At 41.1% G+C, this 123,209-nt stretch overlaps 3 protein-coding genes across 4 annotated transcripts; 2 read left to right on the plus strand and 1 right to left on the minus strand.

Moving 5' to 3' along the window:
* Positions 1–2,927: 2,927 nt before the first annotated feature.
* Positions 2,928–16,502, minus strand: LOC144524043 (caspase recruitment domain-containing protein 8-like). Its single transcript, XM_078260009.1, has 9 exons — positions 16,435–16,502; positions 15,523–15,561; positions 14,851–14,893; positions 13,319–13,374; positions 10,663–10,880; positions 7,619–7,887; positions 6,273–6,389; positions 5,990–6,131; positions 2,928–3,550 (listed from the first exon to the last, which is right to left on the minus strand). Exons 2-9 carry the CDS (start codon positions 15,552–15,554, stop codon positions 3,540–3,542), a joined length of 888 nt encoding a protein of 295 aa, XP_078116135.1. The 5' UTR covers positions 15,555–15,561; positions 16,435–16,502; the 3' UTR covers positions 2,928–3,539.
* Positions 16,503–17,361: 859 nt separating this feature from the next.
* thoc3 (THO complex 3) lies at positions 17,362–25,164 on the plus strand. The gene is made up of 6 exons (XM_078260010.1): positions 17,362–17,570; positions 18,473–18,629; positions 20,911–21,115; positions 22,561–22,722; positions 24,081–24,181; positions 24,694–25,164. Exons 1-6 carry the CDS (start codon positions 17,391–17,393, stop codon positions 24,855–24,857), a joined length of 969 nt encoding a protein of 322 aa, XP_078116136.1. The 5' UTR covers positions 17,362–17,390; the 3' UTR covers positions 24,858–25,164.
* A 4,250-nt stretch (positions 25,165–29,414) lies between these two features.
* Positions 29,415–105,682, plus strand: LOC144524047 (complexin-2-like). Of its 2 annotated transcripts, none has more exons than XM_078260014.1 (4): positions 29,415–29,531; positions 85,742–85,924; positions 102,284–102,462; positions 103,557–105,682. In XM_078260014.1, exons 2-4 carry the CDS (start codon positions 85,894–85,896, stop codon positions 103,752–103,754), a joined length of 408 nt encoding a protein of 135 aa, XP_078116140.1. In that variant the 5' UTR covers positions 29,415–29,531; positions 85,742–85,893; the 3' UTR covers positions 103,755–105,682. The 2 variants fall into 2 exon arrangements, with proteins under 2 accessions (XP_078116140.1, XP_078116139.1); XM_078260013.1 differs by lacking the exon at positions 29,415–29,531 and adding an exon at positions 46,606–46,706.
* Positions 105,683–123,209: the final 17,527 nt, after the last annotated feature.

A 123,209-nucleotide genomic window follows, 5' to 3' on the forward strand; every position in this document is an offset into this window, starting at 1 on the left:
GCTTAACTCCAAGTCTTCCAAAGCTTCAAGATTCAAAAGACCGCTGTTCGCCAGCAGCAGCAGCCATCTTCTTTATTTTCAAGTAGCAGGGAATTCACACGGAACCGTCGCAACTCTGCCGTCATTATGTTAAGCCCGCCCACCGACTCTATACACGATGTGATTGGCCTGACCAGAATTTGGTTTTTCCAGCTCGCAAGCCAACGGAGAGTTGCTAGACGACCCTGGCTGCAAATGACATTTGCTGCCGCTAGGGTGGTCTAGATTTCTAGGCTAGGTCTTACCGGTCATGTCACGTCTTGTTCTCTGAGACTTAGCTACTAACGTTACGATGGAAACTACCAGCAACAGGCGGTTATACATGCTGCCTTCTGTCTATGCCCAGTATACAAGGATGTTGATGAGATGTGCGGTTTGGTCGTGCTAGTTTAAACAGAGATTCGCTTTTCTACTGGAGCTAAAAACACTTGTGTGCACGGAGATTGCTTGGTGCTCAAAAACTTTGCTTAAAAACCAAAACGTAGCTGTCATAGTCCCTCTGCCAGAAATGAGATGTCTTCCACACGCCTTCCTCCACTGAATCAGAGTCCAGCGTCTGTATGCACACATTCTGAGACGCCCTCGTTGTTTCTGCATTCGGTCAACTGTACTCCAAAGCAGCAAAGATCGATCGATTAGTGGTGAGCTATTAAATGAATCGCCAACTATTTTAAAAGTTAATGAATCGATTTGAGTCATTTTTTATGAAAATAAAAATAACAAAATATTTGATTCCAGCTTGTTAAATGTGAATATTTTCTAGTTTCTTCTCTCCTCTGTGACAGTAAACTGAATATCTTTGAGTTGTGGACAAAACAAAACGTTTGAGGACGTCATCTTGGGCTTTGGGAAACACTGATCTACATTTTTCACCATTTTCTGACATTTTATAGACCAAACAACTAATCCATTCATCGAGAAAATTATCCACAGATTAACCGATGACGAAAATAATCGTTAATTGCAGACCTACTGTACTTACTACACATTTCACCGTGCATTCCTTGACTTTTATTTGTTATTAGGGGCTGTACTGTCTAAATAGCTTTCCTGACACGTGATGCAATGTTAAAAAAATCATTTTGAAGAGTATGCAATTACATGAGACACATTTGTATGATGCTTTCTCACCTTTGTCATTCTTTGTTGAAACACAGGATCACATTTTAAAATGCATTTTTGTTCTGTCCATTGGGTGTATTTTCTTCAAATGCAAAAAGGTGTGAAGGAGTTAATAAACTGCACATAGAACGACCCACTGGAGCCGCTACGCTGCCACAGGCCGGGATATTCTGCATATCGAGGCCTTGCACAGGCCTTCAGGCGGCTGTGGAGTCGCCCTGCGGCTTTGTTTTGTTTTGGGTCCTTTGGGTACTGGTTGCATAGTTGTTAACCAAGTGGCTACTTAACAAAGGCATTTACTTTGTCTTCACAGAGTTTGGGTGACTATAGATATTGTGTGTGTTTGGGATATATAAATAGAGTGTTGAAGTTTTTTTAAAACATGGATTTTCATTTTAGCATCACTTGAAATAAACTGAAACTAAAACTAGTGTTTGTCTTTATTTGAAGAATTTGACAAAGGCCTCTGATGAAAAGGATACACACACACACACACACACACACACACAAATTAGAATATCATGAAAAAGTTGATTTCAGTAATTCCATTCAAAAAGTGAAACTTGTATAATGTATACATTCATTCCACACTGACTGATATATTTCAAGTGTTTCTTTTAATTTTGATGATTAGAACTGACAACTAATGAAAACCCCAAATTCAGTATCTCTATATAGTTCTAATTACATGACCAGCACCTGTATATATAGCTATAGTTAAAGTTACTTAAAGGTACAGTATGTAACTTTTCTGCTATAAAATGTCTAAAAACGACCATACCTATGTTATATATTTTTTTGAGTTGTGTAGTTACACTATCCCAAATGTTTCCACCAAATGGCAAACCCAGAGCATCGTTCTGCCCATTGATGATGAATGGACTGCAGACTGATCTCATGAAGTGGCGTGTATGACACGCCAATTTGTTATCCATTATTGGTGTGTTATCAACGGCGTTTGGCCTCCATTGACTTACATTACCTTGCGATTGCGTGTGAATTGACGCCGTAGTGAGTAGTATGAAAGGTTGAAAGGATCAAACACAGGACTTTCACTCAGGAGACTGGGGATCGTGCGCCTGTCATGTTTCCTTTGTGTCCCACAGGTCACGTTTCCTAAAGTCAACCGTCGCTTTCTTCTTTTCCTAAACCCAACCCGTCCGCTGCTCAAAATGCATGCAGATAACACATATGTTTATGCGATAACACATATGTTTATGACCGAAAGAACAAGATCCAGGGTACAAGCGGCCAAAATGGGTTTCCTCAGGAGGGTAGCTGGCGTCTCCCTTAGAGATAGGGTGAGAAGCTCAGTTATCCGTGAGGAGCTCGGAGTAGAACCGCTGCTCCTTCGCGTCGAAAGGAGCCAGTTGAGGTGGTTCGGGCATCTGGTAAGGATGCCCCCTGGGCGCCTCCCTAGGGAGGTGTTCCAGGCACGTCCAGCTGGGAGGAGGCCTCGGGGGAGACCCAGGACTAGGTGGAGGGATTATATCTCTAACCTGGCCTGGGAACGCCTCGGGATCCCCCAGTCGGAGCTGGTTAATGTGGCTCGGGAAAGGGAAGTTTGGGGTCCGCTGCTGGAGCTGCTACCCCCGCGACCCAACCCCGGATAAGCGGATGAAGATGGATGGATGGATGGATGGACGTATGTTTACGTCCGCTGTATACAGCGAATAGACATACACGCGGATAGCTCAAAATGCGTACAGATAACACGCCACTTGGCTTAAGAAAGTAAGCGTGTATGTTTTCGCAAAGTCATGATATCACGTTGCACACACACATATTATTTGAGAATCAGAATCAGTTTATTACATATTACATACAAGGAATGTGTCTTGGTTTGGTGCATAGCAAGGCATGTAGTGCAAAAGTCAAGAAGCATAATTAAAATAGAAAGGAATCAGAAAGAATAAAAAATATCTGCTTTTTACACTGGCAGAGCTGTAACGTTTGTGCGGGGTTTTTGCTCATTTACAATATTCAGCATCAACAACTTTGGCAACTTTCAATCAACCTATACAGCTATTGTTCCTTTTTCTTTTGGGCTTTTACCTAAATACCCCCTGAATATTTCTGTCACCCCAGGAAGAACTGTAAAAGTCTAAATGTAAAAATATGGTCCCCAGCCGGAAAAAGCAATGCTGCTCTAAGTGCACTTGTTATTTTTCTAATACAATGTTTATGTCAGAGGCTGTAAAAATGTAAAATGATTTGAGAAAGTGTTAAGTCATGAAAAATTCCAAACCCATTTTGTTTTTTAAATATCAGGTGTATCATCTTCACTCGAAATGCTCTAGCTCCATCTAGTGGCTGAAACAAAGAACAGCCCGCTGACTAGTCTTCTCCCTTTATCCCTTCGTCTTCACATGACTGAATCACGCCATCCCTGGGGGGAAAAAACAAACACATGGGGAAAAGTCTGTTGTCAAAATAATCGGAAACCAAAAAGGAGACTTTATTTTTTTATCTTATGCTTTTGTGATGATGCCCCCTAGTTTTGTTAGCCTGGATGCCAGCCGAACCTAGCCCCGCCCACAACATTTGAAGTCGGGAAGTTCGTCTGGACTTGATCCGTTGTGGAGCAAGTATGCTGCAACCAGAGCTGTTTGGACCAATCAAATTGTCAGGGCGGGCTTTATATGATGATGGACAGATGATCAACAGTAACGTAATCAACCACGTCACCAAAGAGCGCTTGGGTTGAATTTGTTTACAACAAAGATGGCTGCTGCTGGAGAATTGAGATGTGTAGATTCCACCATTGCGTCTGTTATAGAAGATTTCGACAGCACACTCCTTTTAAAAGAGGAACAGAGAACAAGGCATTTGTCGATCGGAAAGATGTTTTTGCCATCATTCCTACGGGATTCGGCAAAAGTGTAATTCATCAGCTGGCCCTGATCGTCGCTAAGAAGATGGGACGTTGCTCAGATTGGTTGGAGGTCTAGCCAATGAGGGCAGAGCAGTAGCGGCGCCAGGATTTTGATTGTAGGTGGGTCTCCAGAAAACTGGATGGGCCAGTTAAAAATAAGTCCAAAAAAAGGGTCCCCCTTCATCTCTGTTTCAGCGCTTTTCTGCGGCTCAGTAGCCTACCTGTGTGGCTCTTGTGTCTCTGTCCTCAGCTCTGTGCTGAAGCGGACAAAGACATACACCTTGGCAGTAAGCCTAACTTCATTTATCTCTTTTGAACGTTCAATACACAAAAAGACTGAAACAGAATTATATCTTTGGAGGGTCTGTTTCTCTCTCCATTTATTTACCCAGCACGGCGGACAGGGAACTGTCCAAAATTTGTAACCGCGTTACTTAAAACGGCAGGAGTTTCCTCCTCCTTTCTTGCTGAATTTAAATGAAAACAAGCTGCTTTGCTTTACTTTGCGTTTCATATTAGCTAATAGCTACCGTCTGTGTCTGTCTCATTGAGCTTGCTTGAAAAGCTTGCGCGCCAACGTCATTCGTTTCATTGGATCACTTGCTGGTGACGATGCAGCCTGTGGGCAGGCTTAAGAGTCAACACGTGGGGTAGAAGCCGCTGATTGGCTGAGAAGATCACTCAAAGCTTTCCTCGGGCTGCTTATTGGATGAACTGCTAGAATGAAAATCACTCACTACTCACTATAGGCCTGGGTCAAAGTGGGTGGGCCCAAGCCCACCCGGGCCCAATGGTAGCGCCGTGGGTGGTGCAGAGGCATTTTCTTTCCTGGTTCGGTTGAAACACGCCCCATAATCTCAGCCCAATGGAGCAGAATCAGACTCATGTTCTGACTATAATCTGAGTATGACAATGTCAGGCTATAGTTTTGTATTAATCTGACGTATGGTTCTAGATCACGTGTCAAACTTGAGGCCCGCGCCAACTTGCTGTGAGGCAGAACTCCTAACCACTGAGCCACCGTGCTGCCAGGACTGGCTCTGTATAAAGTCGCTCTATCTGAAGTGAAAACTGTACTCTCTGCATCCACATAGTCGTGAGGGTCCGTCTGTCTCATAAGACTTTTATTTTGTATTAATCCCACACTGGGGAAATTCCCTTTCCCGTCATCTGCTTATGTGTCTCTGAACAGGTTTAAGATCAGAGCTCTATGCACTACATTGTAGCACCTATATGACCAAAATATCTTCTTTCGTAATGCCTTTTTGATTTCAATTCAATTGTATTTATAGTATCAAATCATAACAAGAGTTATCTCAAGACACTTTACAGATTGAGTAGGTCTAGACCACACTCTATAGTTTACAAAGACCCAACAATTCCAATAATTCCCCCCAAGAGCAAGCATTTAGTGCAGTGGCGAGGAAGAACTCCCTTTTAGGAAGAAACCTAAAATGGTGTAAAACTCCCTCACTTTGCTTTCTTAAAGCTTTAGTGCGTAGCTTTTTTATATTAATGAACGTCCGTTACATTCAAGCCATTGTCAAATGAGTTGCTACAAAGCTAATTAAGACTATCAGCTCCACACAACTCTCTCTGGATTTCCCAGTATGGCTGTGTTTAGAAGATTGTGGCGTCCGCTGACTTTCGCAGGCAGAAACTCGAGTAAAGATATTGACCTCTTCTGAAGAATCCATCACGTTTCTTTTTTAATCCTCCATGTCCTCCTTGGCTACTAGCAACTGCGTGGAGGAGGGGTGGCGGTGGTGCGTGATCACGGAAAGCTTGTATCATGTGGACGCGCCAACAGTTTTGTTGTCGTTACTTAGAATTCCTCATAGGGGAGTCAGAAACTACGCACTATAGCTTTAAATACGGCCCCTTAACATTCCCAGTAGTGACTTTTTGTTCAACTAACGGAGCAACGATGTGGTGAAATAAATGATGCTTTACCTGGCAGATGCACTTCACTTTTCCAGATGTCTTTCTTCGCTTGGTCCGAAATCATCACAGTCAATTTATCTGGAATCGTTCTTAGGAAAATTTCAAATTTCGAGTGGTAATTTGGTCCATAGTCTGGCCAAAATGTTTCATTCTGAAAATCCAGAAGCAATGGGTCAATTTCAAACCTGTTAAACATGTTTTATCTGGCTGACTGTGAATTATGTCTTCAACGTGCAGCCGACAGGATAATTGTGTCCATAACCATCAGAAGTGTAACGGTGACTTGACTCACGTGAGGCTGCGTTTTGTGCTCTTCGGGTAAAGTGTGGACAGAGTAAAGTTGCTCATAGCTGATTACACATTCGGGAGGAACGTCGATTTGCTCGGCATCTTTGTGTTGGCTGACACTCTTCAGAAACAGGACAGTTATATTGTTAATTTAGTTTAGTCATGTCAATGTATACATTTATGGAGCACATTTAAAACAAGAAATTCTGCTTTACAGAGTGAATTACTATCAAATTAAAACAGACATAATTAGAAGGACATACTGTAAGTTAATTAATAGAAGTGTAGAATAACAAATTTGGCAGCATTGCACAAGAGGTGTAAAGATGAATTGATTAGTTGTGGTTGTGAATTGTAGTGATCCACAAAGGGAAGGGACAGAGTCAAGGGACCGTCAACGAGAGAGGGAGAGAGCAAACAAAAAGCTGGTTCTAAACTGCTCCTCCTTGCTGATTTTGACAGGAGAATCGTTGAGAAATTAAAAATATATTGAGTGCTCAGCTCGTGCTACGTTCTTATGCGATTGTTCTGATTGTTACATGTTTTCCAATAGGTTAAATATTAGAGCTGGGCAATATATCGATATCGTGATATGAGACTAGATATTTTGGATATGGTAATATCATGATATGACATAAGTGTTGTCTTTTACTGGTTTTAAAGGCTGCATTACAGTAAAGTGATGTACTTTCTGAACTTACCAGACTGCTCTAGCTGTTCTGTTATTTGCCTTTTCCCCACTTAGACATTATGTCCACATTACTGATGATTAGTTATCTAAAATCTAAGTGTGAAGATATTTTGTTGAAGCACCAATTGTCGACCCTAGAATATCGTCGCAATATCGATATCGAGGTATTTGGTCAAGAATATCGTGATATCTGATTTTCTCCCTATCGCCCAGCCCTATTAAATTTCATGATTTATTGAGAGCAGCCAAGCAATTCTATGTAAAATCAGACATTCAGCACCCCCATATAGCCCGAAATGGAATGATCCTTTCTTTCAAAACCACATTTCCCACCACTGAGAAAATTTGACTGAGATCGGCAGCCGAATAGTCGACTATTCTGGGCCACTCCTACTGAGGTTATCTTTTAGAATACCTAAAAAAAAAATTATTTAGGCCAGTTTGAAGTATCATGGACGACACTGGCAGACAGAAATACATGAGACCAGGAAAAAAAAAAAAAAAAAACTAATAAAAAGCTATCTGAAGATTCTTACGGCAGCCAGAGGTTTCTAAAAAAACGGGAGCAAAGTGTGACTGACCTGACTCTTCTTTGTGGAAACACAGCTGTGCCTTAAAACAGGAGTTTAGGCTGATGGTAAAGCACGTTGGACAGATACCTTTACTTCCGTTAGAGGGACGTTGGAGGGCAGCATTATTATATCGAGTATTTCAACGTTTGGCCACGGAGTTCGGTGGAACAGCAGCACTTTGGCCTTTCCGAGCCGTTTGGATTTCATAAACCTTCTGATATCCCGGACCAAGCCAAAGGTGGAGAGGTTGGGGACCTTCACGAGCACATGAGTGTCTGTAACCTCCAGCGGCTCCAAGAAGACCACTCCATCGTCACTGATGTTGGCGACGGACAACAGGCCTTCAACAGCCAACGCTGTGAAAGCAAAGCGCTGTTAAACTTTAGTTTCACTGCTTACATGTTCATCTAACTAATTCATTTCAACCCGGTCAAGTAGAATTTTTCTTTTTTTTTCACCTGAAAAAAAAATGTTGAACCCTGCACTAAGAATAGAGGGGAACTGGCATATCCTTTTACTGGGCAACACATTGACATGTTTTTTGTTGACGTTTTTTCAACAACAAAAAAATCCTGACATTGACGCTTTTTTCCACTTTTTTTAAATGTTTTATGTTGACACTTTTGACATTTTTTCAGAAAAAAATAAATTGTTTTAGGGGGCCAGTAAAAATTTACTTGGTCAAGTAGAATTTTTTTCACTTGCCCGACTGGACAAATGAGAAAAAAAAAATGTTGAACCCTGCACTAAGAATAGAGGGGAACTGGCATATCCTTTTACAGGGTAACTTTTTGTCTGACAGCATTATGGAAAGGATCCCTACAGAGATAAAGTGGATCCTATTTGTTTAACATCCATCCATCCATCCATCTTCATCCGCTTATCCGGGGTCGGGTCGCGGGGGTAGCAGCTCCAGCAGGGGACCCCAAACTTCCCTATTTGTTTAACATGAAAATTAAAAATCACTATCGCCAAACTAACCAGACTATTTAAATTAACATTACTTTTTGATTACTATTTATAAAGAAAATTCATAAGCGTCGAAAAACAACATCGAATTAAAAAGAGCATTTAAAAAAAACAAAAAACAACATAAAAGGCATTGGAATTGTGAGTGATTGGAAAAACTTCAATGTCGGAAAATATGTTTGGAAAAAACGGCAACAAACGTCAAAGTCCAAAACGTTAAATGCATTACAAGAATGTCAAAGCCTCAAGCACCAACTCAAGTCTTGATTGAACAACGGCACATTCTAATCAAATCATTCAACAATCGTTCTCCGACAAGCGCTAGCAAGAGAACAATAACATCACATGATAGAATGATGCCTGAACGATCAAGTGGAATGTTATATTTACTTGCCCGACATGGCGTTTTACTTGCCCCGGGCCATCGGGCAACCCTAAGGCCGGCTACACACTGCCTGCGTGGCGTGAATGTGGCGTTTCTGTTGCGTGTCAGCTGCGTGGTGTTTTCTATGTCTTTACACACCAGAAACGTGTCTGACGCGGCGCTGCTGCTGCTAGATTTGTCTGTACACATGTATGTTTCTCATTGATAAAATGAAATACCATGTTAAACATAAATATAGACTGATTTGATTACAGCAAAGACAACGTCGGCAGTATTGACGGCAAAATAGGCTGCAGACTATTTTGTTCTGTATTGACAGGTGCAATATTTGAAAACCAATAATTTTTTTTATTTTTTTTATTACATTTATATCTGGATTTATGTCAAAAGCTAGAGACTTTCAAACATCAACATGTCATTTATTAAAGGTCCCATGGCATGACATTTTCACTTTATGAGGTTTTTTAACATTAATATGAGTCCCCCAGCCTGCCTATGGTCCCCAGTGGCTAGAAATGGTGATAGGTGTAAACCGAGCCCTGGGTATCCTGCTCTGCCTTTGAGAAAATGAAAGCTCAGATGGGCCGATCTGGAATCTTCCTTTTATGATGTCATAAGGGGAAAGGTTACCTCCCCTTTCTCTGCTTTGCCCGCCAGAGAATTTGGCCCACCCATGAAAGAGAGACATCATGGCTTTCAAACGAGCAAAGTGGCAGTTGGTCAAGGCCACACCCCCACCCTCACCTTGCCCCCCGCTCTCTACTCCTCAATAGCTACAGACACAGAAATAGCACATCCTAAGGAAAGCTCATTGTGGGACTGGCTCTAGTGGCTGTAATTCTGCATCAAGGCTGAATTTCGGGAAAGAGACTTCAGATACAGTATTAGGGGACCACTAAGGCCTATATAAAAGAGACTTCAGACACAGTATTAGGGGACCACTAAGGTCTATATAAAAGAGACTTCAGATACAGTATTAGGGGACCACTAAGGTCTATATAAAAGAGACTTCAGATACAGTATTAGGGGACCACTAAGGCCTATATAAAAGAGACTTCAGATACAGTATTAGGGGACCACTAAGGTCTATATAAAAGAGACTTCAGATACAGTATTAGAGGACCACTAAGGCCTATATAAAAGAGACTTCAGATACAGTATTAGGGGGACCACTAAGGCCTATATAAAAGAGACTTCAGATACAGTATTAGGGGGACCACTAAGGTCTATATAAAAGAGACTTCAGATACAGTATTAGGGGGACCACTAAGGTCTATATAAAAGAGACTTCAGATACAGTATTAGGGGACCACTAAGGTCTATATAAAAGAGACTTCAGATACAGTATTAGGGGACCACTAAGGTCTATATAAAAGAGACTTCAGATACAGTATTAGGGGACCACTAAGGTCTATATAAAAGCATCCAAAGAGCACCATGTCATGGGACCTTTAATATGTATTGTGTCAAAATGACATATAAACATCTTTTCCTATTTTACTTTGCCTGGAAATGCTTCCAACACGCTTGCGTGTCATGTGAAAAATAGGCGTTGGTTCTATTTCTAGCATGCATGTGTTTTCGGCGCGGCTCGAGCCGCACCTGGGACGTGCGTCAATAAAAATGAACACGCCACGCAGCCAGTGTGTGGCTGGCCTTATCGTTGAACCCCAATAGCGTCATGAGCTAATTTTTAACTTGTACTACTACACATGAATACAAACCTTTGCAGGGTTATTAATTCATTCTTTAACATTGAGGACAGTGATGTCTTTACCATCCTCTGTTTCACAGTGTGGGAGGTGGATCTGACTGACGGCGTCATCCACAGAGCACGTGAGTTTGAATAGCAGCCCTGCGCGCTTCTTGCCAGCTGACTGGGTGATGCTGTCATCCCATATGACCGTGCTGTACAGCAGCTCGGCCTCTTGAGCCATCACAAACACCATTTCGGTCAAGGCGCACCGGAACACACCTGGACCGGGACACTTGTACCTGTAGGACGCAGAGGGGCCGATTACAACGATCTGTTGGTCGAATGATGTGTTGAGTTCACCCATTCAGACGCTCCGCGTTTTAATCCGTCTTGTTTTTACACGTTTCAATCTTTCTATGCGACCCGTCCGATCGTCAGACAGACAGATCACTGATTCCTCAGGTGTAAGATCTGAGGCCTGTACTACGAAGCAAGATTTGGCGTTAACGAGGTAACTGAACCTCAGGTTCATCCCAGGGTTTTGTGTATCACGACGGTGGATCACTTGTTACCGGGTTAAATTGCCGTGGTAACTTATGCTGAACACCTAACCTGCTCGGGAGCAGGTTAAGTTGGAGATTAGAGATCAACCGGTGTAAAAGCACCCCCTACTGACCAATCAATACTCATCACATTACATTCAGTCATTTAGCTGATGCTTTTATCCAAAGCAACTTACGGTTGCTATATATGTCAGAGGTTGCACGCCTCTGGAGCAACTAGGGGTTAAGTGTCTTGTTCAGGGACACATTGGTTGATGTACCTCAGTGGGAATTGAATCTGATTGATAACGGCGTCACCGTTCTTAGAAGATCCGGTGGAGCTCGGTGCGGAGAGAGAGAGAGAGAGAGAGAGAGAGAGAGAGAGAGAGAGACTCAGAAAAGTTAAAACATTTAGACGTACGTATAGGCTATTTGTCGGCTTGTTGAGCCGTGCGTTGCCGATGCGCACATCGGTTTGAATTATGTTTTTATATATTTTATTTGCCCTCACGATCGCTTCCCACTGCCAGGATTGCAACTGAAATAACTGGCTAAAGGAACGACAGTTTATGGAAAGCACAAGTGTAATTATGGTCAGATCTTGGTCCTGACTGATGGGGAACATGACACAGCTTATGCGGGACCGCGGTTGTTAGGTTAGGTGAAGCCGGGTTACTGAATTAAATCCAAGACATGTTGATCTTGCTTCGTAGTACAGGCCTCTGGCGTCGTTGCCTCAAACTAACGTCAAAACCAGCCCGGCAGAAATCGGAGCGGATTCGGAGCGACAGATTTGGAGCTGAAGTCAGGCTTAATTTATATAGCGACACAACACAAAATGCATCCAGCTTTGGTCCTGGTAAAGAAATCATAAAAACTAGAAATTTGATTGCTGCATTGCTTAAAAAAGTTGAGGACCAAACTGAATTTCTGAAAAAGGTGTGTGTGAAGCAGTAGCTACAAGAATATGACTGTCAAAAGTGAAGTGTAAGCGCTGAAAGGAGTTAAAGTAACAGTTGAAGTGTGTGTGTGTGTGTGTGTGTGTGTGTGTGTGTGTGTGTGTGTGTGTGGAGGGGTTTCTGAAGCTGTTCCACCATCCGACATGCTACGTGTCCAGGACAATGCGCAGGACTTCGTGGCTGTGTGACCGTTACAAGTCTGTGGGTGCCCACAAACGCGGAGCACGAAAAGTATGTCCGAGTTAGGTGAACTGGGACCCCGCCTGAGTTGCCTGCTCAGTTAACAGTTAACAATCGGTCAGAAAACAAAAGTCTAAAATTAGCAACCCTAACTCATATCGATGGCAGCAGATAAACAGGCCCTCATACCTGAACGCAACGGTTGCAGTTTTAAACACGTTAACAATGTAAAACAATGCAGTTGGTTAGTTTCGGCATCAAAACTAAGTTTAGAAAAACAAAAATCATTGTTTGGGTTAAAATAAGTACTTCAGTGCATAACTACATGTGACATTGTAGCGTATGTGACTTTGATCGTTACGTATCTAAGTTTTTTGAAAACTTTAAAGTGTTCATATTATGCTTATCTTCAGGTTCATAATTGTATTTAGAGGTTGTACCAGAATAGGTTTACTTTAAATTTTCAAAAAACACCATATTTTTGTTGTACTGCACATTGCTGCAGCTCCTCTTTTCACCCTGTGTGTTGAGCTCTCTGTTTTAGCTACAGAGTGAGACCTCTCACTTCTGTTCCGTCTTTGTTGGGAGTTGCACGTGCGCATAAGGACTACTAGCCAGTCAGAAGCAGAGTATGAGGGCGTGCCACGCTAGCAGCTAGGCGAGCATTATAACGTGTGTTACATGCTGGACTACAATAGAGCTGTTTGGAGCAGTTTGTGAACAGTGTTTTCTGTTGGAGATGGTAAGTCCCTTTGAGGTGGACTTTGGGCTTTTTTACTTTGTAAACCCATAACGTGCACAAAAAAAAATATATATATATATATAACACAATAAAGGAAAGGGAAAAAGCCAAAAAGCATAATATAAACACTTTAAAAGTCAATGCAGATTTTTTTAGCGGTCTCCTGGGTGAAAGTCCTGTTTGTTGACACATTCGCCATCCGAACTACTACGGCCACTTAACAAAATACCTAAATATGGTTGGTAATTTCCTGCAGTAAAAACAACCTATGGGGTCGTATTTTAAGGGAGGACGACCTCTATGATTTCAGTTACCTGTATGCTCTCTTCCAAGCCTCAGGCACCAGTTCAGGTGTGAAACTTATATTGTCCTGAAATAAAAAAAAATAAAAAAAAGCCACAAAAAGTGTTCATTAGAAGACACTGAGAAGATGGGATAAAAAAAACTGTCCCAGTTTTGTAAGGGGGGCAGAATCCTTACTGCTTCCCTTTCTACTCCATGGGCACTCTTAAAGGTGCCATGGCATGACATTTTCACTTTATGAGTTGTTTTTTTTTTCATTCGTTTCATTCATCTTCATTAATATGAGTCCCCCAGCCTGCCTCTGGTCCTCCAGTGGCTAGAAATGGTGATAGGTGTAAACCGAGCCCTGGGTATCCTGCTCTGCCTTTGAGAAAATGAAAGCTCAGATGGGCCGATCTGGAATCTTCCCTTTATGATGTCATAAGGGGAAAGGTTACCTCCCCTTTCTCTGCTTTGCCCGCCCAGAGAATTTGGCCCCCCCATGAGAAAGAGAGAGACATCATGGCTTGCAAACAAGCGAAGCATGGCAGTCGGTCAAGACCACACCGCCACCCACCCCCCACCTTGCCCCCACCCCCCCACCCCACAGACACAGAAATAGCACATCCTAAGAAAAGCTCATTGTGGGACTGGCTCTAGTGGCTGTAATTCTGCACCAAGGCTGAATTTCGGGAAAGAGACTTCAGATACAGTATTAGGGGACCACTAAGGTCTATATAAAAGAGACTTCAGATACAGTATTAGGGGACCACTAAGGTCTATATAAAAGAGACTTCAGATACAGTATTAGGGGACCACTAAGGTCTATATAAAAGAGACTTCAGATACAGTATTAGGGGACCACCAAGGTCTATATAAAAGAGACTTCAGATACAGTGTTAGGGGACCACTAAGGTCTATATAAAAGAGACTTCAGATACAGTATTAGGGGACCACTAAGGTCTATATAAAAGAGACTTCAGATACAGTATTAGGGGACCACTAAGGTCTATATAAAAGAGACTTCAGATACAGTATTAGGGGGACCACTAAGGTCTATATAAAAGAGACTTCAGATACAGTATTAGGGGACCACTAAGGTCTATATAAAAGAGACTTCAGATACAGTATTAGGGGACCACTAAGGCCTATATAAAAGAGACTTCAGAGACAGTATTAGAGGACCACTAAGGTCTATATAAAAGAGACTTCAGATACAGTATTAGGGGACCACGAAGGTCTATATAAAAGCATCCAAAAAGCAGCATGTCATAGGACCTTTAACTATGTATTCATCACTTCACAATCCCTGGTCAAAATGACAATTACTATTAGTTTTATTCAGTGAAATGATCATGCACAAGTGAAGCCTGCAGGACTCTGTCAGACAGCAGAGAAATAGATAAGGAAATATAAATGAGTTTGGAAGAGTTTCTGATGAAGAGGACGGGACAGAGAGAGAGGAAAATGGTAATGTAGAAGGAAAGGAACATGAAAGCACTGAGGAACCAGAATCTGAACACTGACAAATTAATAAAGATGTTAAAGATAAAAAGAAACTGACATTTTTCTTCGGAGCCTGCTTCAACTTCTCTGGATCATCCATCCTGAAGAGATGAACACAAATTAATCGGACTCGGTTACTGGCCTTCTCTTCACTAAAGGTAACACTGGTGCTTCACACAACCAACCTTGATCTTTGTAGTAGAGCAATAAGAACGGGTGCATACAAGAAAAGTAAATCATATAATTCTATTATGTATTTCCAATTTTTATGACTAAGGGCTTTCATATAAGAAAGAAACACACTGAACCCAGGTTTCACTTTCACATTCTTCAATTTGTGTGCAGGCGTATATAAACTTTTCCGAAAAATAAAAATGTTATTAACCAAAAAGTCATCTTTGTTAGTGTCCATGACAAGATCATAAATAATATTGGTTTTCAAAATGGAGAACCTCTGGGCAAAGCCAGCTATGAAGATAGCAAAAATAAATATATAAATGATCAGTCGTTTCAGTTTCTTCACAAAATCCACATTTATTGGTTTCAATTTACAAATCGTATCAATCCACTGGACGGATACACTCCATTTCAAATTAAAAATAAAATAAATTAAAATAAATTCTAAAAAGGCTATTTAGTTCGTAAGGTGAGTAGTACTTTTGGAATAGCTTTGTGAACTTGAGTTTCTGTAAGATAATGTATAGGGTATGACAAAGGGGTCTCAACTTACGTTTGTTCTTCCTCAGCCTTCCTCTTGCTCATACTGACACTGTGAATGAAAGCCGACTGTTATAAAATTGCTTGCACTTAATGATGTGAACAGCGTAGCCGCAGTAGCCACAGAGAGACAGCGAGCCGGAAGTGTAGCCTGAACTTTCTCACTGCTGCAGTTTCACAATAAAAGCATTTTACCGGCGAAACACGAGTTGACTTTTATTATGAAGTAGTCAAGAAATGCAATGTTTGTCAGTGAGCTTGACAAAACAAGTGTCTTCAAAACTGCCATTTTCGGCATTTTTTTGACAGCAGGTGCCTCGCCCTCTCCTCCAAGGGTCGCTCACTTCAGTTGTTCAGACAAATGGAGAAATGGAGCGACACTTAAGATGGCGTCGGGGATTTCCCGAGGGTAAGTTAGTGAATATTTATTATTATTTTTTTTTTCGATTTGATTACATTTATAAATCTTTATTAAATCTTTACGATACAAACCGTAAAAGCAAGCAAACAGAGTCATTAACACAGAAAAAACATAAGTCAAGAACAGAGCCAGGGGGAGTTTCAAATATATACATTAAAAATAGAGCATAACTGAATGGTTTTAGCAGCTTTCTTATTTTTTGAATCATAGATGGTTTTGATGTACTGTTCCGTTTCCTTACCAAAAGCAATAAAAGAAGGTTTAGAGTTACTAAATTTGGCAAGTTAGTGAATATAAAACTATGGACGTGAACGAGGGCGTGTTGACTACTAACAGGAAGTTGGCATAACCTTGCAGGACGAAACCCTTCATAGAATTATCATTTTCACTGTACATTTTACAAGCGGCAGTGGTATAGAGTACCCAACACTCGTATTCCCTTATAGTTTTTCACTTATTAATAAATGTAAAGGTAATGACGAGCTCACGACTGTACCTACTTACCACAGTAGTTTAGCAACGGCTTTTGCAGGGGTACGGCAACACCACTCGGACAAACATGCGAAACGGCACCGTAATACTCGAAACGGTAGTAATACAATAATATGTGTTGGTTTCATAGACTGTTTGCAGTTACTGTGTCTTGTGTTACATCTAGGTGAGTGTATATTTTGGTCATTCGATTAAATTTTATGAGAGGGTAATAAATACATGTGACATTATGAAATAAAAGTCCCTCCAAGCATTATCAAGACATGCTAGGTTTACAAAGTAATTTTAGCTTGGGCTGAAAGCAACACTGGTGCTGTTGCACTGGAAATGACAACATCCGGTCTCTGAATATGAAAAAACAGGCATTTTTTCGTTTCTATTTTCGAGTGATTTTATTTTTTGTTATAAGAAATAGAAAATGAAAATAAAAAAATATTTTAAATTTCTCCCATCCCCTTTTGACCATGAAAAGGAAAAAAAAAACGCCTTGTATTTCAATTTCAAATTTTGTATTTTAAAACGAAAATCAAAGAACCATTCGTTTTTGGTTTTTTAATACCTGTTTATGAAATGAAAATCGAATGACCAAAACATACACTGACCCTGGTTGCTCCGGTTTCCTCCTAGATTCTCAGAAACATGCAGCTAAAATGGCGATGCTAAATTGCCCACATTAAGTGAATTCACTTCAATAGCATAGCCATATGCTTGGTTGACAGTAGGCTAAATATTGAAATAATGGCATTTTTTTTTTTTATGCTTGAGCAAATGAAAGACAGCTTTATAAAAGCCTGCAATATTGGATTCTACCATGATAATGAAAAGGTTAAGAAGCACATATATTTGATATTATTAGCCAACAGGAATTAAATGTAAAGTTTGGTTTACACTCCGAAGCAGAAGGTGACGGTAATGAGCATAAACCGCTGGTTTCAAACCGTCGCTAAAGCATTACGTAGAATTCCAAGATGGCGTCGCAGTACTACCAAGAGATGCAAGAGAGCTTCAAAAATAACAACAAAAGTCGAGAATTCCCGGCTCACACAGCCAAAGTCCACTCGGTGGCGTGGAGCTGTGATGGCAGGAGGCTCGCCTCCGGGTCGTTTGACAAAACAGCCAGCGTTTTTCTCCTGGAAAAGGACCGTTTGGTGAGCCCCAAACGGTGCTAGTCTTCGGCTAGCATACTAGCATTAGCCTCGTTTCAGAGAATGGATGGGATTGATGCGTAGGGTTTTGCTCCCGGTTAATTTAGTAAACGCAAACAAATGCAACGTATTTATACCGGCTATAATATTTATGAGCCACATATGTATGAAACACGTCGGCTTATAAATGTAGCCACAGCTACGGACTATGGCCTTTGATAATCTAAAATGCTACGACAAATTCCCTTGTTACGTTAACATTCTCACTACCGAAATGTCTGAAGACGATAACGTCCATAGAAAAATAGAAACACTCAGAATGTAGCGAACGCATTGTTTACAAGAATAAATATGTTCCCGTAAATACCTGCTTATTTATAATATAGCATAATATATTTATATGTCACGCATGTCCAGTAACGCGCACAGTAGAGTAAAGACAAGGTGTAACGTTATATATTGATGTTTCTAGTTTCTTTTCACGCTTTGAACAAATGCCGAACTGAAGAGTGTTTCATAGGGATTAAGTCATACTTGTTTTTGTCCATGCTTCTTGATGTGGTATGCTAATAAACAAGTAAACCCGAAAATTACAGGCTTTCTGAATGATGTTCTGCATGAAAACACATCAGAAAGATGTCTACCCTTCACTTAACCTCGTTCTGAATTGGCTTTTTTTATATTATTGTTTTACATATTACAGTGGTTAATATAAAAGTGAAAAACAACCACAGTGGAACTAATTTTTAAATGTATTAAGTGTTGATATGAGATTTTACGCCAAGGATGAGGGAACTGTCAGAAATTCCTGATATCTCGGACTCAGAATTACTACGTGGGAATGTGCGTAAGTGTTTGAATAACTTGTCGCATCTGTTAAATGTTCTGTGTGTCTCTCTCCCCAGGTGAAGGAGAACAACTACAGAGGTCATGGTGACAGTGTGGATCAGCTCTGCTGGCATCCAACCAACCCAGATCTGTTTGTCACAGCATCCGGAGACAAGACCATTCGCATATGGGACGTCCGGACCACCAAATGCATTGCCACTGTCAATACGAAAGGTAGGACCTTAGTTCATGTGGTGGCTGGGGTTTTGATCCACAGGGGCTTTCAAAAAGTATATACCCAAGCAGTTTTTCTATTTTTATGTAACAAATAAATAAATAGAAATTGCAAATATAAAATGAAAATTAGACATGTATGTTTTTGTTTGGATTTAATTAAAGGTGCTGTAGGTAGGATTGTGAAGATCCAGGACTTAGCCTAAAAAATGTTAACATCGACAACTTCTCAGTCCATCCCCCCTTTCCGCTAAAGCCCCAAACGCTCTCCTAAGCCCCTCCCCCCATAAGGGATAGCTGTGCACGATAGAGTGAGTGTGAATAGGGGGGAAGGGGAGGACGCTATGAAATGCGTGTGCCTGAGCAGTGATTGGCACGCAGTTAAACACCCCCCTTGCCCCTGATTGGTGCATCTGAACAGGGAGCGGTGAATTGCACTACAGGCTGTAGGTGGTGCCAGAGGAGCCAGATTTGTATTAAATTACCTGCTTCATGTAGTTCTACTCGAACATAGGGTTATTCAGCAAATATCACAGAAAGTTTTAGAAGGCTTACCTACTGCATCTTTAACAAAAGGCATTAGTAAGGAGGGAAATGAGAAAAGAAATCTGACATTTTGCCCAAAGTCTGTTTTCTATCCGTTTTGCTCTTTAAAAACTGGATGAAGTTGATGAGTGGAGCGAGATGTGATTTCTGATCACCACGAAGGCAGTCGTGTAACAGGAATACTATGTGAGAACTTCTGTGGAAGTTGGCATGGCTGCAAACTGTCAGCCAGAAGCTTAACAGCATGACTCCACACGCTAGTTTTTACATTGACACTTCCTGAATTACACCTCCTACGACTGACGGAACCGAAAAGACACTCTGCTTCCTCCCTGCTGCTCGGTTTTCCTCTGCCCAAATGAACAAAAAAAAATAAACTAATCCGTATGCTGCAAAACACATAACCCATAAGTGGGCACTGGTGGCCTAAAGGTTAAAGAAGCGGACGACCTCCCGGTTCAATTCTCAGACCGGCAGGATCAAAACTGGGTGGGGAAAGTGAAAGAGCAGCGCTTGTCCCTCCCTCATTACCACCACTGAGGTGCCCTTGAGCAAGGCCCTTAACCCCAACCGCTCCAGTGGAGCTGCTCAGTGGCCAGCAGATCAGACTGTGGTTGTACTGGGCAGCTTTCAGGTATGAATGTGGAACTGGGTGAATGTGACAGGTCGTCGTTGCAAATGAGAAGTTGTTCTCAATCGACTTACCTGGATAAATAAAGGTTAAATAAAAATAAATAAATAAAAGTCATTTAGCTAATTTATGAAGTCTCAAAACCACGAGTTTAGAGCATGAAAGTAAAACCTAGGGCTACATTATTTGGGGGAATAAAAATCTAATTGCGAGTTTCCTGCCAGATATTACGATTACGACATGATTTACGATAAAAAAAAAAAGAAAGGAAAAAAAAGTATAGCTAAAGTAACAGATAAAACATGTCATGGAGCATTATAACATGAGACACCATCAAAACGGCTTATCCAGGGATGAGAACATGGATATGAACTTCCAATAAGTGTTTTTCTTTAAATAAGCCTGGAACATTGAGCAGTCAAGCACAGAACATTTATCACAAAAGCTAAAGTTAAAGCAACACTAGAGATCCTTTCCCGCTTCGGTCCCCCTACAGAATTGTCCATTACATTACATTGTCCAGTTCATTCGAACTACACATCCGCTACCCGATCTGGCAAACTTGCATAATGTAATGTAATGGACCTTTCCTCTACCAACCTGTAGGGGGACCGAAACAGGAAAAGTTCTCTAGTGTTGCTTTAAAATAATAATAAAAAACAATTCCAATAAGAAACATCAGTACTGTACTGTAAACTGAAATGTCTGATATGCCTCGGTTCAACAGCAGCATCTATGTACATGTTGCACCTTCTACGTTCATGAAAGTAGGACATTTCTGTAAACAACCTGTGATAAGTAACAATATTCCAGCAATTATCTTGTTAAAAAAACAGTAAATATAATATTAAAAACAATAAAACGTGATAAACAAAATGTTACACCAACACATCCAACTAAATATTCACATTTGATTTATCGCGTTCTTCAAGATTAGCCGATCGCATTCTTTTCAAATCGTGATTTCGATTTGAAAATGCTTAATCATTCAGCCCTAGTTAAAACCCTTTCCAAGTACGATACATATGAAAACCCTCCCTGATAAATCACCGTCATTGAAAGAGAGATTTTGAAATAGTCTCATATGTACACGTATTTTATTAGGAGAGAACATCAACATCTGCTGGAGCCCTGATGGTCAGACCATCGCTGTTGGGAACAAAGATGATGTGGTGACCTTTATCGACGCCAAGACCCATCGCTCCAGGGCAGAGGAGCAGTTCAAGTTCGAGGTGAACGAGATCTCCTGGAACAACGACAACGACATGTTCTTCCTCACCAACGGCAACGGCTGCATCAATGTACTGAGGTATGAAACCAAAACCGAGTGCGACAGCGGATTTAGCACCAGGTAGTCTTTCAGAATTGGCAAACCTCTGAATTTGTATTTTTTCCAACAACTTCTAGTATATTCATGAAAAGCTGCCTGAACCTGCCGGCTTCCGAGTCAGCCACTCTCCACTGAAAGTGGGATGTTGGATACTTTTTTTGGCGTTTGATTTTCCTCTGATTATTTCCTTTTGGTGGTGGGGGTTGGGGGGTTAGTGCACAGAAAAGAGGGGATGGGATGAGGAGGAGGGAGGGGTGAGCTAGCCTCCGTTTTGTTTGACAATATTTCGAACGTCAACAAGAAGTGACGTCGCCCAACATCACGTAGAGCACCTTTTAATGTAGCTGCGCTTGTTCTGCACACCGGTTTACTCTGCCATGGCGTAGATGGAGTTCACCCTTTATAAAGTGCAAAAGACCCCTGCCAACAGTGGACCATGCACTCCATAACAATTCAAGGCACACACGAAAATCTTACACCCACTAATGCAACAACAAATAACTTGTGCTCAAGAATTTTAGCTCTCCTTGTGTGTTTTTAAGACAATAATCCTTATTTAGGCAGGTGGAAAAAGCATATTGGTGCTCATTTAAAGGGATGGTTCGGAGTAATTTCACCCTAGGGTCCTTTGCACCATGACCTCGAGCCTGATGGCTTCTAATCTCTGCTGCTACCGGGCAGTAAGAGTGCTTAGGGACGTCTACAAATTACAACACCGAAAAGAGATACAACAAAAATATTTATTAATTTAATGATTAAATAAGGTAGTGTCTCCAAACTTACCTCAATTATAACTTGTCTCCTGCTAGTTGTACTACAGCACTTACTTTAAAAAAAAAAAAAGTTAAATTAATAAATTTAGCTAGCTAGCTGTCTGGATTTACCCTGCAGAGATCTGAGGAGCAGTTAACCACAGTCCTCAGAAATCCACCAGACGTTAGAACGCCGACACAAAGAAAGAGGAAGGTGACGGACATCCGCGCGGCAATCCCGGAAGTGGAACGTCGTGGATATAGACTAACTCAAAACCACAAAAGAAAAACGTTGTACCCTAAAATGAATCTTCATCCGACCCATCTCTGCACAACACCGCGGTTCCCAAAGGAAAACCCACCCAGGTAAATCGAGCTTTTCTTTCAGGGTGATCCACAATTTATTGTATTCACCTGTTACCTGAGTTGAAACAACCTTAAAAGGCACCTGGTGTCAACATCTAGTTAGATCATTGAAACGTGCACAAAGTCTCTGGTCCTGTGTAAAAGTCTCTTAGTCGTGTGGTTTCGGAGCTGGAATGACCTGTGTGTGTGTGTGTGTGTGTGTGTGTGTGTGTGTGTGTGTGTGTGTGTGTGTGTGTGTGTGTGTGTGTGTGTGTGTGTGTGTGTGTGTGTGTGTGTGTGTGTGTGTGTGTGTGTGTGTGTTTGCAGTTATCCGGAGCTGAAGCCCATCCAGTCTATCAACGCTCACCCGTCCAACTGCATCTGTATCAAGTTTGACCCCATGGGGAAATACTTTGCCACAGGTAGCGCCGACGCCCTCGTCAGCCTGTGGAACGTGGAGGAACTGGTGTGCGTCCGCTGCTTCTCCAGGTCAGTGTTTTATATTTTTTTAAGATAATTTTTTGGGCATTTTTAGGCCTTTATTGACAGGCTGAAGAAATGAAAGGGGAGAGAGAGGGGGAATGGCATGCAGCAAAGGGCCGCACGTCGGCGTCAAACCCGGGCCCACTGCGTCGAGGAGTAAACCTCTATATACGGGCACCCGATCTACCAAGTGAGCTATCGGGCGCCCCCAGGTCAGTGTTTGATGTGCTTCACATTTTAATGGCGATACATACCAGGGTTCAACGTTAAGGTTAAGATATTCTACTTACCCGATGTCAATTTTTACTATACAAATATGTTTTTTTCGCGATGAAACATACTCGCGAGCAAATTTGATAATTTCACACGGGCAGATATTAGTCTTCGCGCACCAGTTCAACAATCGAGAGTTGTACAGGCAGCTGCGAGAGTGAAACAAGACATAGGGAGAGGCTAACAGCTGGAACACACTGGTCGAGTAAGCGTCGCGTATAGCAGCGTAGCTATTTTTATTTCGGCGCCCATGTTCTCCAATCTGTCTGGCCACACCGGGCAGTGGGGTGGCCGCGTCGGCCCGCACGCTGCAGCGATTGTTTCAGGGTCTCCTCTATTTCTTGCCGACTGGGGCAGGAGAACGATAACATTGTCGATGATGCCCGAACGGGCAAATAGGTTGTTAGATTTGCTTGCCCGACGTGGCGTTGTACTTTCCCCGGGCCATCAAGCAACCCTTATTGTTGAACCCTGCATACTTTTTTTGCATTTGCAAAATCAATTTCTTATTTTTGGTTTGACTTTTTTTGGGGCATTGATTGATTAATAGATGTATACATCACGGCGTGAATACGGCATGCCACTTTCTTTAATTATGACTTGACACTTTTTCAAAGGACAAATCTGGCGCAAAATGAACCTAGAGGTTAATAACACGTGTACCGAGTTCGACCGTTCTCTGAGATATCTTTTCATGCTAATCGAATGTGACCAGTTTTAGCGCAATCCGCTAATTAGCTTATAGAGCTAGTCGTCGGGGCAGAGGGTAAAGTTAAAAGAAATCTCTATTTCTACACCACTAACAAGGCTCTAAACAGCACCACACTTCCACGGTAGCATAATGAGGGTCGCTACATGGAAACCGAAGCATTGAGAACTTTGTAAGTGTACAGAGAGTTTATTAAAAAGATAGTTTATAAAGACAGTACCGTTCACGTATACAGGCGGGCGCCATCTTGACCAGTCGAACGACAAATGCCGTGCAACCGGTAACCGGAGTTCGTCGGAATTGTCCTTTTAAGGTTATCTTATCGCTGAATCTCTCCTGCTATTGAATTGTGGATTTCTTTTCATTGCTGCTGACGTTGTAGGCTGGACTGGCCTGTGAGGACACTCAGCTTCAGCCACGATGGAAAGATGTTGGCCTCGGCCTCCGAGGATCACTTCATAGACATCGCTGAGGTGGAAACGGGTCAGTTTGCCCTATCAGAGAGACCTTTTGTCTGCTGTATCTTTGTCACGACGTAGTTGTTGGTTCTGAAAATAGAGTAAAACAGAAAAGGTGGTAGTAAACAAGTTTTGGATAATAAAATAGCTGAATTTTTTATGAAGTTTATGGTTATTTCCCGAAAAACAAATTGATTTTAACAAACATTACTCGGACAGTTGGAGCTTTAATCCATATTATCACGGCCAATTTGTACCATTTTGGGAACATTTGTTACTTTTTTGAATGGGAAAACCATTTAAACCAAAGTTCACATCTGAAGAAGGCTTTAACAGGTCTTAAGTGTGTAGGGAATTTTATTTTTCAATTAAATATGATGCTCAAAATCATGTTTTGAGTGTGTGCAACATTTAAGAAACCAGAAGTAAAAAAACAAATCAGATGAATTAAGAAAATTGCCACCAAAATCCAAGCAGATCAAAGAATGTGTTTTTAGTTGTTGTTTTCTCACATCCTCATCTGTTGTATGTGTGTAGGAGAGAAGCTGTGGGAGGTTCAGTGTGATTCTCCGACCTTCACTGTTGCCTGGCACCCAAAGAGGCCGCTGCTGGCCTACGCCTGCGACGACAAGGACGGCAAATACGACAACAACCGGGAGGCGGGCACCGTCAAACTGTTTGGCCTTCCCAATGACTCCTGAAACGGATCAGCTGAGTTTTTTTTCCTAGTTTGCTTAACTTCTTATGATCAGTCAGATCTTAGGGGAGAGAGAAAGTAAGCGAAGCCTCATGTCATACAGCTCCCAAGGATGCTGCTGCTTTTAAGCTGCAGCTCTTAAAGCAACAGTAACCTTTTGTCACCAGCAGATGGCGCCAACCTTCCTTTATAACACCTGACTTCATTCCCTGTTTTTATACACAGATAAAAACACAACTCCCAGTCCTGTAATATATTGTTTTTTATGTAAAATATACGTTTTTTGATATTAAAATCAGTCTCTTTATAAATATTCTGTCTTGAACCCTTATTGCTGGATTACTTTGTTCAAATGTCGATTTAATGAGGAGGGTTTTCAGGTGGTCAAGTTGGAATGAGGCAGGTTTAAGTTCATGCTACTAACTGGAATTAATTTTGTTTTCAATCTAAAGATAAATATCAATCACATGTCAATGTTTTTTGCTATAAAAGTTGCGAAAATGATCCAACAGCAGTCAGGTTTATATACTTATGCTATCTGCTTAACACCGTGTTGCAGAAGGAAGCTTAAAGGACCCAGCTGAGAGTCTGAACAGGAAAACATTCATTTAATTACTCTGGACCTTGAACCATCGCTGCCTGCAGCGCTGGCGCGTGTATTGGATAATAAAAGGTGGGGATGGAAGTCAACATGTACACCAACCCAACACACAAAAGCCCACAGCCTATCATTCACACACACGTACGCACCCAGAAAACACTCTCCCGTCTGCCTCTGCACACAAGCCCAACGACAGATTGATTTATTACTTTTATATCAGGCTGATGTTGGACTCATTAAATATTAAATTCAGTTCACCACTGATGTAATGGTTGGTTCCTCCCTTACTGCAGCTACAGCAATTAGCATCATTTCATCGTAGCTCGTTCATGTTAATAACTCTGTTACATCTTGTGTGATTTGGGTTTCATGGAAAATCAGTAACGCTTCTCTTACTGATGAGTAAATGGAAGATGTGTTGCCAGATTAATATGGGTGCATGATTCAGAAAATGTCACGATTCGATATCGATTTTTAGGCTCAAGATTCGATTCCAAATCGATTTTCGATTTAAAAACTAAAAACGATTCACAGTAGGTAAATGTAGTTACTTTTCCCATGTGATTGCAGTAGACATACAATTTAAGACTTTTTGGAATTCTATGAATCAATTTTGAAACGCGATACGAATGTGAATCGATTTTTATTTTTTTGCACACCCCTACAGATTCAGTAGGTTGACTGAGGTTATGGTGCTGTCTTTCAGACGGAACTACTGTACTCCACTGCTTAATCTGACAGCTGGGGTTTGTAGTCTTAAAGTGCTCATATTATGCTTTTTGGCTTTTTCCCTTTCCTTAATTGTGTTATATATCTTTTTTGTGCACATTATAGGTTTACAAAGTGAAAAAGCCCAAAGTCCCCCCCAAAGGGACTTACCATCTCCAACAGAAAACACTGTTCACAAACTGCTCCAAACAGCTCTATTGTAGTCCAGCCTTTACTTCAGAGACAAACGTGGTCACTTTGGAACACATGTTATAATGCTCGCCTAGCTGCTAGCATGGCACGCCCTCATACTCTGCTTCTGACTGGCTAGTAGTCCTTACCTAGGTACTGTCAGGGCACGCCCTCATACTCTGCTTCTGACTGGCTAGTAGTCCTTACCTAGGTACTGTCAGGGCATGCCCTCATACTCTGCTTCTGACTGGCTAGTAGTCCTTACCTAGGTACTGTCAGGGCACGCCCTCATACTCTGCTTCTGACTGGCTAGTAGTCCTTACCTAGGTACTGTCAGGGCACGCCCTCATACTCTGCTTCTGACTGGCTAGTAGTCCTTACCTAGGTACTGTCAGGGCACGCCCTCATACTCTGCTTCTGACTGGCTAGTAGTCCTTACCTAGGTACTGTCAGGGCACGCCCTCATACTCTGCTTCTGACTGGCTAGTAGTCCTTACCTAGGTACTGTCAGGGCACGCCTCGTACTCTGCTTCTGACTGGCTAGTAGTCCTTACCTAGGTACTGTCAGGGCACGCCCTCATACTCTGCTTCTGACTGGCTAGTAGTCCTTACCTAGGTACTGTCAGGGCACGCCCTCATACTCTGCTTCTGACTGGCTAGTAGTCCTTACCTAGGTACTGTCAGGGCACGCCCTCATACTCTGCTTCTGACTGGCTAGTAGTCCTTACCTAGGTACTGTCAGGGCACGCCCTCGTACTCTGCTTCTGACTGGCTAGTAGTCCTTACCTAGGTACTGTCAGGGCACGCCCTCATACTCTGCTTCTGACTGGCTAGTAGTCCTTATCTAGCTACTGTCAGGGCACGCCCTCATACTCTGCTTCTGACTGGCTAGTAGTCCTTACCTAGCTACTGAGCACGTGCGACTCCCAACAAAGATGGAACAGAAGTGAGATGTCTCACTCTGTAGCTAAAACAGAGAGCTCAACACACAGGGTGAAAAGAGGAGCTGCAGCAATGTGCAGTACAACAAAAATATGGTGTTTTTATAAAAATTAAACCATGTAAACCTATTCTGATATAACCTCTAAATGCAATTATGAACCTGAAAATGATCATAATATGAGCACTTTAAGATCTGTAAATTCAACATGCGACAATATCTAAAAAGATAGCTAATAAGATATGTCGTTCTTCTGTCTTTCTTTGTTTCATTCTCTTCTTTCCTCCTGTGCTCTATTCTTTCATCTCAGAACAAGCTACTTAATATCAAACATAAACATAAAACCCCTAAAAGAACCATCAGCTGACAGTGGGAGTGTCTGGCTAAGCCGTTTTGTCCTGAGCACTTCATCTTCCTTTGTCGTGACAGATTTGCGCAGCGTGAGCCCACATTCGAGGTGTTCAACTTGGGCAGGTGACAGGTGGTTGCTCCCTTCCCCCCGGAGCCTCAGACCAGCAGGCTGCAGGACGTTTCGCCTCTTAGTTTCCTGTCATCCTAGGAGGGATGTCAAAAGGCCTTGCTCTGTTCTTGCTTTAATTAATTTGAATTTGGTTCAACCCCACACGAGAGCTTCGCTGTCCAAGAAAACAAAAGTGCTCAAGACCTTCCTGTTGGGTGAAGGCCCTCTGCCTGCCTATTCACCTGGATTGGTCATTAACAGGGTTTTGCAAGGGGTCTTAAAGGGGCACTACAGGATGTTAGGTGACGTCACTTCTTGTTGACGTTTGAAGTATTGTCAAACTAAACGGAGGCTAGGCTCGTGGTCGTTGTCTAGGACAGCTCTCCTCTAGCTAACTTCTCTCTTCACGCTTCTCTCTCCTCCACTTCCCACACCCCCCTTCATGTGCACGTGCACTAACCCCCCAACCCCCAAATCCTTCTTGTCGGTTATTGGCTGGAACAATAATAATAACACAATGATTGTTTCAGTAAGTTTCTTTCTAGAGCACATTTAAACACAGCTCAAGCTGACCAAAGTGCTGTACAAAGAAGCACCAAGGTGCCGTATAAAAACATTGATGTGTAAGAATAAAAAAACAAAAACAAAACCCATTTAAAAAAAAAAAAAAAAAGCATCCCAACAACAAGCAGCAATAAGAAATACAGTACAGAATTATAGACAAAACAGAATGAGCGATGTGTGTTCGCTTTGGGATTATTTCGGAGCCAACATGCAAATCAGTTGAGTCGAGCACCTGGTATTGAACTGAGCATCGTGGCCTGGTGTAGCTGAATGGCCCTTGAGCGTGTCATCCCATCAGTCTGCTTGCTGATCCCAGCTGTTATTTATTGTGGCTGAGAAATTGTGAAGAGGGTCGGTCAATATCCGTGGATGCAATTGCCAGCGAGCATCTTGGGATAATAAATCAAGTATAGCTGCCTGCAGGGTGTCCTTCATCTGCCTGTCTCATTGTGTGAGCAGGAAGGTCCATCCGATTTGACTTTTAATGGGCTGATCTACATGGAGCGACCGCACCGTTCCACTTACCGCCGGCCGTTAAATCACTGCTGTTTGGCATTTTGATGTGGCTCCGCAGCTCAGTGGATAGAGAACAGCATTACGTGCTGCTGGTGGTGTATTCAAAGTCCGAATAATTCAATCTTTCAAGCTTTTGAAACATTGTTAGGCATAGGCGTAGATTTCGGGGGGGGAGGATATGTCCCCACCAGTCTTGTATAAAGTACTTGAAAGCAATACTTGAGTAGAAGTACAAATATCTTACCAGAAAATGACTGGTAGAAGTTAAAGTCCCCTTTTAGAAAAACCCTTATGTACCCCATGTAATACCCCATGTATTCTTAACGTGCTTAACATTACAAACGTGTGGAAAGTGCAACAGTGTCAGAAATAAGCACGCAGCCGAAATCAGGTTTCAAACTGATCAATATTCAGATTTATTAAACGGCAGCTTTCCCCAAAAGTCATCCTGCTCTGTTTCATCGGCATGCCGATCAATCCTTTCAGATATGTTTTCAGCCTGTGTGTGTGTGTGTGTGTGTGTGTGTGTGTGTGTTTTTTTAAGGGAAGGCAGCTGCGTGCAGAGAGATAATCAGACCCTCCCGTCCATTTGCTTCAGTCAAAACAAATTAGTCTCTGGATCTGGGCACTTCGGCCATTCTGGATAATTGCTGCTCTGCATTGACCGGAGGCTTCCTCGTTGATTTTTGGAGTTTTGGTGAGATATTTGAATCTTTTATACTCTCTCTCTCTCTCTCTCTCTCTCTCTCTCTCTCTAAATGTGGCTTATTTCAGAATGAGGGGAGAAAACCTGTGATTCCCAACCAGGGGTACGTTTACCCTAGGGGGTACGTGGAAAGATCTTACAGTATCTCTAACTAATTATAATAATATAATAAAAAATGAAAGATTATGTCCACATATTAACATGTTTATGAACCCAGCCTTAATGTGGACTGTTCATGATGGGGGGGGAAAAAAAATCAACAATATTCACTTTTATATAATGAATTGTGTTATACATTTGGAACATACATTGGGAATTAATGAAGGGGTATGTGAGTTCATCTGACAGGGTTGTGGGGGTACCTCAGGCCAAAAAGGTTGGGTACCACTGAAGAAGAAAAGCAGTTACAGTGAGCAATGAATAATAAGCCTACTTGAGTAAATAGGAAGCAGCGTTAAACGGAAAAGTCTTCATTCTTTTGAAAGACTAAGGGCCCTGTTTTAACGATCTAAGCGTACGGTGTGAAGCGCCTGGCGCAGGTGCGTTTAGGGCGTGTACGAATCCACTGTTGCTAGTTTAACGGCAGAAAAACGGGTCAGTGCACCATGCGCATTGGTTCAAAAGGGTTGTACTTAGCGTCTTAATTAATCATAGGTGTGTTTTGGGCGTAACATGCAATAAACCCATCAGAGTGTCATCTCCCATTCCCTTTAAAAGCCAGGCGCGTTTGGACCTTGGAGCATTGCTATCATGATGGCGGAGTTGCTGAGCAGGAAGGAGATATTTTCAGGAGAAGAAACTGATCTGCTCATGCGTGAAGTGAAAGCACACGAGCACGTGTTTTTTAGGCTACAACATTTTTGGTCACATACAGCAAACATCTCCTCACTATCTGCTAGCTGCCTGTCCCCTGAACACACTGTAAAAGAAACACGGTCTCTGTAGACAGCCCAGGCTCCACAAACAGCAACAAAAACAAACTGCGCCAACCTGCACCACCAAACATAACAAACAGTGTTCCAGCCAATAACAGACAAGAAGGATTTGGGGGTGGGGGTGGGGGGGTTAGTGCGCGGCAGCACGGAAGGGAGGGGGAGGGGACGGGATGAGGAGGAGGCAGGGGCGAGCTGGCCTCGTTTTGTTTGAAGATACTTTGAACGTCAACAAGAAGTGACGTCACCCAACATCGCTCAGAGCACCTTTAATATATTTATTTTTAATCTTCTGCGTGTGTGTGTGTGCTGCTGCGCCTCCCTGTGTGTGTAACAAGCATAGTGTGCTCGTGCTGTGCACGATTATTAGAATAACAATGAAATGCTGCATTATTGACTTTATACCAGGTTTTTGTTGGTCAATGGCACGATCACTTCCCGCTGCCTCAAGATAGCAATACGCCCAGAATGCACCTGAACACACCTCCCTGTCCCTTGTGTCGGTCTTAAACTACGAAATACACTTGCGTCAGGTTTTGCGCTGCGCTGTGCCGGGTGCAAGATAGGGCCCTAATGCTACGGATCCAGTTTTGCGACACAACTGAAGCGTGGTGTCACGACGCCTCCCCTCATTTGTACGTTGGTGGACGTCGAGGAACAAAGGACCCGCGAGAGATTTCCCCCAGTCTCCCCTGTGCTCTACTTCTATTGGATAGTCGCGTTCAACGGATTCATTTGCATAAAGATGGGCATCGGCCAGCTTTTTGACACGCAGCATTTTTTCAAATGCAGTGCCGCCTTCCCGGGCGCGTTAAAGTCGCTTGACGTCACCCATAGGAATAAAGTGGAGCGCGGCGCGACAGAAATGTCTCACGGCCAGGTGGATCTGCACGGTAAGAGCAGCCGAAATTCAAGCCTCATTATTGCTGTGCAGTGTTTGCATGTGTGCAGCATTACCTCATGTGAAAACACTGGGTGTTAACTTTCATCTTCTTTATCTAATCTAGCTAATTGATTACCTCATTCATGACTGCAGATACAGAGCACATGAAGCTGAAACCGGATCTGAGCCTCGTCTACATTTCACACAGGCCTCCCGAGGCAGTTTATGGTTAATGATTAAAATTATTGATTTTTTTTTAAATGGGATCTGTGGTGTATTTGATGGTTAATTTTCAGGAAATTTTCAGGATGTACAAACCATTTTTCTCTTGCTTCTTTCTTTCATTCACATGAATAATTTATGCACTTAAATAGCAAAAGTTTCTCTCTTGTGCATCCAGCTTGAGCCAAAAAGAGGCTTTGGAAGTTAATATTGAGGTTTTATGACTATGAAAGCTAACATCTGACAGCTAACTAACTCCATATGGGAGAAAAAGGATTGCCATTAAAAGGATTTGCATTGTTTTCCATAAAGTATACATTTTAGTTTTGCCTCTCATTTTATATTATTAGGGCCCGGGCGCCGACAGCGGCGAAGGCCCTATTGAAACTGAAGGAATTATTCTTTCTTTCTTTCTTTCTTTCTCCCGGCAAATTAATTGCTTTTTTGAGGGGCTTAACATATTCAAAAACTCACCAAATTTGGCGGTCGCATCAAGTCTGGTGAAAATGTACGTATTGTAAGGGTTTCGGGAATAGGCGTGCAAAAATGGCTCGCTAGCGCCCCCTTCAAAATTATATAAATTGGGCCTCTGCAGTACGTTTAACGTAGACTCACGAAACTTGGTACACATATGTATCATGTCAAGACGCACAGAAAACGTCATTGGAGCCATAGCCTAAACCCAACAGGAAGGCCGCCATTTTGAATTGAAAGTGCGATTTTGGCCATTTCCACATGTCGTACTTTAACGAACCCCTCCTAGAGATTTCATCTGATCAACTTCAAATTTGGTCTGTGCCATCTTAAGACCTTAGAAATGAAAAGTTGTTAAAAGAAAAAAATGTCGTCATAGGGCGTGGCCGTGGCGGGGCGGCCATTTTGTGCGTTTCGCCATCAAAACGGGAAGTGGGTGTAACTTGAGTGTACATTGTCCAATTGGCTCGAAACTTTTCAGGATTCATAACACTAACTCTGAGGACATTTACCGGATAAAATTGACTCAAAGTCATAGCGCCCCCTAGTGGCAACAAGAAGTAGGCCTAAAAGTCAAGGTGCTATACTTTAACGAACTCCTCCTAGAGATTTCATCCGATGGACAAATTTGGTCTGTACCATCTCAACACCTTAAAGATGAAAAGTTCTTCAAAGAAAAACTTTTCGTCACAACAATGTGGGCGTGGCGTGGCGGCCATTTTGAGTGTTTAGCAGTGACCGAGAAAGTGGCTGTAACTACAGTGTACATTGTCATATCTGCTTGAAATTTCCCACAATCAACAACAGTCCAGGCCTGAGGATATATACAGGCCAATATTGACTTTTGGTCATAGCGCCCCCCGCTGGCAACAGGAAATAAGCCTTATATGACAAACATGAAACTTATGTGTGGTCTACATGTGATACTGAGCCGCCCCCTATACTTTAACCACGCCCATATACACAGACCACACCCCTTTCATAACATTTTAACCATTTAAGGTAGAGTCTTGTGTGAGGTGTCATTGAACTCAGCAGAAAGTTTGTTTTTGATTGGTGATGGTTTGGCCCGCCCCCTATGCTTAAGCCACGCCCCTTTCATAACATTTTAACCGTTTAAGGTAGACCCTTGTGTGAGGTATCATTGAACTCTGCAGATAGTTCCCTATTCTTTGGTGATGGTTTGTCCCGCCCCCCCTATGCTTAAGCCACGCCCCCTTTCTTAGTCTTATTTGAGGTATTAATGAACTCAGCAGAGACTCCCGGGGGCCCATCCATCGCTGCTTGCAGCTTTAATTGTATGTATGAGCCTAGATAGTTTGTTCTTTGGGCAGATAAACCAGTGGCTACTTTTGAAAAACCCTGTTATTACCAGAAATCTTAAGGCTTCTTCTGTCCGTTTGCATCAGAAAGTATTTTGGCGGCTGCACTACAAAAAAATAATTGCGTATGGAGGTTTATTCTTGACATTTGGGAAAAACACGTATCATATTAATCTTAACTCAAAGGACTTCTTAAAAGCTCTCAGAGATTTCAAATATCTCACGGTCTTCATTCAGCGAATGTAGATTTTTAACCCTTTTTCCCACTTTTTGTATATAAATGCAAAATAACTATTAAAATGCATAAATGTACAGCTTGATTTATAGGCTAGTTGTACATTCCAAGTGTCTACGGCAGGACTCCTGTAACCCTCTTTATGTCAAGCATAAATTCACCTTACTTGATTATAGAGACAGAGCGCATCGCGTCATAGTCTGAAAGCCACGGCCACTGGAGGGGAAACCAATTGGCGCCAACCAAGCGCTGACATGCTAACAAAGTGCCTGTAGCTAGCTAAAAACATCAGATTTAAGCTAGTCAAAGGATTATTTTATAACCCGTTGTCTACCCCCTTTCTGGTCTACGTGTCCCTGCCTCTGCTGAATTATTATTATTTTTTATCCCTGGTGGGGACTACATGTATCCCCCCCTCAAAGGGATCAATGCTCCTTCACCATTAGTCCGTATAAAAATATACCTCAAATAGAAGTATTTTAAACTTAGTAAAGCGCTGTGAACATAGTGCCATAGAACGATTAAATCTGAGCGGCAGTTGCTGGTTGTATTTAGCCGCTACAGAGCTCCGAGACGGCGGCTACCAGCGGCAGTTGTTCAGCCGCCAATATGTGACTGTGAGTCGGCTACAGGCACCGCCAGATGACGGTCCTTTCAGGGGCTGTGGTAGTTGAGTTTAGCCAGAAAAAGTGAGCGTTATGCAGCGATGACAGTTAAGTTTAGGCACCAAAACAACTAGTTAAGTTTAGGAAAAAGATCGTGGTAAAACTCTCCCAAGGTACGAACGAGCGTTTCCTGGGTGAAAGTATGTTGTTTTGGCCGCGAAGTGAACTCTACTCTATCTGACCAGTGTGAATGTGAAGGAACAAGAGCTGTAGCTCAGTCTAGTTTTCCAGAAAAAAATGGAGGTAGAGAAGAGACATAAAAACACATATTTCTCTCTGCCTGGATAAACTGTATAGAAAGCAGCATGTGTGCGCCTCAGCAAACCCCCCCCTGGATAAATAAAGGCTACAGCAGCAGGTTCTCTCCACTGCGTGAGTTAATCACCGACAACAATACAAGACGTTCAGGTTTCTAATTTGTGGTTTTGACCTCGGGGAATCAGCGGCGAGGACACAGATTACTGCTTTAACTAGAAGTGCAGAAGTCAGGACTTTTCTTTCTGGAGAGGCAGTGAACTGCTGACGCTCGGCTCGCTGAGCCAAATCCTCCGGATGAAGACAAGAAGCACGAGGACAGACACGCGTTAACCGACACACGAGCAGAGGAGAGAGCTGTAGAAAGTAAAAAGGGACGGATGATAGAGAGAGGGAGAGAGGTGTGGACAGCAGCATCCATCTTATGGACAGTACATTCTTCTTTTTTATTTCTTCCTCTCACCCGACTGATTAAAAACAGATGCTCTGGTCATGTAGTTTATTTCATTCACTCTGTATTCATTTCATCATCGGTTAATGTGTCAATCATTAAGTGAGTAATAGTTGAGTCTGTAAAATGTCAGAATATTGTGGAAAATTCTTTGCAGTTCTTCAAATTGCTTTTGTCTCATTAATAGTCCAAAGCTGAAAATATATCCAATGTACAATGATATAAACTGTAAAGCAGAAAAAAAGCAGCAAATGCTCATATTTGAGGAGTCAGAAACTATTTCGTATTTTGAGTCGCGGAAGCTTTTTCCATTCATTTAAATTGTTATGCACATTTTGAATTTGAAATTTGAGAATTTAGAAAAGTGTGTGAATTCAACTGTGCAAAGAACGTTTCTATGCTTGCTTGAGCCGGTTGTTACCTTTTGTGAAAAAATAGTTGATGGTCTAAATAGGATATGATAACATCCTTTTGCCAAATAAGTTGTGACGTAGCGAACATTTAACTCACATGACTGATCACTGTTTTCCGCTGTCGACTTCTTACCGGATATTCCCAAAACGTGTCTTATCCATCCCGCTTATGATTGACTCATCTCCCAGAATAAATAATCCTGGGCTGAATGGAACCCTGCAATTAGACATAGGTTATCATCAGGGCTTTAAACACCTGCCAACCCCCCAAACGCGGGTAAAAATGAATTTTGGCGGGTAACATTGTAAAGTTACAATGGGCCGGTGATGAATAAAGCAAACATCTGTTTGAATCGGCCGGCCTCAAAAATGTTGCCAGATTTGGTCTGTTTTCCGGCAAGAAATTTGGGCGGTTTTGTGTGTGTTTGGCTTGGAAACGTAATCTTTACCTGGCAACACTGCTTGTAGTACTAATCCTACATCTTCCATGAACACTTATGTTGTGACGTGTAGTACAACCGTCGGCTACGTGACATTTTTGTCTCTTTTTTTCAATGTTTTTGGCTCTTTTTTTGACGTTTAATGCTTCTTTTCACTACCATGTATAAACACCACTAACACCAACTTATTACCAGTTTTACATTTACTACTATTTTTTTAATAAAACACCCAAAGGCAATGAAAGTAGAGATCCTATCTTTTGTTGTACTTGCAAAGCGCGATGTGTGGAATCATCCATGTTATTTTTGGGTAATAGAATGAGGTAGTTAAAAGGAAACCCATATTTCTGATATAGACATTTTGAAAAACGGGTCAAATTTGACCCGAAGACAACACCAGGGTTAAGAATCTACTAGCCGGGTTGGCTGGTGATCAAACAAGTGAATTTAAAGTCCTGGTTATCATGTATCCCAGTCCAAAATTCCTGGACCTTATCTAGAATCAGTCTGATCAAACAAGGGATTCCTCCTACTTTCACCTGATGTCTCTCCATTATGTATTCCTTCACAATCAACAAATGGTACAAGTTGTTCAGCTAGACCGCTGCCCTTCCTCTTTCTCTGGTTTTACCAATGAAAGAAGGATGCTGCAGCAATTAATCTTATCTTTTCTTCTCTGAACTATTTTCAACAAGTAATGCGACTTAACAACAATGATGGATGGTTTAGCGAAGCCGGTGCGATGGCTCGTTCACCGATGATAAACTGGACTCGTTTCTGTGACTAATGGACTAATCGGAGCGGTTACACATTACGGTAGCGGAAGAGGAAGAAGAGGAGGAGGAGGAGGAGGAAAGGGACCAAAAATAGTGAACATGAATATAGAAGCTGCTTTAGCGAACCTGACTGGGAGCAGATGCTACGGAGATAATTTAAGATGAAACCGGGGGTCTTAATGCAGAGTGTGACGCTTTTTGGGTCTTTCAAATCCTCTCCCTCTGTCTTTGTCATCATTTGTGGTTGGGTGAAGGGTTGTAATTAGTTTCTCGAAAGCTCATTTCCCCTTCCCGGCTAGTGATCGCCTACGTTACCCAGTATGCGAGTCACAAACCACAGAGAGAATGAGACACCTCTCCAAGTTTATCTGATTGATTTTTGTGTGACGAGATCTACTGTAAAACTCTTGGACTGAGATGTAATCCATCAGACAGCCCCACTGTGCTTTGGCTATGTTTTCAGGGCTTTATGACTTTTACTGTGGCGGGAGGAGGAAGAAAGGAAGGATAACGCAGGGATGAGGGCTGGGTCGAGAGAAACTGAGGATTAGGAAAAGAGCGAAAGCATAAAAAGAGAGGGGTAAAGAAAGGAAGGTGCTTTAGGAAGGAAGCAGAGAAGTTATAGATAAGGGAGAAATAAGGGAAAGAAGAAAAAGAGAACTTGGGGGAGAGAGAGAGAGAGAGAGAGAGAGAGAGAGAAGAAGAAAGCGAAGAGGAAGTATAGAAGGCAGAGGAAGAAAGAACCAAAAATTAGGGGGCTGAGGAAAGAAGCTAAAGAAAGAAAGACAGAACAAGGAAGGAGATAGAGAAGAAGGCTGTCTGCAATTAATTGTTTTCTTGTGTCTTTTTGTTGGCTTTTCAAAATAAAAGCAACCACGTGCTTTACAATTGAAAGGTCCAACAAAGCTACTAAATAGACCTTGAGCATGGAGTTTTCCTTTTCAAGCTTCTTTATAACTTAAAAACTATGTGGTGGGATGTCATTGTTTAACACTTTATGTACTTTAAAGTACCAGTACCATCAGCTACACATTGTTGGATTGAACTCACAAATATTTCCCAGCTATTCATACCAAACCACAAACATACGAGATACAAGGCAAATCGTCTTTGCATCTCTGAGATACAGGACGTATTCTGCACCTTAGCATATACTGCAAAAGTATATCCAGAACACGATACACAAATACACATCCTTGCACCTCACTAACCAGATTTAAACCTAACATGTTCTCAGTAAACCAAATAAAAGGTTAATGCTGGCCACTCAAAATCAAAATACTACGGGGAGGACATTCTTTCTCAAACTCATTTCTTCTTGAGACATGAGCCAAATAAACTGTTTACTCTGTGATGGGTGGGTACTGAAGTACTGTTGATTTTGCAGCATGAAAACATGATAAAGTGTCTTTTGGGGAGGCGGCATGTGGACAGATGGAGCACGAAACACATCAGAAATCATGCACAGTATCATCTGTGTATGAATTATTCACCGTGATCGAACTTGATGTGTTTCGAGGCGACATCTGGTCCACGCTGCCGCTGCTGGGGGAAAGAAAAACCTCTCTCGCCATCAGAGACATGATGAGATTTTCTTCAAGAGTGATTTTATTTATAGCAAGTAGTGGCTGCGATCACACGAGCCAATGTCTCTCCTGAATGGGTTCAATCCAATTGACGACTATCGCAAATGTGTTTACGTGGGCATTTAATGAAAAGATTGTATCTGATGTCCTGTTGACGTTTCTGTGTGCACGAGCAAATGTTAGAGGGGGGACAAACATAATACATAATAATACGTAATATTCATTCATTCATTCAACCTTTATTTATACTCTAGGGATCATTGACAAAGTCAAAGAATACACAGAAAAAGAAGCAACACCATCATAAGAACAAAGGGTTGCATAATGTATAATAACTTTTAGTTATTTACTCTTCAGTTGAAAGAAAATACGAGTAGAAAACTGCACTTTAAAATGTAGCTGTTATTCTTTTTTTCGTGGTGCCTTTTATGTTCAGTGTTCAATTTGGTTGGAAATGATTTCCTTTCATCTCTCTAATAAATCAGGAAATCTCTGTATGTGTCTGTCTGTCTGTCTGTGTATGTCTGTCTGTGTATGTCTGTCTGTCTGTCTGTCTGTCTGTCTGTGTATGTCTGTCTGTGTATGTCTGTCTGTCTGTCTGTCTGTCTGTGTATGTCTGTCTGTGTCGGGACTTTAGATGGACTTTAGATGTGTTCGGGTCGAAATGCAGCAACAACAAACATCAGCGTCTGCTTTTCCTTTTTATCTGAGAAAACACCATAAAGCGTGTCTTCTAACTTCTCGGTAACTTACTGAGATTAAGGCTCAGCCTGCGGACAGTTCCGACCTGAAGACCAAACGCACTCTGGACACTAACAGACCCAAATCACATTAATTAGCGTCTTGTCTGGCAGGACATTGCTATTCAAAGGCATCATGGCTTAATGCAATTACATCCTCATGTATTACATCCTGTTTTTGTCATGGAACAGCCTTCAGCCACCTTGTGCGTGAAAACATACTGGACTGTGTGTGTGTGTGTGTGTGTGTGTGTGTGTGTGTGTTTTAAGGGAAGGCAGCTGCGTGCAGAGAGATAATCAGACCCACCCGTCCATTTGCTTCATTTCTGTACATTTTTATAGCTGTTTCAGAGGACATTTTGTTTAAGCATGAGACGGTTCTGTCTGATATGTTTTCGTCCAAGGATAACATTCAGTCTATTATATAATTTATAAATAACACATATTTTCAGCATCTTGAAGTCGGAAAGTGAGAACATGTCAGAGAAATAATGACATGAAATATAATTATAAGGTATAATTATTGTCTTAAATGTCATTTAATGGCTGCTCTGTTGTCTGATATCAACCCCAAACTAAACCAACTGAAAGTCGCCTTTCTCCACCCGACAACATTACACATGCACGCTGATTCATTGATTAATATGGAGCTAATCTTGAGCTGCATTTTCTCGCTGATTACGTTTTCTGAAGTGAGGCTGAGCTGTTCGTCAGAGGCAGCATGTTTCTTTTACACTCTATAAAACATAAGTTATTACACTTTGTGTTGTTATACTGCAGATCATTAAAACGAAGGGGGAGAATGGCACGCGTTCAATCCCCAGAAGATATCGGATGGTTGGGTAAAGACAAATAGGACTTCTTTTGTAGGCTACCCATACTTTTTGAGCTTGGCTCGTACATGGTCTGCAGTGTTCTGTACCGCTTCCAGTCAGGCTGTTCTCATGAACCATTCGTACATATAGCTAGCGAAAAGTAATGGACTTTAATTCGTATGTGTTCCACATGTTAAAAGTCCCCAAGCAGAGGCCACCTGACCCCACCTGAGGCAGGGACGTTAAAATCAAACACACCTGCATGTGTGCATTCTGTAAGTGATTTACTTTAATGTTTTGATTGTCATTAACGCACACAATTTATGTTTGAATAATTATTTTTTTTTTTAACCTTTAAAGTCGATTGAGAATAACTTGTCATCTGCAACGACGACCTGATCACATTCACACAGTTCCACATTCACACCTGGAACCACAGTCTGATCTGCTGGCCAATGAGCAGCTCCACTGGAGGGGGGTTGGGGTTAAGGGCCTTGCTCAAGGGCACCTCAGTGGTGGTAATGAGGGAGGGACAAGCGATGCGCATTCACTTTCCCCACCCAGATTTTATCCTGCCGGTCTGGGGATTGAACCGGCGACCGGCCATCACTGCCCAGGTGACCCTAACCCTAACCCCATCTGCTTACTGCTTCTCATTCCACGCTGACACCAGTTGAGTCAACGCCAGGGTTTCCATTCACCATGCATTTATTAACGTATGCACCCTAAAACACAGGGCTTTCAAGCAGGGGAGGGGAGTTCATGTACCGGAAAAAGTTAAGGGGAAAGCACAAGACTTTCACCCAGGAAACAGGTGTTCATGTCCCGGGAGTACTACTTAAGGGGACCGGTGTTTTAAACCAAACCGCAATCTTTTTTTCTTATCCTAACTAGTCATCAGTGTTGGGGAAGTTATTTTTAAAAAGTAGTGTTTACTCGTTACTTCTTAAACAAGTAATCCGTTACTTTACTTAGTTACCCACAAGTCCACAGCGTTCCGCTGCGTGTATGTATGACACCATCTCCACCGCAGGTTGTCAGCTTTGTGTCTGCCTGGCTCAGAGCGGCGTCTAGCAAAAAGCCACGAAGCTTAAAACGCTCTCAAAAGTTAGCTTTGGCTGCTTCTCGCTTGCCATGATCACTCTGCTCCCAGCCTCTGTCACGTCCCGTGTGGAGCTTGTGAGCGCGCAGCTGAGAAGGCGGTGTCGCTGTCAAATCTGTCCCTGGGAAAAGTAACGTTGCGCCGAATTGAAAAAGGAACTACGTTTCGTTACCAAGTTTTCAGTAGTAGCGCGTTACACTATTTTTTACCCGAAAAAGTAGTTACGTTACTGTAACGCGTTACTTTGTAACTTACATTACACGCGTTACACCCAACACTGCTAGTCATTTTAGTGTCTGAACTTAACTGCCGTTGCCGCAGGACCGTCACCTTTTGTCGGCTGAACTTAACTGTAAAGGCTGCTGAAACAACCGTCACCTCACGGTGCTCTGTACCCGGCTCACAGTCACCTTTTCTCGGCTAAATTTAACTGTAAAGACCGCTAAACTTGACTGTCATGTGACCGGTCGTCACGTCACCGGCTGCCGTAATTTTGGAGGATATTAAACTAATTGTTGTGCATACATTTTCGTACGGTATCATACGAACCCGTTCATGAGAATGCGTTGTTCCAGTAAATAGCCACAGCCTCCACAGTGATGCAGCCGTAACCCCCTGCGTCAGGCAGAAATCCAGCTCTACAAGTCAGTCCTGTGAGGAGTTTGGGCACGTTGCGTGCAACGTGTTTGTTAGGCCTGAAGGAAACCGACTGAATGGTTCAGAAAACTTTGTTTGTGAGACTGAAAAATACAATGAAGGTGTCTTTATTTTAAATAGCCTACTTTAAATCAGCTGAATTTAACAGCAACGTTTTGTAAAAAAAGGGAGGCTGCTTCCTTCAGGCGAGACCATCAGAGAGACTTAAATCACAGAAATGTGGACTTTAAGCACTACACAATAATGAGTGTAATAAAATATTAACTTTTCAATATGCAGACAATGTGTGAGAACTCCCCTATGATGACTATAGAAAGCGAGAGCTGTAAATGAGTGACAAAGCAGGCAGCAGCAGCTCGGCCTGAATGCACAGCGAGCTGATCTGAAGGCCATTAGCAGCCATCATCTTATTCACACTGATCTCACACAACGGCAACATTAAGCCTTTTAATCCAGCCAATAATCAGACCTGCCTACATATTTCATAAATTGAGAGGTTTCTCTGAAGTGGAATTGGGCTTGTGATGGCGCGTATAAGTAACCTCTCTCCGACCCCACAGGATGGCTTTTGTGGCGAGGCGAGAGCAGTGACGTAAGCGCCATAACTAAGATTTGTGTCCTCAGAGGGCAAGAATGGCTGCCGAGCCTGGGAGAATATTACTGATGCTGGGTGAAAACCTTGTATCTTCCAAAAACCTAGTCTCACATTGCCAGATCTTCCTCCACAGCGCTGCGGAGGAGGGTCTGGCTAGTCCACGCAGCATTCTGGGATGGGAGAAAAACGTGCTCTAGTTTATTGGCATTTCCTTAAACCAATCACATAGTCTTGGGCGGTGCTAAGTGCCGGACGGAGCCACGGTGCCGCTGCAAAATAGTCTCAGAAAGGAACTTGTTTTGGTGGAACGTGTACGTTCAAGAGTAGTTTTAGTCGTGCAACAGAAAACTCAGATTGGACAGATAGTCTAGCTAGCTGTCTGGATTTACCCTGCAGAGATCTGAGGAGCAGTTAACCATAGTCCTCCGGAGTTTAAAATGCCAACACAAAGAGTGCCAGCGGAATTTACGGCGGCACCGGAGCAATCACGGAAATGAAACATTGTCGATATAGACTATCCAAAACCCAACATTTGAACCAATTTGTTTAGTATTTTGGGTTGAAGTTTTTTGCTTTCTTTGTGTGATTATAAAATTTCAATTCAATTTTATTCACAGTGTTGAATCATAACAGACGTTATCTCAGGACACTTTACAGATAGATAAGTCTAGACCTCTGTCTGTACTTTACAGAGACCCAACAATTCCCCAAAGCATTTTGTGCGACAGTGGCGAGGAAAACTATTGAAAGCAAGTCCCCCCGTCTGTACCAAAAACATACTGAACTGAACCGAAAACTGTGATATGAAACAAACCGTGAATTTTGTGAACCGTTCCACCCCAATATTTGAGAATGTGAAATGAGAATGAGAAAATAATTCAGCAGAGGCCGGGATATGTAGACCAGAAAGGGGGAAATCCCACGCATCCCCCCAGCAAATCACATATATATATATATATATATAATAATATATATTATATTATATATATATATACTGTATAACCCGGTCTGCCTACTTCCACCTACGAAACATCAATCGCCTCCGCCCCTCCCTTGCCCCCCACACTGCCACTCTCCTTGTCCACAGTCTCGTCACTTCCCGTCTGGATTACTGTAACTCTCTCCTCTTCGGCCTCCCTCACCAATCCCTCCATAAACTTCAACTGGTCCAGAATTCAGCTGCATCATAACTCAAACCCCCTCCATCCAACACATCACTGCTGTCCTCCAACAGCTCCACAGGCTCCCGGTCCAGTTCCATATCCAATTCAAAGTCCTCCTGTTTACATTCAAGGCCATCCACAACATCGTCCCCCCCATATTTGTCTGATCTCCTCCAGCGTCCCACTCCCTCAGATCCTCTTCCTCCATACACGTGTATGTCCCCTCCGCCCGTCTCACCACCACGGGGAGCAGAGCATTCAGCTGCTCATCAACATTGATTCATTCCCCCATTTCAAATTGCAACTCAAAACACATCTGTTTAAAACTGCCTATTCCACTTGATGTCAATTGCTCTGCCTCTTTCTGTTGTTTCTATTTTGTTTTTTTGTTTGTTTTTTTTTTAAATATTTTTTGCTGCTGTATCCCTGTACAGTGTCCTTGAATGCCGAGAAAGGCGCCTTTAAATAAAATGTATTATTATTATTATTATTATTATATAAATAAAACAATACATTCAAATACAAGTTTTTAGCTCTCTCATCATAAAATGTTAATGCACTTGTTGCTTTTGGTGTATTTCACTCTTGTTTGCTTAGATCCCGCTGATTCGGCCCTGTTGTTGGCGTGACATGGTGGTGAGCAGCAGACAGCACCTGTCCTGTCTGTTTGCTCTGTGTGTGTGTGTGTGTGTGTGTGTGTGTGTGTGTGTGTTGTGTTGTGTTTGCTCAGTGATAAATGAGGCTGGTAATGACAGTTTAACAATGAGTGCATTAGTGTTACACCAGGCTCCACATCAGCAGCCCTCCGGCAGCGACAGTCAGGCAGCTGCGCTGGCTGCTCTGACAGCCGATGACACCTGAACGCACCACCACCACCACCACCACCACCATCACCAGCAGCATTATTGTTCTTTATAAAGAGCTGCAGCCCCGCCCCCTTCTCTCAGCTGCCATCTGTTCCTCCCGCTTCACTAACTTTCTCATAAGCAGCAACATCTGAACACATTGGTATTACTGAACATTATATATGTTAAGATAATTAAAAAAACACCTCATTGTTTTGTTATATCATTCAACAAATACAGCTCCCAGGAGGCTTTACAGCGTGGCTCAGGTATCTCGTGTGTGCACCTGAACCACATGTTTGTTTATAATTAGAGCAGCACAGACACTCATTAGTTATGATACTGCGAGGTTTCCTTCTGATGGAAGGACTCCCTGCTGACGTTAATGCTAGGGCATAATTTCCACTGGGGACCCACTTTTCAAAATCCAGTTGGGTCCCCCACCCACACTTTGAAATTTGTTTGATATTAATGTATTTATAAGATAAGATGAGACAGTTTTTTATTATCCAGAAGGAAATTTGTCTTGGACAAACAAACAATATCTGATGTTAAAAGGGTTCAACACAACAAGGAACATACATGCATACTTACATACATACATACATAAAGTACACAGACTGCAGAATGCTCATGTTGCATGCGGAGACTGCCCCTAACCAACAAAATTGCACACAACACATAATTATAAGTCTGGGTGATCGGCCCCTATTTTAAACAATTAAGAAAGTAAGACATCTTTTTCATAGACTCACCTTTATTTGAACTTAATGCAGAAACACTGAGAGATCCATCCATGCACTATTCCTCAATTGATATTTAATAGTGACAAAACTTAAAGCTACGGTGCGCAACTATTTTATATTATTGAATGTCTCATGTTACATCCAAGCCATTGCCAAATGAGTTGATACAAAGCTAGTGTATATCGACAATGTTTCACTTCCGGGATTGATCAGGTGTCGCCGGAAGTTCTGCCGGATGTCCGTCACCTTCCGCGTTCTAAACTCCGGCGGATTCATGAGGACAACAAGTTCCTTCCTGAGGCTATTTAGCAGCGGCGCCGTGGACCCGTCCGGCGCTTAGCGGCGCCCAAGACGATTGTGATTTAAAGAAATGCCAATAAACCAGAGCAGGTTTTTCTCCCATCCCAGAATGCGGACTAGCCAGACCTTCCTCCGCAGCGCTGTGGAGGAAGGTCTGGCAATGCAAGACTAATACAAAGCTAATTAAGCCTATCAGCGCCACAAAACTCTCTCTGTATATTTTTGTACGGCTATGTTTGTAAAATGGTGTCGGCCGGCGACATTCGCGCGGAGAATGGACAACAGCAATGTTCAGCTAAGGAGACAAACAGGACTCAACAATTACAATTGTTAGCAACTGCGTGGAGGAGGGGGGGGCGAGGGCGTGGTGCACGATCACGAAGACTTGCGTTATGTGGATGCTTAGACAGTGTTGTCATTCCTTAGAATTCCTCATGGGGGGCGACAGAAACTACGCACTGTAGCTTTAAGTCAATCTACGAAGTCCAAATTTGAGAAAACACAGGGACAGATTTGTAAAGGTGAGCCTAAAATTCTGATTTCTGATCAGTTCTCACTGTTTGCATCTTCTTGTAAGAGAAGGCACTAACCCACATATCTAACCCCTGGCCCCTTGAAAGGATAAGACTGGCTCCAGTTTGGACATGAGAGGAGCTGACAGTTGGATATTACTTTCTTCTTTTGTTATGGAAGAGTTGTCGGAAGTTACCAGTGCCTTTAGGCCTAATGCTGTTTTGGGAATATCTCTTAGCCGTTTGACACCATCACTGGTTCAGTTTGAAACATTGTACACGTTTCTGAAGAAATGTAAAAAGGATGCTGATGAACGACTTGTTGTGCCTTTGGTTTTATATTGAACCGTCACATGCTTTCTTCTCCACTGGGCGCGACATCCCCGAAACACAGCGCGGTGGAAAATAGGAGTAAGGGACGCATCTAACTATTATTTTCTTTTTCGACTAAGCTCGAGATTATTTTCTCGATTCATCGATTAGTTGTTTGGTCATAGTGTTATTGTCCTTATTGTTACTTTAATTGCCACCGTTCACCATACCAACTGCTATAATTATTATGAATCATATTTCTGTATATCTGTAGGTCTGTGTCCCAAACTGCAGCAGCAGAAGGCCCACCAAGAGCCAGGGTCTGTCTGAGGTTTCTGCCTGTTTAAACTAAAGGAAGTTCATCCTCGCCACTGTCGCACCAAATGCTTGCTCTTTGGCGGTCTAGACCTACTCTATCTGTTTGTCCTGTGATAACTAAATAAATACTGTTATGATTTGACACTATAAATAACATGGAATTTAATTGGAATCAGAGAAGGACTCCAACTCTCTCTCCTGTCTTGGAGGATACAGAGCGGTGTACAGAGTGGAGGCTGTGAGGTAATGAGGCGCAGGAGGCGGTGGTGAGAGAGAGAGAGAGAGAGAGAGAGAGAGAGAGAGAGAGAGAGAGAGAGAGAGAGAATATAGGACGGGCATCAGACGGAGGTTTGGCTGCAGACTGGTCGGGATCCCTTTCGCCGCCTCGGTCAATTCAGACGCATCAGGTTAGTAAAAACCAAACGCACACCGGGCGCCGAAATCTGACAGAAAACATGTTGGGGAGGGGCGGCGGGGCTGCTCGGTTATTGTTCCGTGCTTTTTGTTTGTTTCTTTGCGGAAATGTTTTGCATTTATTTCAGCGGTGTGAAGATGGAGATGTGAGTGAGTGAGAGGGTGCGCACAGGTTTTAGGCGTGAACTCCTGGTGCGTGCGTCTGTCTGTGTGTGCGTCTGTCTGTCTCTCTGTCTGTCTGTCTGTCTGTCTGTGTGTGTGTGTGCGCGTCTGTCTGTCTGCGTGTGCGTGTGTGTGTGTGTGCAGATATAAACGCACATACATCCAGGCGGCAGACGGTGAGCAGGCAGCTTCACCTGGCTGAATGCTCCCATGCCACATGCGGAAACGGCTGCGGATGATACCCGCTCTCCCTCGCTTCCTGCGCGGTGTTAAATCCGTCTTTCCACCAAGGTGACGGCGGATCTGATGCCTCTTTCACCGTCATATGTCTCGCCTGTAGGTGCGAATAATGAGACAGGGCTTTTCACTGATTACCTTTGATGAGGATGAGGCAGTTCCCGCGCAGCAGCTGCAGCTTCTGGGCTGCTGATGGATGCTGATGCTGATGGTGATGGTGGAGGGAGGCTGAATTATTTATAGCTGCCAGTGCATTGATTAGCTTTGTGTAATGCACTGGGAGCTGTGTTTATGGGAGAGGGGCGGTGTGTGTCTCTTTCTGTGCAGTGTTAGTGTTTGAGAGGTGGTGTGCGTGAGATACAAGCGTCTTCTTGTAGCCAATCAGAGAGAGACTGAACCATAGTGACCTATAGAATAGCTTTAATGCACATTTAAAGGAAAATCCCTCTAGAATGGGGTGATTTTTGAGTTTGGTGAACATTTCTTCTTCCGGTGGAGAACCGGAGCGGATGTGTTCAACGTGGCATTGGTGTCCACATATTTCCAGCAGCTTCAGTTAAAGTTAAATCTCTCAGCTATTTGAAATCAATCACAAGGGAAGAAAAGTCATCTCTAACTCTTCACCGAAATATTAGAAGCTCCCGACTGTTATACATTTAGTGAAAAATGGGAATGTCGGTTTTTGGTGAGTCAAATACCTGCACCTAGCTGGGGAGTAAAGTCTGGCTACACCACAGATACATTCTGGGATAGGAGAAATAAATGCTCTGGGTTGTTTGCATTACTTTAAACCAATCACAGTCGTATTGGGCGGCGCTAAGTTCCTGACGCAGCGACGATGGCTCTGCTAAATAGTCTCGGGAAGCAGACTGATCTCATGAAATGGCGTATGTATGACACGCCAATTCGTATGCCATTTTTGGCGTGTTATCAAGACGCATACTTGGTTTTTAGCGTGTTTATCGACGCCATTTGGCCTCCATTGACTTCCATTACAATGCGATTGCATGTGAATTGACGCCGTAGCGAGTTGTATGAAAGGGGGCGAAAATCCGCACCCAGGAGAGCGGGGATCGCGTCCTGCGTGTGATGTTTCCTTTCCACGTTTGTTTTCCTAAACCCAACCCCGTTCTTCTTTTTTCCCAACAGTTTCTTCTTTTCAACCGTTTCTTCTTTTCCTAAACCCAACCCACGTGTGACATTTCCTAAACCCAACCGTAGCCTCGCGATAACACGCCACGGGGCTACGCTGTGACGTTGCAGACTGCCGTCCACTGTATACAGCGTAGATATACTACTATACCACTTGGCTTTTGGAAAAGTGGCGTGTATGTTTACGCGAAGTCATGATGTCATGTTGCGGGAAGGAACGTGTTATTGTGGAACATTTGCACCCCGCAAAATTAAAACAATATTAAATGAAGTTAACTGTTGACACAATACAGTAACGTGAGCTATTTAAATTAGCTGATACATGGTTAAACCTCATTAGCTCTCACCAGTGTATCTCCGTGTGTACTTCCTCCACAGCAATCCCACCAATCAGTCCCAAAACGTCCCAGTTAGAGAGGAAACGCCGTAAACATATTCTTTGTTCATCTTTACAATCATTCCCCAAAAGAACCAAGCAGGCCTTCCTTGTTGCACGACCCAAATGTTCTTCTAAAGTTGACATTTTCAGCGTGTAGCTTGATAACTCGAAGTTTCTTGTGTCCAGCAGTAGCGAAGGGATTTTGAGAACGGCAACACACACAGAGAGCGGAAGGTGAGGGGCAAAGTCTGCTGGCTGTCAGACTTTATCACAGAAATGTACTTCCGTTGATCCAGACTTATGAAAAGGTAACCTGGTTGCAGACCCCTGAATCAAAATATCAAATCAGACTGATTAGCAGGCTAAATGAAGACTAAATCCCCCTAAAACTCAGAACAAGAGGACAACAAGGTCTACTCTGAAATGAGTTTGTACCCCTGCATGTACAAATGTGTATTTACTGTACCCTCTGTGTCCCTGTGTGTGACCGAGGTCGTGTGTCCGTTTCCAGTGGTGGAAGAAGTATTCAGATCCTTTATCTAAGTAAAAGTACCAACACCACACTGTAAAAATACTCTGTTAAAAGTAAAAGTCCTGCATTGAGAATGTTACTTAAGTAACAGTATGTAAGTATCATCAGGAAAATGTACTTAAAGTATTAAAAGTAAAAGTACTCAATGCAGAAAAATCCTCCCATTTCAGAAACTGGAAATGATCCAAACAGTTGTGTTTAATAGTCTAATCATTTCAGCTGGACTTGTAGGCCGTTATATTGTTGGCGAGGTTAATTTATAATAAATCATCAGATTTTATAAACTACATGTGTTTTGTGATCTTAATTCCTCTTAAAAATCTTAATGTGTAAAGTAACTAAAGCTGTCAGATGAGTGTAGCGGAGTAGAAGTAGAAAGTGGCATGAATAGAAAAGTAAGGTATAATTACTTCAACATTTGAACTTAAGGACAGTTCTTGAGTAAATGTACTTCGTTACATTCCACCGCTGTCCATCCCCTTTCACCGAATTATGAATTTTCTGGCTCCAGTAACTGAAAAAGATGCCTTTTGGCCCTTTGTCCATGTTTGCTCAAAAAAACACTGTCTTCTGTGTGGAACAGGAGGAGTGATGGGTTGCCTCTCAGGGTTTAGCTCACACAATATAGAGGATGTGATGGATGACTGACCAGAGCTAATGGCGTATATCAGTGCAGGGATATGGCTCACATGTATGGAGGTCTGTTTACAGCAGCAGCAGGGTGACAGACAGATATTTCTATGCGGCTGTCACTCAAAGCGCTCCCTGCACAAGAGCACAAAGCCCGAGATTCGCCGATGCTTCAGATTTATTCATCTGTTGATTGTGCGCCGCCACATTCTTCTATTGAGAGCAGGGAAATCATGCCCTGCTGATAAATGGAAAGTCTTTTCTTTTCCCTGAGGTCAATGCAGCGACGGCAGCAGATTATACCTTTGCTTTGGTTGCTGATATATTTCAGTGTGATTAGTTATAAAAAGCACATGTGCTTTTTGTTGTGTTGTCATGAAAAATGAGCCGCTCCAATCAGCCAAACGGCATTCATACCAAAGCAAAAAGACAAAAAGGTTTTTTTGGGGAATGCGCCTGCTACAAGCAAGTAGCTTTTGTGCCTATAACATAATCAAACTGGGACTGTTTCATACGTTACTGTGTTAAAAAAGCCCCTATTATACTCCTTTTCAGCATCATATTTGTATTTTTGGGGTCTACTAGAATAGGTTTACATGCTTTGATGTTTGAAAAACATGTAGTGTTTCTCATACTGCCCATCGCTGCAGTCCTGAAAAGCCCAGTCTGCTCTGATTGGTCAGCTGGCCCACTCGGTTGTGATTGGTCAACCAAATTCAAACAAGCCACTGTTCGGGCTGTACTTTCTCAGGCAGTACCAATGGGCGGCACATGTGAAAAACTGGGCTGGCTTTCTCAATCAGTGACATCACTAATTGAGGAATTTCAAACAGGAATGTGGGTGAGGCGTTTTCAGGCAGTTGAGAAAAAGTGCTGTCTGTGGTGGAGAAAGCTAGTCTGGCTATCAGCAGACCAAGCTCAATCTTTTAAGATTGAACATTAGTCTGGGGAGTCTGCTCTGTATTTTCTACTGCACAAGAGGCGTGATCAACGGGCATAGTTCAAATGACTCTGTACGCAATTGGATAGTCCTTCAACCAATCAGACCAACGATACGGGTGACGTATTAGTTTCAGAGAAAACTTGCCTTTGAAAGCTCCATTTGGAGTTAAATGTGTTTTTTGTACTTTATACATTAATTACATACACAAGAAACTATATAACACACTAAAAGACAGAAAAAATCCCAAAAAGCATAACAGGGGCTCTTTAAAACTGTGACCATTACGTGTACTGTAAATGCAACCGTTGCGTTCTCTGGTTTTGGTTTAGTTTGGAGGGAAAACGCTCCTTTGGGGCGGAATAAACAACCAATGCCGTCGTATGGTGGGAGGACTTGTTGGGTCCCAACATGCAGTGTCTTGTAAAAAAAAAAATGTTTAAAAATCCTTGGGTCTGGCCCAAAACCTAATCACTTGTTAATTGGCTCTCGACCTGACTAAATCTGGTGACACGTTTTTACGATATCTTGGTAACAAACCAGAATCAGAATCAGAAAAGGATTTATTGCCAAGTAAGTAACACTTTCAAGGAATTTGCCTTGGCAGCTGGTGCATACATAAGCAAACCTATTAAACTGGCGGGAATAACAACACTCTGCTTTAAAGGCCAGTTTTGTGCTTGAAACCACTAACGCCTGTGAGCACAGGAAGCTCTTATATGTACTTTAGTGTTTGCTGCACATTTTCAGATCACTGGTTTTCTTTTTCAGCCTGGAGGAAACAATAAAGGCCGCTTTACTGGAAGCTCTCATCATTTCCATGATCCTGTTACGGTTATTGTTATGTCTTTCTGGTTACTGTCCTGATAGTGAGGCTGTATTGTGTGTGATTACTGAATATTGTATGTTTATTAAGAGTTTTTATGGTTAGGTAAGAACTCGGACGTGTTTGATAGGGACGGCGAGGAACAATGCGTCAGTCAGGGAAACACTAAATGGCTCGTTACTCAGAGTGTTATGCTGGTCAGAACTTTCTAAATAAAGTGTAGTAATGACATCTGAAACCCTAATGTGCATCTAATGTAGATCATTCAAGCTCCGACATAAAGAAGAACTCAGAGCCTTGGCTGTTCTGATTGTGCAACATCCACTGTGGCATTTCAGATATTATTAATCAAAAGTCTGTACTGCGTCTGTATCTTGTAGTTTGATGACTGTAGATTGACTTGAGATAAAAACACTCATATTCAAATATGATTTTTAGTCTGGATCAACGTAAGTACATTTCCAGGATAAAGCCTGAGTCAGGCTTTGCCTGAGTCTGCTTCCGTTCTCGGTGTGTTGCCATTTTCAAAATCCCTTCGCTTCAGGAAACAACGACAGACTTCAAACTAGAAAGCTAAACGCTGAAAAGTCAACTTTAGAAGAACATTTGTATCGTGCAACAAGGGAGGCAGGCCTGCTTGGTTCTTTCTGTAAATGATTTCCTCTCTAACTGGGACATTTTGGGACCAATTGGTGGGATTGCTGTGGACGAAGCACACACAGTGAGCTCTGGACAATTTTCGGGCTGCTTTTTGGCAGTTGGCAGATTATCTGTATCACGTTTTATTTGCCTGATAACCGATGTATGTAAATGAATTAAAAAGTGTCCCTCTGCTTCAGTTTCACTCACCACTGAGTCTGACTTCATGTCCCGCCCCCACAACACTATCTGACTCTCTGTTACTGGGTATTATGTTGATAGTTTCTAATTTATTAAATAATTGCCTAAAGCATTTAAAAAGTTTTGTGTTGGTGTTTGTAACATTCCAAAACCTTAATTTGGATTTAAAGATTTTCATTTTCACTGCAAATGCGTATCGGTATCAAATATTGGTTATCGGTTTCATTAAAGGTGCAGAAGGTAAGCCTTATAAAACTCCCTTTCTGTCATATCTGCTGAAACTGACCCTATGTTCCAGTAGAACTACATGAAGCAGGTCATTAAAAATAAATCCAGCTCCTCTGGCTCCACCTACAGCCTGGAGTGGGATTTGCAAAAATCCACAGCTCCCTGTTCAGATGCACCAATCAGGGCCAGGGGGGGTGTTTAACTGCGTGCCAATCACAGCTCATGCACACACATTCATTCTCCCTTGTGGGGGGAGGGGCTTAGGAGACCATTTGGGGCTTTAGCAGAAAGGGGGGAGGGACTGAGAAGTTGTCGATGTTAACATTTTTTAACAATCCTACCTACAGCACCTTTAACTACTAATAATCGTATCGGCCTTGAAACAGTATTGGTCAATCCATAATTTAAATAGCTCACGTTACTGTATTGTGTCAACAGTTAACTTCATTTAATATTGTATGTGGCATTTTTTTTGCGGGGTGCAAATGTTCCACCAAAACAAGTTCCTTCCCGAGATTATTTAGCAGAGCCGCCGTCACTGCGTCCGGAGCTTAGCACCGCCCAAGACATTTGTGATTGGTTAAAAGAAAAGCAAACAAACCAGAGCGTTTGCTTTTCTCCTAACCCAGATTCGGCTGACATCGTCCAAGCCTACTCGCAGCTCCAAAGTGATTGTGCTACTGATCAAAACTCTCAATCACTTTCTCCAGAGTGAGCCAACAGCTCCATAGTTATACTGTCTCTCTATCAGTGGGAATGCCTGTCGCTAATGTTTATTCTGTCTACCTGTCTGTTGAACTTACACATCCGTCTGTCTACTTGTCTGCCTCTGTCTTCCTCTCTAATTATCAGCTAGTCTACCTGTCTGTCTCCGTCTCCTCCTACCTGCCCTGGTTCACTGTGCAGCCGACGAAGCGTTTCACTGATCAGCTCTGAATTGATGACTCATCCTTAAAAAACTGTCTCCGACTCACCGACGCCTCTCCGGCTCATTATGTGTCTGGCAACTGTGATAGATTTCACTTGTTGTTTCCCATTAGATGACTCATAATCAAATATTTTGACATGTATTGCTTTTTAATGACCACTCGGATGTTTAATGGATTTTAGTGAGCCAAAGGTCAGTATGACAGGACTTCGCTCTGACCTCTTCACTTCCTGTGAAATGCAAACACAATAGCAGTGCCAACTCTCACTTTAGTTCTTTTAAGGGGAAACACTAAAGGCATAAACATCTTTTTTTTTTTTTTTTTGAGATTCTGGGCTATTTTACTTCTATAACATGTCTTCTTTCAGAATAGTGGAACAGATGCATTTGTTTTACTTCAAGCTTTAGTGCGTAACTTTTTGATATTAATGAACGTCCGTTACATTCAAGCCATTGCCAAATGAGTTGCTACAAAGCTAATTAAGACTATCAGCTCCACACAACTCTCTCTGGATTTCTCAGTATGACTATGTTCAGAAGATTGTGGCGTCCGGTGACTTTCCTGCGCAGAAACTCGAGTAAAGATAATTACCTCCATCAAGTTTTTTTAATCCTCCGTGTCCTCCTTGACTACTAGTAACTGCGTGGAGGCAGTTACTAGTACTTTAGTTACTATTATGGCTGTTGATACTATTTCTGATTTATGGAGTGATAAAAAGAGATTCCCTCCTGTAAAAACCTTTGTCTCTAATATGTCAACAAAATGAACTTTGAACCTGGCTTCATCCAATGTTCACATTTGTGTTCAGGAAATGTATGCAGATTAGCACATATTCAGTATTCCTGCTTATTAAACTCAGCTTAAACATAGGAGCCTGTGTGTTGTCGGCCTCGTCCTCTCTTTAACGCCGTCCGAGCTGATGCACACGGCCACTGTTGCCGCGGTAACGACCCTTTGGCACCTGTTGCTGTGGATCGCGTTCTGGCTGACTTGGGAGAGAAAGCAGCTTGTGCTTCAGCGGGGAGGGAGACGGAGGAGGCTGCATCCCAGTTTGTGTCAGGGTTTTACTACGTTAAAGGTTGTGAAGTTAAGCTTCATGCAAGGGCGTAACTTTGGGTTCAACATTGGGGAGGGGGTTACGATCTCCACTTTTGAGCAAAATTGATATTTTGAGCAGATAAAACACTTAATTTCCTGCATTCTGGTGAATTTTTCTGTAACAACTTGTGCCTTTTCTGCATGAAGTTACGATGCAGACGTCTTTATTTATTTGTAACTTTGAGGTTGTAACCCTCCCCAATAATCCCCCTCCCCCCCTGTGAATTACGCCTATGGGTTAATACATTGCTTCTAAAGTATTGTGTGTCCAAAGCCTGAGATATCTTCTTCCTCTGTGCCACAGAGCTCCATTGTTGTCCAAAATATATGACTTAAAACACATCAGTGAGCCTCGCTGTTGCTCTGGCTGACATGTTCCTTCATACACACACACGGCCCATGGCCGTGCACGCCGCTCCTCCTTGTAAATCCTAAATAGTGCGCCGAGCTGCAGAGCTGGATGGCATCGCAGGGTGTCTGGTAGCGCGGATACAGGCTCACCGTTCTTTATTATCAACGTTTCATTCCTTTGAAGACATTGGGCAGAGCAGTATTGTCTTTTTCTTTTACCAAGTTGGATTGCTTTTGTGAACTTTTACTATTTAGCCTACTTTTAGTTCTCAACAGAGTCTGTTTCAGCCCCCTCTCCCCTTTCCCCTTCTCACGCAGCTTCTGTGCTTCGCGGCAGAGGGATTTTTTTTTTAAGTGCTTGTGCCGCCCCCCATGTGTCATGAAAAAATACCGCCCCGCGTGGCTGTCCGCTTCACCCGTGCCAAAAACCGCTGCTGCTCCCCAGAAACTAAATGGATATAAAAAAAGTGCGCTGTAGCCTGTGCCTCAGCCACGTCGGGTAAATTGACGAAGTGGTTCAACAGCTTGAATCGTACGGCCCTGCACACAGCGTATACACAGCGGTGGACGGTTGTCTCACTGACACCAAATGTCTCTGCCACAACCCTGTATCCTGCACAGGTGACCAACTTGTCCAATGCTACCTCTCTCCATTTAGCCAAAGAGCTTCTAAACTCTTTGATTTAGCAAGCCGGTTTGTAATCTACAACCATGCGTAACGTCAACTTGTGACGAAACTATGCTTTGCGTTGTCTAGTTTATTCACTCTAAACTAGGGATGCACCGAATCCAGACTTTTTGGGGTTTGGCCGAATACCGAAACCGAATACCGAACCCTACTCCCATTCTCAGTCCATTAACACAGTAAATGCATTAATCGTCGTCGTCTGGTTAACACAAGTTTTTAGCGTGTGTGACTGTCCTTCCTTTGCCGTACCTGAAGTTGCTGCATTTTGGCTGCTGTCTGTAGATTCCTTCATGCACAACTCGTATTCTTTTGGATGTTTCATACACAAATGTTGTAACAGCGGTGATGTTGTGTATTGTTTAGGGTCCTCGCCACCACGAGACAAATCGGCATTGCAAATTGAACATGTAGCAGGACTTGAATTGCCTTCTTTTGACTGAAAGTACTAACCTGACTCCGCCAGATGGATTTGCTCGACATATCCATCTGGGAACTTTCCGTTGGAGAACTTTTGGGAAGGGGCGAAAATACTGGTTAGCTGATTGGATAAAGCATCTGTCTATCACCACCTATGTTGGTGATAGACGGGCCAAATCAACCAATCATATCAACGATATATCAAACTCTTAAGCAAAAGCAAAAACATCTTTTCCTCCGAGAAAAGCCTCCAGTGCCGTTTTTGCTCTTCTTTCAATGAAGGAATACTTTCTAATTCAGATAAAACTACGCTCATCTCATCCGTGGAAGCCGCCATGTTGTTTAGACTGAACAGTCGCTTCTCGTTGCGTCACACCTAAACCCGCCTCAAAGCCAACGCTGATTGGTCGGTCGTTTGGCGAACGTCTCCAAATTTTCTCTATCTCAAGATGTCAGACTGAGTGGAAAACTGGAGCTTGCGAGATCAGGACGGTCTCACGAGGCTATGAAAGTATGAAAACACTTTTTCTGCTCCTGTTCCATTTTCACTTTCTCACAGCCTACTGCATTGAACGCTCCACCTACGTAAACACCTTCCCTTAATTAACGGCGACATCATTACGTCCACCGGCGTAGCGCGCAGAGTGCAAGCGTAGGGTTCGGTTCGGTGGAAAAAAATTCTAAGGTTCGGCAGAAACCGAACCCCGTCAAAAAGCCCAATACTCGGCCGAATCTGAAGCCGAATCCTGGTTTTGTTGCATCCCTACTTTAAACCAGTTGATGGAAATGCTTCTAATTCACATTTTTTCTTTTTTGCGACATTTTAAAAGTTTGCTTAAAATGCGCTTGACAATTACAACAAGCGACATCAATCACCCTCTATATCCTCCCTTTACACTGCTGCCATCTGGCCACAGATACAGGACTCTGAGGTGTAGAAGGACTCGCTTTGGCGGAACTTTTGTTACTTCTGCCATAGCCATATGAACAAACTACCTCACTGACTCTGTATAGATCCGGTGTCGCTGTTGTAAATGTGGTCTTTTCTATGTGTCTATGTTATCTGTCGATGTAGTTGTCCGTGTATATTGCCATGTGCATAAAACAGACTGTGAAAACAAATCTCCCTCATGGGACGATACATATCTATCTATCTATCATCTATCTATCTATCATCTATCTATCTATCTATCTATCTATCTATCTATCTATCTATCTATCTATAACATGCAACAAAAATCGTAGTTTTTGGCTTTTTTAAATTCAGAAACTCATCATCATTTAGTGTTTCCAGGTCTCCTCGGACAAAGCTCTGTCTCTGCTCTTCGACCTCGATTCGTATCCCCCGTCAGAAAACACAGATTTATTGTTCAATCAGCCATGTAATTAATCCCACCATCCACAATCCGCAGCTAATTAACTGCACAGCAGGTTCCACCGCTAAGTTAAATAACTTGTGGCTGGCCCACACGGTATAGCTGCCTTGAAGCACAGCCAGTTCACTTAATTACAACTAAATATTTTCAGAAGAAATCAAAGAGAACAATTCCTGCTGAAACGGTATTCAGATTTCTTTCATTTCGAGTTTTAATGCTCTTCACTTTGACGCTGTGGCTTTTCTTTGTGTGTTGCGCAGGAACATAAGGCGCCGTGTATCCGGGGCATTCGGCGGGTTTTGGCGAGCTGCCACTGTAGCAGGGGCCCCTTTCATGTCCTGTTTAACACCCGGCTGTCACTTCGTTTATCATGGAGCTCCTCGTGCTGTCGGTCGGTGACAGGAAATGGGGCAAATCTTGGCCCCCGCTACACTGTTGAGCACAATGTTGGCAGCGTGACAGCAGTGTCTCATTTCACCGTGCGCAGCCTAAAACAGAAACGGGTCATGAATTAGAATCAGTATTAGATATAAGCTATTTATGGAGCAGACAATGGGAGAGTTACAGAACGAGAGCAAGTCCCCGTTTTGACTGAATAGGGCTGCTGCCGGAGGATCTTTAAAGGATCTGATAACAAAATATACCCATAAACCCATACATCCATACACCCATGTGCACATTGGAAGTGTTACAGGCTGAATTAATTGTTCCTCCTGTTTATACAGTAGTTAGCCTGGTCCTACCAGACTCTGTTCCATTTCATTTGTCCAGAGAGTCTGGCCACTCTCCATTGACAAGTGTTAACTTCCTTGAAGGCGGGTACTCTGTTGAAGTTTAAGACTATTGGATCTGCCCAGAGCCACTCTGGATCTGCCATAACCAATCTCCAACGTTTGGTCGCGACGTATGTCATGCGCATATGCAACAAGAGGGGAGACCGACAACTATCGGCTTATATTTAGCATTAGCATCGCTAGCGTTAGCCTTAGCCAACTCCTTCACCACTAATGGAGCGAGCTGAAAAATCTACCTTTTCCCGAACCCCGTGGGGAGGAGGGCCACAACATCATGGCCACCAACACAACTCAGCAAAGATTGTTCTTGCTCGGGCTTTAACTTCTGGATATTCGGCAGTATTGCCACAACGGACCGAATGGCTTCGCTCACATCTTTCTCACGCACGTCCAAACATCATCGTTCTCAGCCACTCCCTCTGTTCACTGACTGGACCGCCAAATATTTGGCCGGAGAAAACCCGCGAATATACTGCGAACCCAGACGGAGTACTGAAGGGAAATGAAAATTGAGCGGAAGTACGTAGGAGGGCGGAGCCAGACTAGTTTATCGTGGCTGTGAAGAGTTTTCCGCCTACTATCTAAACCAGAGAACTTAACAGTCACGGTTTTAAACATGTTAACGTTGTGAAAACAGTCGCAGTTTGGTTAGGTTTAGCCACAAAAATGACTTGGTTAAGATTAAAAAAACATTGTGGTTTGGGTTAAAATCAGACGTTATTTCATTTCTTTTTTTTTTTCAAATCTGTCTGAAAAGAAAACTCCCCAGTAATTGTTCCTCCTGTTCAAAGTGGCTGTGATGAAATCCCTCCCTATAGAGATTTCACAACAAGTCTTTCAAACCCAACGCATTCTCACTACCATCGCGTCAAAAAATCGAAGCTTGGTCAGGTGCCCTTGGCGTTTGTTATTGACGCAAAAAGTCTCCTTTAGCGTCACATTAAAATGCTCACATTTTAAAAACTGGAAACGATCCAAACTGTTGTGGTATGGACTGGACTGGACTGGACTTGTAGGCTGTTAAATTGTTGGCTAGTTTCATTTATAATAAAACATCAGATTTTATAAACTCCATGTGTTTTTTTGTGTGCAAAAACCTTATTTTGTTAAGTAACTAAAGCAGTCAGATGAATGTAGTGGAGTAAAAAGTACAATATTTTCTCTCTAATGTAGAAAGTGGCATAAAAAGAAAAGACTCAAGTAAAGTACAAGAACCTCAACATTTGTACTATAAACGTAAATATAAGTCGTAATTGCTGCTTGAATAAACGACTGATGTGGGCGTTTGTTGGTGGAGGACAGTCTCATTCATCCTGAGGGCTGCACAAATGTGTGTTCCAAATTTCATCGCAAATCAATAGTAGTAGATATATTTCACTTGCAACCACAAATATCAACCTCTGTCCACCAGTCAGGGATCAAAGTCAGTAGGATGCATCATCTGGGGAACAATGTACTTTCATTCAATTCATTAAATATATGATAGATGAAAGGATAAAATAAATCAGTAGTTGCAAGTACAGATGATGAATAGAGAGGGAAAAAAAATGTAAGCTCTCTCCTCTCTTTTTCCCCCCGGTTTGAGTTGTTTTTTTTTGTTCTCCATCTCCCGGCAACATTCATCACTGTACTCGAGTGGTTGGCAGGCGTAGCGAGCCTCCCACCCACATAGCATCGCCGCCCACCCTCCCAGCATGCCGCTGGCCACTTACCACAGCCCTCTTAACCCTGATGGAGTGAAGGAGAGGCTGCAGAGAGCACTTTTACTGAAAGGAAAAAAAATAGCTGAAGGAAGAAACAACCAGCATTTCGTATATACCAATAATCTGTTCTATTGAGATTCCAGTGAATTTGACCACTCTATGTCTCTGATTATTTGGGTCTTGGCCATTTTCGACGCCCCTAACACTGATTGCTAAGCTTCGACATTGATATAGGTAAGGGTCGGCGCTCCTGTGAGCCAACAAGTCACGATTAGCCTACACACGTTTTTTGTTGATCTTTTCTGTGGCTCTTTTTTATTTTTTAATGTAGTTTTATTGGAAGCCAGAGATGCACACATATACATACAGAGTAACGATATAAGTTCCAGTGTTTTAAATATATATCCTTCATTTATTCAGGGACGGTCAGTTGAGAGCAAGCTCTCATTTCCAATGACGCCCTGATTACATGCCATACAAAATGAAACACATATGAAACCACCGAACATAGCAATTAATATACACTATACAGTTGCAATACACAGTACACACATCAAACAGTTACAGAATATTAAACTCTATATGCACATGTACATTCAGTATACTTGGCTTCATAAAGAAGACATTTAAAGTGATTAAATGGAATTAGGCTGTTCAATTTCAGTAGAAACTGCAGGCTATTCCGTTTATATGGGGCGTAATATTCAAATGCAGTTTTGCCTAATTCTGTCCTAACAAATGGAATATTTAGGACCAAGGAGTCACTAGTGCGAGAGCCATAGTAATACGATGAAAAATTCAGCATGCTTTTTAAATATACAGGCAATTTGTTAAGCAAGGCTTTGTAGATACATAGAATGCCGTGTTAGAGCCCACATTTTAATAAAGGAGACAGTGGTGGATACTGAATCTATCACCAGATATAAATCTTAGATCAAATGAATCAAGTGGCTTCATAATGAGAAAGCTGTATGCATATAAATGACATCACCCTGGTCCAAAACTGATAGCTAAAACATAGCTTGAAGCAACAGATTCTCACTCCCATCACGTAAATACGGACGCTTGGTCAGGTGCCAGGTCAGGTGACGCTACAAGTCTCCTTTAGCGTCATATCTAAATGTGCTTTATCTAAACGCTCTTGGTCGAGACTATTGGCGTCCCTTTTGACGCAGTTAGGTTAAGGAAAAGCTCGTGGGTTGGCTTACGTTTCCGTGACTCGCAGGAACGGGACGGTTGGAGAAGAAAGTGACTTTAGGAAACATGACAAGCTGGACATGAACCCCGGTCTCCTGGGTGAAAGTCCTGTGTTTGACTCATCCACCACCCCGACCAACCTCCCTACACGGAATTCCCCCTTACATACTATTCACTAAACCCCGTGTAGCTGCTGCTCTCCCCGGTACGTTCTACAAACACGCTGAAGGGCGCTTTTTCCGTTGCTTCAGACGCTGACAGTCACTGTCCAAACGTCCGTATTTTACGAGTTCGGAGTGAGAACCGGTTGCTTGAAGATATACATTCCAGTGTTTTAAAGAGTTTATATCTTATAAATATGAATATAAATATGGTACATTTACAAGAAAAAAAGTCAGTTTTTTTTCTCAGAATATTACCCCCCTCCCCCGGCTCCTTCATGTCATTTTTATCTACTACGGCATCATACAAATCAGTAAACAAGAAAAAGTACTTTTTTAATTATTCAAATTACAGAATTTACCATTCTGATATTTAAATATGAGTAAGAATGAAGTTGGGAAACCAATAGTTTCCTCAGTCTGGCTTGTTTGGAGCGAAGGTGTCGTGACTTCGTCGGTGCTGCAGAAAGCCAACGTGTCTGCCGTGACTCTGTGAAGTCCCTTTAACCCAGATCTGTCCCCCAGGGGAGCAGACAGTCTGACTGAAGACAAACCACTCAGCCCTCCATGCATTATGTAGTGTTTGTCTCTCTGAGGTCTACAAACACAGAACAAACACAGAGCTGCACATCTTGTGATGACTAATTCAGTGCATCATCTTGCTTCTTATCCAGTTGATGACACGTTTATCCAAAGTGCTGTACATCATTTAAAAAAACTAACTGAGTTTGTGACTCTCAGTTGTAAAAAAAACAACAATGCTGCTCACTGGTGGAAACTAGAAGAAGTTGTATCTGTTTCGTGTCCTCGAGCAGTCCAACTTCAGCCCCCACTGCTGACTTTTTGTCTCCTCTACGCAGTTCTGTATTTCTTATCGCTGCAGTGTTTTCGGCTTTGAATTTAGTTCTTCTGCGTGCTGTGTTGTGTTAGCAGTTTTCCCTTTCCTTGCTTTAGACCAGGGGTGTCCATAGACTGTATATAAACTGGACCAACAGATCCGGTTGCTCTGGACGGAGACCAGTGAAGGCCATTAGAAGCACTTTTCCGGTGATGGCTGAGCGTTACTGAGCAGCCTCCAACTGAGCTCGAAGACGTAAATGTGACGTGAGCAACCTGTCGAAAAATTGTAAAGTTGGAAGTCTTCTGGTAGCTGTGCCAAGAGAAATCTCAATCATTCCCAATCTAGCAGAGACGGAGAGCGTAGGTATATGTAAGGAGATAACATAGGCACAGGCTAATTACTGCTAACTAAAATGCTAGTTAACATTAGTAATTAAACTTAAACTTAAGCTAATGTAAGTCCAAACTGCCTGCGAGCTTCTCCTGTACTATACGGTAATTCCTCTACTATGCGACAGTAAGTCCCGTGGTTATGACACAATCGTTAGACAAAAACGTCTGCTACGGAGCCATAACGTGAGGTACAAGGTAATGGAGCCTTTTATACATTGTCGTGTTTCTTTAGAATTAAACAATGGACAAATAGATTATTTACACGCTTCAGATGTAAAGTTATTCGCTGTCAAAGTGACGTCAAAATGAATGGCAGTCAATGGAATGCTAACGGCGGGTGATCGTTTGGTAGCATCAAAATGCAATACACATTTGGTCTGCTGAGGTTTTAGAGAAGCTCCCTTAGGTCGTTTGATCAAGCAGCAATTATACTCAACTTAGTCTGGCTTTGCCAGATCTTCCTCCACAGCGCTGCGGAGGAGGGTCTGGCTAGTCTACACAGCATTCTGGGATGGGAGAAAAACCTGCTCTGGTTTATTGGCATTTCTTTAAACCTATTACAATTGTATGGGCGCCGCACGGATCCCCTGTGACGTTCTAACCTCTGAGATTTGTGAGGACTATGGTTAACTGCTCCTCAGATCTCTGCAGGGTAAATCCAGACAGCTAGCTAGACTATCTGTCCAATCTGAGTTTTCTGTTGAACGACTAAAACTACTTTTGAACGTACACATGTTCCACCAAAACAAGTTCCTTCCTGAGCCTAATTTGCAGAGACACCGTTGCTCCGTACATCGCTTGGCGCCGCCCAAGACGATTGTGATTGGTTTTAAAGAAATGCCACTAAACCAGAGCACATCTTTCTCCCATCCCGCAATGTTGTGCGAGACTATTGTACTGATGACTCAACCAGGAAAGTTTCACGTCCATCCGAGCCTTGAAGTCACCAAACCCTGTCTATAGAAAAAATGAACTACTTTCCGGACACTAGATACCCAAAATAACTCCTCTCACACACAATCCATGACATTTGGAAGTAGTGTTCCAGTGTTTAAGAATGTTCATGCTTCATATAATTTCAGCCTGAAGCAGATTTTTGTTGAATCGTAGCTTTGACAGAAGTGGCACATGGCTTTTTAGAGAGATTGAAAAAGCTTTAGATGATGCACATTCTTCTCTCTTTTTACCTGTCACTTATTTCTGCTGACCCATTTCTCTTCCTGTACATTGTCTCCTCTTTTTCTCACCTTCCTCTCACTGTCTTTGTCTGTTCTCCACCTTGATTGTCTTCTTTGTGTCCTCCAACTATAGCCTCGTCAGTCCTCTTTTTCTCCACTTCTCTCCCCCTCTGTCACTTCCTCTTAATCTCCGTCGTTTCACTCTCTCTCTCTCTCTCATTCTGTCAGTGTCTTCTTCCATTTCCCTCACCTCCCTCTCTTTTCTTCTGCTACATCCGTCACTCTTTTACCCTCTCTTTTCCCCGTTGACATTCATACCATTCCACCACCTTACTCTCATATACAATTCCTTTTTCTATCTCCTCTTCTCTTCATCCTTCTTTGCTACCTTCCCCCCCTTTTACACTCCCTTCTTCTGTCCTCATTTCTCTTCGCTACCCTCACCCTCTTTTGAAATCCCCCCCCCCCTTCCCCGCACCCACCTCCCATCCTTTTCCATTCTTTTCCTCTTTCTCTTCCTTCAGCCACCCAACCGCAAGACAAATGGACGAATGCCTCGTTGGTGATATATAGCCTGCTTCCTCCCCCTCCGTCCTCCGCCGCCTGAGGGGAGGAGGGGGTGAAGTCTGACTGCAGCTACATATATGAGGCAGGAAATGTAGCCAGAGTCAATGGAGTATGGTTGGGTGGCATCGTTGGCTCTGTTCTCATGCATTAGTGATTTTCCAGTGACAACAGATTCTGCTGTCGCTTTGTGTCGTTGTTGGACACTTTGGTCCTGTTGTCTCTGGCTTCACAGTCATAGAGTAAATAGTTAGCTTGAACTGAAACTGAAATTTTGTGTGCCACCCAAGCCGATTGAATGTAAAATCAATGCGAGCATCAAAATGTTGTAGTGTAGTTGGTCCCCAGTGGACTTTCACAAACTTAGAGAAAACACTCATTACCGATAACTTCTCAGGCTTTCCATTCTTGAATATGTAGTTTCACTTGATAACAGTGGTGTACCACTTGAAAGTCTTAGTTTAGATTTAGATTTCATTCGTAGTTATATAAGTTAAAAAATAGGTCTGTGATTTCAGAGGAAAACAAAACTGTGATGACCAACGATATGATCAATATTTCTCGGTAATGACCAAAAATCACCATCAACACTGATGGACCAGAAAGAAAGGGCTACTGGTGGATAAATGAATTGTTTAACGTGTGCATGAATGGGCTGATAAATTGGCTGAGGAGGGGTACTGTTCAACATTACACATGCAAACATCTTGTGGATGGATGGGGGAAATGATGGAAAGCCCGATGATGGAAAATAAATGAATTGATGCTGAATTAAAAGGCAAATAGTTTTGCATTGGCAGTGCTGCATCAGTGCTGGAGTATGGTCTGGCTGCACAAGTTTACATTTAGGTATAGAGGGGAAAAACACTTTGAGTTGTTTGTATTTATATTAAACCAATCACAATCGTCTTTTGCGATGGTAAGCCCTGGATGCAGCGATAGTGCTGTGGCCAAATAGATAGCGGAAGGAGAGGAGAATGCCTGAAATCCAGCGTGTGAGAAAGGCGCCAGATGTCAAGCTTTATACCCGCACTGTACATCAGGTAAAAGCCAGAATAAAGGGAAAATGAATGGCTGCAAAGATATTGTAGCTTGATGGATAGATGGATTGTAAGGTAGATGTAAAGTGATACATGATGGATGACAAAATAGGCTGAATGATGGATAAATAAAATTAGTGGAGGATGGAGCTATATGCAGAAAAATGGTGAACTGGTTAATGGATGGATTAATTAGCAGTGGAGGAGATGATAGATGGAGGGATTAGATGATTAAGTGGCTAACAAAACACCTGCAAAGATACATGGATGGATGATGGATGGATGGAAAGAGGAAAGAGTGATAGTCAAGAATGGATGACACAGCTAAATGAATGACAAATGAATGAAGTGAAAGCAGGATGGATGAATTGGTGCAGGATGTAGAGATAGATGTGCAGATTAAGGTTGAAGAAAGTGGATGGATGGATAAATTTATGAATGAACAATGACAACCAATTGACAGATTAATGTGCTGATGGATGGATGGATGAAGAAGAAAGAAGAAGACTAGATGATAGATGAAATGATTAGGTAGGTGAATGGCCAACATAACAAAGAACATACAAGAATACACATGTATAAAAGCAGCCTGTTATCATGAATAATTCGTAAATATCAACCTGTTCTCACCCCCAACTCCTAAAATAGTGACGCTTGGGCAGTGGTTCTCAGCATCAGATACCGACGCAAAAATTCCCCTTTATGTATGGAACGCACTGGGCAGAGCAGCAGCTCGACCTCGGTGCTGTAAGAGGACGTAGTATTTAGAGCGACAACGGAAGCGAGTAGTATGAAAGACCAAAATGCCGCGTAAGGAGCTTGGTTGGGGTGGTGGATGGGTCAAACAACACAGGACTTTCACCCAGGAGACCGGGGTCCTTTTCCCGTTCTTGTCCTGCGTGTCACAGAAACGTACATTTTATAACCCCACCCACAAGCTTTTCCTTAACCTAACTGTCCCGTTCTTGTACCGCATGTCAGTCAGTACGTCCCGACCAAGAGCGTCAAAAGTGACGTCAAGAGTCCCGAAGCTAAAGGAGACTTTTAGCGTGAATAATAAACGCCAAAAGCACATGACCAAGGGTCCGTATGTTACGTGATGGAAGAGTGAGAATGTGTGGTAAATATAGCTACGAAAAGTAATGCACCGTAATTTCTATGTGTTTCACATATTTGTTGCTGTATGAATCACATTGACTGCGGCTGAATACGAGCGCTCTGGTCTGCGTAGAATAGAATAGACTTTATTGTCATTGCACAAGCTTGTGTACGAAATTTGCTGTGCCGTACCTGAATATGAAAGTACTTAAAGTAATAAATACCCAAGTAAATAGTCTGACATGCACTCTAATATTGCTCTAACATACAGTACGCTCTAACATACACTCTAACATACACTTGTGTCATCCCAGTCAATAAATATATGAACAAACATTTTTAAAAGCATGGAAACAGTATTGCACGGGTTGTATTATTGCACATACAGTTCATGACACCAAGGTGGGGAAATGTTTGATTTTGTTCAGTTCAGTGATGGCTTTTGGATAAAAAGTCTTCATTTTTATTTAGGAGGTCGAGGTGGATTTTTGGGTCCTTACACAGAGGGCTTACAAGCGGGGGAGCAGATTTTGTGTCCCGGAAGAATTTTAAGGGGAAAATACAAGACTTTCACCCAGGAAACAGGTGTTTGTGTCCTGGGAGTACTACTTAAGGGGACCTGTGTTTTAACCCAAACCACAATGTTTTTATTCCAATCTTAACTAGTCGTTTTGGTCTAGTCGTCGCCGCAGGACCGTCACCTTTTGTCGGCCAAACTCAACTGTAACGACCGCTGAAACGACCGTCACCTCACGGTGCTCTGTACCCGGCTCACAGTCACCTTTTATCGGTTAAATGTAATTGTAAGGACAGCTAAACTTAATGGTCATGTGACCGGTCGGCTGTAATTTCGTAAGATATACCAATTGTTGCATAAAGTTTTTTTTACAATATCATACGAAGTCAAGCTTAGATCAGGCCCAAAAAATCAAGCCCGACCCTACCCGAGCCCGTACACGTTGCGTCCGAGCCCGGCCCGACACATTAACTGTAATTATGAGCCCAAGCCCGATTTAAACCCGACAATTTTTTAATACGTGGGGCGTTATAACTGACGTTCTCAACTACAATTCTGAGTTGTTTGAACTACAGAAATCTGTTTAGAATTATCTTAATAAATACAGGTAATGCAACAAGGACGAAGCATGTAAACTGCGCTGTTTGTTTATTCAAAATGGAACGGATCGCAAATGGATCCAAATGAAGAAACATAAAAAAAAAAAAAAAACTTGACCCTAGCTCCCTCCCTCATAATCAAAGCCCTGGAACCGTATAGGAGACTTTCTTGTCTCGATCACCTAATTAATACTGTCCTTCGGCACGGTCTTCATGCTGACGCACTGGCCGTGAACAGTGCTGCAGATGGGGGAGACATGATGTAGCCCAGTTTACCTCCCACTCAAGTCAGTGCAGGACATACAGCCAGAGCTACGGGAGAAGCTGGAGAGGCAGAGCTTGCTCCCCACCGAATAAGGCTAATAAAGTAATGATTAAAAAAAACACAAATTCTTGATCAAGGGCCCGGCCCGAGGATAACTACGGAAAATATCGGCTGGTTCGGGCTCGGGCTCGGGCAGAGAATCTAAACTCTAATACGAACACGTTCATGAGAATGTGTTGAGAAAAGAATGGAGGGATGAATGTTGGAGAAATAAGCAGAAGAGTGGCTGATAGATGGTTGGAGGTAGAGTTATGGAAACATGCCGGACGTTCATGCACTGATGGAGGAATGGATGGATGATGATTGTTAATCATAATGGATGATAAGTTGTAAAAACTTAGGAGAATGTATGGATAAATGTGATAAATGTGCAGAACAGAGCAAAAGAAGGATTGGTGGGGATGAAAACCGGACGGATGGATGGATGGATGGATGGATAGAGGGAAAACATTCTGAATCAGTGCAATTATTAAAATATCAGCAGATAATGAAATGTCAACAAATGAGCGGCGTCTCTCTCCGAATCTGTCAGAGGTGAACGTGTCGGCAGTGTCGGAGGATCTTTTGTCTCTTTGGATCTTTTGTCTTCAGGCTGAATGAGTTCACTCTAAAAATGTCACCGGCTGTTTGATTCCACTTCATCACCAGTCGTTTTTTGTTCGCTCAACGTCTGTTTGTTTGTTTCTCTTTTACACGTTTCATGCAAATCGATCCCCCTTTTCTACGCTGATGCGAGGATGCTCATTCATTTGTTCTGGAAATTAGTCATTTTGCAAAGAAGAGTTGGTGTTAGTTTTACTCTCTCTGAATGTGCATTATCTGCTTCGCTTCAGTCAGCGATTTTCTATATTTTTGCAGAAAGAATGCTTCAAGATCTTTCTCTTATCTGTTGTTTAAATGCAGATGTTGGTTTGTTGTGTATAATAGTGTGACTTTGGAAAAAAAGGCCGCTTGCTGAAACCAAAGTCCTGTGTTTCATACGGTACGGTTGGATCATTGGCCCTCACTATGTTTGAATAAACGAAAATATAACAATATTTCAAATCAGACAGCGTTTGGATGAAGTTCATTACGCTGCTTGTTCATAAGAATATTTGATTTATATTGGTGTTACAGAGATTATAGCCTGATTGATGACTGCAGGCGCCGCCTCTACTTTACTCTGCAAAAATGTCAACCTCTACTTCATCTTACTGATGGTTGGCGCTGTGGTTGTCACTGTGGCTCTTGCCATCTGCTAATGTTTCAAATACTCTCTGCTTTTTAACTTGTCTTCATACCCAAACAACAGAACAGTCTATTTGTCAGTGTCTAAATATTTAAAGTTAGGGAAGATCACTTTCAAGAAACCAGTGTTGAAGTCACACACTGTGTTTGCCCTACCATCCTAATACTAATACTTTTCAAGCGATTCCATTGTGGCAGATTATTTTCCAATATTGGAATGAAATCATGAGAGTCTTGCTAGAGTTGGGGCGCTCTCCCGTCGTCTCAATCGTTGGGTGTAAGGTGCTCATAAAACTCGGTCCGAGTCAGTCTTTTTACCGTCTTGACGTTTGGACACGGTGAGGATGTGGAGCTCCAGATACAGTTCGAGTGAAACGTGAAATATGATACAGGTATACAAGTCTCGTTTGAGTAACAGTTCCATGCATTTAAAAGCTCATCAGATACCATAACACCGCAACAGTTTAAAATATTTGGTGACAGTATTTTTACAACTCTGGCACTGATTTTATCTTTTGTCGCGGCAGTAAAAAAAAACAGCATTCACGTCACAAAGTAATTAGTCTCGCTTTGCCAGACCCTCCTCCAAAGCGCGCTGGAGGAGGGTCTGGCTAGTCCACAAAGCATTCGGGATGGGAGGAAAACATGCTCTGGTTTATTGGCATTTCTTTAAACCAATCACAATCGTCTTGGGCGGTGATAAGCACCGGAGAAAATCTGCAGTGTTTTGGTGGAACATGTACGTTCAAAAGTTGTTTTAGTCGTGCAACAGGAAACTCAGATTGGACAGATAGTCTAGCTAGCTGTCTGGATTTACCCTGCAGAGATCTCAGGAGCAGTCAGAGATGGGAGTAAGTCACACATGGGCAAGTCACAAGTAAGTCTCAAGTCTTAACCTTCAAGTCTCAAGCAAGTCCAAGTCATTTTTTGTGACAATCAAGCAAGTCAAGTCAAGTCATAGCTTTGGTCAAGCAAGTCAAGTCAAGTCAAGTCATACAAAAGTTTCCATTTTTAAACAAGCTAAAGACAGTGGTTATGAACTGCTGGAGTTTTATTTGCATTTTTTCCTACTCAATATTCAAAAGGCACTGCGTCCAAGCCGCATACATCTGAACAGTTTCAATTTATACAGATAAAAGCACAGCCTAAAACTGATATTAGGCCAACAATAAATCAACATACATATTTGTTCAATATGCCTCAAACATGACATCAAATCATGAAATTCATTCAAACAATTCAAGTATAATGGTTTCTAGTCAAATAATATTCTTCAGACATGCCTCGCTTTTATGGGACAGAAACACATCCTTTAACCTTTCCTTCTCTTAAAGAGGAGCTGAATCCCACCACCTTTGAGTAATTTGGTGAGATTGACTGAGTGTATGCATCACATGGAATGGATAGCATATGTTAATATTTGTCAGTGTATTTGTGAGTGAATGTGTGCGTGTGTAAGAGAGAGAGTGAGTGAAAAGTTATTAATATTGGTGAGTGAATGTCTGTATGCGCATGTGTGTGTGTGTGTGTGTGTGTGAGAGTGCAGTGTGTTGGGTGTGTATGTGTGCCTAGCTTTATTCACATACTTACTTAGTATCTTAGAGATAAAGAGAGTGCAGTTTGTGTTGTGTGTAATATGTATGTATGTGTGTGCCTAGTTTTATTCGCTCTTACCGCCACCCAACAAAGAGGGGAGGGTGTGCTTATTCATGACCCAAAACTGAAGGGAGTTCTGTCCATCACAAACGTCCAAATAGTGTTTCATCAGTGTCTGATGAAATTTGACGTGGTGGTGGTTGACGTCGGAAATTGTTGTACTGCAGACAGTCCATTTCTTCTTTGCCTGGTAAGATGTGTAATTCTTATAGCCAAACTTTATTATTTTCAGTGCAGAGGGATCCATGACGTTAAGTTACTAGCCGTAGCCAGTCTTGTTTACTGCAGATCTCCTGCCGCGTGCCGCGTCATCATATCAACGGGTTCCCGCGCATGCAATAGCACTAAAATCGTAAAGTTAACTCCTCCTCAATATCAGAGGGGGAAAAATATATATTTATTAAACAGAAAATCAAGTCATTTCAAGTCATGTGACTCGAGTCCTCCATGTCTGGGAGCAGTTAACTATAGTCGCCCGTATTTAAAATGCCAACACAAAGGAAGCCCAAGGCAACATATATCCGGCCTAAATGAGTGTAATCCGGCAGATTTTCCGGCGGCAACAGAGCAATCCCGGAAGTGGAAACTCAATGATATAGACTACAAAGTAATCTACCCAGAATATGGGCTTACATGTATGGCATTGGTGAATGCTGCATCTTGCCAGATGATGCCAGATTTAAATGTTACAGGAGTGCTGTTTTGCTGTTGCCCTAAAAAGGTGTTGCAAACCTGTTTACTTATTAAAACACCACTTCACTGCATTGTGCGCCCTTCTTTAGTTCAGAGTCAGAACAGAAAGAGAAATACGGTCACAGGTATTTAATAGAGAAATAGGTTTACTCTAACCTAAGCCTTCAACTGAACTATGACAACCTGGTTAATCTGTTAAAATGACACCCGCGTGCTACTCTAACATGGTTATAATCCAACAATTAGCACAAAGGTAAACACAGTGCCTGTGGAGCAGGATCAGGATAAAGAGATAATGAGACAATGCCTGATAAATACAGGTAAAGATAATAATAAAAAAAGGCTCAGCTTGTGTGACTGAATCCCTCTGCAGATTGACTCTGAATGGTTTGTTGAATGGTTGACAGCCCGGCCAGAGGATAAGCACCGGCGCTGTATCGATTTCGTTTGTTTGGCATGTGAACAGATGGCTGAGTGAGCGCTCCGTACTGTAGCAGCTAATTGCTCCATTAATTACACAATATTCAACACACTGCCTGCAGTCTGAGTTTCAGCTACAACCAGAAAACCTGACTCTCTCTCTCTCTTTCTGTGTGGTTGCCTCATTACCTACGCCTTCAAACCTTCATCGTGTTTGTTATTGAGTCCTAAAGGCATTATTTTCTAAAAACAAGTAAAAAAACCAAGTCATATTTTTAACCTCCCTCCAGCACAAATCAATTTGTTTCAAGACTTTTGTAGAATGAAGTGCAATTCTGACTCAATATAAGATACTGTGTGCATCATGTCTGTCCAGGGATCTATTTTTTTCTTAAGTGCGCTTCCACCGATTTTACATTTTCTACACCAAAATGAGTTTACTAGTCATGTTTAATATGACTCAACCTGTGAAAAACAACAGTTTAATGTCTTCTGTTGCCTGGAGCGGCTTTGTCATGTCTAAAACGATAACCCTGATAATGTCACAGTGATGTCATCAGGGTTAAAGGGGAGTTACAGTAGAACTTTAAAATGTCACTTTTGAAAGATGTCGACATTTACCAGGCAGGTAGGGTATGGATGTATAATAGGATCTGGCTCTGATATTGATGAATTGACAGATGTTATCAGCAGTTGGATCTCATACTGTGAGAGTACTGTTATTCCAACTAAGGTTATTAAAGTATATCCAAACAGTAAACCATGGGTTACAAAGTCCCTGAAGGTGTTATTGCATGAAAAGAATAGGGCTTTTAAGGAAGGAAACTTACAGATACTACACAAGCTTCAAAAGGACATTAAAGGGAAAATTAGGGCAGGTAAGTGCCCTAATTCTTAAGTATATTTTATAGTAAATAGTAAATACTTAAATCTTAAGTACAAAGATAAAATAGAAACACAGCTCAGGATGAACAACCTGGGCTCTGCCTGGGACAGTATGAAGACAATTGCGGGGCTCAAGGGAGGGGGGAGGAGTAGGCTTGAACTGAACAGTTACAAGTCTGACTCACTGCTGGCACAGGACCTTAACAGGTTTTATGTCAGATTTGACAATCATGACTTCAGCAATAAACATTCTAAACTCAGAAACAGTATTCTGGCATCTCCCCTATGTATGCCTTCCTTTAATGAACGTAGTGTCATCAACTCTTTTAAAGACCTAAGAAAAGTCCAGGCCCAGATAATATTAGCAGCCACCTGCTGCGTGTGTGCAGAGCAACTAGGTCCAGTATTCTATGATATATTCACCCTGTCACTCTCCCAGCAGAGAGTGCCATCTCTATGGAAACTGTGGAGCTGTGGTGGTGCCTGTTGCCAAGGTTAGCCACCCCCAAACCCTTAATGATTTCAGGCCTGTTGCCCTGACCTCCTTGGTCATGAAATCCTTAGAAAAACTTAGAAAAGTTGAGCTTCTAGCTAAGGCTGAACTCCTTTTAGATCCATTTCAGTTTGCCTACAGGGCCAAGAGGGGGGTAGATGCCAATTTCACCTTACTCAACCTCCTATATAAGCATCTAGAAGGGAGTGGGAATCATGCTAGGCTACTCTTTGTTGATTTCTCATCTGCTTTCAATACCATATAACCTAATTTGCTAGCTGAGAAATGACTCAGTCATTTTAACCTTGAGCCGAGCTTAGTAGGCTGGATCCTGGATTTTCTCACTCAGAGATGTCAGAGGGTGAGGGTGTACAGTGAGCTTTCCAGTGAGTTCATATCATCCACTGGATCCCCACAGGGATGTGTCCTGTCCCCTCTGTCGTACATCCTATACACCAACGACTGTTGTAGCCATCGTGACAATAGGCACATTATCAAGTTTGCAGACCACTCTGTTATTGTTAGCCTTCTTAGTGCACATGAAAACGACCATGGTCCAGGGACTGATGATTTTGTTGCCTGGTGTGAGAATGCTTTCCTTCATCTAAACATTACAAAAACGAAGGATATGTCCATTGATCTCAGACGTCATCCCAAATGTCCCCTGTAGTAGTGTTATCAAGGTCCAGGACAGAGACATGGTGCCATATTACAAATATCAGGGCACCTTGATTTACAACCAGCTTAAATTCGAACTGAACACTGCTTCTGTCTGCAAAAGAGGCCAACAAAGACTCTTTGCAATCAGGAAACTTGCTAAATTCCAGGTGAACAAAACATGAATGATTTTGTTCTACAGAGCTTTTATTGAGTCTGTCCTGACATTTTCTATCATCTGCTGGTATGGAAACCTCACCATCAAGGATACAAATGCGCTTTTAAAAATTGTGAATGCGGCCAGCAAGATAATGGGTGTGAAGTTCAGTAGCCTTACGGACATTTTTAATAAACAGATTTTTTAAAAATCCATGTCTATTTGCAAGGACACCACTCACCCTCTGTACGGAGAACACATGTTATTACCATCTGGCTTACGTTTTAGCTCTTAAACAGAAATACAAAAACTCTTTTATTCCTCATTCCATTCAGGCACTCAACTCAGCTAAGAGGAGGTGATAGCCCTTGCTTATATTAATGACCCCTGTATTTATTTACTTATCTTTATCATTATTATCTATTGTTTGAGTGTTTATAGTTCTTTTTACTTTTATTATGACTCCAACACAACTCTGCAACTATTTATTCTATTTATTCTTTAACTTGGGCTAATTGTTGTGTGGTTTGTGTTGTATATTCTTCATGTGATGTCTTCCTGCTGCATACAAATTGCCCTTTTGGGACAAAGAATAAAATGAACTGAACTGAACTGGATACAACACTGCTGCTCAGCCTTGAAGCCATTTCCCCCCCCCCCAGTGGCCACTCATGCATGTATTGCAGCGAAAAATGCGTCCCAAAAATCCTTTTCACCATAGACCACCATTGTAAAAGAAACGTCTGTAAAACTGTTGACAGGACACCTCCAACTGCAAACAAGGTCAGATATAACGCGTTCTTTTCTGAATTTTTTATATTTGTGACATTTTTTTCAAGCCTGAGAAAAGCAATTTTACAATCTGTGATTTTACGTCATCACAATGTAAAGTCTCTGGGCCGAGCGGGAACTCGCTGGCCGTGCCATCGGAAGAAACACTACTGGGCATATTCAGCGGGTCGCATATCACGGAAGAAAACCCGGAAGCTTTTTAAATTTTTGGGCATATGTGCCAGGCAAGTATTTTTAATTGGACTGAATATGTGCCATCTTTGTGTCTGGTATCCAGTTATTATTATACATCCATGAGGTAGGGTCTGACAAAAGGCACTATGGGAAGTCCAGCTTTTTTTTGTTGGAGCTTGGCCCATGCTAAGTACTAAAAGTCACATTTTCTATTTGTCTATCTCAAGTCCCCCAACTATACGAATTAAGAAAATAATTCTAGGGCTCAATATAGACACAATTATAATATACTTCTATAAGATGGAGATATTTGCCATGTCACTGTGTTGCAAAAGTGCTAATACATATCAAAATCAGAAACATTTCACAAACTTATATAATATGATACATTTTCTTTCTAAGTATAATGGTACAAATATAGAGAAGGGTATAGCAAGAATAGTTACACAAACTTTTATTTTCATTATTCAACAGTAAAATCATGTACAATGTTGTCTTCAAATGATTAGAAAACCCTATTTTGCATCTAAATGAATCCCACAGGCTCTGCTATCTGTTCTAACGGTTTGAATAAAATAAAAAATAAAAAGGTAGGTGGGTAAGACATTTAGCTTGAGCTCCAACATCCCAGATTTAATCCCACACTCTGGGGGAATTAAAGAGAGAGATTCAAACAATAGAAAACAAAGATGTTGGCAGGGTGAAACCACGTGAAGGAACAGTAACAGATGGAACAACAACAGAGAGCGTGAACAAACAGGAATGCTGTTTCCATTCATTCTTCTTCTCCCTCTCGTCTTTATGCGAGCATCGGAGGATAAACGTGCCCATTGACGCTCTGATTTACTGCACACAGTGAACGTTGCACAAATCAATAGTCCAAGCTGCAGCTGGGGTGTGTGAGAGGTGACATTTTTCTTCACAGCAGAATGAGTCATGTCATCAGCGTTCACTGAGTGCAAACATTAGAAACTCAGGGATTATGGATGGTGTGGCGCGCTTTGGCGCTCGCTAACAACCACGGGACAGAGATGTAGGTTAGTCAAGATTTAATGTCCTCGTCTCCGGAAATATACATGCCAGAGCTGCTGGTTTCCAGTCAGTTTATTAACTCTGTGTGTGTATATATCCTGTGTATTAGGGCTGAGCAATATATCAATATTATATCGACATAGATATATGAGGCTAGATATTGTCTTCAATTTTGGATATCGTCTTTTTCTGGTTTTAAAGGCTACATTACAGTACAGTAAAGTGATGTCATTTTCTAGACTTAACAGACTGTTCTACCTGTTTCATCATTTACCTTTACCCACTTAGTCATTATATTCGCATAATTGATGATTATTCATAAAAAATCTCATTGAGTAAATATTTTGTGAAAGCACCAATCGTCAACCCTACAATATCGCCGCAATATCGACATCGATGTATTTGGTCAATGTATGTAAGAGCCAGGCAGCTATATATGAATGTCCTCAAACGTGGCAGATTCAACCCTGAAAACAGCTTTTATGATTTTTAATCTGTTATTTTTTTTTACAATAATCATACTATTGTTAGAATTCTCCATACTTTGTGTTTGATCAACAGCATCAACAGTTGACTCTTTATTTGTGATAATAGTTTCATATTTTATCGGTAACGGAGAGTGTTGGAGTTCATGCCCCCGATCCAATCCCATGTCATTTAGACCAGAAGAAAATCTACTTTAAAGTAGTTCATTTATGTTCTTTTTCCGTTATGATAAATAATAAAAAAGAAAGTTCTATGGCATTCACTGTTCACGTTTATTCAGGTTTCACAAAGAGCTTAACAATAATGAAAGCAATCATATCACATCTATACAGGGTTATGGTATAAGGTATCGGAACGGGAAGAAAAAAATGGTATTGGACCATCTCTAGTTTAAAGCTATGGTGTGTAGTTTCTGTCTCCACCGTGAGGAATTCTAAGTAACGACAACAAAACTGTCGGCGCGTCCACATGATTCAAGCCTTCCGTGATCGTGCACCACGCCCCTCCTCCACGCAGTTGCTAGTAACCAAAGAGGACACAGAGGATTGAAAAAACATGATGGACTCTTCAGAAGAGGTTATTATCTTCACTGTAGTTTCTGCGCGCGAAAGTCGCCGTATGCCACAATCTTCTGAACATAGTCATACTGAGAAATACAGCGAGAGTTGTGTGGAGCTGGGACGGACGTTCATTAATATCATAAAGTTACGTACTAAAGCTTTAAACACTCTATAAATCACTCTTTCTTTATGTGTCTAAAAGAACTAAACCGAACCACAAAAACATCATAAAAACATGAACACAAATGCACGCATCCGCCCACGTGCACAGCCCCGAGAGTCCTCCCGCCTCCACATGTCCTGAGCAAAAGCAGATCTATTACCAAACCAACCAAACGCCAAAGGGTAAAAAGACAAAAAAAGTGAGAGAAATAAACACATGACCTAACACATAAGCAGGTAAAGAAAGAAAGGCACACCGAACAAAACAAGTAAACGTATCTTTCAGATAACTAACTCATTTATTTAGTTACAAACAGCTGTTCTTACCGCATTTATAATAATTACTCAACAGGGCTTCTCGACCAAATACTGAATATAGACCAAAAGCAGAAATAGAACGATATGTGAAAAATTGGTGTCTAATATCTAATCTGTCATAATTTCCAACCTGCAGGAAGTTGGGTGCTATAATAAACCACATGAAATATTATTAGAATATTAAATATGCAGGTTAAAATTAGCTTCCTCCATGCGACATACTGTAATTTCGCAGAAGCTCCTTTAACATCCGAAGGCGGATCGGTCACTTTCAAAGAGAGAAAAATGAAATGGAGTTCATGTATCCCTTCTCTGCCTTCCAGTCTGTGCTGCGGGAATAATTTATCACAGCGAAGTCACATGAATAAATAATGTTGGCGGGGCGGTGAAGTCGCTGCCTGGCAGGTCTGAGAGCGAGGCCCGGCGTAAGCAGCTCATCATTAATTCATTCGCCAACGACTCCGAATTTATTTTCTATCTTTGATGACTTTTTTTGCAAACGTGTTGTTTTGTACAGCCGACAGCCGTGTTTTACTCTGGATAAACGCAATGAAAGATGGTTCTACACCTAGCTTAATGTGTGTGTCTGAGACTGGTTTTATTGACCAGAGTAAAGCAGCTGTGCAGTAAATGACCATAAGTGGGATGTTGTTCAGTCCACAATGCAAATTTGTGGAGAGATCAAACTTCTTGATTTTCTTTGTTGGGATTTTGTCTTTTTGACTCATTCTGCCCGTGACTCAGAGCTTGTTTATGGTCTTGCTGGACGATTTTAATTAAGAAAATATAAATGTATAAGGAACCGAACTGAATTGTCATCACATATCAGTCAAAGGATTTCTTTTGGCTGATTTTGTGCGGTTTTGTCGTGGAATTTTCACTACGTGACTCGCAGATGACGCAAATTTACGCTCAACAACATTAGTTTTTTTACGTGTGAAGCTCCTTGTGCAAGTGCAGGCTGTTCTTATTAACCATTTGTACATATAGCTACAAAACATCATGCCCTGTATATCATGTGTATTCCACTTATTTATTACGGTATGCACCAACGAAACCGCGAAGCCGCGAAACGTAGACTTGTGCTACGTGGATTCGTGCCTGATCAAGCACCTGACTTGAAATTTGTTTTATTTTGTAAAGTATGCGGTTGCGCTGTAGCCTTCCTGTATGTGATTACCTACATGGTCTTACACATTCACTGGCGGAAGAAATAGAGGAGCCGCCGAAACGATTGTTTCAGCTCGCGGGCCGACCGCCTGATCGCAGTTGGTATGAACTGACAGATTGGATAACACAAATACACAAAATGAAAATAGCTCCGCTTCATAGGGCTTCGCAGCTATTCGCGGCGTGTTTTCTCCGTAAGACGGCGATGATTCGCGTAGGGTGGATATGTGGTTCCTAAAACACATGACTTTCATGCCTGGAAGAGGAGTCATGTCCCGGAAGAAGTTAAGGAGAAAACACAAGACTTCCACCCAGAGGACGGGTGTTCGTGTCCCGGGAGTACTACTTAAGGTGACCAGTGTTTTAATCCAAACCACAGTCTTTTTTTTCTAATCTTAACTAGTCATTTTGGTGCCTGAACATAACTTCAAATCTTAGCTGCATGACGGTCAACTTTTGTCGGCTAAACACAACTGTAACGCCCGCTGTTACAACCGTCCCCTCACGGTGTCCTGTACCCGGCTCACAGTGACCAGTCAGCTAAACGTCTTCACATGATCAGTCGGCAGTCGCCGTAATTCAGTATGAAATCATACAAATAGTTGTGCATACGTTTTTGTATGTTATACACCACCAGAATGCATTGAAATAGGCCTCTAGACAGACCAAAAGCTTAAAGGGACAGTTCACCCCTAAATCAAAAACATAATTTCCCTTTTATCTGTAGTTCTATTTAAAGGAAAGGATATTGTAACTTTTGTAGTCCGTTTTATCTCATAAAGCCCAGTACTCTAACAGATGAAGACTTGGAGTCCTGGGGGAGTCATGCTAACCTGGATGAGAAAACAGCTCCTGTCAGTCAGCCATCTTGGTTCATTCATCCAGCTCTCATATATTGATTTTCCCATTCAGGGCCAGTCGAATGTCCCAAGGCTACGGTCATCAAACACAGGGTGAAAGGCCAGCTGGGGGACGTGTGTGTGTGTGTGTGTGTGTGTGTGTGTGTGTGTACTGACCATTACAAATTACTTTTTTGTTTTTTTCAACATCTGTCTTTGAAACTGGTTAAAGGGGACAGGAGCATTTCACTTGTGATTTATTTTGTGTTTCTTTCTGTACACCCGAGAGCTCGTCAGATGTTTAGTTTCTGTTTTGTAAAGTTTTATTTTGGCAGGAACCAGAACCTGGACCAGAATTCTCAACAACTCTAGTCCTCCAAACCATATGACGATAACGCTGTGAAATGGTTGCAGTTTGGTTAGCTTTAGGCACCAAAACTACTTAGAAAAACATGGTGTTTTGGGTTAAAATCAGACGTTACTTCAATTCAGATTACACTCGTAACACAGAACATGACCATGCTGCATTTGTTCCATAAAGTTAAATAAAACTAGCCGTTTACTTTTTATTTTCAAACCAAACACAAACACTGTACTCCTATGTGGAAATCCTGTGTTTGTTTGACCCATCCACCACCCCAACCTTCCTCCTTACGCAGAACTTGGGCGTCATTATGGAACCCACGCAACTTCTAGGCAAGACCCGCCCTTCAATACCATTCACATGCTTCTATTGGCCAGGCGTCCATGCTTATGCAAGGTAACGGAACCTGATTTGTTCAGGTCCTATCCCCGACCAGTTGGCTATCCTAAACTTACCTACTTGAGGTCAATGCCTAATCCCAACCAATCGGGCTGCTTCGTAGGGTGGGACTTGCCTAGAAGTTGCGTGGGATCCATAATACCGCGGAACTCGGCATTCCTATACTTTGTCACATTACTTCCTGCTTTGCTCTGTAATAATTAATACGTCAGCTAGAGGGCGCTTCCACTATAAACATAAATATGAGATGTAATTGCTGCCTAAACAAATGACTTATGGGAGAGTTTTTCGGGGGGCGGACAGTCTAAAAATTTACTTTTGCAGAAACCAGAACCTGGACCAGATTTCTGGGGTTGAGATAGAGGTAAAGTTTCCCGGAAAAAAAACGGTTAACATCAGTCAGGCTGATTTCAGACTTGCATGTTGTAATTTTGCTTCAGTTCAGTGCTGACCACTATGTACTACAGAGATAGACACATGGTGGCAGTGGGTGGTTAAACAGTGATGAGAACATTACATTACATCACTAATGCAGCAAAGATGCAGGTTGTGGGACCGGTGCAACCACTGCGACTGTTCATGCAAGATGAATGAACACATTGTGGGGCAAAAATCTCATATCTCCATAGTGGTTTTGGAAAACGATGAATGGTATTTTTGGTTAAGAACATCTAAAATGATGAGCTTCCAAAAGAGTTTAATGAGACTAAGGACCCTATTTTAATGATCTAAGCGCACAGTGTGAAGCGCCTGGCGCAGGTGCGTTTAGGGCGTGGCCAAATCCACTTTTGCTAGTTTGACGGCGTAAAAAAGGTTCCGTGCGCCGGCGCATTTTACTAATTTGCTGTTAAAATAACAATGAAATGCTGCGTTATTGACTTTAGACCAGGTTTTTGTTGGTTAATGGTGCGATCACTTCCCACTGCCTCAAGATAGGAATACGCAAAGAATGCACCTGAACACACCTCCCTGTAAGACCAGCACGCCCATGGGCGCAAAGATGGGCGCATGTGCATTTGCTATTTTAACAACGCAGGTGCTGGACGGGCGAACTGACAACTGCGTCGGTCTTAAACTAGCAAAGACACTTGCGTCAGGCTTTGTGCTACGAAGATAGGGCCCTAAGAGGACAGGGGATTTTCTTAAAGGACCATACTGATGTTTTTAGCTCCTTATACATTTTTTAATTACATGTACAGTTTTTAGTTTCCCGCACGGCAGGAAAAACATGTTGATTTTATGGAATTTCTTGACAATCAGGCTCATCCTTTAAAGCTAAAAATGAAAAGCCAGCTAAACTGAAGTAAGAGTGTTTGCACGACAACAGCAATATGTTGTTTTTATTTCCATCATTAAAATACTGTATCATCACTATATCCTGTCCGGACCTGTCATCTTTGAACTGAAATCACACACACACACACACACACACACACACGTAAAGCTTTTCCCCCCCATCTGTCCCTCCAACACATTTCCTTCGCCTGTCATAAACATGTTGCGTTGACAGACTCATGTTTTGCCTTTCTCACCGAGCCGCTCCCATCCCCGTCTCCGGCCGTGAAACTCGGAAACAACTTCCAATTAGCCGGATAGGATCAGCGCGCCGTCCTGCCCGGCCCTGATAACATTATCCTTCGTCACGCTCCGCTGCCAGCGCCCGGATTATGAAATAAAAAAAAAGGAAGGAGAAGTAGGAGAAGAAAGGCTGGTGGAGGATGGAAGGAAAAAATTCTGGGGGGGGGGAGGTGTGGGAAACAATGAAAACGTTAACACACTTTAGAAAAACAAAAAAACAGAGAGCTTTCATACTGACCACATCACTGATTATGGCTGTGTGTGTGTGTGTGTGTGTGTGTGTGTGTGTGTGTGTGCGTGCGTGTGTGTACGTGTGTGTCTCCTTTTCTTCCAGATGTCCTTGTTAGACAGCAGCATCTTTTCTTTATTCGATTAGTTTTTACTTGAGTCTGCTTCTGAAACGATAAGAGAGGTTCTGCTGCCAGACCCCCCCCCCCACACACACACACATCCAGCTCCTTTTAAAAAAAAAAGAAATATTCTTCTTCTTTTGTTATCCAAAAGGTTTTGTATATTTTCCTTTGTTCAGCTGCATGAAGTGTTTAAAGAAAGAACGTAGTATACAATTACATACATATACATACAATACAGTATAATGGCTGAACCCTGGGTGATCATGATGGTCTCTGACCTCGCCCAGGGGGTAGGAGGCTGCGATGGTTTCAGGAAAATACTGCCATAATGTACTTTTCTTTACTTTCAGACACCTTTCACTTTTCCTTTTACCTTGCTGTCATGGTCACAAACCATATCTTGGATTTTATTCATTTCCCAAGAACATTTTCAAATGTTGTTCATCAAGAACATCACATTGGTTTAGGAAAAAAGAAGCCCAATAATCAGATAAATATGTCTTCTGGGGATTTATCTGCTGAACTATTCATGTTTTGTTGACGAGCATCTTGTTTTTTTTACCAGCAGAACAGGAGCATTTTCATTTCCTTTAACGTCATTTTTGATTTCATTTCCAAAATGATTGCCTCCATCCTCTCCTTACAGTGATGACACACACACACACACACACACACACACACACACACACACACACACACACAAAATACACAGGAAAAACTTCCTTTTAGGGAGAAACCTCGGACAGACACAGGCTCTTGGTAGGCGGTGTCTGACGGTGCCGGTTGGGGGTGTGATGAACAGTGGCAATAATAGTCACAATAAAGATAATTGAACTATGACTAGAAATAGTAGTTGTAGTAGTTCATGGCGTAGCAGGGCACTGCAGGGCGTTACACGGTGTAGCAGGACGAAGCAGGGCACTGCAGTGTGTAGCATTTGTGTTTCTCGTATTGTGTGTCAGTGTACAGTAGTTAATGAAATCTTGTATGAGTGTGTCCTCATTGCATGTGTGTGTGTGTGTGTGTGTGTGAATGGAAATGAGGCTCTTCACCCCCTGAAGCGCTCGGTCACAGTTACAAATGGATTGTGGTCCCGCTCGGCCTTGTCTCCCCTGTTACCTCCCAGAATAAGCTGTGCAGCTCAATCTGCTGTCCAGCAACAATCCAGCCTATCTCATCCCAGCTCTATTCAGCTTCTGCAATTATTGGCGTGGCGAAATTACACGGGGAGGGGGTTTTCTCGGTGAGGAGGAGCGGGAGGGATCTGCTTCATAATGGAAATGGCGTTCTGGTTCGTCAGGTGCAATAAATGTGGAGGATTTCATCTTGGTTGACACTAGTGCAGTATGAGAGTTTATCAAATAGATGAAGGGGCAACAGTATACAGGGACACGAAACAGGGACAACAGGGCATCATATTTAAAACAAGCCAATGAGCAACCAGGCTTAACCATGGCCTAGTGATCAAAGCAGCTGCAGTTTCCATAATGGCCACTGTCCAACTGTATTACAAACAATGCAAAAACTTCCTCAATAACATTTCGGGGAAACTTCGTTTTCCTCGTAACAGCGTCAGGCGCACATTGTGAAACGGCCGCAGTTTCAAACACGGGGTTGAAACAAAACTACTTGGTTAGGAAAACATAATTTAGGTTACATTCAAGTATGTACTATACGTAATTTTAAATTAGACGGTGACTTTTGGTTTCACACAGGACGCAGACAGCGGTCTCCTGGGTGGAAGTCCTGTGTTTGTTTGACCCACCTATTTTTGATGGAAAATAGCCACATATTTTAAGCGGAACCAAGGAGCGTTGCGCAGTCCGTGTGTTGGAGAGTGGCCATTGTGGAATTGTAAGCCCCTGACACACTAACCCGACGGCCGACCGTCGGCAGAAAAGGCAGTCGGACTGATCAGTCGGCTCCCTGACGTCCAAAAAGTGCCTCAGAACACACCGAAGTGACGCAGACTTGATATCTCCATAACAGCAGGCAGCACTAATCTGTATTGTCGCCCAAAAAAACGAAAACCGGCAACTGATTGGACGAACGCGTCACGTGGGTCTGGTTTCTCTGGAAATTCACAGCCAGACTGTCATGGCGGCTTGTTCAGAATACGATCTCATATTGTACTAAAATAGTTCACCGAAATGTGTTTCTGAAAACATTTTAAGCGAGAAATAGTCCATGCAGTTGCTGAATCTGTCTTCACTTCAGATTGACAAAGGTCAGTTTAAAAGATTTGTCAGATTTTGAGAAGCTTAGTCACGCTCATCCCGCTCGTCATTTCCGGGTTAGCGCTCCACCAATCAGATTCATCATGGAGTCCGACTGCCCGCCCTCCGACGCAACATGTCAGGCCGGCCAAAATGAAGGCCGACAGCTCCTCGGACGGATGACGGCACGGAATACACCGAACAGACTTGAGTCACTGACCTCGCAAGACTGTCCGATGGCCAATTATCGGGTTGGTGTGTCACTGCCTTTAGGGTTAGGAGACAGCGCTGCAACTTAGTGACTTTCTTGCTGGACTTGGTGCCTTTTAAGACTCCTTTTGCACCTTTTTGTTTAGTGTATATCAACCAACCTTGAGACTTTTGGGCAAACCTTAACACACACAGTGATTGTATTATCAGCTGGGATGGAAACACAGGAAGTAGTTTCTGAAACTGAGACAGTGGATTGTCATAGTTTATGAAATATTGATGAGAAAATATATGAGAAAAGATGTGACTATCTATTGGTATTTCCATATAAGTAAGTTAATTAATTAGTTGTTTGCTCTATAAAATATCAGACTATGGTGAAAAATGTTCAAAAGTCCAAAGCCAAAGCCCAAAACCTCAAATGTCTATAAAATATTCACATTTAACAAGCTGACATCAGAGAATGTTTTTTTTTACATAAAAATGACTCTAATCGATTATCAAAATAGTTGGCGATTAATTTAACAGTTGACAACTAATTGATTAATCCCTTATTCTTTGCAGCTTTAGTGTGGATATAAGAAGATTTTCTGCATGCGTACTGGATGTGTGTCATGAGTTTGATGGATTAAAATCAAACACGTTGTTTTATTTACCATGAAAAATGTATGGCCAGTCAGCGGTAGAAGATGAGCAATCCAGTGGTATTGACTTACAGACGAATAAGTGACTTGGAGCAAATGGCCTGAGTATTGATCCACGGGCTTCCCAGAATGGGGTTCCTGTCACAGAGATAGAGCGCTAAGAAGATCACATTATCTGTTGTCTTAACACCAGCGTGATCCGCTGTCTTGCACTGTCCGATACCTGACGGACTGGAGATCTATATCGCTGTATTTAGTGTCTCTATTGATGTTTTGAAGATGGAATTGTAAACCCAGCACTTCCTTAATTACCATGTATTCAAACTAATACTGATTTCTTCTCTCTCAGGTCCAGAAGAGAGTCACTGAAGACATTGAGCATCACGACAGAAGAAAGGGAAAGTGCAAAGGACCAAGACACGCAGAGATCCCAGGCTTGGTGGCTACATGCTCAGTTCTCTTTGGTTTTGAAATAAACAACTACACGAATCAGCAGGAACCATGGATTTTGTAATGAAGCAAGCTTTAGGTGGTAAGTACTCAACTGTAGCCCCAGCATGTGCATCGTAATCTGTCAATGCTTCGGCAATTTTCTATGCTGCAATCAGGTCGGAACAAGAGTTGGTAAATTTCTGTTAAGATGGTTGGGCAAAATTTAGCTCAGAGCCCAGTAAAGCGGTCAGCAAATATAAAGCATCATTTAAAGGTTTTTCTGTGCAGAGTTACATGTTGGCAATCGAGCAAGGCAGATCAACGATCATTTAACTACTTAACGGTTGGATCAAATGCCATTAAATCTTGTAAAGACCATTGTATTAGCACCAATGTACTAACAAATCTGTCCAACGCTTTGGTTTATGACCAAATACCTGTTTTTTTTACAGTGACTTGGAGGAGTTGCATGTTCTGCTTGAGATGATTTGTTCATATTGAATCTAAATGATCAACATTGTTACTGCAACTTTGTTTCAAGTTTGCAAAGCTCGAAAATAGTTGATTTTATATGAACTACTGCATGTGAGAGGTGTAACATGACCAGATTTCAAAAACATAACATCCTTGGTGTAGCTTTGTTAGTTTGCAGGATATCTCAAAAATGTTATTAGAGATTTAAATGGAATTTCGTGGAAAGTTAGCCTACGGGCTCAGGAAGAACTGATTAGGTTTTGATGTGGATACACACAATACTTTTTAGAATCCAATCGGAAACAAACAAAACTACGTCACCTTCTGTGTCATGTGCATAACCGAAGGTTAAGTAACTAAACCAGTGTTTGTCATCAAGACCACCTAAATCATCACCAAGACCAAGACTGTAAGGGGTTGAGACCAAGACCAGACCAGTGCGAGTCCCACACTGCATGACATGATAAATGTAGAAAATGCTGACTATTGGTACTCCTCAAATTGATCTGAAAGATCCACATTCCCATAAAAAAAACCTCCACAGAAAAAAAATTAAGATTCTTCTTCATTCACCTCTTTCATTGCCATAAGTGTATCATGAGAAATGCCTTGATAAAATAATCAAAAGGCAGTTGTGGTCTTGAAATAAAATTCGGAGTCCTCTTTATCTGAGACCGAGTCAAAATGCAATCGATTCCGAGACCTTCAAAAAGTGGTCTTGAGACCGGTCTCGAGACCAAGCCCGAGCTTGACTATTACAACACTGAACGTAATGATTTTAACCCAAACCACAATCTTTTGTGCCTAAACCTAACCAAGCTGCGATGTTCCATTATCGACACATTTAAAACTCTTATGTTCTGTTGTTTAGATATGAAGACGCTCCTGTGAGTCGTATTAGAGGCTAGGAATAAACAACCTATGTCGTCATATGGTTGGGAGAAACTGTCGTATCAGACATAAGGCAGACATCAATCAAATTATTCAAAATGTTTTTAAGTATTTAGGTTTAAACTATATTACAGGATGGAATAATCATCAGGATATGATGTGATACATTTTTAATGTAACAAGTTCTTTTGTAAGTTCAAAGCTTTGCCCCTGCTTTTCATTCATACCCCAGGTGACTTGACAACGACTGAGGTTGGACTCAATCAGTAAGAGCAACATAAAACAAGCTAGGTGAATGTTCTTGTAAGTGAGGGGCCCCCAGGGGCCAGAGGTCAATGTCTCCTTAAATCAACCTTCTCATCTCGTTCCATCAGCTCAGTGACCACCGGCCAGAATGAAATGAGATTTATTCCTCGATAGCTCAGCCTGCCCCCCTCTCTTTTTTCCTCCCAAAACTCTCTCATCCCCATCACTCAATTATTTCTACTCCTCCCCTCCCTCGTCCATCTCCATCTCACGTCCCCCCTTTCTCATTTCTTCCTCTCGGTTTTCATTCCATCGATTTCTCCATGCTTTATTCTCCTGATCCCTTTACGCACCTAAATCTTTCTCGCTCTTGAATTTTCTTCTCCTTTTAAGAGGGTCTGACTGGGGCCAAATTATATTCAGACTAATTGGGTCTGGGTGTTGCTGTTCCCTCTCTATTTCGATCTGTCGGCTTTGACCACGTTCTGGATCAGGTCTAATGGTCTGTTTCATATTGGGTCTGACTGTCTTTGGGTGCTCCTTTTGATCTAGTCTCTTTTTTAAATTGAATTATTGCATGTTCAGGTAGGTTTTCCATGGGTCTGCTTTTATTCTGAAAACCTCTTTTCTACCTCCGCTATAGCTATCTATTTTATTTTGTGGTTGAGATAGCTATTGAGCCACTAGGGGGGCGCTGTTCATTTATTCACATATCAAAATGAAGTATCTCTAACAAACGTGAATAGATGCAGATTCCCTCGGTGTAGTGCAATGTGGTGGAAATGATCTGAACATGAGCAAAATTCGAGAGGGTATAAAAGAAAATAAGAGACGTAATCGGTCTGTAAACTTTTGAAATCAGTCAGAGCATTTTATTAGCTTGCTACAGCTAATGTAGCACAACTATAGCCAGTACTCGCTCCTTTGAAGTACAAATAAAACTGCCGCTGCCAAATGCAAGACTCAAACCTGAACCGAGAATATATTTTTGCTTTATTTCTTCCATTACTGACCACTAGCTTGTGATGTGGTCCAACTGCTCAGTTAGGACAGAAGACAAACATTTCTCTCATTTAAGGTGCTTTATTATAACGCAAAAGGATTACATGACACACATCGATGCAGGCCATCCTACCTCACCCTGGAGCTCCGTAGAATGACCCAGATTTCCTAGTACAGACAGTTGATATTCTATTCTACTCCGGGGTGTCACCTCCTCCCATTGGTTGGTTGGGGCCAGGATCCTTTGGTTCTTTGCGTCAGTGCAATCCTGGTCCAATGACTTCTTCAGCCGCCCTCTGAAGGAGGAGTGGGCCTATAAACATATAGTTCCGCCCTCACCCCTCACCTAGTTAAGAGATGCCTGACCTACAGGATGTGGCAACCCCCTCATGTTATGGCCATATTCCTGCTTGGTTATAATATCAGAATCAGAAAGGGTTTTATTGCCATGTGCGTTTTTTAACACATACAAGGAATTTGTTTTGGTGTTGTTATAATATAGAAAGTCATTATAAAAGATTGCTTTTACTCAGGGCCTTGGTGTGTCCTTGTTTTGCCAAATGTAGGCCCTTTAGCATGTTGACTTTTATTTATTTCTTCACACTTGCCAGGCTAATCCAACACATTGGCTATGATATTGGCTATATCTTTGCCTTTCCCCACAGGGCATCTTTTATCTACTTGACACAAATGGACGCAGGCGATTGGCACAGTCAAAGACAGAAAGAGAGAACATTTCTTACAAATTACATCTGAAATCTAAACCTCACCTGAGACTTTATGCAACAAAATGGCCAGAAACCTGATCCTGATACTTTGTCTGACCCTGTCAGCTACCGGTTTGGTAACAAATCTGTAGGCTACTCCAGCCCTCAAATTTGAGACGAATAAAAGGACACCAAATTTGTATCTCATTTTTTGGCTGGGTTCACTTCATCGCTTCATCTCTTTCTTTATCCATTCATCCATTCTTCTTTCCCTGTCCTCTGAGCTTGGTGTAGGCCCTGCAATTCCCATGCTCCCCATTCGCTTGATCCCCCATCTCTTTTCTAATTCACTCATCCTTCTCTCCTACAGGCTTGTTACAATTTACTTTTCCTCCAACGTTCTTCACTCAGTCCTCCCTCCTTCCATCCATCCTTTTGTCCTTCCTGCCGTGAGGATCGGGTTGTTAGCATTTTTCGTTCTCTCTTGAACTTAAAGTATTCCTCTCTAAAAAAACTAAAAAAACAACATATTATTATATGTGTAGAGTTGGGCATGGAGAACTGGTTCCAACTTGGAATTGTTTAAAAAATTACGATTCCAATGGAATCCTCTTGTTATTGGAATCGTTTATTTATTGGGTTGTTTGGAAAATTTGGTTTTGAATCCGATCATCGGTTCCAAATGTAACGCTCGCAAGTTTTGGTTTTCCGTAGTGTGTTGCGTTGCAGCCATGGAGCACAGTAAGCGGCGCTCTAAAGTGTGGCTTTATTTTACGTTGAAAAAGCCTGGTAAAACTGTAAATCCCCATTGAATCAAAAATTTAATTTGAAATAAGCATGTGACCCATTTCAACTCCACCCTTCAAAGAATCAGAATCGAGAATTGATAAGAACCGGAATGGAAAGGAAGAATCGTAATTGGAATCATAACTGTTAAAATCAAAACAATGCCCAACACTAATTATGAAGCCTCCATCCCTCCTTCTTTGCATGTTACAGGCTACAGTGTAGCAGTTTACCCCTTCAGCCATCCTTCAGTCCCGGATTGAAGTCTTGTGATTTTCCTCCCGTAGAGATGCTATCTTTGCTGTGACCTTTTTTCCTGGAACAGATCTGCATTTATTTCATTGGGACGCAGCTGGTTGTCCATGAATATATATATATATATATATACACACTTACACAGATGAGATTTCTGTCGTGGTTTTGGTCCTGAGGGGAACAAGACCATAATGAGATGAAGTGTATACTCCAGCCAATGGGAGTGCGGTGTTTAGGTGGGCGTGTCAGGACATCAATCTAACAACAACAACCCTGCAGTGTTTCTCATGCATAGAAATGACCCAACCTGATTGATTTTGTAGCAGCCGAACATATTTTTGTATTTATTTTATGTGCCTTGAACAAAAACCTCCATTTAGTAAATGTTGACGTTCAAGGTTGACTGTTTTCTCTCGAAGTATCTTTCATTCATTATTTGTTCATTATTATAAACTGTATCATACATATTTTTGTTGAATTTCATAATTGCCTGTCAACAAATCTCACATTCTTACATGTTCGGCTGACCTGCTGTGCTTGGACCAAAATAGTTTTAGTTTTAAGTTAGAGTTACACCAGTAATCATTGGATTAAATTAATTGGAAGTGTATAATTGAACACTGTTCCTATTTTCCGTACACGACTACTGCACATAGATTTTTCTTGTAAATTTCCTGTGGAAATGCATTGGAATTTATTTGGATATCACAGACCTGTAAAATAAAACATTACTTTTTTTCTATTTAAAAGTTAAAAAAACTGGCAAATGATTGTAAGAAAAAAACTATTTTGTGAATAGATTATGACAAATTATAAGAAAATCTCTATTTTTTCTAATTTTTATTTGACATCTCCCCTCCTTTTTTTGAGTATCACTGACTACACAAGAACACAACACATACCAGTGTACACACACATCCAGTTTGTCCAGTTTAGCTGCAACTTTGTTTTTAATTTAACTTGACGCACGCACACACACACACACACACACACACACACACACACACACACAGGCCTCACTAATGTCATTAGATGTTGGACAACTCCAGAGCATTTCATTGGTGTAGACTGAGGTATAGATTTCAGCTGCGGGTCACAGATTGTATTTACTGGTTGTTTAATTAGAAATCGAGTTCATCAGAGTTTCCTTGTTGTGTTAGATGAATCCGTCCTGGACAGCGAGGCGGATCCATGGACCGGGGTGTGAACCTCACTGGGCGGACACCATGCACATTTAGTGCAACGAGTCATTTTAAAGACACCAAAACTAAACTATGTTTAATGTTTTTTTTTTTACTTTGTTTGTTTGTCAGTCCATCACTTTGGTCTCAAATACCTAAAAAACAGTAAATATATTGTCATGAAATTTAGAGCAAACATTCATGGTCAGATAAAGAGTCCTAATAACTTTAGTGATGCCACCGACTTTTCATCAAGCACCATCAACAGCTCGACCATTACTACATTTTAAACGAGCATCAAGATCAAAGTTGATTAGAAATGGCAAAAAATCTCAAGGGACTTCCCGAGACAATTCATTTTGTCCTCTGCAACCCTTGCGCACAACATGTGATTGAGCATACATACGGTGAGAGATGCTCTCAAGTCTCTGAGCATGATTCCAAGTCAAGTCGCAAGTCTTTGAGCTACAGTCCAAGTCAAGTCTTTGAGCTAGAGTCAGAGTCAAGTCTCAAGTCTCTGAGCTAGAGTCCAAGTCAAGTCTTAATTCTTTGAGCTAGAGTTCACATATTTTGTGTTCAGTGCTTCTTTTGTTTGGGCCTTGGATGAAGTTTTTAAAGCCAGAGCTTCTGATGAATGGCACTGCAGCTGCCGATGCGGTCGACATGTTTGTCGTCCTCTCACACGTGTAGCCGCGCGCAGCAGATACCTACATGTTATGTAGGTAGGTTATGGTCAGCTTATCGACGTTTCCTAAAAACAAAGATTGTCCACTATCTCGAGTCTGAGTCGAGTCTGACGTCTTTAGAGGACAAGTCTTAAGTCAAGTATGAAGTCACTGTGTGTGTGACTTAAATGCAACTCGAGTCTGAGTCTCAAACTCGAGTGCCCATCTCTGATATACGGTGAGAGATGCTAGTGATGTGGGTATTTGACATGTGCGTAGGTGATTAGATGTGAGTCTCTCTACAGCCCATATCTTTGGGGATAAACAAAGTTCACCTTATACCTTGTCTCTGGAAAAGTGCCATCAAAACATTTATTTTGTCCCCAATATGTACTTCCTGCCTTCGCCAGGATATCAAACACGTGAACATCTTGCATTTTCTCATATAAAAGATAATGTCTAGGTAATCTCGGAGGGATCAGCGTGAACTGGTCCTGACCAGGCAGGTCGAACTCACGGTTTAATTTCCTGTGCAGGTGGGATGATGGCGAGCAGGCGGGGAAGGTGCAAAAAACAGGAAGCCACGTGCAGGTTCATTAGTTGACCGGAGACTCCACACAGAACCAAACAGTTTATGGGGCTCAAGAGCACTTCAGCAGAATGTGTGGGGTTTTGGATTCGGGCTCAAAGTGATTACCATGCAGTGATGTAGGCACGAGGCCGCACTGCTTCCCAAACATCTGATCGATGTGGTGCTCATGTGACTTATGAGGGTGTAATTTGGAAATGGAGGTCATCCATTATTTAAATGACTTTAATTTTTCAAACCCGTCCACCTCAAACAAATTATCCAGCACCACTGCCATGCCAGGAAATCAGAGAGACAAAGCATGGACCATTGACTCAATGGTCCATGCTTTGTCTCTCTGATTTCCTCTGTCTTGTGATCTCCTTCGAACCACCCTCATGTTCTCTTTCATTCTTAAGCGCAGGCTTCCACCTTCCCATCTTTCACTTTTTTACCTCTTTATTACACTTGCTCCTCCTAAATACGTTTTCATACAGTTCTCAAGATGATTTAAAGTAGCCTAAAGCCCAGTTCAGACCAAAGATTTGCGAGACAAGTTAATACTTGCAACTACTTCCAACGCGTCGGTCTGCAGCACTCTGAAACCTGCCAGTTCACACCAATGCGATGAAACGGTGTATCATCTCTATAGTAACGACTCTGTACGTCCGTCCTAACTTCCGACTTCCAGGCTTTTTGTAGCTGGATATATCATTTGTTGCGTCTACATTTTAAATATGGATAACGTTGGTGATACTACAGTTGCATTTCTAGTGATGAATCGGCGAAAACACATTTTATTTATGTAATTCAAGCTTTTTCTATCGCCGCTCGCTCTCTTCAGTCACTCTCTAGCTCACTCTAGACTCAGACTACATTACCATGCTCGCGTACGCTTGTTGAGCCTCCGTCTAAAACCATTTCCAAGCCATTTCTACAAGCTGACAGTTTGTAACATAGAAATAAAATGGATTATTTCTAGCGTTTGTAGCTTCCTATACAAGCTGACATCACTATTGGCTGTTGAAACAGGTGACATCTCTTAAGTTCTAAAACCAGCTGCCTGCGACTTGACCAGCTGAGTCACAGGTGCCACCGTCAGCATTTTATGTATTGGTTCAGGCCGTTTAGGCCCCCGGCACCGCTTTCAAAGTATGGTTTTAGCGCCGGTATTGAAAAAACCCAAAGGATACCCAACCCTATTCAGGAAGCAGATTCAAATTAGAAACGAAAAAAAACAACAACAACAACAACACTTAAATGGTCTACTCAAAATTAAGTATAAAACGGAGCAGAAACAGCCATACAAAACAACACAACAACCCACGTGCATGTTCGCTTACGTAACCACTTTAAACAGCCGCTTCAGACACCCACAACACTCTCCAGAGGGAGTAGATCAGAAATATACCAGCATCCTGTTCTAGCGTGGAAAAGTAATAATTCATAAGAAGGAAAGAAAATGAACTTGGCATTTTTGTGAGGCACCAGCTAATGTTCAAACAGCACATTACCCCGGTATACATGGAAACATTTCTTGAAGGCTGCGTGGCTGTAAATGTCACTGCGGCATAATTTAATGGATTTGGCAAATGGATTTCTGTCACATTTTTTTCTCGGGTTTCCTTCTGCTAAAAACTTCACCTCAAGCAAACAAAATACACAATTTCCTTCAGTTCTTTTTGAAATCTATCATATCTTTCATCAAAAGCCTTTATTGACCACCTTATCCTGTATTTATTCCTATATTCCTTTTGCTTATCTGTTTTTGAATCTTTCTCTCTGGCTTCCCTCGCTGCTCACCAGACAGGAGATATCAGACTTCCTGCATAGAGGAGCCGGGTGCAAAGCCACCGGGGCTCGGATATGTTTGCACTCTCAGATAAATATTATATGACATATTCTGGTTGAAGAGACGCTGTCTTCACTCTGTGGCCTCGGCTCGAGATGATACAGTTTATTTAACCGTTTTCGTACCCGGGGAGGGTTGGCCGAGCGTGACCGCTGTGTTCCAGCAACATTACCGTGATTCACTAACAAATGTTCATCCTCCTCGTCTACTGTCTGTCTCAGCTGTTCAATCTACATGATGATTACGAAGGAGATACAGCAAAATTACAGAATATCTTAATGTGGTTATTCTTTCATTCATTATAAATGAGTTCAACTGAGACTTGATTTGAAGATTTGTGAAGTCTTTGCTTCAGTTTTTTGCTCTTTTTGTCTGAATAACGAGGGCGTTGTTTCTATAATGACAAGTTATAAAAGAAAGTGGCAAAATATATTGGATAAACCAACCCTTAATATATGCAAGAGGGCCACATGTGAAACATGTATTTGTGTTCTGAGTTTGAAGGTAGAATTTTGAGTTTAATCTCAGAATTCTGAGAACAAAGTTGGAATTCAGATTTTTCTCAGAATTCAGACTTTTTTTTGTACTTAAAAAAATTTGACTTTAAAAAAAAACAAAAACGACCAAACGCTCCAGGGTTAAACGGTTTTAAACGGACCAAACAAGGTAAAGTTGCAGCTTAACTGGACAAACTGGATGTGTGTGTACACTGGTATGTGTTGTGTTCTTGTGTAGTCAGTGACAATCAAAAAAAGGAGGGGGGATGTCAAATAAAAATGAGAAAAAATAGAGAATGTTTTATAATTTGTCATAATCTACTCACAAAATAGTTTTTTATTACAATCATTTGTCACTTTTTTAAACTTTTAAATAGAAAAAAAGTAATGTTTTATTTTACGGGCCCGTGATATCCGAATAAATTCCAATGCATTTCCACAGAAAATATACAAGAAATAGTCTATTTGCACTTCGGGGGCGACCGCTCAGGAAAAGCACCTGCAAAAAGACAGGAAACTGCGTCAGACCGAATGTGTCTGGATATAGCCACAGTGACGTTAACCATCACGCCACCGTATCTCCGCCTCTTTAAACCCTGTGCTTTTGTGCATTAAAGCCCCTGTGGCACAACGACGTGGCCAGCGAAAAAGACTGAGTGAAGTAAAGAGCGTTTGATTGCACAATAAGAGGACTGGGGTCGTTTGAGCACTTTGCCCCAAATTACCCACCTTTGTCTGCAGTGGAAATCTGTGAACTGGCCTCTAATGGACTGACTGAGGAGGGGAGATGGACAAGGAAGCAAAGGAACGAAAAGAAGGATAGACGAGTCCTAGCTGCAGTGGTGTCAAATGGTTGATGGTTGTGTTGTGGAGAGGGAAGCGAACGCTGGAAAGAAATTTGGTCTGAAAGGAAGAGAAAGAGTAGGAAAGATGGAACAGGAAAGACGTAAATGAATGAAAGCCGGTGGATAAAAGAAGCAGAAGGTCACGTTTCTTTCTTGTAATATCACTTCAGTAGAGGAAAAGGGAAAGAAAAACAGAAGGGGATGGAAGAGGAACAGTAGAGGACAGAAGTGATGGACGGAGGAGGGGGATGGATGGATGGATAGATGGATGGATGATGGAGGGAGGGAACATGTGAAGGGTAAAGACGCTGACGGGTCAAAGAGATACGCTCTACTTCTCTGGAGGGTGGAGTAATAATTACGTTTCCATTTCATTTACAGTCTTTAGCTCAGTCGCCTCTGGTTCAGATCACTTCGGACGTCTCATTCGTACAGTTTGCATACTCTGACTTAGAGTACATATGTCCATTTTTCTTTTGCATGGCAGGGATATCAATGTTTGTAATAGTGCTGCAACTAACGATAATTAATCTTTCAATTATATTCTCAATAAATCCAATAGTAGTTTGGTTTATAAAATGTCAGAAAATGGTGAAAAATATCGATCAGTGTTTCCCAAAGTCCAAGATGACATCCACAAATGTCTTGTTTTGTCCCCAACTCAAAGATATTGAGTTGAGTGTCACAGAGGAGAGAAGAAACTAGAAAATATTCACATATAACAAGCTCCAGTCTTCTTTAAAGAGAAATGTAATGTTTCTTTCTTAAAGTTACTCAAACCAATTAATCGATAATCAAAATAGTTGGCGATTAATTCAGTGGCGTAGCAAAAAGGACAAACTGAAAAAAACAGCAACAATTTTACCTTCCAACATACTGCATTACAACGGCAATAGCAGTACTGTCTGCAACATGCTCAACCAAAAAAGCTCAGTCTAAAAAGTTTGTACACCACAATATAGAAAAAAAACTGTCAATTTGAACCTATTCAGGCTAAAATTTGCACCGGCAGAACCAGCAGCATTGGCTATGCCACAAAGTGGCAACTAATCATGAACCCAAACAGCAGAGAAGGCGTTTACACACTGAATGACAAAGAATAGCCTACATCAGACAGTACAGGCTGTAGGTGGAGCCAGAGGAGCTGGATTTATTTTTAATGACCTGCTTCATGTAGTTCTACTGGAACATAGGGTCAGTTTCAGCAGATATGACAGAAAGGGAGTTTTATAAGGCTTACCTACTGCACCTTTAATGTTACCTCTGTGAGGGCCAGCACTCAAACAAACGCCTCTCTTGCTGATGGGCTGTCAGCTCCGCTGGGGAAATGTCTGCCCATGCTGCAGCAAAGCTCGTCCTTATTTACACTGTACTCCATCCAAGAAAACTGTCCATACCACTTTAAAGAGAAGCCATTGTTGTCGTGGTAACTTTTAACAGTACATTGCTCAACACATCCACGGTACATTGCCTAAAAAGCCAGCTAGCTAACGTTAGCTGCTGAAGGCAGCCCGGAGAGTCTGCCTGTTGTTACCATAGCAACCAACTACGTTCCGAAGACTTCCTAATTGTTTGATCCTTATTCTATGGGTCAAACTGTTTCGTTTTAAACACACACAACTAGTTCTGTTACAATTTCTTTTTTGACATCCATTTGAATATTTTTCATAACAAAACGTATTTTGATCAAACTTGGCTGGACGGGCCAGTGAGTAAATTGGGCGACATTACTGACTACGCACCTGGATTAATTTAATATTTGACAACAAGCCGATTAATCGGCACATTTTTGCTAGATTATTATCTGGACACCTATTGAATGGATTGTCATGCTGCATTGCTTGCAGTGAAGGAAAAACCCAGTGATTTTATAGGGTCTTCAGATTTTCCGACTGAACTACACCCACTGAAATAATATATGACGCGCCATATGTAATTTGCTAACGTTACCTTATTTCACTTTGTTAACCCTTAATGTCATTTGATATGATTATGTTTTGTGCATACAGTCAATCGTGTGTCACTGAGATTAAGAATATTCAAAACAGATAACACAGCAGCATGTGTGTTGGTGTGTTCTTGCATGAGCAACAAAACGTTTGCTCATTTACGTGTGTGTGTGTGTGTGTGTGTGTCTGTGTGTGTGTGTGTATGCGTGTGAGTGTGTGCTGTGCGCGCGCACTTGCTCTGAAGGTGTTTGCGCACACACAACACGCACACAATCCCAGTACATATGGTGTGTGTTTGAGTGTTTCAACACAATGAGGCACGCTCAGCAGACAGTCTGACCTTAACCTGCTTCCCCAGCGAGGCTTCCCCCCCCCCCCCCCCTCCCCCCACCAGCTGAGTGCTAATTTGTCATCTTCAGATTTGCTGCCACCACACAGCGCTGCAGGGCAATAAGGAGCATTGTATGAATCTGCTGCAGAGCGACAGGACCAGCCACCCCTGGCCTCACAGACCCCCAGAGCCAACCACAGAGTCCTTAGAGCCACATTTCTTCTCAGTAATTTACTCTGGTCCTTCCGAAATGTTCTCCTTTGGCTCCTGTGTGCTTAAAAAGAGGCAGTACTTCATTTTTTTATTGCCACATAACGCTAAATGACCACAATAACTCTGTGAGGGTTAATAGAGTCGGTAATCAATATAGCGATGACTGAACCGTTAATGTTTAACGACCTTCATGGCTTCCAAAAGTAACTTTCAGTCATTTTCTCAAACCAAAACTTCCACACTGAAGTCAGTGGAAAAAAAACTGACTGAAAGACAGCAGCTGAGTCTGATTAAAGGTTTCTCGAAGCTCCGTCTAACTCCTCCCCCTGGCCTTGGGACTCCTGCCACACGCAGACATGCATAGAGACTGAGCGCATCGCGTCATACTCTGAAAGCCACGCCCACCGGAGGGGAAAACCTATCCGCTCTCTGTTGACTTGTATTCGTCAATTTCATCTGCTAGCAAACAACAGAAAAATGCCTAAAAGCTGCTGTGTGGTGATATTCACTACCAACAGGGTAAATAACCTATGATTTTTATAAGCTGCCGACCCGAAAAACTGAGCTTTTAGGAAGACAAAAGTGAATACAGACGTGAGGAATCAGCAGAGAGAATGGGGAGACTGTGGGATCCCACAGCATCATCACTGTGGATTTCCACTGGATGCGGAACGTCTGCGGACCGGCTCCGCTGCGGAACGGCTGCGTGCTCCGCCGTCTGTCAATACCCACCAGGTCCGGATTTGTTGCGGCACGGCTGCGGCCATGACTGACAGCTGTAGTCACAAGGACCCACAAGAGCTCTCGAATTCACGTAGAATAGAACCACAAAACCAACACCAGTTTGTTTCCATCCAGAGGAGTAGAGGGGAAACAACTCTGTGCTGTGTTTTCAAGGTGTAGTGCAGGGAAATATGATCCGCCGTGAGCACGGTGTATTTTACTTTGAAAATTAACCGGATTTTTATTTTGTTTCTATGCTCGACTTCCTGTCCCGCACTATCTGCCGTGTGTTGAATTGTTGCGGAGCTCTCCGGCGTCCGGCAAAAATAGAAGCTCTGCGTATCTACTCCGGAGGGCTGCGGACCGCCGGAGCTGGGACGGAGTAGGGACGCAGACGTTCTGCAGTCAGTAGAAATACACATACTGACTTTAATGGAAACCTAATGACTCCGTCGACGTTCCGGAGCCGTTCCGGAGCCGTTCCGGAGCCGTTACGCAGCCGTTACGCATCCAGTGGAAATTGCCGATCACACTAACCTAACGATATCTCTGACATTACGTGTGTTAGCTTAACTTACAGACATATAGTTATTGTATTATTTAAATAAAAATGGACATATGATATAGTCTCATATTGATCGCAGGGCCCTTGAATGAATAAAATCCTATCGTGGAAGACTTTGTAGAAAAAAGTGTATCGTTACTAAAGAATCAAATTGAATATCGTATTGTGATACAACTGATTTACACCTCTATTAAATAGCACATATGAATTTAGTTTTTTGTGTGGTAAAACAGAAGTAACAAAGGAATCAGTGTACTTTTTTGGACCGTAATGTTGGACATAACGTTAGCTTAGCGTCAGGATCCCACAGTCTTCCGGGACTTAAATACGCTCTGTCTCTATCGGATTTCCTGAAAACAGTTTCTTTCCTGTCCAACAGAAAGACGTCAACCATGGCAGCAGTGGCAACTTTTGCTAAATTTTCTCCTCCGTTGTCCAGTAGAATTGCAGTATCTCTGGCGGCGCCGCACATTAAGCATAGGCTCGAACACGGGAGGGGTAGAGTAGGCACAGCAGGGAGGGGAGGCATTTCATTGGTTCTTTCCAAGCGGATTGCACACATATGTGAGCCCGTCTCTGTACGTGATGAGTTTTTCCTGCATGTCCTAACGACATGTAAAATTAGACAGCCCAATCTCATGCTTTAATAGATCTTGGTACGACACGCAGCAAAGGACAGCAGGTTGGATTCAAACCCTGCCATGCTGCAGGACTCAGCCAACATGGGGTGAACGCTCTTACTGGGTGAGCTAGAGGTTGCACCAGATGCTGAATATTAATGATGTCAAGAAGATACACAACCAACATTATTAAAAAAAAAATAGAAAATAAATTAAATCTTTGGGATACAGTGCAGGAAACACACAGCTCTCCAATGTTTCTTTTTTTTCTCACATAATCTCCTCAGCAGTAAAACATATTTCATCTTTATTCTGGCTCTGGCTAAAGAAAGGCACTAGATGGCAAAGCAGGCTGGCAGCCAGGCTCTCCTCTCACCAGAAGCCGAGAGGAAGATCAATACTCAGATGAAGTTTTCTCTCTGCTGGAGGATCCATAATTCATACACACTCAGGTGGTCCTGTATTTACTATCGATCAGAGGGTGGTAACAGCGGCGATATCAATAGGCCAGAGGGAGTTTCTTTCACATCTAGAAAGCAGCTTCTGTCACAGATGAAGAGCTGAGCCCGCTTTAGGAGCAGAGGCAGAGAAAGATGGAGCTGAGTTAAGTAGGTGGAAGAGCCTTTGTGCAAGACATTAAAGCCCAAAACATCCAGAGAACCTTCTCTTAGGATTGTTTTACTTTAGTGTAGTACTTTATGCACATGTGAAATACACATCTATTTTAAGAAAAGGCAATATCACTGAAGCAGACAATGTCTTAACTTCCATTAAGATAACAAAATCAATCAAGCAAAGTTACATTTTTACTTTTTTCAAACTTCCTATAAATCATGACACAAGACCCACTTTTGCCACTATTTGGGTGGCAAAATGAAAATTTTGATCAATCAACTGATGTACAAAGTGGCAGAAAATAGTGAAAAACTCCCATTATATTTCCCAGAGTCGAAGGTGACATCTTCAAATGACCAAGAGTCCAAAAGCCAGAGATTTAATTTACAGCAAAAGCAAGTCCTCACATTTTAAAAGCAGCATCCAGACAATGTGTGGCATTCCTTCTTGATAAAAATATTTAAATTGCTTACAAAAAGTCCTATTGGTTAGTTTTCTGTCAATCAACTACTCAATTCATTGACTGAATATGTCCTCACTAGTCCTGATAACCCCACACTCCATCTCCATGTTGAAAAAGACTTCTCCTTTGTCGTTTCAATGTATCTGTCATCTGTGGAAGAACATCGCCCTCTTCCTGTTATGTGACAGAAAGCGATTCAGTAGATTTCCCTCCAAATACAACACATATCTTGTTGGTTATGTGATTAATTATTCAGGTACATGTCCAAGAGAGGAATAATACCTGGACGTGGAGGGACAGGTTGTTCTGACAGATGGCCGACACCAGATGGACGAATGTGTCTTCCTCTGTCTCAGCGGTTCTTTGAAGTTTTTCCAGCTGGCTCCTCTCCTCCAGTCTTGTTTTATCCAAGACACCTCAAGGATCTGCAGAGAACCCCTTCGCCACATAATCCTCAGAACTGCTAACGCACAGGGTTTTCATATTGTAATATGACAGATAAGTGTCAACGTTCATGTGCTCTATTATGTCTTTTTGTTAAATAGTGGTCTGGGTCGATCTGGATGGATGTATCGATTCAATGATCAACGATCCAATATCATCGATGCAACGTGATACTATCGATAAATGTCGTTATCTTAGACATGCGCCTTTATTTTGAAATTTTTTTATTTATTCTTTTTATTATTGTTTGTTTTTCATTTACATTTCTGGAAGAGCTCAGTAATAACATTTTAAATCATACTTTAGTTGCTTTTTTGTGAGTTAATATAAATAGAACTGATGGTGTTAAATGGGCACATGATGGGGGATCAGTGTACTTTTTTGGACCTCGCCCTTGGCAGTGCCAAAGTTGGGGTTCACGTTTCCTTTGCATTCAAGCAGCAACAACTATGATGAACAGGTATTTAGTATTTCCCCCAGCAATTATTGTCAGGGTGGGAAAGTGTGTAAAACCGCAAAGTCAGCCCGTGTTTACCTCCAATATCTGTATATCTCTTTTCTGTCCAGGGGCCACCAAAGACATGGGTAAAATGCTGGGTGGGGAGGAGGAGAAGAAGGACCCAGATGCTGCCAAAAAGGAAGAGGAGCGGCAGGAGGCGCTGAGGCAGCAGGAGGAGGAGAGGAAGGCCAAACACACCCGCATGGAAGCCGACAGGGAAAAAGTACGGCAGACCATCAGGGACAAGGTAGGAAAGTCTCCTCTGGTTTGACTAATGCTTTAACGTTCTGACTTCTGATGTGCACCCAAATAGAGACAGAGTGCATTTAAGTCCTGCCTCCATCGGAGGGGAAAACAACTCTCGGCTCTCCATTGACTTGTATTGCCTAAAAGCTGCTGTGTGATGGGACACACTACCAACATGTTAGAGAACCCAGAACTACGTTTTTATAATAATAATAATAATAGATTTTTATTTGTAGGCAACTTTTAGGCCAGCCAAGGACACCTTGCACACATTAATAAAAACAATAATAGAATGAAAAGCACAACAAATGTATCAATAGTAAAATCATGTTAGGTATGCCAATCTAAACAGATGTGTTTAAAGTTGGGATTTTAATTGATGAAGAGAGTCCAGTTGACGGATGTGTGGTGTTTATAAGCTGTTGAACCGAAAAACTGAGCTTTTATGAAGACAAAACGTGAAAAAATTACACTAAGCTAACGCTCTGCCCAACATTACGTTTGCAGCAAGCATTTTGCTAATGAATTAAATATCCAAATGTCAGTTTTAGGCTAGTATTTTGGCAGTACGTTGTTATGTTAAAATGTGGATAAATCTGAAAGAAATGCAGTGTTATGTTTGCAAGTGCCTTAGCCTGCTAATAAATAGCTAACATTAGCTTACTAACAGCTAACTTGTCCTCTCTGGTAGACTTAGGTTGCTCAAATAATCCTTTGACATGCTTAAATCTAATGTTTGTAGCTTGCTACAGGCACTTTGTTAGCGTTTCAGCCCTTAGTTTAATACTGTGGCGCAGATTGTTTTCCCCTCCGCTGGGCGTGGCGTTCCGAGTACGACGCCATGCGTTCTGTCTCTGTGCTGCAGTTGAATGGGGCTGACGGTTTCCAGTCCCAGCAAACTTGTTGCTGAAATATGCTTCAAAGCCTGTAAACGTGTTACTCTTTCCTAAATTAGGTACAACCTTTGCAACTCTGGATGGCAAAATTTGAATTGGAGCTGCAAAGTTTTAACAGCCGCTAAGCTTTTCTTCTTATTTCTAATCCAACCCAAATTTTCTTTCCCCGCATATCACCTCTTGTCCTCTCTCTGTTCAGTATGGGCTGAAGAAGAAGGAGGAGAAGGAGGCGGAGGAGAAAGCGGCCATGGAGCAGGCTTGTGAGGGGTCCCTGACACGCCCGAAGAAGGCGATCCCGAGGGGATGTGGAGACGACGACGAAGAGGACGAGGAGAGCATCCTTGACACTGTCCTCAAGTTTCTGCCCGGACCTCTACAGGACATGTTTAAGAAGTAAAAAAAACAACTACTAATAATCAAACGAACCCTAGATTCAGGGTCCAGTCTGGCCTGGGCTAGGCTGCGGGGCAAAGGGAGGCGGGGATCTTTCTGTCAGGGACTTCGGGTTGAATGAACTTGCAGGAGAGACTGGGGGCATTGGTTTGAGTGTAGATTTAGGGCATGTAGAAGTGGAAAGGATTCGGGAGGGGGGTTCTTGCCAAACTGTTAGAGGCTACACACTGCCTTTCTAGAAATTGTTTACTTTGTTCTTTTGTACTCCTCGACGATTGCGTCATTCTTCCCCCCTTTTATTTGCCACAACTGCCGTACAACCTTTCAACTGCCACTTAGCACATTTCTTACAACTACTAGTCTTTTTGTCCTTTTCTCGTTGCAATTTTTTTACACCTATTAAGATCAGAACTTTGATTGGTTAGCCATCATCTGTTGCCAGACAATGGTGACCAATGGAGAACAGTTTTCCCTAAAAGAAGGACAGTTGACAGTCCTGTTCTCATGCTTCTGTGGTTTTTCAAATGGCACTGCCACCATGTTATCCAGTAGATGGAGCATGTCGTGTTTACTTCAGTGGGTGTTTTCTACTTTTATGAACTTCGTGTAGGTCTTTATATTGAAAAAAAAAAGAAGAAGATAAATCAGCATTTGAGTTTTTAGGACATGTGCCTTCATACCATCTCCTCTAGCAGAGGAATTGTAAATGAGGGTTTCATTTTGAGTCAAACAGGTGTACAGTTGTTGGTAGCATGTAGGCATGCATTCAAAGTTACAACATCGGACACTTTTGGAATAATGTATTTGATATAAAGTTGGCGTATTTTGGGGTTTCCAGAAGCCATTGTTCAAACTACTTCTGGAAATCCCGGACCACGTTTTGAAGGCCTGACAGTCCACAAACTTATTTAAAAACATAATTCTACAAGGCTACGAGCTTCCGAAGAACTGTTTGCTGAAGAAAATGTTTTATTTCCCTCCTACTTCCACCTCTACTTTTACAAAAGCTAGACTTTCTAAGCCTGTCAGCTAGTTAGACTGCCATCATGCTAGATAAATAAAATGTAAGATCTTAAAACGTGTTAAGACCCCATGTCAATATGTGGATTTTTAATCACAAGGATTCTGGAATAGATTTTTATTTAGCTCAAGATATCATCCATACAAGACTCTTTTTAACTTGTTTGAATCCCATTTATTTACCTCCAGAAATTACAGATTTACACACAGCTTAAAGTCCTCATGATTTTAGTTAGTGTGGTCCCCAAAGACAATCAAAGCGATGACCAGTGGGGGTGATGACCAGTGGGGGCAGCCGGTACTGTACATGTTGTCATTTCCTGTCACACCATCTATGATTGGTTAAAAGTTGGTTCTACATTAAGCACTTGAATAACTGATTGCTATTAAGTGTCTCTTAATTTAAACTATCAATCAGTGTTTTATTTCTTCTTCTTCACACATGAATGCAAATGCAAAATGTCATGCGTATGACTTTGACTATTACGTTTTGTGAATGTGCTGCCAATTTTTTCCAATGCAATCGTTGAATTGTGATTTCATTCACATTGCAGCTGATCTAACCTTTGTCCTCATCTTTTTAAATGCATAAGTTTACCTTGATCGAAGTTCATCAACATCGAGACCAAAGAAATACTGGTGAGACCTTACTATTTCTTTTGTCATGCCGAAAACAAAAGATGCGCATGCCAAACCTGGTTTTTATTGTACGTGCGAGGCGTGTGCATGCATCCCAAAGACCACCACTTAATTAAAATGTTACTCTCCAATTTCCTCAAAAGTATTCCGTGGCTAAATAAAACACATTTCATCTGTAGACTGAACCTGAGAAAACTGGTTTGTGAGTTGCCGCATCTCACTAACTTAGAGCTGAGTATACTCTGCATCCTGTATCTTTAAATCCAACGAAATATCATATCATCAATAAAACAAAGCATGTGGGTTATTCCTAAATTATCTGGTTGCTTTTCAGTGGTTAGTAATGCAACGCTGTATGATTAATACATTGTTCCACGAGTTTGTAACTTAAAATAACTTTACGGATTAATAAGACTAATGATGAAGTTGTCATAAGCACTATAAACATTTTTTTTTCATTTTCTAGCTCAGATAGGACTTTTCACTAGACAAAGCCATATCGTTTAGATCGCAATAATTGCAACATTGAAAGTTTACTGTCTCGTTTGTTTTCTGTAAAAAAAAAAAAATGTGCATAACTGTTTGTAAATCCTCACCATTCTTCTATACTAATGTATACGCAAAGAAAATCTATGTAGAAAAAAGAAGCCATTGTTATAACTGTCTCAGTGTACTACATGTAATTGTGTGTGTTTCTATGTGTGTGTCTTTCTACGTGTCTGTGACGTGAGACCATGTCGTTGATTCATATTGTCCTGGTTTATACTATGTAAATGTGTCTTTGAACTATTTTGTGCACAGGCAGAAGCTAGGGCGGCTCCCTAGTCTTGCCACGTCTTAAAAGAATTATACTTAACACATTCCTTTCAAATGTTGAGCATGCAAATGTTTGGTAGAGAAGAGAATACACCAAAAGACAAAAAAACAGACATTTTCCTGTTTCTGTACGGGTCTTCAGGCAACAGAACCTTTGCATTGGACACAGAACGATCGGCTGTGAGATAAGCTTGTTGAGTGTTCATTGTTCTTTGTTGTCTCAGTGAGCAGTTTGGTGAAGCTTGAGGCCGCTATCGCACAGGTAGCTTTGTTATTCAGCTGAGGCAAAAAGATCATCTATGACTCTGTGCAGTTCTATGAGTCTTAGTTTGTCGTAGTTGTAGTAATGTGTCCACACGAGAAATGTGACAAAATACTCAAAGATGTCAGCATGCAGACTAGAGCCTTTTTCTCATATAAACTCTGGATGATGACAATGTCCGACTAATCAGGTGTGGACATTGTATGAAGTTGTGCTTTCACACATGGAGGAGATTGTCCGTGTCAGGTGCGTTCTCACCTACTGGAAACACTCCGTTCGGGATTAGGCGAGGGGTGGCCCCGGGTAGAGTGCGCAGGAGGCAGGACATGATGCGGATTAAGCCGCAGTCACATAGTCGGTTCTTAATTTGGTCACAAATAACCAGGTTTCTTGCCATTCCTTGAATTTGTCTGCCAATTTCGGCCTTGCCCCTTACTGACAGAAGTTTCCGAATCTCGTCTTTCCAGTTGGACAGTTTCGTGCAAATCACCCTTCACTCTTACCCTCGGACATTTCCTTTCTTCCGGTGTTCGGACATTACACAGACTTTGTACTAGGGAGCTGGCAGGGTAAAGTCCATTTATTGTTAAAAATCACTGTTTCATTGATGTTCGTTGGGGCCCAAAACATTTAGGTGTTGAATAAATATTTAATCAATATCAAACATCCTCCTTTGTGATCACGGCCTGAAGACATCAACTCTAATGATAAATTGAAGACTTGAAGGCTTTTAAAAAGTAAATGGGGGATGTGCAATTAAAAAAACGGGATACTGCAACTAAAATATTTGCTTTTTTTTTGATAACCTAGGTGTAGTTCTAAAAACTCCAATTTGATTTCATTGTAAAATACTTCACACTAATTTCCATTTTTCTCTATAAGAGACCAACCTGCAGAGAGATTTTTCTTTTGCTCGTCATCATCAGCTTAACATCCCTGTTGGAGTAATGCATGAGCGTCAGCCACATAGATTTGAATGCTTGCAGTGCAGAAATTGAGATGTTTTTCAGTGCAGCGTGCTTTGATTGAGTTGCCTGAGGAGAATCACCTTATATCATTTATTACATAAAGAGGGATTCCCACATTTCCTCCTACAGTTTTCAACCACAGCATGTGGATTAAGTTAATTCAAGCCTTGTATCTCCCGGGGTGGATAGGAAAGCGGGGACATAAATCCTGGACTAGTCTTAATTCATGGGTCCTTCATGGAAACTACAGCCATACCTCCTCTGTATGTAAAATAGTCTCTCAGCGGGCTGCATCTTTAGGCGTCACAGCATGTGAACTGCCTTTTAATAAAGGGCTATTACCATGTCATCTGTACGCGAGGTTAGTTGTAACTCATCTGCTGCTTGTCCTGGTGTGAAGTGTTGTTTTAATTCATTCTGGTTGCATGAGATACTACGTCAGTGTGTAAAACTGTGTTTGTGGAGCCGCTGTGGCTATTTTAGTTTAGATAAATCCTTGGTTGATAGATAATAGTATTCAAGCAAGGAGTAGTTTCTCTAGGGTTATACATAATAATTGATTATTTTAAATAGACTATATTAACTGTATATTTTCCTAACAGAAGTAGATGTGGGTGAATGAGAGTGTAGATGAACATTGACATGAAAGGCCTCAAACACATCGAACACATCAAATCCTGGCTGGTGTCTCTCTAACAACGTCTTAGCTCAAAGGCTACCATTGATGTAGATCGTTTTAGGGGAAATGCAAGCGAAAGAGACTGCAACTAAATAAGATGGATTTTCAAAGCATCTTCTGTTGTCAGGAGCCCAGAAATATTTAGAGAACTGAGAAACAGGCTTGGCTTTGAACTGCCATTCAAAACCACAGCCCCCCCAAAGCAGTCTCCATTAGATTTGGTGATATTTTTCTCGTGACTATTATACCAACACAAAATAATTTATTCTAGCGGTGTGCGAAAGACATGCCACACATGTTAACTTCATAAATATAACTATGAAATGCAATGAGCAATTGAGATGCAGAGAAGAATAAAAACTGTCCTTTAAACGTTATCGTTCCTCCAAACAAGGCTGGACTGTTTTCTGAAAACTGTAATGATGTCATAACATTTGTCTTTTATGTAACATTTTTCACGTACACTTAACGAACATTATTGTAACTGCCCTGCTGATTCCTGCCAGTAAATCCAGTTGACGTGGCTTGCTTGGGCGAATGTTTTTACCGGGAAGTCACGTTAGTTAGGTCTTAGGAAGCTCGTCTTCTCACCACGTTTACGTTCCCTCCAGTGGAAGTCGAGATTTTGGTGAGCTCTTGTTAGCGCAACTGTTACTGTGAAGAGAAAGTCTTTAAATACATTCCAGTCTTTTTGGCCTTTGCACTAGAATACGTCGAAATGTTACACTAACAATGGTTATGGCATCTAAAAAGTTACCACTGTCAACTACCTGTATTTTTTTTAACTGTGCGCCAGCCCTCTAAACAGTAAAGTTGAAAGGTATTACACGTCAAAAATGTACCACCGTAGTGATCAGGGTTCAATACCTGGCAGCAATCCCTTTAGTTTGGCCATTTGTGCCAACCAACGCCAATCGGCGATGTTCACAGTTTTGCTGATGATGTGACCTTTGTTCTGGTCGCTGCACTAGATCGCTTTACTGTCCGGTTGGAGACCCCATGTTGAGGGGTTGGAATTGACATGGACTATGGTAATCAAGGGAAAGGATTAAAAAGGGATAAACAACTGAAAATGGGAATGGATTCTTCCTAAAGTTCCCATATTTGAATCAAGAGGGTCTTTATTTTTAATTTCAGGATGCAGAGGTTAAGAATGTAAAATATGAGTTGTTATGCTATTTGTTCCTTAATTGCATGTCATATACTCTATGTGGAGCCCAATCACTGTAAAACTGTCTCATCAATGGAATTGAATCGTTCTTTTTGGAAATTAAATGCATAATACTAATTAAAAAAAGTTTATAAAAAGCTACCTGTGTTGGTTTTTTTTTCTCTTTTCCTTACTTAGCTCTGGAGAGCTTACTCCCCGGAGTCCTTATGTTTTCTTGCCTCGCAGTTTTTCTTGGATTAGTGTGGCACCTAAATCACGGTTGCAGCTGCCGCCGTGGTCCTGCTCGGCGCCCTGCTACGCCATGAACTACTACAACTACTATTTTACATTATTACATTACATGTCATTTAGCTGACGCTTTTATCCAAAGCGACTTACAATTGCTATATGTCAGAGGTTGCACGCCTCTGGAGCAACTAGGGGTTAAGTGTCTTGCTCAGGGACACATTGGTTGATGTATCGCAGTGGGAATCAAACCCAGATCTCCAACACCAAAGGCATGTGTTGTATCCACTGTGCCATCACCACCCCTATTTCTAGTCATAGTTCCATTATATTTATTGTGACTATAATTGCCACTGTTCATCACACCCCCAACCGGCACCGTCAGACACCGCCTACCAAGGGCCTGTGTCTGTCTGAGGTTTCTGCCTAAAAATAAGTTTTCCTCACCACTGTCGCACTAAATGCTTGCTCTTGGAGAAATTACTGGAATTGTTGGGTCTTAGTAAATAATAGTGTGGTCTAGACCTACTCTATCTGTAAAGTGTCTTGAGATAACTTTGTTATGATTTTATACTATAAATAAAATGTAATTGAATTTGCTTAATCAGTATTTTTTTTAACTAATTGTCATGTTTTGTTCTTAATTTTGTTCTCGGCTCGGCTTGACCGCGGTGCCCCGTCCTCTATTTTCCATTGCAGATTTAGTAACCGCCTCATGCGTGAGGCGAGCGTGGCTGGTTATCATAGCGACAGCGCAGGAAACTGCCGTGATACAACGCGACAAAGAACATCGAAGATGTGTTTGTGTTTGTCTCTGCATGTGGCTGTTTGCCAGAAGACAAATTCTGTTTCAAAAGTAGCTGGAGCAAAAAAAACACCGCTGGCTAAACTATTTAAAAATGGCGGGTATGTTCAGGACACCCCCGTCTGTCGCTAGCAATGATGACGCAGTGATTAGTGACGATTATCTCCGACCAATCAGTAGCCTGCAGGTTTTCACGTCACCTTTTGGTATCGCCTCAGTTCACTTGGAATCTCGACAGAGGTGATGCTAAAAACAGTACCTGTTCTAACTGAGGTGTAATGATGTATATGAAGTTGTTAGGAGTGATAGTTTTCAATGCCTTCCAAAAAGTACTCTTCATAATAAATTGAAAATAATATGGTGCTCTGAGGATAAAGCTTCATCACACATAATCATCACCACAATACTTTTTCCCAACTACCAAAGCTCACATAATGAAAATATGTATAATGAGGGATGGAATGAAAATGTCTGTCAAAAAAACTGTCTGTCAGAAGAACTTTTGTCCTCAAATTTTCTTCACATAAATTTGTAACGTGTAAGTATCTTTATTTACAGTTTTTTACAATCACTTTGCTACTAATTTCAGAACCTTGACGTAATTTTTCAAAACTCTAGACACAAAACTCACAACCAATGATCAAAATACACATTTTTCAAAACTCTAACACTTTTTTCAATTGCTTGGATGCAATACACATAAACCAAAGATAATTTGTTAATTTCACAAAGATCACCTGTTCAATATGACACAACTTAATATGAAAGTACTACTATTTCAAAAAGCAATTCACACATTACATTTCAGATGATTGTCTATTCATTTCATTACAATGATCTAACTATCAATCGATACAACTACTCAAAATGATAAGTAACTGTTGCATTACTCTTAATGCATAGTTGTATGGAAACAGACAAACAATATTCCATGTTTAGATCATGAAAGTTTCAAGATAACAAGATTTATTGTCACCAATTAGTGTGGAGCATGAACCAATTAGACTACATTATCTATGGATGTAATATTTCATCATCATTCTTTACTGTAATGTACTACTGTTTATCAGACACTGTTTCGATGATCCCATATACCCTACATACACTGAATGCATGCAGGCCCTTGGAATTGCTTGTCCAATTTTGCCAACTCGTTACTGATGATTGAGATATATACTTTATTTATATATATACTGTATATATACATTTACATATACTTATATATACTCGTACCACATTGTTCGCCAAACCCAAAGGTTTTTTCCAAGATGTTTGGCTAATTGCAATGGAGACCCAGCGGCCAAATCCACAAGACGGAGTTGATGAAGTAGAAGTACAGTAATCACTTCTTTGTTTTGCTTTTTACAGTACAAGCACGTTGAGGAACACTGCATTTGATGTTTTACAGTACTGTCTTTTCTTTTCTATTTTGTAGCTAATTATTTTGCTTTGATTCAAATAAACCTATGTTGTGATCGTACTGTATTGTTTTTCATCAATACATTTCAGGTTTTATTTAATAATTCCACTGTGTCTGTAGTATTATCTCTACTACTGCAGTACTTTTACCAGGATGTATTTACATCTAGTACCGTAATGAAACATGTATCACCTATTTTGTACTACAATATTTCATGATTGTATGAACGATGACCCAGTGAAACTATGGGTAGCTTGTGTGTGGGTGATCTGAAGTAACGTTTCAATGGTATTTCAAAATAAATTAGTTTTTTGAACCAATGATTGTGCAAGTGCAAGATTTATTTAAAGATATGAATGCACAATGCAATGTTTTGAACATTGGACAGCCTGTGTTACAAGTGATGATCGAGTTTTGTGTCTAGAGTTTTGAAAAATGAAGTCAAGGTTCTGAAATTAGTAGCAAAGTGATTGTAAAAAACTTTAAATTGAAGTTGATTGAGTAATTAGTAATCTCTGCTAAACCATAGTATGTAAAAGTATTACATTAGGGAATATACAGTTGCGTTAGTTAAATATGGAAAATTACTTTGAAGTGGTTCAAAGGAAGAAAACCTTTATATACAATTACTATTAAAGTGGTTCTGTAGGCACATGACCGAGGAAACGGTCGTTGCCTCCCTGTGTTTAGTGTTCCCTCAGTGACTGACCTTTTAATTAAAGAAATCTCTTCTATAATGAAATACTTCACAGCATGTTCCAGGATAGTAATGAAGCTCTTAGTGAATATATCAATCTCAAACAAACGTTTACTAATCCCACAAAGAAATCTCAGATGTTCAGTGTGTGTGTGTGTGTGTGTGTGTGTGTGTGTGTGGTGTGTGGGTGTGGGGTGTGTGTGTGTGTGTGTGTGTGTGTGTGTGTGTGTGTTTTGTGTGTGTGTGTGTGTGTGTGTGTGTGTGTGTGTGTGTGTGTGTGTGTGTGTGTGTGTGTGCTAGGAGTTGATTCGTTATGTTACACCATCACAGACACACAGGGCCTCATAGTATCAATGCTTATAGTAACTATACCGTATAACCAGTTTTGGTATTCCACTCTAAATTCTGCACTAGTATTTGCACATTAAGATACAGTCTACAGCACTTGTTGAGTTAAAAAAAAAGGTATATATATATATATATATATATATATATATATATTACCAAAAGAAAGTTGTAGTTTGATATAGTCAACTTGGATACAACAGATTTCACCTAAAATCCAGTTAGAATGCAATTCAAATTTATTTAAGGTGTCAAATCATAACAGAAGTTATCTCAAGACACTTTCCAGATAGAGGAGAGTGTTGATCTCGATGCATAAAAAACTGGTGTTAAACGTGTGGCTGACAAGCTTCTGGCTCTGTGTTGAGCAGACTTCATATACTTGATCCACTGTACTATACATTCTTATTTTTATAGATTTGTTTCAAATGAAGACATTGCATCATGTAGCCTCTGTGCAGTAATGTGAAATATAAAAAGATCAGTATTTAAAAGATTATTCATATGAGCCTTGATTAGTCTTTTTTTCAGTGACACCCTTGTCCACACTCACACACTCACCACATTTCCATACGTTCACACACTGTGTGCCTGCTTCTCTTCCCTATTCCACAGCTGCTCTTTAACAGTCCTGTTAATCCGGAATGAAATACCAGGTGACAGATTAGTGTGTGTGTGTGTGTGTGTTTCCCAGAGACCAATAGACTTTCCTTGTTAAGGGGCTTTGAATGAGTGTGTTTCCGTCTCCTGTGGAAAACTCAACACAAGGCATTGACAAAAGGAGAGAGAGAGAGATAGAGAGAGAGAGAGAAGTTGTTTATTTCAGCTAATGCTCACATTTAACAGGGACACTGTAAATGCCAAGAACACAGGTTGTATAATTGTGTGTGTCTGTGTGTGTGTGTGTGTGTGTGTGTGTGTGTGTGTTTGGTATGTGTGTATACATGTTTGTGTGTTATTTTCCTGAAGGCATGCATATACACTTTGTATCTTGGCATACAGTAAGTATAATTACATGTCCACTATTTCTTCTCAAAGCAACAAAACAAACAAACAGTCCAGAGGGGAAATCATTTCTGTTATTCGTTTGTTTTTCTCTGTAAAATGTGAACGTGACATGTGAGGTAAGCTGAATGGCAATACAAGGCTCAGTACAGAATTACATTGTGGAAATTAATTTGCAGAAACAGTCAAAGTGATACCAGTGGAAACCTTTTGTCCACAATAACGTAAAGGCGCCATGACATTGTTGCATCGTTAACTTGGGATTTGGCTTTTTCTTCTTTTATCAGCTCACTTGAGCTCATTCTCAGCTGGTTATAACATCGGAGTCTATACTTTCAAAATCTTATTTAACTCCAGAGTAGAGCTAGGACAATGTAGCAGCCGATATTTGCTGACTGCAGATATACAGCACATGTTGGCCAATCAGTAACAAAAGGATCTAAAAAAATAAATGCTTACATTAATTTAGAAACAGTGTCACTGTTTGTCTACTAGAGAGTAATTGAAGTTACATATCTTAGTCACAGTTCTTTAAAAATAAAATCTATGGGACAAAAATGTGTGTTTATATCACTGTATGTTTATTTCATGTGTAGGCTATAATATACTGTTTCCTCTGTTTAAGGTTGACTATCATGGGGTTATCAAAATCATTGGGATCTCACAAAATTCCGTGAAATGAACACGGCCCCTTATCTCAACATTTGTTTCACGGAATCGCCGAAACGTCCATGATGGGCCCACGGAAGAATTCCGTGAAATGAACATGGCCCCTTGAGTTAAGGAAAGGGTTGTGGGTGGACTTACGTTTCCATGACACGCGTTGATGACAGCAATGGGAAGGTTGGGTTTAGTAAAAAGAAGAAAGCAACAGTTGGGTTTAGGAAACGCCTGGTCTCCAGGTCTCCCTGGTCTCCAAGGTGAAAAGTCCTGTGTTGTTTGACCCGTCCACCCCCCCAACCAACCTCCCTACGTGGATTTTCGGCCCTTCATACTACTTGCTACCGTAGTCGCTCTTAATGCTACGTCATCTTCTCATTGACTTTACATTGGCATTGTTTTCCATTGTGGCCACACTGAATTTTCACACATTCCGTGCCACCACCACGTAATGCGGTGTTTGTCAGTTTGTGATCATTTCACGAAATTCTGTGAGACCAGGCTGAGAATTACCCACAGAATAAATTTTATATAAATCTGTTCAAAAGTTTTTGATATCTTTTGTTAAGGTTGAAATTCAACAAGTCCTCCAAACCATACCATGATATACAGGAGGTTGTTTATTCCTAACTTCTAATACGACAGACGGGAGCATTTTCCGACCTCGTATCTAAACCCGAGAACGTAATGGTTGCGGTTTTGAACACGCTGTTAACGTTGTGAAACGGTCGCAGTTTAGTTTAGGTTTAGGCACCAAAACTACTTAGTTAAGTTTGGAAAAAAAATTGTGGTTTAGGTAAAAGTCAGACGTTACTTCACTTTCGTTTACGCATGTGACGCTGAACGTGACTTAGCTCTGATTGTTCCGTAAAGTTGAAAAAAAACTCAGTGTTTACTTTGATCCTGGTCCATGGTCTCCTGGGTGAAAGTCCTGTATTTGTTTGACCCATCCACCCCCCCACCCGTCCTCCTGATGCGGAACTTGGCACTCTTATACTTAAGCCACATTACTTTCTGCATTGATCCCGTCTTAATTGCTTCAAGCAGTGCTTTTTGGGGGAGGAAAGTCTCTTGAAATTAGATCTAATGGTGATGGAAAATGTAAAAGGTGCATCCCCTTGAATTAAATATATTTAATACATTTAAAAGCAAGGCTTTTGTGGCAGTAACTCTAACCTGATGGCATTTTTAAGACGAGAGGTCTAAGTTTACTAAAGTTAATCTTGAGAAGCAAGTTGAGAAAATGCTGAAATTGGTAGTTTCCTTACAGCATGTAGACGTTTGAACCAAAGCCATCAGTCAACACATGGAGCCTTAGAATTTGGGATGTAGGCAGATGATGAGTTTGGGTCCCTGTATTTTGTGTGGGTGGGTAGGACACTCAGCTGCACTGTGACACAGCCAGGAAGGAAAATCACAGACATTTGAACCCCAAAGTGAAGGCAGAAAGGAGGAAAGGGAGGAAAGAAAGAGAAGTGGATGGAGGAGGCTGACAGACGGGGATCAGTGGAGATTGAGTGATGACGGAGGACAGAAGGCAAGGCAATGCTTTTAAGTGAACACAGGAAATTATGAGTTGCAGACAGGATACAATAAAGAAAGTGGGCAGTCTCATTTTGCCACCTGGTTGAAATGTCAGCCATGCAATGGACAGCGAAAAGAACGAATTGTTCACTTCTTATTGTCCACTACACTAATGCAGTACATCTTAAAATACATCTTCTACATACTGTATCCTGTCAGTAGATTGAGACAAAAATCAGGTAAAATGACACTTCAATGTTTGATGTCTTGAAAGTTGATTTGTACTGAAAACAAGCTGAAATAATGTTACTCATTAAGACTTTAAGGAGTCAACAGACTTGATAAGATAGTGATTCCTGTCGTATGCAACCTGTAACAGTAACAGTATTATATTACTATTACAATCAGTGTAGTTTAACATGGCAACGTTAGTACATCAACATAACATCTGTGCCACCTTGTGTATGTAAGAGCTGTTGCAGCTCGGTCACCCATGATGCAACCAGGCCTGGGGCAGCTTTTAATGCAGTGTACTACGATACCAAAATGACCAATTGAGAGTATGTTGGCAAGTTCTAAAAAATGGGGAATTGGGTGAATTTTTACAGATTGACAGTCAAGGATGAAGGTATATTTATGACTGGAAGAAAGCAAAGTACATGGCACAAACATGTTTTGAAGTGTAGATATGAAACAGCACAGCTTTGTTGTAGGTGAACCACCATTGATCTAAAAGAAGCACGAAAAAAAGGACTGTTTGTGACTTAATCATGGAATTTTTTATGACATACTATACTATGACTTTTTAGGACTTGTATTTTACAAGCTATACTAATACTATATAATACTAATAATATACTATACTATGACATTGCAATGAGCTTTCTTTGACATACTATACTATGACTTTTTTCGAGATGCTTTTTTCGACATACTATACTATGACTTTTTATGACATACTATTCTATGACTTGTTCATAATTTTTAGTTTTGACATACTATACTATGACTTTTTTCGACTTACTATACTATGACTTTTTATGACATAGTATACTATGACTTTTTTTCGACATACTATACTATGACTTTTTATGACTTTTTGTGACATACTATATTATGACTTTTTACAACATACTATACTATGACTTTTTTCGACATACTATACTATGACTTTTTTTCGACATACTACACAGTGACTTTTTATGACATTTTTCGACATACTATACTATGACTTTTTCCTGACTTTTTTCGAACTTACTATGCTATGACTTATTTTGACATACTATTATATGACTCTTTATGACTTTTTGTGACATACTGTACAATGACTTTTTTTCGACATACTATACTATGACTTTATGACTTTTTGCAACATACTATACTATGACTTTTTCCTGACTTTTTCGAACTTACTATACTATGACTTTTTATGACATAGTATACTATGACTTTTTTTCGACATACTATACTATGACTTTTTATGACTTTTTGCGACATACTATATTATGACTTTTTACAACATAATATACTATGACTTTTTTCGACATACTACACAGTGACTTTTTATGACATTTTTCGACATACTATACTATGACTTTTTCCTGACTTTTTTCGAACTTACTATGCTATAACTTATTTTGACATACTATAATATGACTCTTTATGACTTTTTGTGACATACTGTACAATGACTTTTTTTCGACATACTATACTATGACTATGATTTTTTACAACATACTATACTATGACTTTTTTCGACAGACTATACTTTGACGTTTTATGACTTTTTTCGGCATATTATACTATGACTTTTAATGACTTTTTGTGACATACTATATTATGACTTTTTATGATTTTGTCAACACACTAAACTATAACTTTCTTTGACATACTATACTATGACTTCTTATGATATACTATACTATGACTTTTTTCGACATAATATACTATGACTTTTTCCTGACTTTTTTTCGAACTTACTATGCTATGACTTATTTTGACATACTATAATATGACTCTTTATGACTTTTTGTGACATACTGTACAATGACTTTTTTCAACATACTATACTATGACTCTTTATGATTTTTTGCGACATGCTATACTGTGACTTTTTTTCTACATTTTTCGACATACTATATTTTCACTTTTTATTACTTTTTTTGGCATACTATATTGTGACTTTTAATGACTTTTTGCGACATACTATATTATGACTTTTTATGATTTTGTCAACACACTAAACTATAACTTTCTTTGACATACTATACTATGACTTCTTATGATATACTATACTATGACTTTTTTCAACATAATACACTATGACTTTTTCCTGACTTTTTTCGAACTTACTACGCTATGACTTATTTCGACATACTATAATATGACTCTTTATGACTTTTTGCGACATACTATACTGTGACTTTTCATGACTTTTTTCGAACTTACTATACTGTGACTTTTTTCGACATTTTTCGACATGCTATACTTTGACTTTTTATTACATTTTTCGACATACTATACTTTCACTTTTTATTACTTTTTTCGGCATACTATACTATGACTTTTAATGACTTTTTGCGACATACTATATTATGACTTTTTATGATTTTGTCAAAACACTAAACTATAACTTTCTTTGACATACTATACTATGACTTCTTATGATATACTATACTATGACATTTTTCGACATACTATACTACGACTTTTTATGAGTTTTTTCAACATACTATACTATGACTTTTTATTACTTTTTCGGGATACTAACTATGACTTTTTTCTACATACTATAGTATGACTTTAATGACTTTTTCCGACATGCTATAGTATGACTTTTTTTCAACATTCTATACTGACTTTTTTATGATTTTGTTTTTTTAACGTACTATACTATGACTTTTTTATTACTTTTTCGGCATACTAAACTATGATTTTTTTAAACTTTTTCGACATGCTATACTATGACTTTTTTATTACTTTTTCGACCTGCTTTTATGACATACTATACTATGACTTTTTCCTGACTTTTTTCGAACTTACTACGCTATGACTTATTTCAACATACTATAATATGACTCTTTATGACTTTTTGTGACATACTGTACAATGACTTTTTTCGACATACTATACTATGACTCTTCATGATTTTTTGCGACATGCTATACTGTGACTTTTTCATGACTTTTTTCGAACTTACTATACTGTGACTTTTTTTCGACATTTTTCGACATGCTATACTTTGACTTTTTATTACATTTTTCGACATACTATACTTTCACTTTTTATTACTTTTTTCGGCATACTATACTATGACTTTTAATGACTTTTTGCGACATACTATATTATGACTTTTTATGATTTTGTCAACACACTAAACTATAACTTTCTTTGACATACTATACTATGACTATGACTACTATATGACTTTTTCATGAATGAATTAAATGAATATGATTGTTTTTATTTTTTTGACCCTTTTAGACATACTATACTATGACTTTTTACAACATACTATACAATGATTTTATTTTTTTCAACATACTATACAATGACATTTTTACGACTTTTTACGACATACTATGACTTTGTCGACATGCTATACTATGACTTTTTTATGACTTGCTGTGTTATGTCTCCTTATGACTTTTTTCAAAATAATATACTATGACTTTTTTAATGACTTTTTCTGACATACTTTATTATGACCTTTTTCGACATACTATACAATGACTTTTTTCAACATACTATGACTTTTAATACATTTTTTCAACATACTATATTATGATTTTTTTTGACATACTATGCTATGACCCTTTTACGTTTTTTTCATATTATATTATATTGTGACTTTTTTCATGACTTTTTTCCCATATACTTTACTGTGACATTTTATGACTTTCTTCCACATAATATACTATGACTATTTATGACTTTTTATGACATACTATACTATGATTTTTTACGACATACTATATTATGACTTTTTATGGTTTTTATTTTCGGCATAAAATTACTTTTTATGACTGATCAACATAAAAGTACATTTTAAAAAGTTCAAATTAAAAAGTCTTACTGATATTACAGTTATTGACTGGGATGACAGTGCACAAGTGTATGATATAGTATTTATATGTATATTTATTACTTTTATATTCAGGTAAGGCACAGCAAATTCCGTTGTACACAAGCGTGTGCAAAGACAAAGTGTATTCAATTGTATTCATTATACTGGATTTTTCCACAGACTATCTTGTATACTGAACTCCAGTGGACAACCTGTTTGAATGCAGAGAAGCAGAACTGAGGGCAGGTATTAAATGATTGCTGCAGGAGTTTGTGTTGTGAAACGCTGCCATCTGGTGGGCATTGTGTAACATCACAGGCAGCTTCACGTTAATATACACAACATACAGAAAGTATACAGTTAACCGTAGGTATGACAGTGACCTCAAGTGTCACACTCTTATCAGCATTGTGCAGGCAGAGGACCAACAAATGAAATACAGCTCTTCCCTGTAACAAGGGTAAACATTTACTACATAGTAAATATATATATATACACTATACTGTGACTTTTTATGACATAGTACACTATGGCTTTTTTTTCAACATTCTATTATGGCATTTTTATGACTTTTTTCGACAGACTATACTATGACATATTTTATTACTTTTTTTCAACATTCTATGACTTGAGGTTTCTCGACATAATCCTATGACTTTTTTCGACAAACCATGACTTTTTTCGACAAACTATACTATGATTTCTTTGACTTTTTTCGACATACTTAAATATGACTTTTTTTCAACATACTTTACTATGACATTTTGCATGACTTTTTTTCCATATACTTTACTGTGACATTTTGACATTCTTCCACATAATATACTGACTTTTTTATGGTTATATTCCTATCTTTATTCAAGAGCGCATTATTTCAATTTGAGAGCATTTCTCACTAATATTACGTTCAGATGTTGTAATAATTTCCCTCAAAACCTTGCTCTCACACTCAAATAGTCACTGCTCGCATCTGAGAGGAGAAGATTTGCAAGCGCGCAGAATCAGCCTGAGTGCAAGGAGAAATATCTGATTCCAAGCACAAAGCTTGAGCACAAGCACAGCAAATCCAAGCGCGAGCAGTGACTATTTGAGTGTGAGAGCAAGGTTTTGAAGGAAATTATTACAACATCTGAACATAATATTAGTGAGAAATGCTCTCAAATTGAAATAATGCTCTCTTGAATAAAGATAGGAATATAACTCCATACTTTTTATGACTTATGACATATTTGTTGACAAACTATACTAAGCCTTTTGAATGCAGAAAAGCAGAACTGAGTGCAGGTATTGAACGACTGCTGCAGGAGTTTGTGTTGTGAAGCGCTGCCATCTGGTGGACATTGTGTAACATCACAGGCAGCTTCATGTTAATATACACAACATACGCAGAGTATACAGTTAACCGTAGGTATGACTGTGACCTCAGTCAAAATCTTATCAACAGTTTGCAGGCAGAGGAGCAACAAATGATAATGAACTTTTTCCTGTAACAAGGGTAAACATAAGAGTGTTTATCTGGTAACAACTTATCTTTTTGCTGCAATTGACGCATGACAGGCCATAACATAAGTCGCACATTATTCTCAGAAGAGCAGATTCAGAGAAGCAGCAATATGTGTTTAAAATCTTTATTAAACACAGTAACACACTTGTGTCTCCCCACCATCTGGAATGGGCGTATACATATTTACAAGTATTTACATTACAAGAAAACTATTTAAAATATAGCTATTAGGCACGTCAAAGAGATTTCTTTGAAGGTAAACACTGCAAAATCCAGAAATATTTATTGAGTGAAGGGACTGTTGATTTGCATCTTATATGATTACAACTTAAAAGCCATGACTCCTAGTTTAAATCCATTACATTTTTGTTTATTTTGAACATAAATAAGAACATGTACATTTCAGCACAAGCAAGACAAAATAAGAACATGTACATTTCAGCACAAGCAAGACAAACCAACAAAAAACAAAATACTCAGCAAACATATCTTTCAAAAATGATTGTAAATGATTCCAATAAGGATTCCCATGTTCAAAAAGGAGTAGGGAGAAGTTAAAAAAAATACTTTTCTGGTCCTACCATTTCTTTCTACTTTTGTTCTTAGTATACAAACAATGTAATTATTCTTTATCGCCCCCAACGTCGACTTCAAGGCACCTAACCCTAACCTTAACCCTAACCATAACCATAACCATTGCCTAATCGACTTCAAGACAGCGCTGCGACCATTGCCTAATCCTAGTGCCTTTCAGGCAGCGCTGCCTGGAAGGAGACGTTGGGGACTTAAAACACCATCGAGCGTAATTCTTCACTTCACAAAGTAAAGATTTCTTCAGTCTCAGATTAGAATGAAACTTCTTTTGTGCACAATTAACTGTAAATTCGGTGTAACTAAAGATTAGTGATTCGACATGCATTCTGTAGACTTTATAAAGCAACAACGTAACTGTATTGCAATAGCTCATATGTGTATCTGACCTTACGTGCTTTAATCAGAAAAAGGTTCATGATAAGGAAGTTAAAATTAACTTGTAAAACTCACTTTTCTTAATATAAGAAACACACAAACAGAATATGTACAAATGGACGGTGACATGGGATGCACACACGGTCCGTGTGCATTGGAAAGTAACAATTCATGTTGTGGTTGAAATGTCATCTTCCACACAACATTAAGAGGAGGCAATTGACTGGCAACTCCACCCACTCATCCATTTGATTCTCAGGTTAAAGAAATATTCTAAAACTGAAATTAAAATGGGACAATGCACTAATTACATGTGAATCAGGGAAATTAAAATGTGCAAACAAAGGAAAACACAACTGAAATTAATTAAAAACTAAAGCTGTGAAAACAAACAAATCAACACTAAAAGCTAACAAATATGTTAAATCTAGACTCAGTTGTGTTGAAAATGTCCCAAATGCGTGAATTCATACTCATATTCATATGCACATCTCCCTCCTTACTGATAAATGAATCAAAGACCAGATGATAAAGACATAACATTTGGTGATTTGCAGGTCACAAGATGTCTGGCTTAACACTGAAATTTGGTTGCAAGTTACATTACATGACATGTCATGTCATTTAGCTGACGCTTTCTATCTAAAGCGACTCACAATTGCTATATGTGCAATACATGTCAGA

The sequence above is a fragment of the Sander vitreus genome, chromosome 10 (assembly GCF_031162955.1).
Source record: "Sander vitreus isolate 19-12246 chromosome 10, sanVit1, whole genome shotgun sequence".
Classification (NCBI taxonomy): domain Eukaryota; kingdom Metazoa; phylum Chordata; class Actinopteri; order Perciformes; family Percidae; genus Sander; species Sander vitreus.

What these genes read in the sequence shown, in the direction of transcription:
- LOC144524047 (XM_078260014.1), top strand. Translation starts at nt 85,894, where the DNA reads ATGGATTTTGTAATGAAGCAAGCTTTAGGTG. An exon ending in AATGAAGCAAGCTTTAGGTG is followed by an intron (nt 85,925 to 102,283) that starts GTAAGTACTCAA and finishes TTTTCTGTCCAG; the next exon opens with GGGCCACCAAAGACATGGGT. An exon ending in GGCAGACCATCAGGGACAAG is followed by an intron (nt 102,463 to 103,556) that starts GTAGGAAAGTCT and finishes CTCTCTGTTCAG; the next exon opens with TATGGGCTGAAGAAGAAGGA.
- LOC144524043 (XM_078260009.1), bottom strand. Translation starts at nt 15,554, where the DNA reads ATGAGCAAGAGGAAGGCTGAGGAAGAACAAAC. An exon ending in AAGGCTGAGGAAGAACAAAC is followed by an intron (nt 14,894 to 15,522) that starts GTAAGTTGAGAC and finishes TCATCTCTTCAG; the next exon opens with GATGGATGATCCAGAGAAGT. An exon ending in AGCAGGCTCCGAAGAAAAAT is followed by an intron (nt 13,375 to 14,850) that starts GTCAGTTTCTTT and finishes TTTTTATTTCAG; the next exon opens with GACAATATAAGTTTCACACC.
- thoc3 (XM_078260010.1), top strand. Translation starts at nt 17,391, where the DNA reads ATGGCGTCGCAGTACTACCAAGAGATGCAAGAGAGCTTCAAAAATAAC. An exon ending in TGCCACTGTCAATACGAAAG is followed by an intron (nt 18,630 to 20,910) that starts GTAGGACCTTAG and finishes GTATTTTATTAG; the next exon opens with GAGAGAACATCAACATCTGC. An exon ending in GGCTGCATCAATGTACTGAG is followed by an intron (nt 21,116 to 22,560) that starts GTATGAAACCAA and finishes GTGTGTTTGCAG; the next exon opens with TTATCCGGAGCTGAAGCCCA.